Below are 144179 nucleotides of genomic sequence, written 5' to 3'. Positions count from 1 at the left end.
AAATCAATATCTCTTCTCTAAAGATCCATGTGTTAACCAGTTTCCAATTTATAAAAATAAACCCACTCTACTATAAGTTTTCAGAATACAGAGCTTGTATAGATATCCCTAATATTTGTGCCTAGCGTATAGAAAGCTCTTGAAAGGTAAATAGGTAGAAAGTCCTCCACTCCTTTTCTTTTTTTTTTTTTGCCAGTCCTGTGGACTGTCCCTTGCTTCTTCTTGCTCAAGGCTAGCACTCTACCACTTGAGCCACAGTGCCACTTCTAGCTTTTTCTATTTATGTGGTACTGAGGAATCAAACCCAAGGCTTCATGTGTGCAAGGCAAGCACTTTACCATTAGGCCATATTTCCAGTCCCCTCCACTCCTCTCTTCTAGTGCCACAACCATCATCTTTAGTGATTTCTCCTTCTGACATATACTCAACACAACAAAGTGATGACTAACAACAACTACTGTCATCATTATACTTTTACAGCATAGCAGGCATATGATGGCCACTATTTCATTTAATTTACATCAATGTCAGGGAGTATATATTATTATCAAGATTTTTCAGATGAAGAAACTGAGAGTAGAACATTCGTTCAAGATAACATGGTCCAAAATGCAAATCCAGGTGTCTAAGACCTGAGACTATCTGTTGAATGACTATTCTGAGTGAGGCAACCATGCTAAGTGGCAGGGCTAGAGACTTCTAAAAGATAAACCTCTACCCTCTGATGAGGCAGATAGTGAAAGGAAATAAGTCATTTCATTCATTTTTAAATGGACTATAATCCAAATATCAAGGCAGTAACAAACAGAACTTAAGAAAGAAAAAGCAGATACCTATTGCCTATGATCATAGAAAAACAACAGGATTTATACATTAGCCTCTCTGGATTTGAAGAGGTAGCAAAGTTATACAAAACAAGCTAACTCATATCTTTGGGGGGGCCTCATTCTATGTCTAGATATCTTTGTACAACTCTGCACTACTCAAGACTGTTCAGTTGTTTAGTTGGCAGCAATTGTATGTGCACGCACACACATACACACACTCACACACACATACACATTCATTCCTCTGTCTGAAGTACATGGGAATATGAGGAGAGTACCAGGGATTAGCAGGTGGGAAGAGGAAAAGGAACAGAGGAATGAGGAACAGATATCCAACCCATTCTCTGACAAAGGCCACCGGGGACTTTCAGCCACCCTAGAGCACCACTAAAAAACTATTGATTTAGCCGGGCACTGGTAGCTCACACCTGTAATCCTAGTACTCAGGAGGCTGAGAGCTGAGGATCAAGGTTCAAAGCTAACCTGGGCAGGAAAGTCTGTGAGATTCTTATCTCCAATTAACCACCAGAAAACCTGAAGTGGCACTGTGCCTCAAGTGGTAGAGCACTAGCCTTGAGCTGAAGAACTCAGGGACAGCACCCAAGCCCATGACAAGCCCCATAACTGACAAAAGAAAACAACAACAGCAAATTATTGATTTGATCTACTACATAACAAATGCTTGATAAAAAGAAATATATATTAATTTTCACAAGTCTCAGGACATGCATTTTTAAATTCATATCTCCCTGTTTTGGTAGCTAAGTACTCCCCACTCCATTTTATAAACAAAACATTTTCCCCATTTCTATGAAATGTATGCATCAAAATATTCCACTCACTCTAACCATCCATCCATGTATGCCAAGGTGTAGGCTGATTGCTTTAGGTATATGAATCAGATCCTTTGGCCCTGAATAGACACTAATGGCCTGTGTCTATAATTTTAGCTATTCAAGTGAGTAAGTTTTGAAGGATCAAGCTTTGAGGCCAGCTGGGCCAGAAAAATTAGCCAGATTCAGTCTAAACAAAACAAAAGAACTAGCAATCAATAAGCCTAGAAGCTTAGCTTAACTGGTACAGCCCTAGCCTAGCGAGCAGGACACCTTGTATTAAAATCTAGGTATCACCAGGAGGCATGAGAACAGGGCTCCTGAGCCTGACATTCTGATTCATGTTCTTATATGATAGATAGGCTTCATATGAGTGCCACTGACATAAACAGGATCTCCTGTTGTTTTTGAGAGTCACAGAAGGTTGTTCACCGAGACAGTTTTTCTCCCCCTATTTGGATCCTGTATGGCCAATGTCTACTGCAGTGAAACTTCCCTAAAGAACCTATTGCTATCACTGTGAAGAGGTAAGCCTATTATTCAACAGCCCAGTATCTAAGCCAAAAAAATCTGTCAGTAATAAGAACTTGTAGGTAATAAGAAACTGTAATTCACCAGGTGCTGGTGGATCATGCTTGTAATCATAGCTACTCAAGAGGCTGAGATCTGAGGTTCCTACTTCAAAGTCAGCCCAAGCAGGAAAGTCCTTGAGACTGTTATCTCCAATGAATCACCAGTTAACCAGAAGTGGTTCTGTCTCAAGGTGTTACAGCACTAGCCCTGAGCAAAAGAGCTCAGGCACAGTGCCCAGGCCACAAGATCAAGCCCCACAACTGACAGAAAAAAAGTTTACATTTAGATAAATGAATATTTGGGGGAAAATACAAATTTTTAAGTTCAGTTTTAACTCAGATATCTTATTATTTGTAGGCAAGGAAACCCAAAATTGTAATGGTAGATTTGTTGGTTAAAATCATATAGGTAGTAGGAAAGCCAAGGTTAAAATCTAGGCTTTTCTGATCCCTGGTCAGAAGCTCTTTTTTGGGAAATGAAGGAAGAAAGAGGTCAAGAGAGGTATTTTTCCCTTGTAGAAGAAAGAAGAATGAATTTCTCTGTCCTGCCTCAGTTTGTTTTGGGTCATTTTTTAGGTATGTGTCATTTCTGGCTCTTGCATTTTTAGCACAGCCGACTATTATGCACTGAGCTCAGTGCCTCCGTGGTTTTCTGAAACACTCACCATGAACCTCTTTCAAAGGGATTGCTGTTCAGGCTGCCTAAACATTGCATAACTCTCCTTATTCTAAAAATATGCTGCTTTGGGTGAAATGGTTAAATTATTATCAAGGTTCATTTTATTATAGCTTGGATGGTGTCTGCATTCCTTTCACTTTTCCCTTCCAGATTCCTATGTTCTGGATCATCTTTCTACCTTCATGTCTTTCTATGTCTTTGAACAAACTAACTATTATATGCTATCCATTCCCTAGGGTTGCTTGCTTTTGCTTCCTAATAAATCAGTTTCTCCAGATTTTTATTAACACTGAATCTTTTCTCTTAGTGTGGTTGCATAGTTATCTGCCAGAGGTCCTGAAACATAATTTCTCCAGTACCAAATGTGATATTAATATTCAGCTTGTTTTTCCTCTCTGTTCCAAGGAGGGGCTCCTCTTCCTCATTTTCATCAGGAAGCAGAAACCTATGCTTCTGCCAGGTTCAGTAATGCTCTTGGCTGCTTTGAGTCTGATGTGGGAAAAATGTCATGCGTAGGTTTGCAACAGCTGTTTTACCACATTCCTGTAAAAATGCCTGCAAGCATAGATTGCTTCTCCTAAAACACAAGAAACCTGCTCCTGTCCTGGGAAATATGGGGTAGAATTCTGTTGCTCACTCCCCTGTCTGGTTGCTGTTAGAATGCAGGGTCTTATGGTCTAAGTAATACTAGGGTAAGGCTTGTCTTATTTTTCAAATAATTAGTGTCATCAGCATTCCATATTATGGAATTCTATGTTGGGAGATTCAAACAACAAAATCTAAGGGGATTATGATGTGGGCTCTCTGTAGAACATTTTGAAAAAATACAGATTGAAGTATAAAGCTGTTTCATTGTCTTTTTAAAATATGAATGTATCTATATGTAAATATATCTATTTTAGCTGTGGCTAGATGTCACAGTTAAAGAATGTTAAAGGGAGATTAATACACAAATGAGAGAGCAGACTGTATCTCTAAAGCTCATTCCTTTCCATTTTATGATTTTGTGATTCTGCAACTTTTTAGAGTTCATATTATGAAGGACCATGCTAAAATGTAGAAAATGTGAGCATTGAAGCCATAGTAACTTCCTGAGTTATTCTTTGCTAAATGAGCAAAACTACAGTGTGTATAGTCTAGTCTTTCCTCATTTTTCACCCTCTAAGCATAGTTTCCTTGGTTTTACAAGATTAGCATTGAAATAGACACTTTCTACTAATAGAAAAGAAGGCACATGTCTAGAGAACAAAAGTGAGCCTTAGACACTGAAGGAGGAAGTGTAGCATCACAGCAGGGCAGGGCTCACCTAACTGTGTAGCTGGCAGATCCAATGTGGTGTGACCGTGGAGGAGACAGGGTCACTTCTGTATGAAATTCTTTTACAGGGATCAAGGTGTAGAGGGAAACAACAGACCCCCACATTCTGGAAAGATAGAAGTTAAGAGCCTGAAAAAAAAAAGAAGTTAAGAGCCTGAAATAAGGGCTGGGATGTAGCTCAGTGGCAAAGAGCTTGCCTAGCAAGTGCAACATCATGGGTTCGATCCCCAGTACCAAGAAAGAAAAGACAAAAAAAAAAAAAAGAGCCTGAAATATGGCTTTTCAAATTCATTGTATCATACATAAAGTGTTGCCATAAAAATTTCCATAAAGCTGTTTTTAACATAGAAGAAAAAAATTACCATAGAAGTACAGGTAGGGTGGTGGTGGAAAGAATGGAGATGAACTATGGAGTATAAAAATAGGTATTGGCACTGTGAACATTCCTATTCTGTTTATCTTATTTCAGAAGCAAGACACACAATAGAATTCTGGACAAAAAGATCTGTTTATGTGGCAACCTTTATTAATGGAAGGGTAGAAATTCTGAATAAAGCTACAATACCCTCACCCCCAACAAGACAGACTCCATTTTTCATACTTCAGAGTGAAGGCTTCAGGCCCTCAGTGACAGCTTTGCATCTGACTGAAATGTTCTTCAACGGGCATGACCTAAAGCTTGGTTTCCAGCTAATGACTTTGTTGGGAAGTGGTGAACCGCTAGGAGGTAGAGCCTAGTTAGAGGAAGTAAGCCACTGGAGAATGCCCTGGAAGGATACTTATTATCTTGTACTCTGTCCCTTCTTCCCTCCTTCTTTCCATCCCTCTTCCTTCTCCTCTTTTCTTCTCCTTTCCCTCCTTTCTTCTTCCTCTTTTTTCTTCTACTTCCCTCCTTCCTCTCCTCCACCCCCTCAGGTACCACAGGATCAGCTGCTTTCTTCTGCTAACCCTTCCCCCCCCACCTCCCCACCCCCACCCCGACCCCTACCTCCAGATTTTACTATCTTGCCTCACATCCAAATCCATTGGTCCACATGGACCAGATCATGGAATGAAATCTCATTTATTTTGAGCCAAAATAAATGCTTTCTCTTTTTCTCCTTGTCTAGATATTTTGTCAAAGGATGGAAAACTTAACAATACATTTATTTTTCAGTGTTGGTGATCAAATCCAGGACTTTGCATATGTTAGACAAGGTGCTCTACCCCTGGAGCTATACCCTCCAGACCTATGCTTGAACACACATAGAGCTCTAAGAAGTTTTTTGTTGTTGTTGTTGTTTTATGAGTAACCTTTCTCATGTAAATTTAAAGTATAACTTTCTGAACAAAGATATTCTAAAGGAGAATGAGAGACTGGGCTAAAAAGAGAAAATTTTAAGAAAAATCAAACAAATCAAATGTTCAAACTTTAAGAATCTTCGAAATATCCAAGAAAGACTAAAAGTAACCAAGAAAATTCAAAAGAAACTCTCACGCTAGATAGTTCACAAGGCAGAAGATTCAGAGGGTACATATAGCAGTTTCTGGCATGTCGTGACATTCCATAAACATTCAAGAAAGCAACAGAAAAGAAGAGGGCTTCTCAGTAAGAGCTTCTTAAACTCTTGGGAGAGATTGCTAACAGAGTGAATACTATGGTGAGTAAGAGACAAATGAGAACAAACCTAGACCCACACAGAAAAGGATTTAGTACTTCCTTTCAGACACCAGTGCTGAGCATGACCTGGGACAGGAAACTACTCCACTGGAAATAGATGTAAAGGCATATAGGGCAGCCAGTAAAGACGGCAAAAGGATATGCCCTGCAGGAACATGCTGCTGAGAGCATAGAATGTTTGCCTACAGGCTGTGCTTATATTTTATCTCTTCTGTTCAGTAAATTCCCTCATCTCTCATTCCTTTTCTCAAACCTCACTTTCCACATAAAGTTTAATTTTGTTTCAGAGTTATCTGTGTATATCAAAATGCAGTGGAAAAGAAGGAAGAAAGTGAAATATAGAGAATATAGAAAAAGGCCAAGATAACAGGCATAAAGTTTGATGGGGACAGTTTCTTTCTCTTTTCTTGCTGGATATTGGCTTAAGCAGATTCTCAAAATTAGTTAACAGATTATATAGTGTAATATCTCCTTTTTTATGTTTGAGTGGGCAGTATTTTTGTTATGTGTGGTGTGTGTGTTGTTGTTGTTGTTGTTGTTGTTTATATAGGTGGATTTTATTGGTCAGTGGATCTTGAGCTCCAGCAAGAGACATTTCCTGCCTGTTTTCTCTATGCCAGATTGTATCACAGAGAGATACAAAGTCACTAAGTTACTTATGGTCCAGTGGGAGAGAAAAAAACCACACCAGATTATTCATTTGCTTAAAAGGAAAGGACAGGAGTCAATGAGAGGAAGTGACATTTATGCTGAGACCTGAAGAGTGATCAAGACTTTTGCCAGAAGCAAAGAGGAAAGATAAGATGTACAGTCAGAATCAATGGCATGTGTAGAAGCAAAGACAGCTCCCAAAATGACAATTTAGGAGAGCCTTAAAGGCAGTAATTAGGCCAAATAGTAGGCTAGAGCTGTTTATGCCTAGCATTTTATATAAGATTTATAAAATATTAATTGTTCATAGCTAACACATGATGGGCTTCATGCATATTATAAAAGATAAGCCCCTGCAAATCTCCCTTTTTACTACTACAAGATACCTCTGGAGTATTTGAAGATGTGAACAAAGACAATTGTAGCTAACACACAGAATTTTGGTAGGAAAATGGCTGAAAATATGGTTAAAATCTAGGCGCTATCAGAAAGGCTTTGTAGGGAATTTTACAATTTTTTAAAAAAATATTTTATCCTAAGTATAAAAGGAAGCCATTAAGGGGTTTAAGCTAGAGAATATCATGATCCGATTTATGTTTAAGAAGGATCACTCTGGCTCCTGGGTAGAACAGATTACTGGACAAGGAGCTAACATCTGTTGTGTTTCGGTGTGTGCCTATTTTTAAGCAATATTTTGTATACACATTATTTCATTTACTTCTAGCAATAGTTCTGGAAAATGTATACTAGTAGCTTGATTTTACAAGCAAGGGCACTGTAGCCCTTTAGGATATCAATTGCCTAGAGTAACTCAAGGAGATACAAGAAAATTAGTATAACTCCTTCCATTATTGTGCACTTAATGCATGGGGTATACTATATAGCAATAAAATCTCAATGATCATTATGATTATAGCTAGGTGATGGTCACATCTACCATCAGGGAAGAGTCAACCTATGTTACTACAGTAAGAAAGTTCATGATCCTTGCTTCTCATCTGAGAAGGACTCAATACATTTAAGTATGATTGAAGCTATTATGGGATTTTACTCTTAAACCTCTCTTATCATTGTTAAATGTGCAAAAGACCTATTTTCACTGTTTTGATGTTCTAGTCAGGTTCTTTTCCAGGAAGTGGTTGCTAGGAGTGAAGTAATTTTATTATTTTGAGATAAGTAGACCGTAGATAGACCAGCTCCTTAAAAAACAAACATACACACACCAAAAAATATACAGTAATTGACTTGAAATCTATTTTTTCACACTGTTGATGCTTGTCCACACATGTTCTATTTACCTGAGATGATCTCTTTTCTCTGAAATGACTCTGAAAGCACATACACAACAAAACACTGTCCTGGAGACTGGTGGAGAGGAGTCTGACTCCTGGGTATAACAGCTCACTAATGACAGTGAGCACATGCACTTTCAGTGACTGCACTTCCCTGACATGAGTATGAGGGCCAACCAGCCACACAGGGCATAAATTGCCCCCAGATATAATTGCCTTTATATTCTGATAACATCTGGCACTGGGGAAACACCACTGATATTGAAGTTTTATCAACTAGGCTACAGAGACACTGGCCTTGAGGTTCTTAAGGATATTGGATGGTTTGGTTATATAGCCCTTTTTGTCTTTCCTCACATCATCTCTGAATATCATGTTTAATATTAACTTAAAGTGTATACCTTTTATGACTTTTACAAACCTGCCTTTTGCTAAGCTGTTTTTAGCTTTTGACTAGTCACTGAACATAAAGCATTCTTTAACCTTATTTGGTACAACCAATGTGTCACCTGCAATTCTTGATTATCTGATGGGAAAAAATAAATGTGAGATTTCATCAGTAAGTGTCTAGCAGTCTCCAGACAAATGCCACAACTCCATGTAACCAGTGTTCATAATTGGAGCCCAGTTGGAACCTTTGAGGTAACTTGGGCCAACCTCCCACTTTATAGACTTGATTGACATGCACTGACATGTCAAAGGATTTGCCCAGGCCCACCAATTAGGTAATGGCCAGGCTAGTGCTAACATTCCAGTCTTCTGATTCTTGGTTCAGAAAAAAAGTTAGAGAATTTACATATACCATATTAATTTTCATTATTAAACTTTTGTTTTACTTTTTATGTCACAGAGGATTGAACTCAGGACACAAAGCCTGCTAGACAAGCACTCTACCGCTAAGTTAAACCTCCAGTCTCTCATTTTTAAACTCTTAAATAAGGAAAAAATCATTGTTTGGAATTGGACTTAAAAATTATATATTGGGGGACTGGGGATATGGCCTAGTGGCAAGAGTGCCTGCCTCATATACATGAGGCCCTGGGTTTGATTCCCCAGCACCACATATATGGAAAACGGCCAGAAGTGGCGCTGTGGCTCAAGTGGCAGAGTGCTAGCCTTGAGCAAAAAGAAGACAGGGACAGTGCTCAGGCCCAGAGTCCAAGCCCCAGGACTGGCCAAACAAACAAACAAAAAATTATATATTGGATTTCTCCTTTGAAACAAAAACATAAATTTTCTCTTGACATTTGAGCAGATCCTAGCAAGTACACTCAATCACAGCCCTTCCTATAGTCCACAAACATGAAGAATCTGCTTCAAGATCCTTGGCCTTATACCCTTCATGTCTAGATCTTTCCTCATTTCTTCCTCTGCCTACACAGACTCACATTTCCTATATATACTATCCACTTATCAAAGGTTGAATTTTTAATTGACACAATTATCTCCTATTTTTGCCTCTCATTGGATCTAAGTTCCCACTATTGCAGCACTTTCAGGAGTTAAAGCATTATTTCTAGAAACCCTTGTTGAAAAACAGTTATTGTCACCTGGCAGGTAAAATTCATGAAGACAGTATTTTAGGAAGGTAGTATTACTGGCTGGAATTCAAGTCCAACCTGTCCCACTCCAAATTAAATGCAACTTTTTCCCTTTGTATCACAGTCCTTGCAGTAGAAATGCAATAGCATTCAATGCTCAATACCTAGTCTACTAAGTAGTAAGTAAGATGTTGCACCTACCTCTGGAAAGTTTTTTCTCTATCTAGGGCACATAGTTCAGTGACTTGGCCACTGTCAGATTACTTAAAGGATGGATTGTGAAGACATTTTTCTTGACAGACTATATTTGTCAACTTTGGAGTTGCTTGTGGAAATAACAGCTGGTCAGAAAAGGCATTCATTAGAAAAAGTATAAAATATGCTTACTTAGATTCACCAACTCTCATATTTTGGGTACATGCTTTTGAGTAAGTGGCCATTTTATGCATGGACCTTTTTAGGTGCCGCCAGTACAAGTACCTTTGCTGTGTAACCCAATGCTCTTCTTTCAACTTATTTTGTCATAGAAGATGGATCATTTAGAATAGTAATCTCAAAATTACAGAAGCTTAAAATGACAAAATATTTTTCTTTGTACCCAGGCATTCAAGCAGTTTTAGGCACAGTTACATTGGCTAAAGGAAAAAAAAAGAGTAGGAAGCTGTGCACTGCTTTAAAGCTTACGATGACATTATCCTGGTTTATACAAGTGTTGTGTACATACAGCTTCAAGGAAGGAGAAATGTATAGTCTACATGAGATTAGCCTAGACAAGACTAGTAATGTATCAGCACACTCATAATTTCTCCACTGTATTTAGCTCCAATCTATTTGTTCTTGAAACACTGTCCTTTTTGTTCTTATATACCTGGATTTATACCTAGAAAATGTTGTCCTCTTTCTAGAATATTCCCCAATCTCTCTCATATACTTTATTTTTATATCATATTATTCATCAAAAATATATGAAATGTTTATAACATCTAGAATGCTGTGCTGTATTAGAAGTTTGTATGTTATTAATCTCATGAAACCTAGGCATGTTATGATTTATTTATTTATTTTTATTTTTAAAAATATTTTTATTGTCTTTAAGTAGTTGTACAAAGGAATTTCCATTCACCAAAACAGCTTATGAATACAGTGCACCAACATTCTCAACCACTCCTCCAAACCCACCCCTTCCTTTATTTAATTTTAGGTTGTATAATGAATTTTTGCCATGTAACAAAGCAATTTATGTGTACAATGCATCTTGATCTGTGTCATTACATAGACATCTTTACCCTCCTTTAACCCATCACTTCTTTTACATTTCTCAATTCTGTGGTATATACAATGAATTCTTGCCTGCATTCTTTCCTATTCTCCTCTTCCCCTCTTAATTCTTCTACCCCTCTCCCCTTAGCCCCACCCTCCCCTCTTGCAAGCACCCATTTCCTGGTACTTCTGTTGTTGGGCTTTGACTTAGTCTATATAAAGGTAGTTGAGCTCTCCATAGAGACTATTATACTTCAGTTAATTCACTTGTAACTGCTTGCATACCATCCAGTGTGTCTGCTTATAGATTTATAGGCACATTCTAGCTACCACAAATGGGAGAAACCAAGTAACCTTTGTCTCTCTGGGTCTGACTTACTTCACTTAATTTACTTTTTTCCAAGTCTTTCCATTTTCTTATTGATAGTACAATATCATTCTTTCTGATGAATGAGTGAAATTCCCTGGTGTATGTATACCACATTTTCTTGAAATAGGCCAGAAAGACAATCTCTTCAACAAATGGTGCTGGCAAAACTGGATAGCTACATGCAGAAAACTGAAAGTAGATCATTGTATATTACCTTCTATATTGAATCAGAATCCATTCCAAAGGGATCAAAGACTTCAGTGTAAGGCCAGAAACCATGAATATATTACAGGAAGGGTAGGGGAAATAGTAGGGCTTCTAGGCACAGGTCAAAAATTTCTAAGTAAAGATCCAGAAACACAACAAATCAAAGAAAGACTTGATTGATGGGATTTCATCAACTCAAAAGTTTCCGTATGCCAAATGGATGTAGATAACAAGATAAAAATAAAGCCCATAGAATAGAAGATTTTTACCATCTATACATCAGACAAAAATCCAATTATCAAGAAAACTAACAATGACAGATATTGGTGGGAATGTGGCTAAAACTTCTACTACACTAGTGGTGGGAATGTAAACGTGTTCAACCACTCTGGAAAGCAATATGGTGGAAGAGTAAACATAGAGCTTCCTGTGACCCGGTGATTCCACTCCTGGGCATTTATCCAATAGAGCACAGACAAGGCCATACTAAAGCTACTAGCCCAAATACATTTATTGCAGCATTATTTACCATAGCCAAGATATATTATCCATAATTTTAGATCCTATCATGGAAGCTAATACAAGCAGACAAATAAGTGTCCCTAAAAACCTTTATGTAAATGAGATGTTTCTTTGTTGTTGTTTTTGTTTTCATTTCCTTTTATATTATTTGTTCATTTATCTGTCTTTGGGATGATAAAAGGGGGTACATAAACGGTGGGGAAAAGGTGAACAAATGTAGCAGTGATACGCACTAGACAATACATTGAAAATAAACTATATAACTTGTGGGTAAGGAGAGGAGGGGAAAACTGGGAGAAAGCAAGGGAAGGAATGACATTGTTCAAAAAGAAATGTACTCTTTATCTGACTTATATAACAGTAAACTCTCTGTACATAACCTTTATCAAAACAATAAATACAATTTTTAAAACACTTATGTAGTTTGAAAATTTGATGAATTTCCTCCTTTTTGTTAGATGCTGTTGAGGAATTTACTTGAGATTCAAATAAAATCATGAAAGAGTCATTTATTCTGATATATTTATTGTTTCAGTTAATAAACTCCTATGTAGCTTCAATTATGTTGCTTGTTATATTTAAGCTGATGATACAGATGTTCAAAGCTAACAGCCTACAATTAAACTAACATTCAAAACATTTGCATTATTAGATCCCTTGAATGCTGTGTTTTCATTGGTTAATCAATTGCGTGGTCAAAATGTAGATCTGACTAAGTTGCTTTTCTGATTAAAAATATAAATCCATAATGGCTTCTCATAGCACTTAAAACAAAACCTATACTCCTTATTGGACTTCAGGACTTTACATAAGCTATGCCTTCCAACCTCTCTACCTTTATTTTTTTCTTACACTGTATACCACCTATTTTCTTTTCCCAAAAGGCTTCATTTTTTAAAATTAAATTTTATTGGCACGGTGATGTGCAAAGGGGGTACAGTTACATAATAAGGTAGTGAGTACATTTCTTGTCATATTTGTTACATCCTCAATTTTCTTTCCCTTCCATAGTTCAGGTAAGCATATATACAATATCCAATGTACCAAAATCATATACAGTAACCATGTACGGTGCGCCAAAGGAAATTCACCTAGAACATTAAACGTAATGACAATAATAAAATCCTCCTGTTTCCTTCTCTTGGAGTTCCTTTGCTTATCCTCATCTTATATAATCATGTGTACATAGCTGTTGAGCTATTGTGACCCACTGATAGGTCTATCCTAGACCTTTTTATGTTTGTTTAGTAGTTGTTTGGTTTTAGATACAGAATGTAAAGTCGCTGACCCAAACATGTGTAAATACCATTTGAAAAGAAGTTTGTTATTTTGCAGACCTGGTCTCTGCTGTTCACCCCCCCCCCCCATCCCCAACAGTCATATATCGAGGAGACTATGTGCCTTTGTTCTCTGTGTTCTAGGCTTGTCTTGCTCAACATTATTTGTTCAAGCTCTGACCATTTCCCTGCGAATACCAATATTTTATCATTTCTAATTGCTATGTAGTATTCCATTGTGTACAGGTACCACATTTTTTGGATCCATTCATCTGTAGTGGGGCATCTGGGGGTTGTTTCCATATTTTGGCTATTGTGAATTGTGCAGCGATAAACATGGATGTGCAGATGTCTTTATGGTATCCTAAGACCTGTTGTTCAGGATAGATGCCTAGGAGTGGTATGGCTGGGTCATAGGGTATGTCTATGCTGAGCTTTTTTTTTTTTTTTGGCCAGTCCTGGGCGTTGGACTCAAGGCCTGAGCACCCTCCCTGGCTTCTTCCTGTTCAAGGCCAGCACTCTGCCACCTGAGCCACAGCACCCCTTCTGGCCATTTTCCATATATGTGGTGCTGGGGAATTGAACCAAGAGCTTCATGTGTAGGAGGCAAGCACTCTTGCCACTAGGCCATATTCCCAGCCCCTATGCTGAGCTTTTTGAGGAACCTCCATACTGTTCTCCAGAGTGGTTGTACTAGTTTGCACTCCCACCTACAGTGGAGAAGGGTTCCTCTTTCCCCACATCCCCTCCAGCAATTGTTGTTGCCTGAGTTCAGAGTACAGGCCATTCTAACTGGGGTGAGGTGATATCTCAGGGTTGTTTTTATTTGCATTTCCTTTACTGCCATGGATGTTGAACATTTCCTCATCTGTTTCTTTGACACTTTTATTTCTTCTCCTGTGAAGTCTCTCTTTAGCTCCTTTGCCCATTTAATAATTAGTTTACTGGGTTTGGAGGGGGTTAGTTTTTTGAGTTCTCTGTAGATGACGGATATTAGACCTTTGTTGCTGGGCTGGTGAAGATCCTTTCCCATATGGTTGGCTGTTTGTCTAGTTTAGTGGCTATGTCTTTATCTGCGCAGAAACTTTTTATTTTGTAGTAGTTGCATTTGTTGAGTCTCTCCCCTATCTGTTGTACCCCTGGGACTCTATTCAGGAAGTTCCTACCTGTGCCTATAAGTTCTAGGGTCTTTCCTACTCTGTCCTTCAGTGGCTTCAGGGTTTCAGGTCCAATGTTGAGGTCCTTAATCCATTTTGAGTTGATCTTGGTGCATGGTGATAGGCTCGGGCCCACTTTGAGTTTTCTACATGTGGCTGCCCAGTTTTCCCAGCACCAGTAGTTGAAGAGGCTATGTTTTTTCCATTTTATGTCTATAGCTCCTTTGTCAAATATCAGCTGACAGTAAGGATGCGGCTTTATTTCTGGGCTAAGAGGCGTCTTGACACTCACCAAGCACCTTCAAAGGGCTCTATCTATCATACCCCATATAACTATGCCATATGACTATGTAAGACTTGATCTCTGAGCTCAAAGACTTAAGAATTATGTTGAGATTTCTAAACATTTATTTATCAACTTGATAGACTTTAATAACCTCCTATATCTGGAGTACAAGTCAAGGCTTACAAGCCAAAAATGAGTAAAAATATATAAATCCTCTGACTAGTTGGGAGACAAATGACATGGCAAATTACAGTAGTAAGATAAATGAGTATGCTACCAAGTAAATCCTGATGTACAAAGGATAAACCACTAAACACTGCCTTGAGAGGCAGAGAAGGCATCCCCAAGGAGATGACACCTATGCTGATTCTTAGGAATGAAAAGATATTGAGGCTGGGAACAGTAAAGGAGTAAAGGGGAGGGCATGGTGTCAAGCAGCATGTAGTACTTTAAGGCAAACAACTGAAATGCTGACTGCATTATTAACACTTATGTGCCAATTTTCTTTTTTTCTATTTGGCTAATTTTCTTTTTTATTGAGGCCTGAACTCTGTGCCTGGGCACTGTCCCTGAGCTCTTAAGCTCAAGACTAGTTCTCTGCCACTTGAGCCACAGCACCACTTCTGGTTTTCTGGTGAATAATTGGAAATAAGAGTCTCACAGACTTTCTTGTTTGGGCTGGCTCTGAACTGAGATCCTCAGATCTCAGCCTCCTGAGTAGCTAGGATTACAGGCGGAGCCACCAGCACCCAGCTCTGTGCCAATTTTCTCACCTGAAAAATGAGAGCATAACTACTTGGCCTTCTCAAATGACAGAAATAAGATTAATTTGAACTTGGAGTGTACCCATGGAGATGTAAAATGGAAAATTTTAGGTAGGGGAAATTTTGGTGGGTGGAGAAAGAGCATTAAGATACATAAGCTGATAAGTAAGGAGGAAAATTAGGAGTAAGATTTATTATTCTGTTAGAACAAAGTACAGCAAGTTAAGTTTGAAACACTAACCATTTACATACAAGTATAGAAGTAAAAATAAGTAAAGCTCATTGTCTCAATATAGTTCAATATTTTTTGTTGTGGGTGGAAAGGAGCAAAAGAAGTTATAGATATCACCAGGGTTCAAACTGAAACTTTAAGACTTTTTAATGCTTAGTGTATTTTTAACTGCATCCCTTGTGTGTAAGGCATGGTACCCAAAAAAACTGGGGAGTTGTATAAAGTATAAAATGGGCTGAACCATAGATACATAATATACATAGATACATAATACGGTGAGGTTTAAAAAATGAGAGAGTGGTGAGCTCATGATGGGTCATGTTGGCTCATACCTATAATCCTGTCTACTCAGAAGTTGAGATCTGAGGACTGCAGTTCAAAGCCAGCTAGGGAAGAAGGTTTGTAAGATTCTTATTTCCAATTAATTATGAGAGAGAGAAGTGAGAGGAGAGATAATAGAGAGAGACATATAATAAGTTATACTGTTATGGTTTCTTGATGGAAGCCCATGTTTAAATAGATTTGTGTAATAAAATAAAATTCTAAAAAGAATTCTTAGAGGAGGTCAAGTAGCAGAATTAGTTGAGTTAGTACCTCAAAAGCATCTTTAAGTTTCCTTTCTTTCTGTTCAGGTGGCTTTGGTATAAGGGTGGCTCCTTTCCTGATAGCAAGATGGTGGCAGGAGATTTAAGGGGTATTAGATTTTCATGTCTGGGCAGGACGGTCATCTAAAGTCCAATCAGTGTTGGAAATAATCTTCAATGAATGTTATATTGTTGCCATCCTGTGTTCAGGGCAGAGCTGAAAATGTAGTTGCTTCTGGGCCAAATTATTATTGCAGGTGTTTTTAACTACTCTGTGCTAAAAAATGAGCTACTAACATTTGAATATCAAAAAAAAATAAGCACTTACAGGTTGTTTTAAAGAATCCAGAGGTCTAGCTATCTGCCTGCATTCTTAGTTAACTAATCTTAGCTTCAATGGATTAGTTACTACTGTCCAGAAAGAGTATTTCAACTCCAATTTGTCAGTGCTTTTTCATTCCCTAACATATAATACCTGATCTACTATATTTGGGTTACATGCCTAGTCACATACTTGGGGAAATTACTCCCAAAGAATCATTTTCAAGAGCCCTTGGGTGTTTTCTACCAATAAACATGACTTGTATAGACATTTCTCTGTTGGTTCTAAAGAAATGAGGGCAAGGGCCAGATGTAGCTGGAGGGTGTGTCTTCACAACTCCATTATTAATTATCTGTGTGACCTTATTAACTTATAATTTCTGTAGCCATAAAATTTAGCAATTGACATTTGTGCCTTGCAGGAATATTACAAAAAATAAATAGCTTCTTTAATTTCAAAGGAAGGCTGGAAGTATTTTTAATTCATACTTTATTAGTAGAACAGCTTTTATATTTGTTTGTGACAGCCAAGAATCAAATAATTTTCCCTATAAAGTTTCAGTTATATATAAACCATTTGTATTCTTTTATAAAATCTTCAGTTCAAGCTTCTTGAGGATTAGCTGCTTTTTTTTTTTTTTTTTTTGGCCAGTCCTGGGGCTTGGACTCAGGGCCTGAGCACTGTCCCTGGCTTCTTTTTGCTCAAGGCTAGCACTCTGCCATTTGAGCCACAGCGCCACTTCTGGCCATTTTCTGTATATGTGGTGCTGGGGAATCGAACCCAGGGCCTCATGTATATGAGGCAGGCACTCTTGCCACTAGGCCATATCCCCAGCCCGAGGATTAGCTTCTTGAAAAACACAAGGTATCTCTGTTGCTTACTACTTGTGTCACCAGCATTAGTAGGAAAAGTTAAGATTAAATAGGAGTCAATAAAAATTTAATGTTGTATTTGTAATATTTTATACATTTATGAGAATTGTGATATAATGGTTTTCAACACTGAAATAAGGTTTATTCTGCAATACTTCATATGAAAACTAGAATATTATCAAACCATATTTCTCATATTTGCTTTAGGTTTTGTAAACTGCTTTTTGAGGAATTAATCACTACACTCAGGACATGGTAGCTTATGTCTGTGATACTAGCTACTCTGGAATCAAAGATCAGGAGGATCAAGGTTTAAGGATAGCCTAGGGAAAAATGTGAGACCTCATTTCAACCAATGAAAAAAAGTGTGGTGGGACATGCTTGTCTGTCATATAGCTATGCAAGACATGTAAATAGGGGGATCTGATTCCAGGCTAGCCTGGGAATAAACATAGAATCTAGTTGGAAAAATAACTAAAATAAAAGGGGGTGGGTGTGTGACTACCGCCTAAGCATCTACTTAACAAGCACAAGACTCTGTTCAATCTTAAGTATCATATATCTATATCTATATCTAGTAGATGACCTCTGTGTATAACTCTCCAATCTCATGCCCCCATTATAGATAGCCAGAGGTAACAGTGACTATAGTAAATTTGGCATTCATTATGCATGCCCATACACAGAAGCCTATGAATAATATGATAAATTGTTCTTCGTGTTTAAAATTTTTATAATCATGATTATGTATACACTATATATCTACTTGCTTTGTTTTCCCTCTGAACATTATTTTTGTGATTTTATTATTTAACATATAAAATTTAAATCATTACTTTTACATAATGTATGCTACTCCATTATGTGGAAATGTTATTTTAATCCATTTTCTTACTTATAAACATTTGGTTGTTTCTACATAGATTTAAAAAAATGTATCCCAATATGCTTTTATATAATAATAAAGTACATGGCACAAAGGCATAAAGTGCTAGCTCAGAACACAGCACATGGTATTGTCTCTATGACAACAGATAGTTCAGTAACAAATCAAGCCTTGCATTTTGTAGAATTCTTGTGCCTATAATTGGACAGAGGGAACCAAAATTCTTATTATGAATGTCATATACTTGAAAATAAAGAAATAGTTTGAAGGAATCAAGGTTTTCCAGGACCAAAATTGATTCCTCTGTACCTTGGTATATCAAAATGCATTGTGGATTATGAATTTTGGATTTAGCTTTCTTTCTTTCTCTCTTTCTTTTCTTTCTTTCTTTCTTTTGCCAATCTTGGGGCTTGAACTCAGCCTGAGCACTGTCCCCCCCTCTTTTTTCTCAAGGCTAGCACTCTACCACTGGAGTCACAGTGCCACTTCCAGCTTTTTCTGTATATGTGGTGCAGAGGTATTGAACCCAGGGCTTTATGCAGGCTAGACAAGCACTCTATCACTAGACCACATTCCAAGCCCTTGCATTTATACTTTTATGGAATTCAGTAATTGTTTTCTGAATTGGTAATATGATCTTACCATTGGATGGATATCAATAGATAAATTTTCAGGCTTCTTTTTCTTTTCCAGGCATAGAAAATGGGATAAATTCCTGAGGTTGAAACCGTGTGTAACATACATGATATGTAACTCATATTTCAAACCACTACTTATTTTCTCCACTTAAAATTCCCAAATACTTAATGGCATATTGAAGTATTACATTGAAAATGTTTGCTACTTATTTTAATTGTCTCTGAAATGCAGCTTTTGGCACTTGCACTGTAAACTCAATGATTCGCAGTCTCCCCTGCTTTATAGGTTTCAACTAGTTCTACAGTTCTCAAATACTCTATAATTCATATTGTACTCCTGGCTGTTGTATACTTTAAATTCAACTTGGTTAACTTATCAGCCAGCCTAAGCTAAATCATCCTGTCCTAATAACCTTCAACGCCAAATGATTTACAATAGGTTTATTTCTCTTTGCCTTATTTGTCATAGTCATCAACTTTGTTCCATCACTGTGGATGTCAGTAAAGAAGCACACCTACTCTAAGACAGACCATTCTTGCCCCAGAAGGAAAAGAGATGACAGAATCAAGTGATGACTCAGCAGTGGCCCATTACTTCCTTTCATATTTCACCAAGGCCAAGCTTACCATAAAGTATTTGCCATGGGAAGTACAAAAATATTTAGAAACAACAATACAGTCTACCATACAGGTCATTTTCTTCTTTAAATATTTTAATCTTTAAATATTCTTTAAACTTTCAGATTATTTACAAAATGAACTTTATTGTTTAGGTTTTGCTAATATACAAGTAAGACTTTTATCTCTGGGATGAAAAAAATAACTAAAATCACTTTAAAAAATTAATGTTTATTTGGAGACATCATGAGTATAATTGTGTTCTAGGCACAATATAAACTTATGAAAACATAACTGAAATATTTACCATATCACTTAGAATAAAGAAAAAGAATTGCTTCACACTCTACTCCCATTCTAGCCACCAAGGGTCTGCCATAAAAAGCTTCTGATAGTATTTTAAGCAGACAGACCATTCTAACTGGCTTAAATTTGATGAACAAACTGACTCAAATCTTATCATTTTTATGTGATGTCACAAATAAGAGAGGTTTTATTTCATTAACATCCATGGCAGATTTGAGAATACTAATGAAAAAGCTAAAAAAAATAGATTCAAATTTTTATGTTTTATATTAGGATATTTGTATATGATCTGTACATCTAGGCCTTTTCCCCCTTACTGAGTCTTCCTCATTTACTTTCTTTTATTTATTAGCTATTGGTAAATAGCTGATATCTTGTATACTCAACTCAGTTTTTATTCATCTATCTTTGCATTATTCAATTTCTATTTCAAGATATCTTGAAAATGATTATTTTCTAAAGATAAAGTAAGTGATATCATTTTGGGGTGCTAACTATTCTTTAAATGATATTTTATGATGAAACTGCTTAAAACAATAGTTTGGCTTTTCAAAAACAGACAAATGATCACACTGCACACCAAAATTTATAAAATCATGGGATGATAATAATAATAATAGCTAATAAAGTGCTTTTGGCATTGTTCTAAGTGCCTACATGTATTGCTCACTTAGTCCTTGTAATACTGGTGTGGTAAAGTATCAATAATGCATTCTTTTATAGATGAGAGGTTTATAATACCTCAATATACATCTAAGTTCAGCATTTGAAAAATATCATATGTTTATCACTAAGGCCCAAGTTGGCTAGTTAAGCAGGAAGCCAACAGAAGAAAGGAACTAGTAGCCAAAGCTCATTTAGGTTTCCTGAGCCTTCTATTCTCCAAACAGAAGAATTTCAAATAAATAAAAAGTTCATGCCATTCTTTTAAGTAGTTAGAAAGGGGAAATGACTACATCTTTACCTCTAGGCCAACAAATAAAAATCCTTTAGTTTTTGTGATGAGTAAGATCTTAAATGCATATAGAGGTTAGGTAATAATCTCGAAACATCTGTCTTTCCTAATCTCCAAAATAACACAGATGTTAAAAAAAAGCTCAGCAACCATTCTTGAAATTAGAATAGAACAAAGAGCACAATTTCCATTTTTCAGACTTTTAATGGTTGATTACATGACAAGGGAAGTGAAGGACAACATTTATAAGATGCCTGTTGGGCTGTGGATATGGCCTAGTGGCAAGAGTGCTTGCCTCCTATACATGAAGCCCTGGGTTAAATTTCCCAGCACCACATATACAGAAAACGGCCAGAAGTGGTGCTGTGGTTCAAGTGGCAGAGTGCTAGCCTTGAGCAAAAAGAAGACAGGGACAGTGCTCAGGCTCTGAGTCCAAGCCCCAGGACTGGCAAAAAAAAAAAAAAAGATGCCTGCATTTAGCAGCGGCAAAGAGAAAGTCTAAGAGTAGTTCTTATATTTCTGTTAACCTGAAGACCCTTTGCTTACTGGAGATATTTTGGTAGATTAATATATTTGTGTATACATATATAAACATATATGCATATATTTATACATTTACTTGGATTTATATGATGATTTAATTAAATTTAACATAATTGAAACTACTTCATGATTTCAAAGTTGTGCAATAAAACATTATTAAATATTTTTAAAAATCAGCCAAGCACTGGTAGCTTATACCTATAATCAATCATAGATACTCAAAAGACTGAGATCTAAGGATTAGAGGTTTAAAGCAAGCTGGGACCAGAAAGTCCATACAACACTTATCTCTAATTAATCAGAAAAAAGGCCGTAAGTGGAGATGTGGCCCAAGTGGTAGAGAGCTAGCCTTAAGCAGAAAAGCTAAGGGATATCACTTGGGCCCTGAGTTCAAGCCCCAATACTGGCATAAAAGAAAATAAAGGATTTATTGAATATATAGTCTTAGAACTAATTATTAGAATGGGCCAGCATAAAATACTATACAAAGTTCTTTTTGAGAGTCCTCTGGTAGCTGTAAATGTTAAATATTAGAAAGAATTTCATAGGAATATTTGATAAATTGAGGCAGAGAGAAAAAGGATGTTAGTAACTTGAATATGTGAGAAAAAGGTGCTCAATATTGATAATTACATCTAAAAAATTAGGCATTAAGTTTTCAAGTCATTGATAAGTCAGTTTTAAAAGGCTACACAGGCCCCAGTGGCTCACATCTGTAATCCTAACTACTCAAGAGACTGAGATCTGAGGATTGTGGTTCAAAGCCAGCTTTGGCCAAAAAAAAAAAAAAAATTCCATGACACTTTTACCTCCAATTAATCACCAAAAAGCTGGAAGTGGAGTTGTGGCTCAAGTGGTACAATGATAGCTTCGAGCACAAAGCCTCAGAAGCAGTGTCTAGACGGAGTTCAAGCCCCAGGACCAGCACACACACATATTAAAAAAAAAAGTTATGCTGGGGTAGTATTTGTTGCTTTTCCTCCAACCTTCCATCCCTGACTATATCACTTCTTTTATTCACTATTTTTAAAACAAGTAACATTAAGAATTAAGAAAAGCCACACAATGTGCAGTTATCTTAACTGTATTTTATTTTTAATAAAGGCGATTAAGTGCTTCACACATGATCACTATTTCCATGTTCTTTCAGTTATGGATAGAAAAAAAACTTAAACATGGCAAGGCTGCCACATTCCAAAGGTCACATAACCTGTAGGCACAGCCAGATTCTCTAGTTACTAATCTAATATAACATTTCAAGATTCAAGAGATTACTAAATCTAGTGATCAATTAATAATGCACCTGACATACACCCTTCCTGTTTTCATGAAAATCATAATGCCAACCTGTGTGGATGTCAGATTTAAACTTCAGTTTCAGGAAATTGTTTAAAACAATTTTATCCGAGAGTGGAATGTATGTAGGTTTAGAGACTTACTCACAGTCCCACAAATCCAGTGGATAAAAAGTTCGTTAGACTGGAAGGATGTCCAGAACCAGTATATTCAATTGAGATGCTACTATTTTAAAACAATAAGGCAGCTTTTAAAATAGAAAAACGACAACAACATCCTACAATTTTGCTTTCAAGCAGACCACCGTAATAATGGAATCATTGCTGTTCAGTGATTCTGAACTATTGGTGTCAATTTAAAACAGAAAAACCAACTTTAGAAAGGGAGAACCATTCTATTCCGTATTTCTTCTCTTTTTGCCTTCAACACATACCAGCCCTCCCATTGGCTTAAGTCGCATAGCTGAAAGGATTTTGCTCATTTTTTCCAAAACATTTCCCATCTGGGTCGTAGCCAGCCATGGAAAGTTTCAAGTCAACTTGGGAGAGGAATGAAGCATGTCCAGGTCAGCCTTCGCAGGATGGAGGTCCTTAGAGGAGTCACCCCCCCCTCCTCCCCGCCCCTCCCCGGTGAGATTAGATAGCTGGGCGTCTACAGAAAGGCCCGACTAGCTCCTCTCCGACTTCAGGGTCGGACGCCGCTGGCCGCCCTGCCCTTTTCTGCAGGGCGGTCGTGCCCACTAGTGTTCTACACAGCTCCAGGCACCAGAGACGACCGGGACTAACTCACTCCACAAACCGCGAGACACCCGAACCCCACAGTCGCCAATTAGAACAGTCTGGGGCGACCTGAACCATGGGGCTACTTCAGAGCCAGCCCAGCTCCCCTACCTCACACGTCAGTTCGATCCCTGGCCCCGCCCGACTCTGCGCTGCCGGCGCGGAGAGAAATTTGACTGCTACCAGCACCAATCAGAAGAGAGGTCGAGCGTGTGAGCCAATCGGAGCTGGCAAAAGGGGCGGGTCTCCGGCATTGTCCCGCCCCCGGGTGGGTGCGCGCGGAATGTCTCCAGCCCTCCCCTGCGCGTCCGCCTCAGTGCGGAGCCCTCGGCGGTGTGAGGAGCTGCTACCGGCGGCGGCAGCCTCAGTGTCGGCGGCGGCTGTGGTTGCTGGAACCGTAGCCTCACCACACTCAACGCCGCTGACCTCTCTTCCCGTCCTCTCGTCGTCCCTCCGGTAGCTGCGTTCGGAGACCAGAGCGGCCACCCACGCCCGGAGCATCCTCCCCAGTCGTGCGGGCGCCGACGGACGCGGAGGCATGATGCGGCTGCGAGGCTCGGCGATGCTGCGGGACCTGCTCCTGCGGCCGCCCGCTCCGGTCAGCGCGGCTCTGAGGCGGGCGCAACCCCTGGCGACGCTGTGCCGGCGCCCCCCGGGCGGGGGCCGGTCGGCTGCGGGCCTGGCGGCCGCCGCGCGACTCCACCCGTGGTGGGGCGGGGGCGGCCGGCCGGCGGGGCCCCTCGCCGGGGGCCTGTCCAGCTCTCCCTCGGAGATTCTGCAGGAGCTGGGCAAGGGGAGCCCTCAGCCGCAGGCCGGGGCGTCGCCACCCGCAGCCCCGCCGGCGCCCGCTCCCAAGGACAGCGCCGGGGAGACGGACGCGTTCGGCAACAGCGAGGGCAAAGAGCTGGCGGCCGCGGGTGAAAAGTGAGTGTCTCGACCGGGTGGCGGAGGCCTGGTTCTGCTCTGACTTGGGGCCCCGCGAGGGATGGGCTGCTGCGGCGGGGCGGGATGGAAGCCCGGGCTCGCCAGAGAGAAAGAAAGCGATGCCAGGAGGCCTGCATCGTCTGCGCCATGTGATTAGGCCCGGCCCCGCCCGCGCCTTCCCCGCCCGCGCGCCCCTCTGCCGGGCTCCCACTTCCCCTCCCCTCCCCAGCACGAGTAGCCCAGAGTGGAGCTGCCGTGAGCCCGGCTGGGTTAGCCCGGCCCGAGCTCGGCTCCCGCCCAGGAAAGGCCTGCAGCTCCACCCGCGCCGCGTGCTCGGCCCCCTCGGCTTGAGGCTGCAGCGCCTGGCCGCCAGCCCAGCTCTTCGTGGGTGATGCCGCACGAAACATCTCCACCAAGTGACATTTAGGAGTCAGGCTGTGAGCAGAGCTCGTGCCTCCTGACTCGTTGCGTTTCCAGGCTCTGCCTTCCCCCTCCGCCCCTGCCATCATCCCACTGGCAGCCAGATGTGGCCGAGTGTGCTTCATACTTATAAAGGTGGTTCCTTCAGGCGTGCGTGTGTGCGTAGAGAGCCATCCGGGGCACCGGAAATAATGTTTCAGAAATGAGATTATGTGGAATCGGGTCATGTGGCCTAGAGGATGAGGCATCCTTCACAGACCACCTGTTCACATTTCCACTGGAGAACAGCTTTGGCTAGTTTGATGGCTCCCATGCCAAGGGCAGATTTTGAGAAAATAAAAGGTCAGAAAGCTAAAATGAGATGTGACATAAAATGCAGTGAAGAATCTGAGTAAATAGGCTTTGTGACTTGTGATAGGACACTGACTCATCTTACATGCATATAGCACAGTAATTTAATCTTCAAACAAAATTGATCTTTAATAAAGAAATGAGATGTGGGTCTTGTGAATAATTTTGTCCTGTGTAATGTAAATAGACAAACCTAGACTGTTTTCCTAATCGAGATGAACATTTACTTTTCTTTATACCTTTTTATTCTGACTTTATGCTGACATGATATATCCTGTTCTTGCCTTTTATTCTATTTCCTGCCCTAGACTAACTTAAGTCAAAACGAAAGTGTGATCCTTATACTTTCAATCTCAGGCTTACTTGATGCTTCCTGTACTTGAAGTTGTGACCTTCCTTAAGAAATTCCTAAAAGTTGTTTTCCCAGACTAAAAATTGTTATTTTCAAACAAAGCACCTGGTAATGGGCAACATTTGTGATATTTGCTGATTATGGTTTTGTACCACAAAGTATATATAGCCCTGGCACATTATTTAATATTTGATTAGCGCAAATCCCTTCAAGTGTTTCTCTAAACTTTTGTTAAATTTTCACCTCCCTCTGATGTTTTGGACACCGAATGTGTGTGCTTAATCTCATTTGGGACTCATTTTAACATCATCTGCTTTACCAAGCATGTAATAAGAGTTTAAATAGATATGCCCAGAGTTAACAGAATTACAAAGTGCATTACTACCATTTAAGTTATTCTTAAAGGCTGCAGGATGGAGACTGCTTTCTACTAAAAATAAGACTGATTGTGTCTTTTCAGTTGTCCCAAGGGTCCTTTTCACTTTTTCTTATTGTCAGATAAGAAATTGAAGTTTAATCAGATTTAGTTGATTGCTTAGAACTTACTGGTTTCATTGCTTTCTTAATAAGAGATCATCTCATAACAACTTTGGAACACTGTTTTGGATAATGCCCCATCCTGTTCCAAGAAAACCAGTTTAAGGAGGGCATTTCTCAAGACTGGCTTAGATAACCAAGGAATTAAGTGCCAATAAGATAACCTTGTCTACCTTAGTTCAAAGGAGCATGTGGTTGATGTATATTTGTACCAAAATTTGGACTATAGCTAGACATACTCAGGAGTAATTCAGATAAATAACAGTACTTTCAATGTTTTGATAGTTAAGTGAATTCCAGATATCCTTAACTTAACATATAAAATTAAGAGTATTAACCTCAAGGTTATGAAGAATTTTAATTTGGTTAAGATTTCTGTGATCTACTTTCCAGAGGTTGCATCTTATTCCTTGACTCCTTCCATCTTGCCTATATGTGACAAATATTTCATTCTGGGAGGTTAGCTTCCATTTGATTCTGTTATCTGTTCTAATGGTCAGACTCCAAAGCATAGGTCATCTTTAAACACTCAGGATTCTGCTGCACTTTATAGAGTGTTACTAAAAGAAATAGCCATGTGAAAATTAAATTAGTTGCCATTTTGTAGAAGGCTTAGAACAATGGTTGGCATGTGTTAAAAGCTATCCAGATGTTTGTTCACTTAAAGGAGAGTAAAATTATTTCATTTATTATAAAAACCTGTTAAGGGCATTGCCCTGTGAATTACCATTTTCCGGAAGTTTCTTTTGACAAAGTGTTGCACATTTGTTTTATAAAAACAATGATTTATATTAAATTTCTCGTTTGTTTTATTGGTAAATAAGGTCAATGAATTTAGTGCTTAACAACAATATCAGTTCATATGATTGGGATATTTGCTTTTCTTTCTTTTTGGTTCTTTATATTTTCTTTATTTTAGGAGTATAGAAGGCATTGGGCTACAGCCAGGTTATCTGTTTATTGTTTTCCACAACCAATTTATTTATTTATTTTTTTCCCCACAAACCAGTGGAACTCTGAAACATATGTGTGGCCTTAGACTATTAACATCTATGCCTTCTATTTGATTTAGGTTAAAGTTATATGACCAACATATTAGAGAGAAGTGTAGTAATCTTTGCTCAGTTTTTCCTGTATTAGCCTTACTTAATATTGTTATTAACCACTCATTCCCATTATTTTAAAAGTTGCTCTATTTGCTTTTCTAGCTCTTTGGGGGTTTCTTCACTGGATAAACTGAGGCTGACATCTTTATTCCACTCATCTGCCTTTTCAATAGCACATCCCTACTTTCAGCTTTGACACTTACTTTTGTTTAACTCCTAATCTGGATTTATGTTTTCACATTGATGATTTTATGTTTAAAATTTGTATCATATGTCTCTTTTCTCTAATTCAGTCTATTTTGCATACTATTGATAAGATAGTTTAATCACTGTTCATGTAGATACAGTGATGCGTATTCAAGAGTTTTGATTAACCTGAATGCTAAGGTTTACCTAACAAGGACATTTAAATCACATTTATATTCTGTTTGAAACGCTTAATTTCTATAAAGTCTGGAAGTGCATGTCCTGTTTTTGTGGAGTATCCTTGGGAAGGGAGATGTAAGGTGGTTAAAGAACTTTTGTTAAGTTACCTTTGTTTGGACTTTTTAATTAGAAAATAGATGATTAACAGAGATATCAGGCTGTTGCAAAAAACAGTACATAAAATACAAAGTTGAAAATATTCCATTAAAGTGATATTACAATTTTTCTTGTCAAATTGACAGATCCCAGCCCTTCCCATCCAAAAATGATGGGAAGTATGAACTCATTCCAGCTATTGGAAAATAGTTTATTGTTTTCTGTTAATATCACATATCCTTTATACAGTTATTGTATGGTTACATATCTACATAGTATTTTAAAATATATTTTAATTATACTCATAATTTTAACATAAAAGTGCAGGCAAAATTACTCTCCTAGCTTTTGATAGTATGGTATTTTATAGTTCATACTGTTTTATTTATTTTTAATTTAAAAAATATAATTTTATTATTAAGTTATTGTACAAAGGGCCTATCATTTTATAGGTCAGGTAATGTACTCATTTTCTTTTTTTGGACAGTGTCACCCCTTCATTTTCCCCCACTTTCCTCTCCCATTTCTGCTTATACATTGCATCGTTCATTTTCCACATAGTGTAAACTGAGAAGCATGATTACATTTGTTCACCCTTCCTCCCTCCCTGTCTTGTGCTCCTACATTGCCTCCACCAAAGGAAAAAGAAACTAAAGCAAAAACAAACACCATCACCGCCACCATCAGTAACAACCTCCCCCTCCCCCCACACACCATATTTCCATTTCCTGGAGTTAGTTTTGATAAATTAGTTCCTATTACTAGTGGAAAGTATATAGACCAAGAAAGTCATTGCATGTGCACTCTGAATGCATTTCAAGATAGAATTGAATAATACTTAGGTATTTCAAGCATACATTGGATTGGGTCCATACAACAGTTTTAATAATGAACTTGAGATAGTACTTGGCAGATGTAGGTAATATATTTTAGAACTGAAAAGAGAACCTCTTGAAATAGGATAGCATTTGTATATTGCATGTAGTGAATTTCTGAAAGTAAACATTAATAATTCACTTAGAGTCAAAGTACATCTAATTTTTCCTTTGGATTTTTTTTTATTATCTCTTCTACTGTTTTATTTGTGATTTCCTTAATACTAAATTTTTCTCTAGTTATCAATGTTTTTCCCCAATGTAGGAGATCAGACCTAATGCCTTGTCAATGTTGAGCACATTCTATATTACTGAGCTACCTTCCCAGCCATTTGTTTTAATGACAAGTAAAAATTATATACATCATAATATTGTTACAGTCTAATATTTTCATTGAGTTATGTATATCTGTCAGCCATTGATAAACATGGACTTGATTTATAGTTTGAAATTCACTGAACAGAATTTAAATCCTGAATTTTCGTTTCTGTGTTTTAGCTTCTTGTTTTTAGAGAACTCTGTCTTCCTCAAAATGAGCTAACTGAAATGACTACCAAATAGAATTTAACCTTATCTGTGAGACAATAGAGGCCAAAAAGGGGGAGTGAGGAGAAATACCTTATTTTAGTCTGGAAAAGAAAATCACATTGAGAAATGTTCTGCAGGTACTTCTGAATTCATAATTTGAACAATTATTTGAAATATATCAGTAAAAGACTGTCCTATATCTGTGGTATTTTAAATGAGGAAACATGAGTAGAAACTGAAAGTCTAATTGTATGTTTTCCATTCTTTAAAGAGCCCTCAACAGTGAAATCTTGTATAAATCAAGGTTGTATTTTATAGTGCCTGTATTTTTTTTACCTTTTACATCATTTGCTAGAACAGCAGTTGTCAACACAGCTTAGGGAACAAATACATTTGTAAAAGTAGTCACTAATTATTGGTATCTTTCAGCGTTGTATACAGCTTTCAGGTAGACACTACTGTACTCCAGGTTTATCCTGGAATCTACTCAGGTGTAATATGGTTTAGTTATGAAACAGGGGTTATGTCTGTAACTGTATGTGGCAGTTCTCTATTTACCACTAAAATGTTAATGTGCCTTGGATTCTTGAGAAAGGATGTGACATTCAGTATTGCTTATGAATTCTAAGAAAATGTTTAAACAGAATGCACTACTTTTGGTAAAACACACGATTATTTATTTTTGCATAATGAATAAAAAATTGATAGCTTTAAGGATTTACTCATTATTGGAACAGATTTCTCAAGTGTTCAGACTTGCCATTGTAATATTTTTAAACTTGTCATTGTAATATTTTAAATGATTGGCATTTCCTTTGATTTTTTAGTAGAAAGTATAAAGAGTAGAAACTAGCTGGGCAACAGTGGCTCTTGCCTATAATCCTAACTACTCAGGAGCATAAGATCACGGTTCAAAGTCATTCCAGGTAGGAATGTCCGTGAGCCTCTTTTCTCCACTTAACCAAAAAACCATGTGCAGCTGTGGCTCAAGTGGTAGAGTGCTAGCCTTGAGCAAAAAGACTCAGGGACAGTGCCCAAGCTCAGGACTAGCAACAACAACAGAAAAGTAGAAAGTTTCTGAAGAACAATTATTCTTAAATTGTATGAAGTGTTTATAGTCATACCTTTTTAGGAATCTAGGCTAGCAACATAAGCTTGAAGTAAAATAGAAGTACCTGTGCCTTAATTCAAGATTATGATTTTTAAGATAGAAATTTAGGGTGTCTGTTTTTTAGCAACTCAAAACAATTAGTTTTGGAAGTGCTTTTAAAGAGCATTAATATTTTACAAGAGTTGCTACAGTTTTAGAACTTAATTTTTAAACCCATTATTAACAGTTTAGTAATGTATTTTATTGAATTGATTGCTTTCTTTATGTTCATGTTTGGAAGAGATCTTAAAACCCATCTCTCCAGCTGCTGCTTTTTCCCCCCCTTTTCTGTTATATTCTATATAGATGGTTACTCATGTATACTTGAATATTTCCCTGTAGAAAGGCAATCCATTTCATTTTTAGAGCTAGTTTTTCCTTTTGTGTAGCTGAAAGCTGCTTCTCATTAACCTCTACCTGTATATTTTAGTTAGTTGAACAAGTAACCTTAGTAGGATCAAAGTGATTTCATTGATAGAAGGCATAATATATGTAGTCTTCCCAGTAGAATACATTATTACAGGATACATGGAATAATTTTGTTGTTAGATAGACACAGTTGGGCGTTTTGGATTTAATCTGCCTAGGTCCTTCCTTGTCTGTCTTACCCGAAACAGGTATACTGCTTCTTGTGTTAAACATCTAATGTTTCTTCATATAAATCTAGCTCTTGTGCTTTTTTACTGTATCTTTAAATTTCTTTAGTGAAATCCAATTAAAACAGCAGCTTTTACTTAAAATCTCATCCTTGCTACATACAGGATATAGTTTTAACAAGGCCAAACAAAAATGTAGCTATCGAACATGAGTAATTCCCTTGCTTGGGAATCCTTCAAGGGGCATGGATCTTTCATTCTGAATGAATTCCAAATATCCTCCTAAAGTAGGTTGCTAACAACTGAATGTAGGAAAATGTAGAACTAGGAATGAAGGACTAGCTTTCTGGGACTACTTCTGTTCCAGCTGCTTGAGAGAATTAGTTGTGTGACATTGGTCATGGCCAGTTGGTAGAGTAAAAACAATGCTTCTTTTCATGTTATATAGAAGTTGGACCTGAATATAAACCTCATATGTATGTATTTTGGGAGGAGGGGTAGTCTCTTTATTTATTGGTTGATTTATTTGAAGTCTTTCTCAAACCTGAAAAGTAGGCATTATAATAACTTATAAATAGAAGAAACGCATGCATATATCCTGTGCTGTGTTTTTTTAGTCTTTGTAAAGCTTAGGAATACCTGACTTAATCCCTTTAGTCAGTTTTCTTTGCCAGAAATCCTATTCTGTTGTTGTGCTTACATGCTTCCAGCTCCTACCCATCTTTCAGGTTCATTATAAAGCCACCTCTTCTTAAAAGCGTGATCTTATTACCACAGTGAAGTCAGAGTTCGATGACTGGATTTCCTAACTCCTTTCTTAGAATTTTGCATTATACTACATTTTCTCCTTTCTAGAGTTTAAAAATGTTCCAACATAATACTGTACATATACTTTTATCTATCTTTTTCAATCTTCCCCTCCTCTTTTCCTCCCTTTCCTGTGATGTTTGGGGTTAAACCCAGGGCCTCCCACATGCAAGACAAGAACATTATATATTGAGTTCTGGCCCTTCTCCCCCCACTTACACTTTAAAGGCAATTATTTTGTAAAGCTTAATGTAGGGAGATGAATGTATAAAAGAACAAGTAAAACTGGTTTTAAAAGCAGAAATTAAAGAGAATAAGAGAAAGTTAAGGAAAGAATATAAAAATATTAAACAATGATAGGATTTGTCTTGTAAGTGTATTTTAGTTCCTAAGTGTCTAACAATTTTTCATGAAATATAAACAGAACCTGTAAGTGTAACTTGGATTTATTAATAATTTCTGATCACACAATGTGAAAGCCTGCTATAGTTATAATCTATTTTTTGTTTTTAAAGCTTAAAACTTCCTAGATATTATATAGTTTCTAAAAACTAGATTTTAGCTTTTGGATTTTAATAGCGAGTGCATTATGATTTAAAAAATGAGAGAAAAGAGAGTAAGGTAAGAATGATCTTTGTAATTTCTATGATTTTGAAAGTTTGGGGAGAATATTTGTATTCTATTTATTGGAATAATGATTCTAACTCATTTTTTTCATGGTAGTCTTTTGCTCAAGGGTGATACTCTACCACTTGAGCTATACCTCCACTTTCAGCTTTTTGCTGCTTAATTGGAGATACAAGTCTGTTTTGTCTGCTTGGGCTCATTTTGAACCATAATCCTCAGATCTCAGCTTCCTAATAGCTAGGATTACAGGCCTCAACACCTTTATCTGGCTTAGTCTTAGTTTTTTTTTTTTTTTTTTTTTGTTTTGTTTTTTGGCCAGTCCTGGGCCTTGGACTCAGGGCCTGAGCACTGTCCCTGGCTTCTTCCCGCTCAAGGCTAGCACTCTGCCACTTGAGCCACAGCGCCGCTTCTGGCCGTTTTCTGTATATGTGGTGCTGGGGAATCGAACCTAGGGCCTCGTGTATCCGAGGCAGGCACTCTTGCCACTAGGCTATATCCCCAGCCCCTTAGTCTTAGTTTTTAAGTGCTGAGTTAGGTACTCATTTCTGTTTTATCGATTTTGACAATTGTTAGACATGCTTAAGTTCTTTCTCCTTTGGATAAAAATTAGTTTCTTTTCCAGAGCAAGTAAACATTTGCCCTTTTGTTAGCTATGGCAATAACATGGTCATTTTAATTTTTTTGCACTAGATAAAGATGTGTATAAGCTAAAGATGTGTATATTTTATGTTATTTACATAGCTTTTAGACAAAGCAAATACCATTTACTGGTGTGGTAAATACGTGGAAAGCTTATTCTGCACTTTTTTAAAGTGATAAACTGCCACTCTCTGAAGTTTATTTGACAAACCATTTTCTGTAAAAAATTGGAATGTTATTATCTATGAATTTTTTGACAGCTGGTTCAGTTTTTCTTTAAATATTAGATCACCATTATTTTTGAACTTTTTTTAAAGTGGTATTAGATCAAGATAAGCCTAGAAAAATTGTTTCTTATAAATGTAATAATTAAGTAGTAAGTTAGAATCACCATAGTATAGTGAGTACTTGCACTCCAGATTCAGAGAAACAAGGATTCTAAATTCTTTGCTACTACTGTATAACCTTGGGAAGTTTCTTAATTTCTCCCAGCTTTTGTTTTTTCACCTTGAAATAGAGATAATTCTTTTTTTTTACACAAATGATAAATTTTTTACCTCTAACATACAAGGAAATAGTCTTCATTTTATGTAATTGTATTTCTATCAAAAGATCAATAGAAGATTAAATCACAGTATATGTAATATCTAGAATATAAATGATCAGCAAATTTCAGCTATTAAAATATTGCAGATTTTTAACTGTCTACTGGCAAAAATTGTTTCAGGGAATAATTATATGTCTAAGACATATCACTGAATTTTAAAATAATAATTTAAAAATACATATTTAAGGTTTGTTTTTGAAACTAAAATTTGGTTTAACAATTTTGAAAACATGACATTAATGACAACATAAATATTTCCTTTGGGAGAATTTTTTTTTTTTTTTTTTTTGGCCAGTCCTGGGCCTTGGACTCAGGGCCTAAGCACTGTCCCTGGCTTCTTCCCGCTCAAGGCTAGCACTCTGCCACTGGAGCCACAGCGCCGCTTCTGGCCGGTTTCTGTATATGTGGTACTGGGGAATCGGACCTAGGGCCTCGGGTATACCGAGGCAGGCACTCTTGCCACTAGGCTATATCCCCAGCCCGAGAATTTTTATATGTATATGTATACATGTACATGCCTTATAAACCAACTCTAGATTCTGTCTTTTTGTTTGTTTGTTTTTGCCAGTCCCAGGGCTTGAATTCAGGGCCTGAGCGCAGTCCCTGGCTTCTTTTTGCTCAAGGCTAGCACTTTGCCACTTGAGCCACAGCACCACTTCTGGCCGTTTTCTATATATGTGGTGCTGAGGAATCGAACCCAGGGCTTCATGTATACAAGGCAAGCATTCTTGCCACTAGGCCATATTCCCTGCCCTCTACTGTCTTTTAAGATAGAATTATAGGGATCCCTAGTAGTTTGAAAATAACTAAATATACACAATCATATTAATGTATGAAATTATTACATAATTGTTGATTCAAACAGCATTTAGAAATCTAAATAATACAGAAATACAGTTTTAAACAGGCAGAATGTGTTCCAGTTTTTTTAAACAAAACTAATATAATTTTCTTATGAAAGTTTCTACTTTACTTAATGACTTGCTATCTATATCTTAAGACTGTAGAGTTGACTATATTAAATTATAAAATTAAGAAAATGATTTTCTTCTCTCTCCTAGTCTCTTTCTTGAGGCACAGATAAAGGCTTTTCCAAATACTTTATATTTGTATTCTATATTTTATACATGCACATATATACATAATATGTACATATATCTTCCTCAGACATTTTAATGATCATAATTGATGGGAGAGTAGATTGATCTGTCTTAGACATATAATCCTTATATCACTATATTGTTTATGATAATCATTGGTGTTCTGAATAATAAAATGTTTTCAGTCCCCATACAAGAAATGACAAAAAAATCCACCAAAAATGTCATTAATTTTGCACTATATTGTTCTGCTGTTAGTGTATTTTTATGGTAAAACTTTCAACTGTCTTTATGATTTGTATAATTCAATCTGTTTTGTGAACTTTCATTGCTTTAGAAGTAAATTACTGTCTCTTCCTGTCAGGTTCATTATTTGAATAACATAGTTATTATAGTCAATAATTGCATTTAAAAAATTGTGTTGACCTTTACCTAGATGACTACTGAACTCTGTAGTTAGTATTAATTGATTTTACTGGATTTTATGGGAAGGTATTACTGTAACAGATCACTGGGTATTAGATCACTAGAGTTGGTAAATAGAATTTCAAACCTTGGGAGTATTTAAGTACTTATGTAATATTTTTAAATTCTTTTTCAGTATGGTTTTTAGTGATACTTGCGTCATTTTGGTAAATCAGTGTTTATTATGATTGTAGTTTTGGTTAATTGATCAATTTAGCTATAGTCTGGCTCAATGATTAATAACAGGCTTAGTTAATATAGTCACACAGGATTAATATTCTTTTTCTCCTTCCCCTTTAGTAAAATAAAGCAGGGTCTGTTACCTAGCTTGGAAGATTTGCTGTTCTATACAATTGCTGAAGGACAAGAAAAAATACCTGTTCATAAATTTATTACAGTAAGTTTTTATATTTTTCTATCTTAATTTTTAAGACGGTTAGTGATATTAAACCAGTAATAGAGTATTATTGAAATACAACCTTAAAACTCATCTAACATGTAGATTCTGACTGACATTGTTTCTCTTACTATGTTTTTCAAATTTTATCATGCTCATTTCAAGGTAATCAGTGAAAGAAAATGAAAGAAACAATGAGAAACTTGTCCAGAAATTGGGTAATAGTGAAACAAATGCCACATACATGGTCAAGTCTGGGTAGATGTTTTTGTGTACAGGGATAAAACTTGTAGTTGGAATAAGCGTATACATTATTTGCACTATGTATTTACAAACTCTTATTTTTTTAAAAACAGGCACTCAAATCTACAGGATTGCGAACGTCTGATCCCAGGTTGAAAGAGTGTATGGATATGTTAAGATTAACTCTTCAAACAACATCAGATGGTGTCATGCTAGACAAAGATCTTTTTAAAAAGTAAAAATTTCTGCCAAACCTTTAACAGTGATTTGCTATGTTATGTGGTGATTTTGCTTTAAAACAAAATTGCGTCTTTGAAGGCCAGTGCTTTCTATGTATTGGATTTACTTGAAGAAAAACGATGGTATTATATATGAGTTTATCATACAATGGGTTAGCAGTATATTTTCTTTGAGTCTGTGGTAAGGAAATTTAGCTGTGGATGTTTCCAGTGTATCTTACCTGGATACTGCATACAGTTTGAGTGTGCTCTGTTGAACACTATCTGCATATCTTGCAAGCTTTCTCACCTTAGTCTCTCTAGTTCCTTTTTTATGTGGTGATTTAAATGATATCACAGAGCTTCATACAGCTCTATGTATCTTAATTTTACATATTTCATTGTGTGCTTCTCTCTTCCTTCAGCCATATTAAGACATGGAGTTTTGACTATTTTCATTTCTCCCACAGTTTAGAACTAAAGACAATTTGATTGAATAAGAATATTTTGACATTTTTGTATTTGCCTGTTTACTTTCTTCATTACTTGTTTTAGTTTGACGATTTAATGGACAGCATGTTTGTAATGCATCATAAAAAGTCAAATATTTTAAAATTACTAGTAAAGGGAACCACTAAGAGGAAGCTTACATAAAGTTGAAAATTGACACTAGCTTTTTCTAAATCATCTTACTTGGGTATCACTCACAGCTTGTATATATGCAATATAGGCTTAGAAGTGAGGTAGATCCAAAGTATTTCTGCATCTACTTTGAAAATTTATTTGTATATGTGTATATAGTTATGTTTAGGTTATTTGTGGCAGTGGGAGTTGAATGACATGTTGTACATAATATCTCCTGGGAATGTCCTAAGTCATTAGATAGCAGAAGTGATAAGTATTTAACTGAGGTTCTTTTAAGTTTGCTAGCATGCTGTGAAGAAGCACTGCTAACAGTTTTGTATTTTTATCTTTTCACAGAACATCCTTGGTTCTGTTGCTACCTCAGCTGATTTTAAAGTGTACATATTAGTCTTGCTTGCAATTGGAGTTTTGTGTTCCTGGAATCATTTTTAATTGTGGAGGAAGAAAGTTTAGTTTCTAGATTTATTTGTTCTTTTTTAATAGGGATTATTTTATTTTCAGTGTTCATGAATGATGTGTGCAAAGTATAGTGTTATTTGGGAGTTATGCCTTATCTGTGAGTATAGCTTTCAGGTGGCAGATATATCTATAGATAATAGGTATGAAAAACTGACTTTGGAGTTTTAAATGGTTTCATATGTTACATATTTAATACTATTTTGTCCTTTAGAAGCATGTTACATTTTTTTTTTCTTTGCCAGTCCTGGGGTTTGGACTCAGAGCCTGAGCCCTGTCCCTGAGCTTCTTATTACTCATGGCTAGCGCTTTATCTCTTGAATCACAGCGCCACTTCTGGCTTTTTCTGTTTATGTGGTTCTGAGGAATTGCACCCAGGGCTTCATGCATGGTAGGCAAACACTCCACCACTAAGCCATATTCCCAGCTCTGTATGTTACATTTAAATACAAAGTTAAAAGCAATTTAAGTACTCTGAATTAAGAAGCCAAATGAGCTTATTCATAAAATTTTCCATTTGTAATTATATTAATGGACAGTAAGTACTATAATTTTAATGTTAATCCAGTTTTTACAAAAATCTATGATTGTAATTCAGCTAGGTTCCCAACTTCACATATGTTTAGTAGTTCATGTAAGTATGTATATTAGTAGTCCATAGACATAGGATTTTTATTTTCTTCACCAGAATGAGGTGACTCAAAATCTCAGACCAATCACCTTTTCAGGTCACTTGGCAAGATAATTACTTCAGAGAAGTTTCTTTTCTATTTTCAAATTAAGAAGTTGTTTAGTTTGTATTTCCAGAAATAAAGTATCTCACCTCCAAACAACTAGGGAGGAGGTATTAAAATGTGAATTCATATTAAGGTGGGTAGTTTTGGTTGAAATCAAAGTGATGATGTTTTATCTAAAATACATTGGGAGTTTGTCTGATGCTTATGCCTATGACTCCAGCAACTTGGGTGGTGGAGGGATTATAATTTGAGGCTTGTCCAGGCACTAGGTTAGTGAGGTTCCATCTTTATAAATGGATATGGTGGCATAAGTCTACCTCTCAACTGTGCCGGGAGGCAGTGGCAGTAGGTTAGAAGATCATGGTCTGAGGCTGGCTGGCCCTGAGCAGAAAGGGTGATCCTTTCTTAAAGTTATCTAAAGCAAAAGGGCTGAAGAGAGATGCAACTCAAGTAGCAGGTCACCTGTCTAGCAAGTGTGAGTCCAAAACAAAACCATTGTAGTAATCCGAGAAATGTTGTGATGTATCATTGTTTTTTAAATGGCAAAATGAATTCTAACACTCCTTATATTGCAGTCTATTTGAAAATTGGAGACTGCCTGTACCCAGTTACATAGTCAATTGCTTTTTTTTTTGCTAATAATCCTTAATAAAGTAAAAAATAGGTGGAAAACTGCTTCTTATGTTTTAACTTTATAGTTAATCAGGCTATTTTATGTGTAATCATAATTTTCTGGTTTGTTTTGTTTTTGGAGAAAATAAATGTCTGCATTTGTAATTATTTGCTTTTCTAAAAAGATCCTTATCTGTTATGTTACTTTATTGATGAATCATGTGTAAGAACTATTCTGTAAAACATTGATGTATGCTGTATAGCTGTTAGACCTAAACATTGACAAAGGAAATGATTATTCCTAATGAACAGTTTAAAAAATGTAGAGAGAAAGATGTTACAGATATTCCTCCTAAAAATTCATTTTATATGACTTCTTATTTCTAGTTAAGCTAATGACATATATATATTTAAAATAACTTTTAGGAAAACTATTATTTGAAGCAATTATAAGTATGCAGTTGAACACTCTTGTGAGTGTTAAGACCATTAAAGCTATTGACATTGCTTTTTTTTGCCAACATCTTCTGCTAGATAAAGCAAAGCAAAGGAGAAAATCCAAATATTGTTAACAATAAATGATATTGTTAAGAATAAATTAAGCCTTAAATCCTCCTTTTGAAGGTTCTGATTAATTAGATTCAAATAGTAGCTTCATTGAATTTGATACTTTTCATTTGTAACATCTTATATAATGGAGACATTTGATTTGTTGGTGTAGGCTTGGGAATTAGGCATTTTGAAAAAGGTCTCCTTGGGTGTAATTCTCTTGCAAAATTGATAGTAAAAGCTGTTGTAAATATCTAAGCTGTGAGATAGTACATTAACATTTTTAGTTTTAACATTAACATTGTCTTTGGTGACTATTTTAAAATTTCACAAAGTTTAGAAGCTTAATGAAGTATTTGTTAACTCCAGAATGTTAGCTAATACTAAGTTTATAGGTTAAGAGTAGAAATTGTTACTATTTTTTAATGTATTAGTTCCTTATCACTGAAACTATAGCTATTTATACATTACAATTTTATTTTAAATCTCTCTTAATTTCATGTTAGCCAAGTAAATACATACTATTTTTATTAATGTTTAAAGCATGAAACCTGGTTTATAATTTTAATTTGGTGTTTCATCTAGAACTTGAAGTAAGATACTGAAATTTGAATATTTCTCATTTGGAACCTGTGCATTTGTGAAGTGCAGAAGTTCTTCACAAAGCATTACTATTTTGAGGTTAAATAAAATAATATCTGTAACTTAGTAATTACTTAAAAGAAAATCCAAGACTTTTCTTCAGAGATGGCAATGTATCAAATTGCTTATCTGTGTGGACTTAAGTTACATAAATAACTTCTCATCATAATAGTTTGGCTTTATTTTCAACACTTGATTATTTTATCTCTTCAGCACTCAAATGCTAATCTGTTAAGATTTATTAAGGTCTGTATTGTGGTTTTGTGTACATGTTTAGCAACTCTTCCTTTATTAATTAAATATTGTATTACTGGGTTACTAAGACTCAGAAATTTGAAGCTATCTTAATCTCAGAGTGATAAGGACGATTGTAAGCCATTTATTAAACTCTTCTTTAAGGTTACACTAGTGTACTGGTTTTCTGGCTTAAGTCCTTTTTAGTACACAGAAGAACATTGAACTGACTAGATTTCATGCTCCCCTATCACATAGCTCACCATGAAATTGAAATAACTTTTACCAGTGAAACATTTTTACCTTACCACAATATACATACATTTGTACACACATATATATATGTATATATATATCCTACATCAAATAGAATAATGTAACTTAACATTCTGATTTCTCAGGTGATATTTATTATGATATTTTGTGTGAAAATTTCTTTAAAGTTATATATTTATAAGCATTTAAGTATTTCACTTAAGAAGCTTTTGTTTTCATCTCTGGTTTCTCTCCTTAATATGTCTTTCAGAATGCTAACGAAATGTAATGTTAAAATGTATAATTTAAAATATTTTAATGATATGTTTGTACTGGAACTAAACAGATATATCTGAGATTACTTAATTGAAAAGTAAACAAATGCTCATCCATGATTTTTTTTTTCTGTTCCTAGGGCTTGAACTCAGGGCCTGAGTGCTTGTCCCTAAGCTTTACTGCTCAAGGCTAGTGCTCTATCTCTGAGACATAGCTCCACCTCCGGCTTTTTCGCTGGTGATGGAGATGAGAGTCTTAGAGCCTTTCTTGCCTAAACTGGCTTAGAACTGCAACCCTTAGATCTCAGCCTCCTGAGTATCTAGGATAACAAGTGTGAGACACCAGCACTGGTTCATCTGGGATTCTTTTTTCTTTTTGGTGCCAGTCTTAGGGCTTAATTCAGGGTCTGGACACTGTTTCTGAGCTTCTTTTTTTGCTCAAGGCTAGCACTGTACCACTTGAGCCACAGTGCCACTTCTAGCCTTTTCAGTTTATGTGGTACTAAAGAATTGAACCCAGGGCTTCATGCATACTAGGCAAGCAGTCTCTAAGCCACATTCCCACTCCTCATCTGTGATACTTTAAAGTGATTTTTGTTAGTTAAATGTCATACGGAGTGTCTGTTAAGATTCAAAAAACTGGGAAGATAAAGGACTTTTTTTTAGGTGGTTCTAATATTTAAACCTGGTGGAATGCTGTTACTTTAATCTATGACACAGCTCTTAGGTCCATCTATGTTCAGCTTAAACAATGACATGAAGGACTGCTGGATAGAAGAAATAATATATGAAAGGAATAATTTATGAAATATATTGTATAAAATGAATTTTGTTTAAATATATTAATATCCTCTTAGAGCTATTATTATCAGGTACTAACTGAGAGGCACCCACTCTATTAATATTTTTCTTACATTCCACAGATGTGTTCAAAGCAACATTGTTTTGTTGACACAAGCCTTTAGAAGAAAGTTTGTCATACCTGACTTTATGTCTTTTACCTCACATATTGATGAGCTATATGAAAGTGCTAAAAAGCAGTCTGGAGGAAAGGTAATATTTTGGATATGTATATTATCCTAAGCCAATCATTTAATAATTCAGCTCAATTTAATATATGGAGAATAAAACTGTGTACTGCTGGTTCATTGGAGATACGTGTCTTTGCCCAGGCTGGTTTTGAACTATAATCCTTAGATCTCAGCCTCTCCTGAGTAGCTAGAATTACAAGCTTCAGATATTGGTGCTTGGCTATTTTTTGTATGTTTTTGTTTTGCAATGTTGATGACTGAACTCAGGGCCTTGCACTTGCTAGGCAAGTCTTCTTCCACTGAGCAAAATCTCTAACCCCTAAATTTGTTTTTTGTTTGTTTTTGTTAATCCTGGGGCTTGAACTCAGTGCCTGGGCTCTGTCCCCGAGCCTCTCTGTGCCCAAGGCTAACACTCTACCACTTGAGCCACAATTCCCCTTCCATTTTTTTCTGTTTATGTAGTACTGAAGAATCGAACCCAGGGCTTCATGCATGCTAGGTAACCACTCTACTACTAAGCCACATTCCCAGCCCCAAATTTGTTTTTTGTTTTTTTAATTTAAGAATTTACATCAAGTAACTGCATTTAGTGCTTTTAAAATTGTTTCTGACTATAGAAAAACCTCAATCACTAGAAAATAAAAATTCTTACACTTAGGTTTTTCTAGCCTCTTTTTTGATTGGTTATTTTGATATAGGATGTCTCTTCATGTGGGGTCAGCCTGTACTGATATCGTCCTATTTTGTGCTTTCCTCTCTTGTTGAGGTTGACAGGCATGTACCACTCTGATGGACTCTTGCAAATTTTTTATTTTATGCCTGAGCTAACCTAGAAGCAAAGTCCTCCAATCCAGTAATCTCGGATTACAAGTTTGAGTCACTGCCACCTAGATTAAATTTTAACTAATTAAAATTATATTGTTGTGTATTCCCACATTTTTAATATCTCTAAACACTGAGTGAAATGTTTCTCATTTTAGGAAATAATTTAGGAGCAGGAAAGTCGACCCTGGATTCACATTACATTCAAACAAAATTTTTTCCCAAATAATAGTAGGATCTATTTTGTGTAATTTCTGTTGAAAACTTTTATTTTCTTTTAGCTTGGGGTAGCTTTTTAATAAAGATATGATATCTTGACGATGTCAGTATAAATACTACTTATTTCTATATTCCTAAATTTTTGGATAGTGAAACTCTACAGGCACCTCTGATTTCCTTTAAAATGTCAAGTTCTTTATTTTCTAATTTTTGTCTTGCTTTTCTGATACAAGGCCTCAATACACAGCCTAGGATGATCTACTACTCACTATGAAGCCTAGGGTAGCCTCAAATTTATCATCTTCCTGCCTCATTCTTAGATTGAGCCACTGTACACAGCTTGTTCTTTGTTACTGAGCAAGTAATAAGGACTTACCGTAATCTTCAGCTACAAATCTAGTCATTTTTGTAGATGCTAAGTTGAGATAAGATGTTTTTGGTAAGAGAAAATATGTCATTTGCCTATATTAAACTTGTTAATTTCTTTCAATATTTTGATAGGTTGCAGATTATATTCCTCAGTTGGCCAAATTCAGTCCTGATTTGTGGGGTGTGTCTGTTTGTACAGTAGATGGACAGAGGTATGTTTATTTCAGATCTATGACAACCGACTTTAATGTTTAAGCTTATCATAACAGTAAGAGAACCATCTCTTATAATGGAAATTAATCCTGACATGGATTACAGAGGGTAAATATGTTTAGATTTCAGTGTAATTTTTCAATGTAGATTTCAACTGCAACAGTAATTTTAATTTTTTTGAGTCACTTTATCTTTTCTATTCATTGCTATAGTCTTATTATCGTAGTTTTATTCAAGGACCTGCAGTTTTATTTGTTAAGAGAAGTGTGCTTGTCAAAACATGACATTACCTCTCTGTACATCAGTTTGATAATAAAAATTTGAAAAAAAAACAAAAAAAAACATGACATTATACTCTAATGAACTGACTACTAATAGAATTAGGCACCATTTCCTACTCAGTTTGTCATTATCTTTGTTCCTCATGTTCCTAGTATTATTATCATAAAGAGTTGACACCATAAAATACAATACCCCGGGCTGGGAATGTGGTTTAGTGGTAGATTGCTTGCCTTGCATGCATGAAGCCCTGCGTTCGATTCCTCAGCACCACATAAACAGAAAAGGATGGAAGTGGTTCTGTGGCTCAAATGCCAGAGTGCTAGCCTTGAGCAGAAAAAAGAAACTCAGGAACAGTGCTCAGGCCCTGAGTCCCAAGCCCCAGGCCTGGCAGAAAAACAAAATACAGTACCCCATTATCAGTCATTTACAAGCACAAAAAGTGAGTTATGAAACACAGAATTTCATTAAGTCCATGAGAGTTATATTGGGGATATGCTTGTATTTCAGGCACACTTGCTGACCAATGAGAAACCTTGCAGAAATACAAGGATAGTGATGAGATGAGGGCAATTTAAAGAGTGATTTGATTTAAAAGTCAAAGAATTAAAAGAGGCCCTTGGAAAATTGGTAAAGTTTTAGAATAGTTTTTCAAGAATAATCTTTTTCGTTGTGTTTGAAGTCAGACGTAAAGATTTGCTTTCTAAAGATAATAAAATAGTAACTACAAAAATACTTTATTTTATTTTTATATTGCAATTTGATTTTGTCAGAAAAATTGGTACGTAAGAGAAACGTCTGTATTGCTGTACTCATAAAGACTTAGTTCAGAGATGAAATACTTGGTTTTGTTTGATTTTTTTTGCTTTACTTTTTTAATTGAAAATATACATAAAAGTATATACATTTGTACATGGTAGATTCTTGGTATTTGGGGATTTATATGGTTCCCAGGAGAATGCCATAAAGGAAAAACTGTAAGTATTCAGGATACATCAAGTTTAAACAACTAATGATAATACAGGACCGACTGAGAGCTTTTCTGCATCAACTGAGCTACATAATGTGTGCGTGGGAACTTTTTTGTTTTACTATACTTGGGCATAACCATGTATAATAAATCATTGAATAAAGTGGGCTTGCAGTATACACCTCAAATTTATTTTATAGATGTAATTTAACCCTAATTTTTTTTTTTTTTTTTTTTTGGCCAGTCCTGGGCCTTGGACTCAGGGCCTGAGCACTGTCCCTGGCTTCTTCCCGCTCAAGGCTAGCACTCTGCCACTTGAGCCACAGCGCCACTTCTGGCCATTTTCTGTATATGTGGTGCTGGGGAATCGAACCTAGGGCCTCATGTATCCGAGGCAGGCACTCTTGCCACTAGGCTATATCCCCAGCCCTTAACCCTAAATTTTTTAACACTACCATTTAAGTCATGTAACCTTATAATTTTAAGTTTCACTTTTCAAGATAATATTTCAGTTAAAGTCTTTGCCTCCATTTTTAAAGTTTTACTCTCTTCGTTGCCTTTCTTCTAGTGCTTTGTATTTTTTTAGTAATTACCTTCTCAAGCATTAATAATGAAAAACGTGCTTTTACATGTATTTTGAAGTTGTCCAAGGTTGACATGATGGTGGCAGAGATGAAACAAGCATCTTAGTCTCTAAATTTCTATTCCGCTTTATCCTTCCATTGTTATAGACCCTTGTCCTCCTTTGGGCCCATAAAATATTTGAAAACTATGAGTTTAATTAAATATTGAATGTTATGAAAGGACACAGATAAGATAACATGGCAGCAAAATCCATGAGAGAGTGATAGTACTATTGAGGAAATAGTTTGTCATGTAATAATAATTTTTAGTTTGGAAGCAATCATGTATTTTTTTTTCCTTTTTGCTGGTTCTGGGGCTTGAGCTCAGGGCCTAGGTGCTGTTCCTGAGCCTCTTTGTGCTCCAAGCTAACGCTCTACCACTTGAGCCACAGTGCACCAATTCTGGACTTTTCTGAGTGGTTTTATTGGAGGTAATCAGTCTCACAGACTTTTCTTCCCCAGACTGGCTTCAAACCATGATCTCAGCATCCTGCATAGCTAGGATTACAGGTGTGACCACCTGTGTCCAGAGGTTTTTTTCTTATTTTCAGTTTTCCAGTTTTTGAATTTAAGAATTATTTATCTTTGTTTGTATTGTGTGTTCTCTTTTTTTTGGTGATGGTCAGGAGTTTGAACTCAGGGCCTCACACTTGTTAAGCATGCATTCTACTACTTGAGCCAAACTCCCAGCCTTAGAATCCTTAAAACTGACTTTGGAGTTATAACATATATTTTTAGATCCAAATGTAATAAAATAGAACTTTTTAATCATTCTTTAGAAATATTGCCAAGTTGAGGTAAACAGTATAAGTTAGAAATCATGCATAAATTTGATAGGAAAAAAATCACATGATTTTTTTTTGACATACATGGATTTATAATGTATATGTACTTAGAAGCAGAGTGGCCAGCTGTTTCTGTTTGTTCTCTGAAGTCTGCTCACCTCTCCCTGGGATAATTATTAATAGGGCCCAGTTTCACTGAGTTTCATATGAGTGAATGAGTTTGTGTGATGTGTTAGGGTTCTTCAGAACACATGGTCTATACCAGAAATTAAAGTGAAGATCACTGTACTTGTGAGGTTTGCTTACACTTGAGCTGCAAGTTTTTCATTCCAATCTCCTTTCTATTTCATGTAATTCTTGGCTTGGTGACATAGAAAAGTTACCGTTTTGTTTCTACTTACATATTAATGACTGCCTGTTGTACCTTAGTGGCACCTCTGTAGGGTTTATAAAACTGATGGCTCACACCTGTAATCCTAGCTACTCAAGAGGCTGAGATCGTGGGATTGTGGTTCAAAGCCAGCCTTGATGGGAAAATCCATGAAACCTTGATCTCTAGTTAACCAGCAAAAAGCCAGAAACAGAACTGTAGCTCAAGTAGTAGAGCACCATCTTAAGGGCTGGGGGGAAGCTCAGTGCCAGTGCACAGATCCTGAGTTCAAAACCCAGTACCCACACACAAAAAAACAATAAAAGAACAATGCTGGATAGTACTTCTGTGGCTGGATCTGATACCACAAGATGAGATGCTTACAGACAGGAAATAGTACTCATACCTGTAATTCTAGTTACTCAGGAGGCTGAGATATGAAGATACCAGTTCAAAGTCAGCCCAGCCACAAAAGTCCTCATGAGATTCTTTTCTCTAACACCTCAAATAAACAGAAATGGAGCTGTGGCTCAAAGTGGCAGAGCATCTATTTTTAGCAAGTTCAAGGCCATGAGCTCAGGGACAGCCCCCCCCCCCACCCCGCCCTCCCAAATACACAGTTTCTAAAAGGGCTAGTTCCTTCTATGTGGTTGAGTGTAGGTAGGGAAACGGAGGCAGCACCCTTTTTACCTAAAAGGTAAACTTGTATATTGTTTGTCATCTAATTTAGAACTATTACTCTTACCTGATTATTTTAAGCTTTTGTCTCCCTCCCTCTCCCCAGTATTTGTCTTAAACATGCTTATATTTATTCTTTAATTTCTTGAAGTAACATTTGTGGTTCAGTTGTGGGAAAATCTTAGATTGGCATTAAAAATTTTAAAGTTCATTTATGGTTTTAATGTTTTATTTTCTTCAGGTGGATGTTAATTTTTTTGAATCTGCTTTTAAATAGGCATTCTATTGGAGATACCAAAGTTCCATTTTGCCTTCAGTCATGTGTAAAACCTTTGAAATATGCCATTGCTGTTAATGATCTGGGAACTGAGTATGTACATCGATATGTTGGGAAAGAGCCAAGTGGATTAAGATTCAACAAACTGTTTTTGAATGAAGATGGTAAGAAATATTTTATTTTTCTCTGCAATTGTAAGTAAATAGAACAATGTTTTGAAGATTAAAAGAGTTGCTTCTTTGTAAAATTTGCCACAATATTTTTGGGAAATTCATAGAGATAATTTAACCACCTTTTTTTTCAAATTTTTATTATCAAACTGATGTACAGAGAGATTACAGTTTCATACGTTAGGCATTGGATACATTTCTTGTACTGTTTGTTACCTCGTCCCTCATTCCCCCCTCCTTCCTCCCCCTTTCTCTTTCCCCCCATGAGGTGTTCAGGTGATTTACACCAAACAGTTTTGCAAGTATTGCTTTTGTTGTTTGCCTTTTTTTACCCTGTGTCTCTCGATTTTGGTATTCCCTTCCAATTTCCTAGTTCTAATACCAGTATACATGGTTTCCAATATACTCAGATAAGATTACAGAGATAGTGTAGATACAACCACAGGAAGGTGGTACAAGAACATCATCAATAGTAGAAGCTACAGATACACATGGGACATTGAAAGTAGTTAAAACTGTGATATAACAATTGTTTCCATAACATGGAGTTCATTTCACTTAGCATCATCTTATGTGTTCATAAGGGTATAGCTATTGGGCTCTTGTGAACCTCTGCTGTGACTTGCTTAAGCCTGTGCTAATTATTCCCAATAAGGGAGACCATAGAGTCCATGTTTCTTTGGGTCTGGCTCACTTCACTTAGTATAATTTTTTCCAAGTCCTTCCATTTCCTTACAAATGGGGCAATGTCATTTTTTCTGATAGAGGCATAAAATTCCATTGTGTATATGTACCACATTTTCCTGATCCATTCTTCTACTGAGGGGCATCTGGGTTGGTTCCAGATTCTAGCTATGACAAATTGCGCTGTGATGAACATTGTTGTGCTGGTGGCTTTACTGTGATTTTGTTTGTGGTTTTCGGATAGATACCCAAAAGTGGGGTTGCTGGGTCATAGGGGAGTTCTATATTTAGCCTTCTGAGGAATCTCCATACTGCTTGCCAGAGTGGCTGAACCAGTTTACATTCCCACCAACAATGAAGAAGGGTTCCCTTTTGGCCACATCCCCTCCAACAATTGTTATTGTTAGTTTTCTTGATAAAGGGCATTCTTACTGGTGTGAGATGGAATCTCAATGTTGTTTTGATTTGCATTTCTTTTATGGCCAGTGATGTAGGACACTTTTTCATATGTCTCTTGGCCATTCTCATTTCCTCATCAGAGAAGTCTCTTTGTAAGTCTTTAGCCCACTTGATGAGGGGGCTATTGGTTCTTTGCGTTAACCCCCTATTTTTAAAAATGATTATTCTTAGGTATATCTTGCTGGGAAAATAGAACGGGGAGAAGATGAGGGAGTAATATTTTGAGTAAAATCTCAAAATAGCTGGCATTTGCTAAAAAATTCAGTTAGATACTGCTGAAAATGTTGTGTATGACTACAACCATATTGGTAATTTTTGCATCATCTACATGTATCATTTAGATTCAGTTTAGCCAAAAGCTGATCTGTTCTATTATACTTGGATTTAAAAATAAGTGCATTCTAGGGGCTGGGAATATGGCCTAGTGGGAAGAGTGCTTGCCTCCTACACATGAATCTCTCGGTTCGATTCCCCAGCACCACATATATGGAAAATGGCCAGAAGGGGTGCTGGGCTCAGGTGGCAGAGTGCTAGCCTTGAGCGGGAAGAAGCCAGGGACAGTGCTCAGGCCCTGAGTCCAAGGCCCAGGACTGGCCAAAAAAAAAAAAAAAAAGTGTATTCTAGATTCAAAGTCAACTTTAAGAATGGTTTATATGAAAAGAAGACAGAATTTTTGTGAAGAGAAAAATCATGTGACGTTTCTTCTGAATTAAAGCATTTATTAATACTTGGAAGAACCAACTGTGCTCTAAATTTCTAGCCCACTTTCCACTTTTTCAGGTTCTTTCCTTTAGTGGGTCTATAAAATGCTGAATTAAATATTAGATATGAAAGGATAGTGCAGTGATGTGGTTTTATATCACGATACTAATGCCACTAATTAGTAGTACTTCTGTTTTGCATATTCATGTTGTTCATGTGGGTTCACATACTATCATGAAAGAAAGCTTTGTATTAGACTAGAGATATAAATTCAAGGATATATGGTATTCATAAAACTGTATTCTTACTTTTGTACATAATATATTTTTTAAGCTTTCATATTAAAAAGTTAGGTACTAGTGAAAATATTCAGTGGATAGGTTTTATTTTTATATTTTTAGTGGTGTTGATCTTTCTCTGTTACATTTGATATCTGAAAACATACCTTGACAAATAGTTGGGCAACTTACAAGTGAATTTATTACCTTAATTGGAATTCAAAGGGAAAAGAGGAATCCAGGCGCCAGTGGCTCATGCCTGTAAATGGTTCAAAGCCAGCCCAGGCAGGAAAGGTCCATGACTCTTATCTCCAACTAACCACCAGAAAACTGGATTGGTGCTATAGCTCAAGTGGTAGAATGCTAGCCTTGTACTGAAGAGCCTCATGACCAACAACAACAAAAAAAAAAAGGAGGAAAAAGGTGCTTAGCAGTATTTATCTGATAAAGATGCTAAATTTAAACAACAAAGTTGATGCAAACTATATTACAGTACTCACATGAATTGTTTTCTGTTTTTAATATTTCAGTTATATACATGATTATTTAACTTGGGTAAGATACAGAATTATAGGAAGAGTAAAGATGGGGATAATGTTTTCAAGAAATACAAATTACAATTCTCCTGTCTGTCTTTTGTGTATCTGGGATTACAGGAACGTACCACCATGTTATCCTAAATAAACAACTTCTAAGAATACTTTTGTCCTTAAGTAAATAAACATTAGCAGCCTTCTATGTAGCCTCAATTATGAACCAGTCTTTGTGAAGTTTATATGCTGAGTATTTTGAAAAGCTAATGTGACATGAAAATATTCTGGGTATTTTGTGCTTTGGGAAGAATAAATCATGTTATAATTGATCGGTTTTATGTATTAAAAACATGCACAATAATTTCAAATGTTGCTCAGGTTCATTTTGTTGATATAACAAGATGTAATATATGCCGTTATTTTAAATGTAGTGTTTATTAAATTTGCATATGTATCTATTCTATTGTCTGTAAATGTTTTTAATTGAGTAAGAATTCTAAATTTAACCCCTCAGTTAGGTCCGACTTACCTACAGAAGATTGGTAAACAGGTATATTTCAGACTTAGGTCTTAGACTGAGGTTTTTTTTACTGCAGTTAGCGTAGTGTTATATTATCTTTTGCGAGTTCATGTTCATGCTTGATTATCACTTAAAGACAGAGTGAGCATGATTAATCTAAAAGTTGGGCTGGTATGCCATGAAATAATTTGATATTCTTTGAAAGATTTTAAGTGTGTTTTATGTGAAACTTGAATATTTTATCATTTAGTACCCAAATATTTCTTAAAATATTTATTTAGTACCCCATTATGTGATGTGCACATATCTGCCTCCTATGTCTGTAGTGCCTAAACTTGATACTGTATATAAAAAAAAAACAAAAGCTACAAAACAAGAACACAAACATCTACATAATGAAAGTAGGACGTAATTAGCCAATCAGATTTCTGTATGCTGCTTTCATTTTGCTTGTGGTTTTTCTTTCAGTAGATTGTATTTGGAAATTTTTTTTATCTTTTTCTCCTTGACCTGTAGAAGTATTCTAGGACAGCAAGTAGTATACTACTTAGTCAGCATAACTTGGAATAGGTGAAATTTTAGTTATAATAGTTAGCTATAACATGAAGATTTTCACTTTTGAAGCTTGTATTTATGAGCAATTAAAAATGAGCAATTGCTGTAAAATTTATTTGTTATGAAATGTGAGTTCTGACATTTGTGTGCATTAAATAATTTTCAAATCAAGCCAAAAGACAGTGTATTACCTCATGAAATATAGGATTGATTATTGTGTATGAAGTTTATAATAGATCATTATTAAGTATACTATCCTAGGGGTCTCTTGAATTTATTCTTTTTTTTTTCTAACTGAAATTTTGTATCCTTTAGTCAAGATCTTCCCCAGCCCACATTCACTTTGTCCTTAGCCCTGGTAACCAACATTTTATTCTGTCCTTCTGTGAGTTCAGTATTTTTAGATTCCACCCAGAAAGTAAAATCACATAGTATTTATCCTTTTTATCTCGCCAGTTCTTTCAGCATGATATAACCTCGAGGGATATCCATGTTACTGTCAATGAAATCTTTTTTTAAACATTTTAAGGCTTTATACTATTTCTTGTATTTATACCACATTTTTTATATTTACTCATTTTTAGACACTCATTTTAGGTTGATTTTTATATCTTATCTGTTGTGAATAGTGCTCCAGTAAACATAGGAATATAGATATCTCTTCAGTATAATGATTTCATTTCCTGTGGGTGTAAATACAGTATAGAGAGATTAAAGAATCTAGAATTCACAATTTAAAATATAGCTTCTGAATCACATTGTTTATCTTCTGTTGTAGGAAACTAGTGTGCTGTCTTTTACTCAGTCTTTTTTCTCTCTATTTTTTAATTAAAAAATTAATAGTTCTAATGAGATAGCATTCACATAAATATCATGGAATTGATTTTACTTAAAATGTGTACATTGATGGCTTCTATATTCATACACTATGTGATCAACACCACAGTTTTAGAACACTTTCACCACTCCCAAGGAAATTCCATATCCATTGCAGTTATTCTTCCATTCTTTTGTAGTCCTGTAAACTAGTGGTCTACTAGTAAATTTACTGTCTTGATACATTTTTCTGTTTGGGAAAGTTCATGTGATTGAAATCATGTATTTGGTCTTTTATGACTGGATATTGTTTTTAAGGTGTAGCTTTATTCCTTTAAAAATTATTTCAGGAACTAGGATGTGGCCTAGTGGTAGAATGCTTGCCTAGCATGCACAAACCTTTGGGTTTGATTGCTCAGCATCACAGTAACAGAAAAAGCCAGAAGTGGCACTGTGACTCTAGTGGTAGAGCGCTAGCCTTGAGCACAGAGAGGTTCAGGGACAGAGTCTAGGCCCTGAGTTCAAGCCCTAGGACTGGCAAAAACAAAACAAAAAACTATTTCATTGTATGGGTAATACAAAGTTGTTTTTTTTAATCCACCTTGGAAATATACTTGATTTAGTTTTCTGCCTTGCTGTGAATGTTTGTATGCAAGTTTTTATATGAACATATGATTTGATTTCTCCTCGTTATATACCTAAAGGTAGAATTACTGAATAATACAGTAATTCTGTGTTTAACATTTTGAAGAGCTTCCAGACTTTTCCCCAGAATTCAGGGTTATTAAGCTACAGTCTTATCTCAAAAAATGTAGTTTCCTTAAAATTCAAAGGGAGTAATGGTACAGCAATAATTTAATGCATTCTACTAAAAATGTCAAGTTAGTTAAGAGCTTATTCATTCAGCGATAAATAACCGCCATTAACAGATAAATTAGGACATCTACTTATGAATACATAGTTCCACTGCTCCTAAGAAGCTTTCATTTAGCATTTATTGCTATTCAGTGAATGAAAATGTAACCAGTTAAGATTTGAAAATTATGTCATAAGAATTAGAAGCAGGATTATGGATAGACTCAAAATTTAAACTAATTTTAATTATATAAGAAACCTATCATTTACACTATCAGGAAAGGTTAGAAATCATAGAAAATACTAATTAGCCTATCTTCTTTTTATCTTATGTGTAGCACTGTACTTGTGTTTTGTTCTATGCTTTCTATGTGTTTATACAGAAGCACCAAAAAAAACCCAAAAACCAAACACCATGTTTTATCTGGGTGCCAGTGGCTCACACCTGTAATACTAGGTGCTAAGGACTGTAGTTGGAAGCCAGCACAGGTAGGAAAGTCTATGAGACTATCTCCAGTTAACCACAAAAAGCCAGAAGTGGAGCTGTGGCTCAATTGGTAGAATGCTAGATAGCCTTGAGCAAAAAACAACTCAGAGCCCAGGCCCTGGACCAGCCCAAGCTCAGGACCAGCACCCCCAAGACCTCCGCAAAACAAAAGGCCATCAACAACCCCCCCCCCCAAAAAAAAAAACACACACATGTGTTTTAAAAAATAGAATTTGGAACAGAACCTTTCCTGAAGTTTTGTTTTTTTCTTAAATATAGTAGTAGTATTTGAGTGTATCACTATTCAGACTCTCATGTTCTTGTTTGACTGTATGGCTTAAAAAGAATTGTTATTGTAGAGTTGATATACAAAGGAGCTACAGTTACATAAATCAGGTGATAAGTAATGATTACAGTCTTTTTTGAACCATACCGTCCCTTCCTTCCTTCTCTCCCAAGATAGCAAGTTCATTTTCCACATTGTGTCTATTGAGTATTACTGTTGTATTTGATCATCCTTGTTTTACATTTTATGTGCTCTCTCCTACCCTCTCAAATACAAACTAACGAGACAAAAGGAGGGCTGGGGATATGGCCTAGTGGCAAGACTGCTTGCCTCCCATACATGAAGCCCTGGGTTCAATTCCCGAGCACCACATATACACAAAACGGCCAGAAGTGGCGCTGTGGCTCAAGTGGCAGAGTGCTAGCCTTGAACAAAAAAAGAAGCCAGGGACAGTGCTCAGGCCCTGAGTCCAAGCCCCACTACTGGCAAAAAAAAATAAAAAATAAAAAAAAGACAAAAGGAAAAGAAAACAAAAACAGCAACAATGGCAAATAAAAGATGTCTCTTGTTTCCTTTTCTTGGAGTTCATAGTCATAGAATATTATTTTATATGATCATCTGCACATAGCTATTGAGCCTTTGTCAACCACTCTTAGGCATATTCTCCTTTGACCTCACAGTATGTGTATGTTGAGTCTGTCCTAATTTATCATGTCCCAGTATGTGTGCATATATGTATTTATTTAAATCATTTAGTGTGTTTGCTTGTAGATTTATAGGCACATTCTAGTTACCACAAATGAGGAAACCATACAGCCTTTGTTTCTTTGGCTCTGGCTTACTTTGCTTAATATAATTTTTTCCAAGTTTTTCAATTTCCTTACAAGTAGTACACTGTCATTCTTTCTTATGGATGAGTAGAATTCCATTGTGTATGTATACCACATTTTCTTGATTCATTTGTCCACTGAGGGACATGAAGGTTGATTCCATATCTTGGCTATCCACAGAAACATGAGAAGTTTGAGACTGTGTGATCACTTTTAAGGCCGAATTGTGGAAGTGAACTACTAGTTTGATATGTTGCTAACAAAGAGCATGGTGCTATTCACTTCAAAAAACGTTTCTGCTTAGGTGTAAAGAACATATGCATACAAGAAGATGGTTCCAAGTATTTGAAATAATGCTGTTGCTCTTGTATTTTACAGACAAACCACACAATCCTATGGTAAATGCTGGAGCAATAGTTGTGACTTCATTAATAAAGGTAAAATGTTGACATTTCCTTTTAATCTAGTAACCTTTTTTAATAACTAAGGCACAAACCTGCATTTTGAAATGTTTATGTAGGACTGTGTTACGTTTTCTCTGAGTTAAGAAAGTAACTTTGTAGTATAGGTTTAGGATTTCTATTTTACAAATAATGCTCTGATGTTATAATTTCAAGGCCAAAATGAAAAACAGATGACTCATTGTAAATCCAACTTTTAGTTCTATCTTTTGACTTGAAGATCTGGTAAAGGTTTAAGAAGGTTGTTGAATATGAGGTATAGAAGTTTTTAAGTTTTAGTATTGTTTTCTTTTCCTTTTGGCTCTCCTATAATGAACAGATGTTAACTAAATTATAAGGTTTACTATATATTTTGTTATTAGCCTATACAAAAGCAAATTTCTAATTCAGTTTAAGATAAAATACTTTTATCTACTATTAGATATCTTCAAGTCTTATACCTTCATAGACTGGAATCATAATTTTCATTTTCAACTTGTTTTGTTTGTTATATTTAAATCATGCCATTACTAGAGAAAATAAGGCTTATTCCAATTATTAAGTATATTTTTTGTTATGCTTTGATGTTTGCAATGTATGTTGATTTTTTTTAATTTGGTGTGTCTTAATAATTGGAAGCTCTACTGTTGTTTTGAAATCAGTGTTTCAAAATGGTTCTACTAACCATTGTTAATAAATGTAAACAATTATCATACAATAGAACCATTTCTTTAGATTTTTTCAACTTTAAATTTCTAATTTTAAATTTTATACAACTCTACTGTACTTGGAACATTTATATATTTTCTTCAGTAAACTTGTGCCTGTTTATTCCACACTAAAATAAAGCATAATTATTACCTTTCTAAATTCATTGTTAATGGGTACCCTAATAATGCTTGAGGATTACCGCTTTGCCCGATTTATAGAAATTTATGTAATTCATATACTAGAAATTCATATTATAAAATAGATTTTATGGCCAAATATTTGAAAGTGTATCTAATTTTAATAGGCTTAGGAAGTTTTTTATTTTCCACTTTCGTGATTTGCGGCTGCTTTATGTAGAAACAGTTGTCATTCTGAAGTAAAAGAAACTATTGTAAAAAATTGCATTACAATTTGCAGAAGGCACAGTTCTGCCCTTAGGTAGCATATATTGAGTATTGAATATGTATAATTAAATCTAATGAAAAGGATCATTAGATGCAATACATATTATGAGAGTTTCATTAATAGCTCAGATTTGAACAAGTAACAAATTAAAAGAACAGGAATGTATGTGGTAATACTCGATTTCAAAATATTAGAATGGTTTGGAACCATTTTGGGGTCTTTCCAGAATAATGTTCAAGTACCACGGTTTTACATAGCATTTTAGGGGCTTGACTGACCCTGTTATGATGATCTGTACATCCCAGATTAAGAACTCTTATATTGTAGAAATATTAGCATGGAACACCCATGGTGTTTTCACGAAAGGGGGATGTTAAATGATTAATAGAAAAATTCCTTAACTGCATGCAGTTAAGAATCTTTTGTTTAATGATTTATGAATTTAACCAACTATACTGGAATGCTGCATGTGAAAACTGCATGTCAGGTCATATCACACCATCATTTCATTAGTTTTCCTTATGTTTAGTCATGCCATAAGCCACATTGAATCACATTAATATGAGCAATTCGCAACAGAGTTTAGAAAGCATGTAGACACATTAGTGTGGTTCAGTGTCCATAAGTGCAGAAATTTAAATCTGAGTCATCTTGTATTTGCAAATTTAATCAGTACTTTTGAATTTATAAATAAGTTATTTACTGACTAAGTTGATAAGGAGCCTTTGGGATATGGTTCATATGTAAGGTCACTTTTTGAATTTTTTTTTATTTATAGACTGTTTCATAAGTGCTATTTTAATTGAAATTCATATAAATTACGGGAGGAAGCTCACTATAACCATCTGTAAATTGCCCTCAAACATAACACTTTTTGAGGGTCTTTTAAAGAAAGGAGTCAAAACTTGTATAAATATCTGCATTCAGTCTTTGCTAGTTGTATGGTTACATAATATTTATCAGTTGGTAATGATGTGAAATTGAAGTAATAAAACAGTAGCTGAAAGAGACTAGTCCTCTTAGTTTGTATAACTTGGGAAACAGATTGGATAAGTTATTAACAGCTAGAATTGGCTATGTGCTAAATCTTTTGTTGATTAGAATTCAGTGTGCCATATTTAACATAGTATTTACCATTTCACTTGATGAAATCTTTTGACTTTAGCAAGTTGTATTGTCCTGAAAAACAAAAATACTACTTTCTTAATTTGTAACTTGTACAAAAGATACTGATTTATTGCCCTAAAGGTTGCATCTGTTCTTTAGTGGGTATATTTTGTCACTCTTTGGACATTAATTCAGTGCCTGGTATCTGTTAAAAAAGAAAAAAAAAGAGCTTCTTTCCAAGGAGATGCTATTTGAGTGCTCAAATGATGTTTGAATGCATGGATATTTTACCCTGGCCACTTGATATAAATTTTGTTTTGCTCATCTTTTAGTTGACCTTAAGGTGGTTCTATTTTTATTTTTATTAAAAATTCAGGGCTTTTATTATGGTGCCATTAAAACAAGTCTCCTCATGTTACTCCCCCCGACCCCAAAAGAAAAGAAAGAAAATTAAGTGGAGTCTTTAGTAAGACTCTTTATTTCATAATTTTGTAGTATTGATATTTTTTCCTTGTAGGATTGGTGGTGATCCTCAGGAAATGGGGGAAGAGGCAGAGCAAATGTTCAAAGGATTAGCAGATTGTGGAAAAAAGGAGGATTTGGACAGAAGGAACCTGTTGCATAAATTCTTAACTACTAAGCTTATAGAAAAACTCCAATATTTAAAATTTTAAACAAAGCTATATAGGTAAATACCTTTTTAAAAACAAATGTCATTTTATACTTAAAATGCACAGAATTAAAAATACAAGGGTTATATACGTCCTCGCTTTTTTTTGTGTAGGAGCTACTAACTTTAAAGGAATACCTTTATCTTGCTCTGTTTTATCTCTTAATCATGTTATTGCTTGATTTTAAAGAATAAAATAAACTTGAAATGAACACAGTTATGTTTAGATGAATAACTTTATACACACACTTTCGGTGGTAAAAGTTTTATCATCTTTTAGTTGAGTCTATCAATTGAGGGGTAGGGTGGGAAAATGAAGGCAACATACTAAAAGTACTATCTACTCTGATTTTTTAGTTTTTAAATAGAGTAAGATACATGGTCTGTGTTTGTGTCTAGCTGTCAGTTTTTAATCATATAAAGAAGTGTGGTTTGGGGGACAATACTGGGCTTCGAACTCATGGCCTCATGCTTGCTCGGCTGGCATTCTACCACTTGAGCCATACTTCCAGCTTGGCTTTTAGCTAGCTATTTTGTAGATCCAGTCTCTCACACTTTTTCTGCCCAAGCTGGCCTCAAACCTCTAGATAACAGCTTCCTCAACAGCTAGGATTACTTATGTGAATCACTGGGCCTTGCTCAAGTGTGATTATTCTAAATATCAGAAGTGTTTTCAAATTTGAAAATTTGAGGTCATGTTTTTCTTTTTTTCTAAATAATTTGGTCACCGTCAATGAAAGATCACAACAAGTTTAGCTAATGTGAATATACAGCTAATTTGGTCATTTACAGTAAGCTATTAAGTTTTTAAGGTGGTTTGTGACTGAGGAGTAATGGGTAGTGTTCTACACTTGATACAGTAAGTTAAATTTGAGACAAAATTGGTTTATTTACATCAGGTTATGTCAGTTAATATAGTTGAGGGTTTTGGTTTTTTTTTTAATGAAAGGTAGATTTTTGTCAACTGAATTTACTGTTCCGTTATTTTTCAAAAATACTACATATAGAACATTATTTTTTAGCTATAATATCTGTTTTTAATTCTTTTAGTACTATTTATTTTTAAAGCATTTTCTGTGGCAAAATAAAGAATATTTTATAAAATCATTTTCAGTTACCTCTTTTTGATTACTAGAGGATCACAGAGGAAACTATGATCACTAATTTTTAATTGGCTTGTATCTTCATGGAATGGAATCAAGTGAGTTGTGAAATAACTATTATAAATGTGCTAACTTTAAATGAGCCATATTTTAAGCTAATTTTTTTTGTAAACATCTTTGTTAACAGTGCGAATTAGTTCATGAATATATTGGGAAAATGTAACATAGTTACATTAATTCTTTTATTACAGTGTTAAAACTTTTTAATTTAATTTTCATTCATAGTTTTAAGTGTATAAATTATTTTAACTTGATAGCCATATTTGTTTAAAATGTGTAATTTTCTAGTGTTAGAAAGTTCTTAAACCACAGGTTCGTTTTTAAAAATCATTTGATATGAAAGAATTAGAAAGTTTAGTAGTATATTTTGCCCAATTTAGTTTCTTTTTAAAAACTTCTTCCTATATTTACTACAGATTAGTATAAACCTTTGAAAAATTAAAATGATGTAAGCATGTAACAATGCTTGTAGCCTTCTAACTGGAATAAACCTATCCTTCAATGCATGCCTTCATAAATAGATGTTGTGGATAGCTTAAGGAAATAATTTCCTAGATTTTTTTTCTCCTGTGCCTTTCTTAAAATTAATCTGCATGGGGCTGGGGATATGGCCTAGTGGCAAGAGTGCCTGCCTCGGATACACGAGGCCCTAGGTTCGATTCCCCAGCACCACATATACAGAAAACGGCCAGAAGCGGCGCTGTGGCTCAAGTGGCAGAGTGCTAGCCTTGAGCGGGAAGAAGCCAGGGACAGTGCTCAGGCCCTGAGTCCAAGGCCCAGGACTGGCAAAAAAAAAAAAAATTAATCTGCCTTTGATCTAGGGAGTTTCCCAATTTCCAAAAGAAAGGCATTTTCTCATTTGTCCCGCATTTTATTAGAGTATTACTTCAGGCTTTGGGGACCAACAAAAGACAACTTTTTGAAATACTGAAGTCTGGTATTGAGGAAGTGAGTCATAGTAATGACTGTTAAAAAGAACTGCTCTATTCCAGGTCATTCACAGTTCTTTGATTTCAAAATTCTGAAATAGAATTTAATTCAGCAAGATAGTTGTCAGTAAAAGTATTAGTGTAATTTTTTTGAAGATTACTGTGTGACTTTTGGCATATGTTGAAATAGATGTAAAGAGCTGAGTGATAGAACTTAAACATAACTATTTTCAACTCATACATCTGTAAAAATTAAAAATAAGAAGAGAATTAATCCTCATCTTGATTATCAACAGAAAATATCCACAGACAAATTAACTAAAAAGCAATTACTATTTCAAAAGGGAAAAATATTTAATTATCTATTTCTCTATCCTTCTCAGTCACAGTGCTTCAGAGTGATGGTGATTGATAACAAGTTATATTTTGGATTTGGTTCTGGTTTATTTATATATGTATGTATTTATTTAGTGCCAGTCCTGTGCTTTAAACTGGTCTCTAAGTTTCCCTGAGTTGTTTTGCTCAAAGCTAACACTCTACTACTTAAACCACAGCTCCACTTCCGGGTTTTTTTGGTGCATAATTGGAGATAAAAGTCTCATGGACTGGGTTGCAGCCTCCTGAGTAACTAGGATTATAGGTGTGAACCCCCTGCATCTGGCTTCTTTTTGTTTTCTTGAGGAAAGCACATTTACTGTTCATTTTGTATAACTATATGTTTCTAAGAACTTTGTCATGAAGCTTTTTAATCTAATGTTTTATGGTTATTAGATCCCATATATTTCTAGGATAAGTGAAATCTTTAAGACATACAGGAACAAATATATCTTAAATGATTTATTTTAAAGCCATTTTTAGGGTATATAATAAGATCAAACATTAGTCAAATGCTTTTAGATTTAAATGGGGAAGTTAGGGAAGGAGACACTTTTTTTTGTTTGTTTTGATCTCTTTTTTTTGGTACTGGGGATTGAACTCAGGACATTACACTTGCAAGGCAAGCACTTTGCCACCGAGCTACCTCCCAGCCCAAAAAGACACTCTTTAGTCCACAAAAATCATAAGATATTTTATTTTGTCCTGCTTACAATCTCCTTAGAGCACTGCAGTAGGTTACCAAAAACATTACATGCTGATAGATATTGGTAAATATCAGTTGTTCCTTAAAAACAACTTAAAACTTACTGGCTTTAATGTACTGAGCCACAAAATAAACCAAGTATGTAACCACAGTCTAGGGTTTGAAATGAATTTTTTTATATAAAACAAGAACAATAAGGAAAACATATTAGTTTCATAGTGTATAGTTTAGGCCATATGGTGGAAGTTCAGTAAAGTATATTTATTTTATATTTATATAACCAGTAATTAATCAGTCATCCCAGTACAAATTTTGATTTGACATCATTTTCCGAAAGAAGGATTTTGTGTGTGTGTGCTTTTTCGAAGTGTGTGGCTTAAATGTTGTTACATATTTTACAGCATTAGGATCTTTGGAATATTTTGACCACTGCAACAGTTCAATGAAGTTGGTAATTTTTTCTTTTAATTATTTTTCATTGAACAGCTTTGGAGTTACATTTATACATTCTGATTTCTGATATATTATAAGGGAAAAAAGCTTAAAATTGATTTTGTCATAGGATGCTTTAGAGAAAATATATAGATATCCATTAGCTGTTACTACATTATCTTAATTAAATTTTGTTAATGGCTAATTTTGATGAACTAGTGTGGTGTTACATCTAGTTACTCATTGTATATATTGATGGCTCTTCTTAAATAAGCTGATTTGTAGGGTTTCATCTTATCACCTATACCCTAATCTTCTTATAAGTAGAGAATGAAGCTGTCTTTATTCAGTTAAGTAGTGCTCTGGAACAGATGTTTCCCCACAGTAACAATTGAAGTGTAATGTTTTCGATTTTTTTTCTGTAGGTAAAATTTTGACTAGTTGTCAAATTATTCTAATTTTGTTTTAGAAATTAGAGATGTATTGTTTCTGTTGGGTGCATATCACCAATTAATACGTTTGATTTCAGATCTACAACTTACTGCTTTGTAAACTTCGCCGAGGTAAAATAAAACCATTTGGCTACTTGAACTGATCTACATTACATAGGTTTTTGGATTTTTCCACCCTAATGACATTTGTAGTAGATAACATGTCAGAAATAGAAATGATGAAACAATACATCTTTCATACTGTAAATTGATATAATGCTAAATCCACTTGTAGCTAATTTTTCTCTTTTTATACCAGTCTATCCCTTAGCAGTTTGCTTCAGTCTATCACTCTACCACTTGAGCCACAGCTCCACTTCCAACATTTTTGGTGGTTAATTGGAGATAAGAGTCTCATGGACTTTCCTACCTGGGCTGGCTTTAACCATGATCATTAGATCTCAGCCTTCTAAGTAGCTAGGATTACAGACATAACCCACTTGTGCCCAGTTGTAACTAACGATTTAGAAGCTATGAAATAAGGATTTTTTTGTTTCAAATATTGTTATAACAAGTGAAAAATAGTAAGGATAGAGCTTTCTTTGTACTTCTAAAATGTTTCCAGAATATTTGTGTATACTAGAATCATAAGATTAGTAAGTTTATACTCATTTTTTCTAACTCAATTAATATTGGCTTAAAAGCTTTTTTTTAAAAAAATGCTCTTAGTTGAAAATCATGAGTTATATGTTCTTATTTCTTTTTAAGGATGAAATTGTATTTTTTTTAACTATAAGCAAATTCTGTGCTGTCATGAAAGATGAGGAGATTTCAGGGTAACTTGCATTCTGTAACTTAGGGTTAAATAAAGATGCTTAAAGCTTTGCTTTTAATTTTTCCCCTCAACACATGGGTATTAACATAAAGTTTAAATATTAAATTACTTTAGAAGTGTTTCTTAGATTTAAAAATACTAATGCAATGTGTTAATTACAGTGGTAGCTGTTTAATAGCTTAAAACTTAACTGGTGATGTCTGTGGTAACTTACTTATATCTCTTATTACTTTTCAGCAAGGAGTAAACAATGCTGAAAAATTTGACTACGTAAGTACATTATAGAATCCTCTTCCCATGCTATTTAAATATTTACTTCTTGGTTACTAATATTCTTCTAACTTTGGTTTATAGGTGATGCAGTTTTTGAATAAGATGGCTGGTAATGAATATGTTGGATTCAGTAATGCAACGTGAGTCTAATTTGTGATGGGCTTTTATAGTAGTTGGTCTGGCCTCTTTTTTTGTTTTCTTTTTGTGCAGATCCTGGTGCTTGAACTCAGGACCTGGACACTTCTCTGAGTTTTTTTGCTCAAGGTTAGCACTCTACCACTGAGCCAAAGCTCTACTTTCCGGTTTTGGTGCTGAATTGGAGATAAGAATCTCATGGACTTTCCTGCCTGGGCTGATTATGAACTATGACCCTCAAATCTCAGTCTCTGAGTAGCTAGGATTACAGGCATGAGCAACCGGCACCTCGGTCAGGTCTCTTTAACTGAAAAAATTTAAATTGTGAAATTTTGTTTTCAATACTGTTGGTATTTCTTATGTGTATACTTGTTTTTATTTTTATACATCCGTAAATATACACATATACATTTGTTTACTCTTCTAAGAAATAGATGTAACAAGGAAATTTGTTTGAAAACTTTTAGGCTTATGCTTTGAATACAATCAGGAGCCATTATATTTTTTGACACTCGTCCTTAATAATTTGGTTCTAGTGTCCTTTGCTAGTTTGATGTTCCTCCTTTTTTTCCTATGTACATCATTTCCAGGTACATCAGAATATTTGCTATTCTTCAGTGAAGTTCTGTATTCTCTGTTTTTATGGTGCTTTCATGTACTTTTTATGCTTTCTCTGCTTTTATGGATGATGCATGGAATTTTAACCTCTGCTCAGGCTTTCCCTTAAATCCATTATATAGTAAGGTCCTTTTATGTGTCCCTCTTTTCATTGACATTTTCGTAGATTCTCCCAGCTGGAACTAAGTTTTTGAGAACCAGAGCATTCTGCAAGTGTTTGGTATATTTTAATGCTGGAATATTTGAAAATTTAAAATTAGTTCTTAGTCCACAAAATATGAATACTAGAAAGGATCTGAGTCCTTTAACAGCTGAGAAAATTAGAATTGAAAGAATTAGAACTTAAATCACTGGTACAAAGTCATGTAACTAGCCTGTGTTGACAGAATTAAGACTAGAACTGAGAAATCCTCTTAGTTTAATATTCTTTGTACTGTTCTTATATATACAAATAAAACAAAATCACACTCTTACAAAAAGTAAACCGTGTTTTCTTTTTTTTCTTTTAGGTTTCAGTCTGAAAGAGAAAGTGGAGATCGAAATTTTGCCATAGGATATTACTTAAAAGAAAAGAAGGTTTTAATTGTTTCTATTCCAAATTATTTTGCTTAATAAAACTAATGTGCTAACAACTCAACAGTAGCCTTTTAAGTTTCTGTTGTACTTTTAAGTCACCATTAACATTGTAATGGTAGTATTAAGTTGATTTGTGTCTGATTTGTGTCTGACAGTATTCACTAGTCTTTTTCATGCAAATTCTGTTCAAGGTTTATTAGTCCATATTTATTTAAGTTAAATGGTCGATTTACCTTTGATCTTTTTTTCCCCTGGTCTTGGAGATTGAATTCAAGGCCTTTACACTGTCTGAGCTTTTCAGCTCAAGGCTAGTGCTCTACTTTTGGCTTTTTTGTATATAGTTAATTGGATATAGGAGTCTCATAGACTTTCCTGCCCAGACTGGCTTTTAACCATGATCCTCAGATCTCAGCCTCTTGAGTAGTTAGCATTACAGGTATGAACCACCAGCACCTGGCTTGATTTTTAATTTTTAAATGATTGATCAATAACAATCAGTTTAGCATTTAAATTCGTACCTAGAAATTTATATAATGATAGAATTTGGCTTTTATTTATTTCATTCATGTTTAAAATAATAGGCTATTTTTACTATATTTTTGTCAGCTAAAAGGAAATGTTTTGTATATTTTAAACTTGATATATTTTTACTTGTGTCTAGATTTTTTTTCTGTTTACCTAATTTTTTCCTCTTAATTTTCAGTGTTTTCCAGAAGGCACAGACATGGTTGGTATACTAGATTTCTATTTCCAGGTAATTTACTTAAATTTTATGTATTGTTTCTATAAATATCTGTGTCATTTTTTTCCAAAATACAGCTCTTTCCACAATTTATTATCAGTTTATTTTTAAGAGCACTATTGCTGTCACTGATCAGATAAAATTTGAAAATTTATAAAGACTATATGGTTTAATTTCTAATTTACTGTATAATTGACTGTCTTTTAAGATGCTTTAATTTTAACTTTTTGGTAATGACAGTGGAGATTGATAGCTTGCCTTATTTACTCTGCAATCTTATTGAGAAAGTACATTTTCCATTGTCTTTCAAATAATACCCTCATGAAGGTAGACCTCTGTCCCCTAAAACTTTGTCTTAGAATGTTGTTCCTATGGTCCATCAGTTCCTACTGCTGGACACTCCCAGAAGCTGATTTCTCTGAAGAGCTATAAACTAAGCTGTTTTCCTAGTTTTTATATTTTGCTTGGGAGGAGCTATTCATTTATTGGAGGATTTATATTTAGCAATTTATGTATCCATGTTCTCTACCAACTTATCTTTTAATCTTTGTTATTGCTCAGTCTTGGCTTAATTAATTCTAGGAAAATAATTGTCTTAACTCATTCCTGCAGTGTTATGTAGTATGAGTACAGTATTCCTCTAAGTTAGGGTAGTGGTCAATATGCCTGGGGCATCAGGAAGCAGACTACACATACAAACTTTGACTTAGACTTTAGTTTAGTGTTAAGACTCCTCCTTTCGGGCTGGGGATATAGCCTAGTAGCAAGAGTGCCTGCCTCGGATACACGAGGCCCTAGGTTCGATTCCCCAGCACCACATATACAGAAAATGGCCAGAAGTGGCGCTGTGGCTCAAGTGGCAGAGTGCTAGCCTTGAGCGGGAAGAAGCCAGGGACAGTGCTCAGGCCCTGAGTCCAAGGCCCAGGACTGGCCAAAAAAAAAAAAAAAAGACTCCTCCTCTCACCCCATATTTTCAGGTCAATTTATTATTAAGAATATTTGCTGTTACTGACCAAATACAATTTGAAGATTTATAGGGACTATATGGTTTTAATTTTCTAATTGACTGTACAATTGTTAGTTGCTTTAATTTTAACTTTTTGGTAATGATATAGTAGAGATTGATAGTGAAGTATAGTAAGTTTGCCTTATTTATTACTATATTAATAACATGCAGTTTTGCCCATGTACTGCCAACAAAAATAATAATTTGCTGTTTTAGCAATATTTTTCCAAAAGTAGTCATTTGATATAAGACATATCAAACTCTTGTTTTAGGGCAGAGTTTTTCCTAGCTTCATTCTGCCTTTAAAATACAACTTTGGGGACTGGGTTTATGGCCTAGTGGCAAAAGTGCTTGCCTCATATACATGAAGTCCTGGATTTGATTCCTCAGCACCACATATATAGAAAAAAGCCAGAAGTGGCACTGTGGCTCAAGAGGTAGAGTGCTAGCTTTGAGCAAAAAGAAGCCTGAGACAGTGCTCTGGCCCTGAGTCCACGCCCCAGGGCTGGTAACAAAAACAAAAAACCTAATAAAATACAACTTTGGACAAATGAGGATAGGTGTTATAGAGCCTAGAACTTTGGTCAATTAAAATATTAAGGTCACCATATTACAGTAACATCATCCCTTTGAGAGAAATATTTCAGATGTATATAACATGCCAGATGAATAGGTTATCTTAGAAGTCAGCTGTAATACTAAAAGTAACGAATAATAAGTGAGACTGTTCAGAATTTACCACCTCTATTTTAGCTATGCTCCATTGAAGTGACTTGTGAGTCAGCTAGTGTGATGGCTGCAACATTGGCTAATGGTGGCTTCTGCCCAATTACTGGTGAAAGAGTCCTGAGTCCTGAAGCAGTTCGCAATACACTGAGTTTGATGCATTCCTGTGGCATGTATGACTTTTCAGGGCAGTTTGCTTTCCATGTGAGTAATTCCTTATTAACCTAAATTTTCTCTAGAAGATTACTCTGCACTTGTTTGTTAAAATTCAGGTTGAACTTTACTTTTAAAGCTGTGTATTATTGTTTTCAAGGTTAATTTGTTACAAATTGGTAAGCAGTGAGGTTACAGTGCAGTTAATATTATTAAAAATTTGGAAACCTAAGTTATAAAGCTTTTAAGATAACTCACAATACAAGGCTAGTGCATACTTTACTTTTTCTTGTATTTAAATGTTCAGCAGTATGATTATTACATATAGCAAAAACTCCTTACATCAGTAGTATGTAGATGTGATGCATAACATTTTTGGTTATAGCCATAGATGTTTTAAAGAAATTCAAGTGTATTAAAATTTAAACTTAATAGTTTAAGCTCTGTTGTATATTTGTCACTTATAGAATGTGCAGTGTTATTTCATCCCACAACGTTCTTTTGAGAAATATTTTTTTGAAATTTTCAAACATGAAAATAGTTTTTTCATTGCTCACTTTCAATAATTGTCCCTTCATAACTAGTCTTGTTTAGCTATATGTACCTCTACTTTCTCCATCTTTTCATATTTCATTATGTAATTCTAAATACAGACCCTTATCAAAACATTATCTATTATATCGCCACTAAATTGGGTATCAGAATATTTGGATGGTTTTTATACTTCCTGGATTATTTTATATATTATAATTGTATTATCTTAAACTTGGTTGATTTAGATTATAAGGGTCATTCATTGTGATTTGTTGTATTTCTCTATTTTCTTTTAATGTATAGGGCACCTTATATTTCTGTTACTTTTGTTTGAAAACAATTGGTTTATCCTGTATATTTTCTCACAGTGTAGGTTTTTCTAAGTATATTCCATTGCCCCTTAGATTTCCTTAGGTAGATTCAATTCAGATGGTGTGTGTGTGTGTCTGTGTGTGTGTACAAGGTTTTTTTTATTTGCATAATTCTATAACGTACTTAGCATCTGAATGTTAGTAAGCCACTCAGAAATACTGTCTTGATAGTCTTTTGTATTTTATCGTAATTGTCAAGTTTTAAATAATATAAATTTAAATTTTTTAAAGAGAATTAATTACAATTGCTATCTATTTCTTAGACCTTTCTCAATAGTATATCATAGAAACAATTTTCGTAGATACAATTTCTCATAGTTTTCTGGTTATATTTTTTTTTTTTTTTTTTTTTTTGCCAGTCCTGGGCCTTGGACTCAGGGCCTGAGCACTGTCCCTGGCTTCTTCCCGCTCAAGGCTAGCACTCTGCCGCTTGAGCCACAGCGCCGCTTCTGGCCGTTTTCTGTATATGTGGTGCTGGGGAATCGAACCTAGGGCCTCATGTATCCGAGGCAGGCACTCTTGCCACTAGGCCATATCCCCAGCCCATAAAATATTTTTGAAATAACTTTATTTTAAGATAGTCTTATTTAAAGTCTTTATTTAAAGATAGTCTTTATTTAGAACAAATAGAAAATGTAGCTAAGAAAAAAATACCTATAACTCCATAGTTTTACCCTTAGCTACTTTGAGTCCTTAGAAAGTCTTTCAAAATACTTACTAGAGTCTAATACATGAAAGCTGTCTTATAACATTTTTATTTATAATATTATGAATGTGGGGCTGGGGATATGGCCTAGTGGCAAGAGTGCTTGTCTCGTATACATGAGGCCCTGGGTTCAATTCCCCAGCACCACATATGCAGAAAATGGCCAGAAGTGGCGCTGTGGCTCAAGTGGCAGAGTACTAGCCTTGAGCAAAAAGAAGCCAGGGACAGTGCTCAGGCCCTGAGTCCAAGGCCCAGGACTGGCCAAAAAAAAATAAAAATAAAAATAATATTATGAATGTGTTGGTAAGTATTGGTTTACATTTTCTTTATTGATGTTCTCATATATATGTATATGTGACATCATTTTTAATTAATTCCTCTATGAGATGTACCATTCTTATTTTTAAATGTTTACATGAATAAGATCCACTTTACTGAATTATTTTCAGGTTGGTCTTCCTGCAAAATCTGGAGTTGCTGGGGGCATTCTTTTGGTTGTCCCCAACGTCATGGGCATGATGTGCTGGTCTCCTCCTTTGGACAAGATGGGCAACAGTGTTAAGGGAATTCACTTTTGTCATGTAAGCATATTTTCTTAATAAAATTAATGATCATATAAATTGAGCCATCCAGCAATTCAGTTTTTTACCTATTTTTCAGAGTTCATTTACTCTTTATTTTTTTTCTTAGAGCTTTAATTTGCCTCTATGAGACAGCTCCCATCAGATTATTCTTATAGAATATTACATTTGTTTGATGCTAATGTGTCAATTTTCATGGTTATAATTTTCAGTTTTGTAAGAACTCAGCAAAATATATAGAAATAATTTTAAAATACTTTATGCTTTATTACATCATTTTTGATATTTGTAGTTGAGTTTCAACTAACTTGAATATCTTTTGATGAAGTAAACACTACAATTAAAAGTACATCTTACTTTTAATTGTTGTACTGTTGATTAGTTCAGTCTTTTGTTGTCATCTAATTCTTTTTGTTTTGTTTTGTTTTTGCCAGTACTGGGGCTTGAACTCAGGGCCTGAGCACTGTCCCTGGCTTCTTTTTGCTCAAGGCTAGCACTCTACCACTTGAGCCACAGCACCACTTCTGGCTTTTTCTATATATGTGGTGCTGAGAAATCGAACCCAGGGCTTCATGTATACGAGGCAGGCACTTTACCACTAGGCCATATTCCCAGCCCCCTGTTGTCATCTAATTCTTGCTAATATTTCAGCTTCTGATATTATTCAAATTTATTACTTCTTAGAGTCCATGTTAAATGTCTTAATGGTTTTTGCATACTTTTATGATTAAAATACACGTTTCTTTTTCAGTCCTTAAATTAAAAAAAACCTAGAGAATGATATTGCATTCCATAAATATAAACATAAGCTATAAACATAAGCTATAAACATTTGAACCAGAATACATACATACCTTTTATGACATTTCATAGTTATTTTATAAAATTCTTTTATGTGGCTTGCTATTATAAATCTTGCTTTAAAGATGCTGATAATTAAGCTGAGCCCGAAGGACACATCAGTAAGAGTATTCTGATTTCATTCCTCTTTTTGATGCATTGTGCAGTATGAGTAGCATGCTGGTTTCTATGAGATACTATATAAGGTAGCATAAGTATAGTTTGTTAAAATATGAATCAGTGTAGTCAGTGAATAGCCAATTTCTTACGCTGATTCTGTACAACTCTTTACAGGATCTTGTTTCTCTGTGTAATTTCCACAACTATGATAATTTGAGACACTTCGCAAAAAAACTTGATCCTCGAAGAGAAGGTGGTGATCAAAGGGTAAGCAAACTTATTTCTTAAATTATTCTGTGATATTCTTTTAAAAATGAGATTTGCCTACTTAGTAAAACTTTAGTATGCGATTAGTCTCCTGTCTTTGCCAATCACAAACATAAACAACTTGTTGACATTTTATAGTGGATTATTAGTACAAAATATTAAATATTGTCTTACTATTAATTTGGAAGTAGTGAGCTTAAGGGTAGGCATCAGTTTTCTGCTATTTTATGTGAGATTATTATAATTGATTCTACTTAAAGAAGACATGTCACATTCAATAAGTAATTGAAAAGACCTTGTTTTACTCTTATTATCTGCTAGTTACAGTTCTAAATTAAATCTTTGTTTTTAACTCCTGAGTAATCTGAATGAGTATGGAAATGAATAAGGATTACAGTACTAGTGAGAGATCTGATAAAGCTTCTTAATAGGCATTTTAAAGCCATTATAACAATTTTTTTCTAGAATGAGCATTTAGTGCAGTTTTTCTTAGACTTGTGAAGTCCTATTTAGTATGTTGTTTGGCTTCATACTATTGTGTAGAGTTTCTGTTAGGAATCAGGACTTAGATTTTTAGGTCTATATAGTTTTGTTTTCTTTTACTTTTTAACCAGATCAAGAGACGTGTGGGAATCCACTTCAAAAACATTTATAGCAAAATTACCCACTAAAGTATAAAGCATTTATATGTAGAAAGTAATTTTAATACATACTGAATAAATTTGAGTTGATGCCAAATCAATATTTTTTTAGTTTCAAACAGAGTAGCTTCTGATAATGAAAGTTACTAGAAGCTTTCAAAGAGCTTTTCATGAGTAGCATGGAGCAAGATGTCAGGTGGTGGTGGGTGAAAATGTTAATGAATTTTAATAACATTCATTGAAAAATACCATTTTATAGCTTGGATCTTTCTTCACTCAAGTGCACTAATAAATTATGTATGTTGCTTGAACAACTAGCATTCCTTTGGACCACTGGACTATGAAAGTCTCCAGCAAGAACTTGCTTTAAAAGAGACAGTATGGAAAAAAGTGTCACCTGAGTCAAATGAGGACATCTCTACAACTGTAGTATATAGAATGGAAAGTCTGGGAGAGAAAAGCTAAAGAAATGAGTTCTAGTTACAGAATGTTTCTTCATTTAACCTTTCAAATATCTTTAGCGTTTTTGCAAACTATAAATATTTATTTGAGTTTTTTTTGTGTTCTTAACCTTTGGTTCTGGAGCCATAAAGCTTTTTATTTTTATTTTATTTTTTGCTTGTAATCTTTGTATAAAGATAGCAGACTTAAAAGTAGATTTGTTAGTCTTCAAATCATTTAACAAGTAAAGCAAATTTGCTTTATTATTAACAAAGAAAACAAGGAAAAAATTTTAAATTCCTGATGAAATTAAAATTTTACTTATGTAGTTAAATATCCTATTGTCATTTTTTTAAATTTTCAACCCACCAATTGAATTAATAAGATTTGTTTCATTCTGTTCCAGTTTTAAAACTGGTAAGATGTTGATAATGACAATAGAAAGTATTTCTATGCTAAATACAAACAATATCCTGTTGAATCCAAATCTTCATTTAAAATAACAATAAATTATAAGAGTAGCTTCAGTTTACATGTATCATTTGTAAGGATAAATTGGCTTTAAATTGTTAAAAATTCAGTAAAAATTTTACCAACCACATAAATACATCTTAACTTTGCAACTGCTATGATTTGCCAGAATTACCGAAATATTCCAACCAAAACATTTCAAACGTGAGATAATGACATTATTTCATTATTAGAAAGCTATAATGGTTAGTTACTCAGAAGGAAAGACAGTGAATATCTTAAATATGAATTTTATTTTCATATTATCCACATAACTTTTTCTGTTATATTTATGAATGCAAAAATTTGTTTATAGCTTCTGATAATCTTTTTCTTTTGTGATAGAAAAAAAATAATATCTTGAAGTTTGTTCTATTTGAACTCTTTCAATGACTTAAAACATTTTTAAATTTGGCTGAACATAGTATGCTACTAAAAATACCTGAATTTTTTGTTCAATTATAAAAATGGAATATTGAGAATCAAAATTTGTTTTCAGGTGAACTATAGATTTCACAAAATCTGATTTTAAATAATTATGCACAGTAATTTTAGTTTCTTGGCAAAGTGATTGTAAAGTTCTGTAAGACCTATTCACATTTCTTCCTTCTTCCATTTTATTTACCTTCTGTGTCCCTTCCCCACCCCCACTTAGAAGTTTATTAAATTGAAATTCATATTTAAACTTGTAAATTTGTTGAGGATTAGAGAGGGCAAACTTGATGATCTATATATATGGTAGAGAAAATTCTGTAAAATTAAAAAGATTTAAAAAATTATTTAGATATTAATGAAAATATAAGATACAGAAAATCATGATCTTAAGTGTTAAGATTGAGCAGGGAAGCTGAGGTTCACTCCTGTAATCAATCCTAGCTACTCAGAAGGCTGAAATCTGAGGATTGCAGTTCGAAGCCAGCCTGGACAGCAAAGTCCATGAGACTTATGTCTAGTTAACCACTAGAAAGTAGGAAATAGTACTGTGGCTCAAAGTAGTAGAGCACCTGACCTTGAGAAGGGAAAGCTCAGGGACAGCGCCCAGGCCTTGAGTCAAGCCCCATGACTGACCAAATGAAAAAAAAAAATCTTGAAATTTGAAACTATAATATTAAGAAGACAATTTCTATTGCCATTTGGGCTAACTTTAGTATTGAAGTTAAATTTTTAAATAATTTTATGTTTAGTCTTAGAAAAAAAATTAGAGATTTTTACCAAGGATTTTGTTGGGGGTTTTTGGATACCTTTTAAGGACTTGCCATGCTATACCTACAAACAGTGTCACTATATTTCATTAAGGCTATTTGTGATTCTTCCATTGGAAAAAAGTATTTTTTAATACTTTGTGCTCTAAATTGTTATAGTTTTTTTAATCTGAGGTTGGTTTTACTTTATACAATGAAGATTAATTTTTATATTGTATGCATATTTTATAAATTTCAAAATTAGGTTAATTTATGGAATTATTTCTTGTGCTGATAATATGTAAATGCACACTTACAAATGAAGTAGGTTACCTAGGAGATTATTGTTAAGAAGAAGCATCTAGAAAATTTTATAGAAGGTGAAAGTGGAAGAAGAATATTGTGAATAGGCCTACAAACTTAAAAGAGAAAGCAAAGGAAGAAAAGAGAAGCTTTGCCAGTTTTAAAGACATTCTATTCCTCCAGTATTCTTAATACTTTTCAAAATGAAAAGTACCCTGTATTATTGGGTTTAATATTTTATGCCACTACTGATTCTTGATATTCAAGTATTTATTTACAGGATAGCGGTTTTTTCTTTTCCTTGTCCATTTCCTTTTTCTTTTTGGCATAATTAACATTTTATTTGAAGTACATATTCCTCTTAAAATATTTGTTTTTAGAATAATTGTTGTGCATTTTCTCATAGTGTTTGAATTGAAGCATTTGTGTTGTTTAGCTTTCTTTCATTTGCTTTGTATATTTAATAATGTACCTTTATTTTCCAGTTATGCCTACTTTTTGTATTGTACAATAAATTTATTTTAAGCTGATTTTATTGGTTTTTTTTTTATAAAAACACCTCTTAACATTTTAAGTATAACAATTGGAATTTGAACTTAAAAATTATCCTTTGTGAAGGTACTAGTAAAATGTTTACTGACTGAGGCTATGGCAAAGTGAAACTAGAAATATTTACAAAGGCTTCATTTGATTTTTTTTCTTTAATAGATTGTAGTGGTAGGTTTTTTTTATTGTTTTTTGAAGGAATGAACTTTCCTATTGGTTGTACTATAGATTTTTAATAAAGATTTTTATCCCATTTTTTTGTTATTTTTCCATTTGATAAATGTATCTCTATTTGCAGATTTTTCTGAGGAAGAGTATGATGGTTGTTCACTGTGTAACTCATTTTATCTGTTGTTTACAGAATAGAGAAAAATCATTGCAAAGTCAAAAGAAGAATAGTACAGTAGTATTGCATAAGAATAAAATTGTTGTCCTCAGTAGAAATTACATTGAGTGAAATGACTATAGTATAGAAATTCACCTTAAACAACTTTCTTAAAGGATTTAATTATCAGAAGGCAACCTGTATATTTCTACAACCTTTTTCAAATTATAGTCCAGATTACCAAGATGACATATATTGTAGGTCAAATATAGTTTTTTTACATTTCTCTGACTTGTTACTCATATTGCAGAGAAGAGTTCCCAAAATATTTTAATAGAAGTTTGGAAAGGGGAAATATTTTTGTTTACATTAACTTGCATTAACACTTGGGATTTTTTCATACATTTTATATCTAAATCTATCATTCATAGTTTAGAAATAACCAGAAGCTCTGTGCACATAATACATTTACTATAAATAGCCTGTTGATCTACCATATTTCTAAAAGAACTTGTAAAATTTTTTGCTTTCCTTAAATTTCTAAAATATATTGTCAATATTCAAATTGACTTTAAAGATTCCTGGTTCCCATAGTTGTTCCTATTCAGCACCAGCACTATCAGAGCAAGAGGGAACTAACAAGCTGGGGGGGACTCCAGAAAAGACAAAACATAGGAACATAGGGTTTCAGGTGGACTTTGAATATAAAGCACTATCTAGATAGCATGAATTATAAGGGATTATTATTAAATTTAAAATAATGTGCTTCTCAAACTGAACAACTTATAGAATGGGTTTATGAGATGGTTCACTGTGTACAGTTTTTTATTTTAACAGCCATTATTCATTTGTGAGAACTTATTTTTCTTCTGATACATGGCCTTGAAAATGCCAGAATACATTTTAAAAGGAGTTATGACTAGTTCATTTAACATATGAATTTTTCCCTCTGTTTCTTCTCTATCAGTTTATATTAAATGCTGTATGTGCATTATGTAATAAAACTAAAACCAGATGCTAGACAGGTATTATAGATGAAAATTTAATAAGTTGGGTTATGGCCCTACCCAAATTTTCATTTAGAGTAGACTTTAATCCATCTCCCAACTCAGTAGTTTATTAATGTGAATAATATAACATGCATAAATGTTTAAATAAATTTAGAAACCTACTGTAATGCCATCAGAGGAAAAATCTGTATAATGTAAAACCAAGCTGACAAAACATGATGTTTCTTAGAATACTTAGCTTCGTAAGTAGTGATAGGAAAATACCTTTTCGAAAGACTGATTATAAATCTATAAACTGTTACTTTAGTCTCTGGATTTTCCTGTGTGAACAGCATGAAGGGAAGAAAATTAAAATTGCTTTTGCTTGGTGAAGTTCTTTTGTAGATTGCATTTCTAATTAATAATTGTAAGTTGTGGCTAGCAGTAAATTTTATTATGCCAAGGGTCATGTGTTATAGTCTATTATGAGTAAAACTTACATAATGGTTTCCTAATCCAATAACCTTTAATTAAAACATATAGGATGCTAATTAGCATTAAGGTCTTTGATTTTGGGGGGCGTATCTGTGTCATTTTCCTATAAATTACATCCAGTAGTAAATTGCAAAACACTTACTATTGGAAACTGTAATGGATGGCTTAAATTTTTCAAAAAGCTAGTTATGATCTTGTTTTTTAAAAGCTCATATTTAAGGGCTTAGGGCATAGTTTGGTGGTAGAACAGATATCTAACATACATGAGGCCCTGGGCTGTACACTCCACATTGAGGGAAAGAGGGAAGCTCCTATTGAACTGGTTCCAATTACTTCTGGTAATTGATCTAATAATACTTTTAAGTGAATTAATTTGAAATCTCATTTATTCATTCTGAAATAATTGATTAAAATTTTGTAGATAAGATCTAGTGGCAAAGGGCAATTTTGTGTACTTTTTTTTGGCCAGTCCTGGGCCTTGGACTCAGGGCCTGAGCACCGTCCCTGGCTTCTTCCCACTCAAGGCTAGCACTCTGCCACCTGAGCCACAGCGCCCCTTCTGGCCGTTTTCCATATATGTGGTGCTGTGGAATCGAACCGAGAGCTTCATGTGTAGGAGGCAAGCACTCTTGTCACTAGGCCATATTCCCAGCCCAATTTTGTATACTTTTAAGACAGAGTTTTAATATATGAAACCATAATTTTTTTAGATATAGTATTAAAGTAAGTCTTTGTTTCTCTTGGTGTTTATCTTGTTCAAATACTTTGAATCTTATCTCTGATTGAAATGATCTACTTGAGGGGCTGGGAATATGCCCTAGTGGCAAGAGTGCTTGCCTCGTATATAAAGCCCTGGTTTCGATTCCTCAGCACCACATATATAGAAAATGGCTAGAAGTGGCACTGTGGCTAAGAAGCCAGGGACAGTGCTCAGGCACTGAGTTCAAGGACCAGGACTAGACAAAAAAGATCTGCTTGGGACGCTAACCTTTGGAAGGAAATTATTAATTTAAAATAGTGTTTAAATTTTTGTTTTCACAATATACTTCTGGTAATATTTGTTTCTGTAATGAAAATGTTTAATTCCCTGCAGGTTGAGTGCAGTTACACTCAAACCCTGAGTTATAATTAAATTTGTACACTGTAAAGAGCCTGAGAATTTCTTTCATGTTGTTGAAACTTTCTAGATTTTTTATGTACTTTCCTTTGCCAGAATTTTGTATTTCTTTTTTTACAATCATAAAATTGAGCCTGAAATAATTTTTTGGGGTTACCTGGTGTAAACCCTATCCCCCTTTTCCAGGTTTCTTAACACCTTGTTCTCCCTAGTAGCATATTTTCCAGTTCTTTTTCCTATTTTTTTTTTTTTTTTTTTGACCAGTCCTGGGCCTTGGACTCAGGGCCTGAGCACTGTCCCTGGCTTCTTCCCGCTCAAGGCTAGCACTCTGCCACTTGAGCCACAGCGCCGCTTCTGGCCGTTTTCTGTATATGTGGTGCTGGGGAATCGAACCTAGGGCCTCGTGTATCCGAGGCAGGCACTCTTGCCACTAGGCCATATCCCCAGCCCCTTTTCCTATTTTTTTGATGGGGTTAGTCTGTTGGACAACTTAATTTTGTCTAGAAGCATAATTGGCAGTGGTTAATGGTGACTGTGAGTTACTTGGCAAGACTATTTGTATCCACAGTATTTACAAAATGACCCAATTGTATTTTCTGCTAAGAGTCATAATTCTGCAGTTAATGAAGGCTGGTAATGCTAGATGTGAATGTTGTAATTATACAATAGTTCTAAAAAATAAAACATTACCCGAGTACCTTTTAACGAAAGTAAGTATAGCAGAAATGTGACTAAAAATAAATGTTGCACCACTGGCTTTCAAAAAATAAATTCCTTTGGAGTTAGATTAAATATATGTGAGAAAAAATTAAACTATTCAAGTTTTAACCAGCTATTCACTAAATAAAATTTTTTATTCATATAGGTTTTCTTGGGCACATGTATAATAGCTAAGTAGTTCCCTCATTTTTGTTTTAGACTTTTGGACTTGTAAATGGTTTCACAATGAGGTTCCTAGTTTATCCTTTAGGTGATGCATGTTGTTATTGGTATTAATCTGTATTTCATAGTTCAAGATTTTTTTTATTTATAGAGGAAAATGCATGTTGTGGTTTTGAAATACATTGATTTTCCAAGCCTTTGTTGACTTGAAAATTTTAAGACTTAGTCTCAGTGTTTCTTGTAGGAATTTTATAGCTTAGTGGTAGATTGTGTGCTTCGCATATGTGAGATCCTATTCTCAAATCTCCTGGACTAAGAAGAAAAGAAAGCAGAGGTTTCTTAATTCTTGAAATTTAAACTTGCCTCATTAGATCTTCTCTATATGTTTATAAAAGCAAGAATCTGAACTTTCCAAGAATGTTTCTTAGTTTTTATAAATTCTGTGCACTTCATATTATACATATTAAAAGAATGACTCAGATACTACAGTCATTACTTAGTACTCACATTTGAACCATTTCATCGCGAAACCCAAATTAACTATTGATACTCAGTAATTTTAGTCCTAGATTAGAATTAAATTTTCATTATTTCAAATGTCCATCCACAGGGCTGGGAGTATGGCCTAATGGTACAATGCTTGCTTCACGTACATGAAGCCCTAGGTCTGATTCATCAGCACCAGATATGTGTGTGTGTGTATATATATATCCAGAAATGGCACTATGGCTCAAGTGGCTGGGTGCTAGCCAAGGATGGTGCTCAGGCCATGAGCTCAAGCCCCAGGAGTGGATAAAAAAAAAAATAAGAGTGCATCCACAATTTATCACCAGCGAGTAATACACAAAGAAATTTTTTAGGAACAATACAAAATGTGATCTTTAACTCTCAATGCTCTTCCATTATATATACTTAGCGATGTTACATACATTATATATATTATTGAAATTCACCAAAGGGCTATTGTTTGTTCTTTTTCCTAGATAGTCAAAATTTAACATTTAGGTTGAAAATTTAAAAATATATTGTACTTTATTTTTCTTCCATATCATAATTCATTTTTGGCTGAAAGTAAGATAATTTTTTAAATTATGAGAATTGTTTTCATTTCTGTATCTTAATGCTTCTCACATGTTTACTTTCACATCTTTTTAGTAGCTTTTCCATTTGTCATTTCAGTTTTATTCAAAAGTTTCTCTCTTTTTTTTTTTTTTATTCTGTTCGTGGGGCTTGAACTCAGGCCTTTGGGAGCTATCCTGGAGCTTTTTTCACCGAGGTTAGTGATGTAGCACTTGAACCACAATTCCACTTCCAGTTTTTGGTGGTTAATTGGAGATGAGAGTTTCATGGACTTTCTTGCCTCCACTTGGTGGCTTCAAACCGTGATCCTCAGACCTCAACCTCCTGAATAGCCAGAATTACATGCGTGAGCCATGGGCACCTGGCTAAAAACATTTTCTTAAAAGTACACCTGAGGGTTGGGAATATGGCCTAGTGATAAAGTGCTCGCCTCGTATACATGAAATCCTGGGTTCAATTCCTCAGCACCACATATACAGAAAAGGCCAGAAGGGGCTCTGTGGCTCAAGTGGTAGAGTGCTAGCCTTGAGCAAAAAGTAGCCAGGGACTGTACTCAGGCCCTGAGTTCGAGCCCCAGGACTGGCAAAAAAACAAAACAAAAACAAAAGTGCATCTGAGTGCCAGGTGCTGGTGGCTCACAGCTGTCCCCTAACTACTCAAGAGGCTGAGATCTGAGGATCCAGCCAGCCCAGGCAGAAGTCCATGAGACTCTCATCTCTAGTTAACCACCAGAAAAGCCAGAAGTGTTTCTTCTTTTCCGTTTTGTTACACACACACACACACACACACACACCTCTTGATTCTCTTCTATTAATACATATAAAATACAGTAAATGTAGAGTTTACACTTAATAAAATTGATCAGATAAAATAAGATTTTCTGAGTTTATCATCAGTGGACAGAGTGTTTGAATAACCGTCATTTTTGATGTATTGCTTCCTAATAACTTTGTATTCATGATTAAATTATTTCACCTACTCTATATTTTATTCTATAAAATGGAATGTTAACTAAAAAAAAAAAAAAGAAAGAAAGAAAAGCCAGAAGTGGAGCTGTGGCTTAAGTGGTAGAGAGCCTTGAGCACAAAAACTAAGGGACAAGGCCCAGACTTAGAGTTCAAGCCACAGAACCTGAACATGTGCATGTATCTATACATACACACACACACACACACACAGTGTATAAGTCCAAACTCTTACTCCATATAATATAGCTGTTCTTTATTTTAAAAGTCTTTGGTGCATGTATGTTTGGTTCATGTCTATATACATGATTTACTATTTAAAGAAATTTTTAAAAAATCAGTGAAATAATACTGAGATGATTGTTTCAATTGGGATGAATAAATATTTTCTGACTAGTGAAATTTCATTGATATACTGATTAAATTACAGGATAAATAATTTTGTTACAATGTTACAATGAGGGTTATGTTAACCCTCATTAATCATGGCCACCAAAGATTTCTGCCTTTTATCTTTTTTAGCTTTAAAGAATTGTTTAAGGAGCAAGTGCGCCCTAAATTTATATGTACTTGTTTGTGAAAACTTTCAGCTAAAACTTGCTATTAGAAAATGTAATTTTTTTCTTATTCATCTGGAAGAGAACAAAGGGAAACTAGTTTCCTGTGTTTTTACCTAAGTATAAAAATCTTCAGAAGTTTTAATTTCATTTGTTTAGTTTGAAATAGGGTCTTACTATCTAGTTCAGTCTATCCTAGAACTTTTCAGTGTAGCCCCAGCTGTGCTCCAACTATCTACTCCTGCCTTGGCCTGTGGATTGCTGTGATAATAGGTTTACTACACCACCATTCCCAACTGTATAGTTTTAATTGTTAGTCACTTTCTCTTGTGGAGTTTTATTTTACATCGGCTATATGTGTCTACACTTGTTTATTTGATATCCTTTACATGTTGGGTTTTGTTCCACTTACTCATGTGTTAGTATTATTGTATTGTATTTGAGGGCTGTGAATAGAGAGGTGCTGTTCTGTGCGCATTATGTTTCCTAGTATTTGCTTTGCAGAATTCTTATTGGGCACTGTGGAAGACATGATGTCTTGTACTTTAACAAAAGTTTTGTACACAAGAAAAGAAACTAAAATTGACTTCATGAGAAGATACTATATATCATGACATTTTCCATTCACAGCCATAATCACAGGTTTGAAATAACAGTGTATACCTAAAATTGGCAGCCATTTACAATGAAAAAATAAAAATCCAATGTGCCATCCATTCCTATTGCTTGTGTCAAAGACCTTGGACATATGGAGTTTTTCTGTCAGACTTCTATTACAGAAAGCTTAGCAATATGCACACGTGAACCAATGAAGGCAGTGTTGTCTTCAAAAGTATGGGTTTAGACCCAGGTAGACTAGGGTTGCTCTGACAGTATACCTGGCTAACCTGGAAGAAACCGTTTTTTCCTTTGCTTCTGTTAACAACTTTGGTCACCAGTAGCAATAAGGCTATACCACCAGCAGAGACCTAGTAACACTAAAGTTTGGATAGCATGGTTTCTATTATAGTCATATTAACTACATATTATGGGGTCATCAGGGTGAAACAGTTTTGAATATTCCTTTAGTCTTCAAAAACTGGTGTAGATAAATACTATGAAGAGGCATTTATGTAGGTTATAACAACCTGGCTTTTTCCCATTGTAAAATGTAGTGAATAATTCTATATCATTCACAAAATAAAGAAGTTTTTTGAGCAAGAATTTAGGGAAATTTTGTATTAGTAAATATTCTATGATAAACTTAGTTTTCATCATGACAGTACAAGTGGGCATCCTATTATAATACTATATGCATGTCTGTATTCCTCATAGAAAAGAAATTCCTATCTCAAAAGACTGCTTACTGAGAATTGAATGTGATGGGAAGCCACTTGGGAATTTTCAGCAGACAGAATCACACATGTGAAATGGTCAGATTTATGTTCTAAATTATCCAGTTAGAAAATTAAATCCAGTATTGATTCTGTGTGTGTGTGTGTGTGTGTGTGTGTGTGTGTGTGTGTGTGTGTGTTTTCATTCCTGGGCCTTGTACTCAGCATCTGGATGCTGTTCCAGAGCACTTGTTACAGGCTAGAGCTCTAACACTTCCAGCTCCACTTCCAGCATTTTTAGTAGTTAACTGTAGATAAGAGTCTCACAAGACTATCCTGCCTGGGCTGGCTTTAAATTCAGATCTCAGCATTCTGAGTAGCTAGGATTGCAGGCATAAGACACTGGCTCCTGGGCAAGTATATGATAATAAATGATAGAAAAATAGTGCTAGGAGAGGATACAACAGGACCTCATCTTGTCAGGGTGATTAGGTTTTTTCCCCTACAAGGTATTCCGTTTTGAAAGAGGAAAGGTGGTGTAGGATAAATAGGATAGTCTGGCTTGAATGAGGATCCTAGGACAGAAAGGAGTTTAGCATATTTAAATGGTAAAATAAAGCAGGTATTTTGAAAGAATGAAATGAAGTGACTAGAAAATTGGCCTTGACTGATGAGAGATAGAACCATACTCTGTAGAAAACATGGGCTTTCTCCTCATACAGTAATGTTTGTCTGGATTGGTAGAATGCCTTCTTTTTAAAATCAGCTTCCAGAGGCCCAATCCTACAATTTTGATGCAAGAATGTAGATTTTCACTGTGTACACAAGATGTCTCTGCTACAGGTAGTTCTGAATCCATTTGGGGAAAACACTTATGCAGGCTTGCACATTCATATTTTTTGTAATAAGTGGACTAGATGGAGACAGAAGTTGAATTAACAGACTTGAGATGGAGATCGATACTGAATAGGATTATAGATAGAACTGGAGTAAAAAGGATATCCAATAGACAGATCAGTAGGTTGTATAATAGTGTTTTAAACAAGTAAGGGTTATCTTTCTAATATAACAAATAATCTAGGGGTGGACGGCAAAGTACTAGTGGCATCCATCAGTAAGATAAACTGCCAGCCTTAGTGGTGGAGAATGTGCTGCCTCAACCTTCATGTCTATGTCCTTATGGTTGTAAGCTGGCTGTTCCACCTTTTACCTCACCTGAATGGCAAAAGTGGAATACTAAGAAAAGAATATACCTGAATTAGGAATAAGTTTTTTCCGAATCCTACTTAACACTGGCCAGACTTGCTGCAAAGTGAAGGTTTTTTTTTTGGGGGGGGGGGAGGTACATGATGCTACTATCATTTTTATGGAAGGGGTCAGGTAGATAATGAATTAGCAGTGTATAAAGTGTATAAGAACCAGCTTCATTGTGAGATGCCTATATTAGTATACTGTTCAAGCAGTAATGTTGAGTAAGCAACTAGATACAGCCCCAAACTTTGGATAATGGTGTAAGCTGGAGATTCAGGTTTTTGGTCATAACAGGTAATATTTAGAGCCATGGTGGTAATCAGTAGTGCTCCAGGAGAAAGAAAAGTGGAGCCCCAAGGAAGTCCCATTTAAAAAGTAGGATAGAGTAGAAGAGGCTTCCACTATGGAAAATAACCTGGAAGCAGAAAATTCAGGACAGCATAGTATCAGGAGTCAAGGAAGGATTATTTCAAGGAACTTTGAACCAAATAGAGATTGACATGGGAACTTTCTGTTTACATGCTGTTATTCCTTTTTCTTTTGATGTTAAAATACTGCCTTATTTGAAAATGGTAATAAACACAGTCATTTTTATTGTTTGGTAATTTCTTACCTTCAGTTTTCAAAATTATAGTATTTGAGATGTAAAGGTCAGAGAAATATTGACTGCTCATAGAGAAGACTTGATAAGAATGATCCTGAAGTAGACATGAGAGAGGGACAATGATCAATGAAGTGAGGTCTGTAGAAAGAGATGCAGCACTCAACATAACTGGAGGATTATCTTGTTTGAGGGAAGTACACCTCCAATAAATAAGACAGGGAGAAGCAGAAAGGTAGATTTGCAGACATAGTTGGATTGAGAAAGTACCAATTTCTTAGCTTTTATTATCCTGAAGAGTATGAGGAAGGCTGTGTCCTCACTCTCATGAGTTAAGAGATTAGAAATAGATGGTGAGGCTTCAGAACATAGAAAAGGTAGGAAATATGTGAAGTTGGAGAGAGCTGAAGGACCTGGCAATGTCTCAGAGTATTGCTGAGGTTGGCAGCCAAGGTTTTCTAGCAGCGATGGCAATCTCTCCTCTTGTTGCTCCCCTAAGTGTCTTATGACTGCATCCTGAATTTGGCTTAAGGTAGATAGATTAGTACTACAAAAGATCCAGAGGCAAGAGATTTTAGAACTATTACCAGACTGTGTTTGGAGTAACTATAGAAAACTCGGGTCCATATGCCTTGCTTTGCCATAGTAGCAGTGTCACACGCATGCTGATATATATCATTAAAAGGATTTTTTTTTTTCATTTTTAGCTTGTTTCACAGATTTCTAACAAATCAGTAGGACCCTGAATAATTTCATCCTTAATAATGTTACTGGCTTTACACAGGGAAATTGGAAGAGTAGAAGTCTTGATACTAAGTAAAGAGAAAAGGTATTAAAGCATACATATTAAAGAATTAAGCTGGACAGCATGGTTCATGCTGGTTCATGCCTATAATCCTAACTACTCAAGAACTCTGAGCAGTATAATTTTTTAAATTGTTTCTATAAAGATGATGTACAGAGAGGTTATATTTACATAAGTCAGGTAAAGAATACATTTCTTTTTGGGCAATGTCAGTCACCTCTTGTTCTCTCCCAGCTTATACTGAATTGTAGCCACAGTTCTGCCCATATTACTGCTAAAACTGCTTTGAAATAAAGACCCATCTCTTAGGGGCCTTGTTTGCATTTATTTTTAATTTACACACGATGAAATGTTTTAGAAATTGTAATCCATTTGAAAGAATATATTTTGTGACCAATTTATTCTCTTCACACCTTTCTGCTTTTTAGGTTCCTTGAAGGTCTAATGTACTGTTTTGTTTTAGTTGTAATAAAAATTGTGAGCAAGCATAACTGTTATTCCATAAATATGACTGTATCTGTGTCAACACATACATGTGATATTAACTAATCTTCATGAAGTTTACAAGTATTTATATAAGGGAGGAAAAAGACCATGTAGGAGTAAATGGGAGCACTGATTGGGTTGTTTTTATTTTTAATTTAATTTTATTGTAAAGGTGATGTACAGAGGGCTTATGGTTACATTGGTCAAGTAATGAGTACATTTCTTTTTGAACAGTGTCATCTCTTCCCTCATTTTCTCCCAGTTTTTTCCCTCTCGAGCCCCCTCCCCAAGTTATATAGTTCATTTTCAACATAGTGTCTAGTGAGTATCCCTGCTGAATTAGTTCACCCTTTGTCCCTCTATTTCTGTGCTTCCTCTTCAAGAAAAAAAGTACAGAAATGAAAAATAGTAAGAGAAGGGGGAAAACAAAACAGAAATCACAAAAAGCAAAATTAAAAAAAACTTTGTTTCCATTTTTTGGAGCTCATTTCAATAAACATCACTTCATATGGTCATATGCAAATAGCTATTGAGCCTTTGTCATCCACTCCTAAGAGTATCTTCCTTTGGTCTCACTGTGTGAATGTTTAGAACCCTGTTTATCATGTCCAAGTGTAATTTCTGGTCTTTTATCATCCATTGTGCATTTGTAAATTTACAGGCACATTCTAATTACTACAAATGAGGGAAACCATGGAACCTGTGTTTCTTTGGGTCTGGCTTGCTTCACTTATTGTAATTTTCCAAGTCTTTCCATTTCCTTATGAATGGGGCAGTGTCATTCTAATGGAAGCATATAATTCCATTTTGTATATATACCATATTTTCTTGATCCATTCATCCATTGAGGGGCATCTGGGTTGGTTGTATATATCGACTATGGTAAATAAACAATGCTGAAATGAACATGGTTGTGCTGGTAACTTTAGTGTGGCCTAGTTGGATAAATGCCCAGGAGTAGAATTTCTGGCTTATAGGGAAGCTCTATGTTCAGTCTTTTGTTTGTTTTTTGCCAGTCCTGGGGCTTGGACTCAGGGCCTGAGCCCTTTCCCTGGCTTCTTTTTGCTCGAGGCTAGCACTCTACCACTTGAGCCATTGTGCCACTTCCGGCTTTCTGCCGAGGAGTCAAACCTAGGGCCTCATGCATGCTAGGCAAGAACTCTACCAGTAATCCACATTCCCATCCCTATGTTCAGTCTTTTGAGGAACCTCCATACTGCTTTCCAGAGTGGTTGAACAAGTTTACATTGATAGTTGTCAGAGAAATATTCCTAGGTTGCCATATGAAAAATACTGTTTCATCCTTCAGAAGAATTCCTGCCTTTGCCCTTGCTTATTTCCAACTAGGAGTGCTGTTTATCAGGCTACACAAGGATATATTGTTAGTCTCTTTCATAATCCAGTATAAAAAGAAGGAAGCCTTTCAGTGCATTGGTATGTTTTTAGACCATTCATTGGCATTTACTGAAATAATATGAGCCACTGGGACAAGTTGCTTATTTGCTACCAGTATTGTAGCAACCAAGTTTTTTTTTATTTACATTAGCCTAAAACTTACATTTTATATTTAGAAAAATAAAGATCTTCAACCATTTTCCATTTGTTGTTTGTAGTTTTGTATCAAACTGAATTTATTCTCATTTTCTCTTCATAAAATGCTTTGCTATCACCTCAGCATAAAACTAGCACCTCTGATTTCTCTTCAAATAGTTTCTTAAATAATATTTTCTGATTTCCTATCACAACAATTTTTTTTATCTTAGTATTGTATTATTAAGGAAGTTACAGTTGCCAGGAACTCTCTTGGCCCAGTGATTGTGAGCGCGGACCGTGGCATTGGGCATCCTTCTCTATCTGCCACTTGCCACCTCTGATACCCTACCCGCATTATGTATTACCAGCCTTCTGTTTTCTGTCCTCTGAATAAAAACAAGGATAGTAATACTTAAAGCACTTAGCTCAACCAAAGGAAAGTACATTCTTCACATTAGCTGTTCCATCATAAATAGCATGTAGTTGATGTTTTATCTTCATGAACAGTTTCTATGATCACACTCTCTAGCTTGCAAATAAGTGGAAAGTATTTTTAACAAGCTACTCATTGAGAAAATTTGAAAATGGCTGCTTGAGATCTTGTTTACTAGCTAAGTCCAAAGCAAGCAGCATTGTTTGGAGCTGTCATTTTAAGTTTTATTTTTCTTAAGTGACATTTCTAGAAATAGAATAAAATTTGCTGTTTGATTTTCAATCATAATGACCATATGAGAAATTCATGTATTTGTGTAAAATTTTGGAATTATGGTCATGCAACTGCAGCATTACTCTTCCCATGAAAGGTTGCCTCTAATCCTCTGATCTAGTAATGTCAGTCCGGATTAGTTTTATTTATATATAGTACATTAATAGCTTTGAATAAATCGCTGGAAAGCTTGGTGTATGTAGCCTCATTCTCACAGTCTAATCATAAAAGCAATATACTTTTGTTTTACACATCCTTAGTAATATTAAATAAACTCTAGTAATGGAAAGAGGAAATATCTTTGGTTATATACACATTGCACAGGCTTATTTTTCTACTCACATTGGCTCCGCATTTAATTTACATGTATTGGCCACTTAAAATGTTCCGTTAGCTACACCATAAGAAGTTCATAAATTTTAACCTAACCATAAGAATATTTATGAAGTCTAAAAGCTTGTTTTTATGTAAAGACTGTTAATGGAGGAATTGGAGGGAGGCTTTAAAAAGAAAATTGGATCTGCAGTGCTGATGGTTTATTTAACAGATGAAGAAGGTATCCATTCCATGACAACAGATACTGTAGGGAGCTGGAAATGAGAGAACAGTTTACATCAAACTTGTGGTGACAGAAACTGAAGGATGGTCTTTCTGTTACTGCTATTTATTTTTATTAAAGCCATTCCAAAAGAGCTTTGCTGCTTTCATTTATTTTTATTAAAGCCTTTCCAAAAGATTAAGAACAGAAACTAAAAAGATAAAAGCAGAAACCAAGTATGAAAAACAAGGGAAACCTCACTCTTGTAAATGGTAACAGTTGGAAATTAAGTAGTTTAAGTGTAGAATCAGTTTATCAATCTTTCCTCCCTGTACCTCCATTCTCTCCCTTTCTTTCCTTCTCCCTTTTTCTTCCATTATTTAGCAAAGGACCTTTATGAGTTAGAGCTGAATTGCTATTCAGTCTTTAACTTCCTTGTTTTCTTTCAATTATAATATGAAATGCTATTAAGAACCCAGTTTATCATGGTGAAATTTGTACAGAATTAGAATCTACATATGGGATCTGTCTCATTTGTATTAATAATTCTTACGTTATTTGACCTTTGTCCATGACTCTTAATATCAGCAGTGCTAAATAAAACATCCACGAATATATTTTACAGGGATTTTTAAAATAGCTGCTTTTTAGGTATTTAAAAAGTGAAATCAAGGACTGGACTGTAGTTCAGTGGCAAAGCACTTGCCTAGCAAGTGCAATGTCCTGGATTCAATCCCCAGTCTCTCCCCCACCCCCAGAAAGTATAAGATGTGAAAAAGAAAGTGGCATGATATATAATTCTGTAGTTGCTGTTTGTATATGAAGGAGTAGTAATTCATTGTGAGTAATTTCATCAAAACGTGTTTTGTGCTTTAGGCATAAAACCTGTTAACCATTATTTATTAGAGCTTGGCTTTCTTGGCAGATGTCTTAAAGTGAAGGGAACTTTATCTTGTGAGGAATCAGGGAATGAGTTCATCAAGGATGAGCACACGTTCATTTCTTCTAGGGTTGTCTTGGAGGCAGATGAGTGCTTCAGAGCACAGAGACTAACCACATGGAAAGCATTCCACAGGGCTCCAATGCAGTTAGGAGTATTTGTAGAACCCCCTTACAAGACCAGGAAATGAACTGTCTCTAAATAAACATTCCCATCTGTTGTCTCAACACTCGTTAAGCAGTTTCATTTTCTTTCCTGGCATTCCACTAATATCTCCTTTCATTATTTATGTAAACGTTAAAATTCCAGTGGCTACACGCTAAAGACACATATATGGTTTTACTGTTAAATGGTGCCTAGGCATGTGATGCCTCCAAATGCTTTCCTATTTTGGAGAGAGTAACACTCTTTTGTGATGAGATTTCTGTCTCCTGGTTTGGACCAAATACAGCACTGAAGCTAGCCTTTTATTTTCGTGGGAAGAAAAACTTCCATGTTATTCCTTATAATTTTTTTTTATTTTTTTTGGCCAGTCCTGGGGCTTGGACTCAGGGCCTGAGCACTGTCCCTGGCTTCTTCCCGCTCAAGGCTAGCACTCTGCCACTTGAGCCACAGTGCCACTTCTGGCCAGTTTCTGTATATGTGGTGCTGGGGAATTGAACCCAGGGCCTCATGTATACGAGGCAAGCACTCTTGCCACTAGGCCATATTCCCAGCCCCTCCTTATAATTTTTGAGGCAAGTTAATGTCCCTGCCCCCATCTGTCACCAAGCCCTCTACATTAAAATTATCTCTGAGCTGAAACATTTTTGAGACTACAATAATAGAATATTCAAACATATTCTAAGATGAGCTTTTTACTAGTCTCACAAATAAGACACACACACACACACCGTCTGTTGCAGGGCTTGAACTCAGGGTCTAGGCGCTGTCCTTGAGCTACCACTTGGGCCACAGCTCCACTTTCATTTTTCTGTGGTTCATTGGAGATAATCTCACAGACTTTCCTTCCCAGACTGGTTTCACACTGCAATCCTCAGAACTCAGCCTCTCGAGTAGCTAAGATTATAGGTGTGAGCCACCTACTCCTCTGCCACCTCCTCCATGGTCATCTCTTCCTCCTCCTCTCAATGTGTAAGCCAGGCTGGCCTCAAACCTGAGGTCCTTCTTCCTCAACCTCCCATGTACTGAAATTATAGGGATGTGCCTCCATTCCTGGCAGAAATCTAGTGACTAAATTAAGTGAATGTAATACTCAAAAAGTTCAGTTCAGAGATTTGAAAGGAATGGAGTTCACATGTATAGTCACTGAAACGAAAAATACTTAGAAGAGCTGATGTATTTACTAAGAGCTATGGGCAATGTACTAATGGTATGCATATCAGAATCTAACTTTTCAGTAGTTGGAAGATGAGATACACAAGTATAATGGGCTTATGGGGGGTAGAACCACAGTGAGGCAAATACAAGAGATTACTTCAAATTTAAGAGATTGGCACAGTGTTCACAGAGGAGGGGTCAGAATGACAGTTCAGTGAGATTTGAGTAAAGGAATGGTACTTTCAGGAAATGGTATGGATTGGGCTCAGAATAGCAGAAGCTGTAGTTAGGGTTGTTGAGGTGGAATCTTGTTGATTTGGTCTGGGAAAATGTGACAGCAAGAAAGGGAATTTCAAACTAGCCTTGAAGGGCAGAGAAGAGATTTATTTGATTAGGAGTCTGAGTATTCTTATAGGGAGAGAAAAACATCAAGGCTAAAATAAGAGCACTGAGACTGATTTTTGCTCCAGAGTTGGGAAAAAAGAACAAATAACTCAAACTGGAGAACCTTAAATGCAAGGCTACGGGATTTAAATTTTATCAGGGAAGATTTTGAGTTTCTTGACACTCCCTGCTAAGAAATTTTCAGTGACCAAAGCAAAGCTTTGAAATGATTTAAAGTATGTGGGAAGGTCTGTTAGGGTGAAAGGGTTGAGTAAATCTGGTAAAATATTAGGAGGTGTAAAAGAAAGTGAGAATTAATTATTGCAAGTTAATCTTCAAATTGAATATTGATGCTTTGAGAATTTTCATTTCATCAATAGATATTTAATGTTATATGTGGTAGGCACTCAATTACATTAGAGAAAGAAAAGACAAGTACTCTTTCCCTCACCAGGAGCTCAAAAACAAGGGAGGGAGCCCATTGGGTAACCACAGTTGTCCTGAAGAGAAATACCATGGTAAGGAATAAGGAAGGGGTGGGGGCGTATAATCTGTGCAATAACAATTGGGTAGAGACCTGAACAAAGGGAGAGAGCCTCCTCACTGCCTGGCAAAACATCACCCCTGGCAGCAATGGAGGTTCTGAGTGCCTCAGACCAGTGGTAACTACCAGCTGCAGTAGTGCCCAAAGGGGAGGTGTGGTGAGGAATGAGAACAATGCAACCAGGCAGGAGTTAGGGTCCTACAAGCCATTTTACTATAGATACGATGACATGTCATGGTGGGGAGAGGGGTTAATGTTCTATGATGTTGAATGCTAGCATTCAACAGGATGATGTTAGGCTGCCCCAGTTACTCCATGTGTGATAAGGTTGTGATTCAGGACTAGAGAAGTGACAGAGTGCCGAACATTGATGGGGTTGCAAATGTTTTGGAGGGGGAGCAAAGGACATTTTGATGAATTAGATGGAGATTGTGAGTACACAATCAAGAAATAGGTGGTGGATTTGTGGGAATTACACCTTATTTGGGGGCGGAAGCAGATCCCCAGCACCTTTGAGTGAAGAAAGCTCCTTTCATCCCAGCAGATGCACCTGGGTGTATAACTCCTTAGTAGGAAGAACTAGTGGCAGACAGCCTTGACTTGACTATAGCTGGGCAGCCCTAGATGATTCCCAGGGTTCCAAAGTGAACAAGTGAGTGAATTGTAGAGTCATCCACAAATAGAGATTAGAAGCACTGACCATTGCTGGAGAGGTGGCGGTCAGCAAAGCAAATGTAGGTCTGTTTCGGACACAAGTCTGAGATGCCTACTAAAGTTCTTGGCAGCAATGTGTAGTAGGCAGGTGGTGATACTTCTGGAACCAGGTTGGAGAGCTACCAGAGCTGTTGCTGTGTTTGAGTTTGATATGTAGTGACAGGTGGAGGTGTAGGGTTGGAGTTTGGGAACACTTTTTAGATTAAAGGTATAGATAGGAAAGTCATTCTTCCCAGAGGAATTTAGGAAACCTTTAAAGAATAGTATGATGATAAAAAAAAAAAAAGATGGAGAATGCCTTTGGAGAATGGGTGACCACAGGGGGCATAGCAAGCACTATGCATAGCAAGCACTGTGTGAGAGTGGGCAGTGAAAGGAGAGCAGAGATGGTTCTGCAATGCTGGAGCTTTTTTTTTTTCCAGTCCTGGGGCTTGAACTCAGGGCCTGAGCGCTGTCCTTGGCTTCTTTTTGCTCAAGGCTAGCACTCTACCAACTTGAGCCACAGCGCCACTTCTGGCCTTTGCTATATATGTAGTGCTGAGGAATCGAACCTAGGGTTTCATATATACAAGGCAAGCACTCTTGCCTCTAGGCCATATTCCCAGCCTGATGCTGGAGTTTTTGAGAGTGCTCTTTAGAAGGGGCAGTGAGCATAAAGGTAATTTACAGGAAGTTAAAAATAAAAACTACTTTCATAAATATGCAATATGCACTGAATGAGAGATACAATAGGGTCAAGTGGAGAGAAAGAGATGGGGAAAAGAGAGGAGAAAGAGAAGAGAAAATGAGAATTGTTTGATTACAAAAGTTAAAAGCATTGGGATAGTGCTTTTAAGTAAATGAGCATATCAAGGTCACTTGGAGGATAAAAATCTCTGTGCTTACTTCCTTTCCCTAAACATATCCATTTGAAGGATTTGAAGTATAGGAGTGGACAACTAAAATGGAGAGCTGTTCTCTGAAGTGCTTTCTCCTCCCCCACCTGAAAATGCTGTTCTAGTCTAAGAGGGATTGCCTCCAGGTTAGAGGCTGGCAGTATTAGTAATGGGCAGCAAGGAGAGGAAGCTAAACAGATCAAAGGACTAGGAGTGATGTTTTGTTTGTTTTTGTTGTTTTGAAATGATAACCAAAACTATCTAACCTCACTTTTTACTAAAAGTACCTAGTTAGGCAAGTTTGGGCAGAATTCTACAGAACCTCACATGCTCATGAGTTTTCAGGAGGAAATTTAATATTTTAAAAGCATACCAAACAAGACCTTTACACCATGGAGAATCTTGTAGTTAAGTGTCTTTGGAACACACTTCGAAAGCGTTATATCAAGGAAATTAAAAAATGGTCAGCTCTAGATGTGGGAAAGGCTAGTCACAGTGCAAAAGGAGAATGTTCATTTTAAGGTACTGAAACACAGCTTCAGGATTATGGCTGTATTCCTAGAGAACGTGCCGACTTTTTCCTCCTCTATTTAAGCTCTGCTTTCTACCACTGAGTTCCAATGACATTCATATTGTAAGACAAAATTTGGAACGTATGCTAGATGCCAGTGGCTTATGCTACACTTAAGAAGCTGAGATCCAGTTAACTGTAGTTCAAAGCCAACTTAGGTAGAAAAAGGTTGTTAGACTCAATCTCCAAAATAACCATCAGAAAGCAAGGCTAGTGGCATGAATCAAGTGACAGAGCTCTATCTAGCCTACCAAGCATTAAATCCTGAGTTTGAACTCCGGTATCACCTAAATAAATAAATACAATTGGGGATATATGAATTATTTGTAGACATTATATGATTGATAGTTCAGTTTTTCATAGACAAGGAAAGCATGATGGCAGATAGAAATTGGGTAGCCTTTAGGATAACTAGTCTTTTCTCTTTTAACTACTAGACCAAGAAGTGGATAGTTGGTCAAAAGCAAATACACTTTGAGTCTTGGAGTATTCAATAGCAGTGACTTAATATTTAGTGAACTTTCCCACCATTTAAAACTTAGAATAGGACCCGAGAATGGCCTAATTTCTGTCATCTGGGAAAAACAATACTATCTTTCCAGTGAAGGACAGCCCTATTCTTAGATTGAAAAACCATTGAATTTTATCTCTTAATATTTGCAAGGAAGCCATAAGTAGGTGAAGGAAGACATTTATGTGGCACAATTCAGTTTGTAATTATGATGTGATAGGAATCTTTTCAGTATGTAGTTGTGCACTGTACTTTCTAATGTTTTCAAGAACCAGTTGTTTGAACTGTAAATTTCACAGGTTGTGAGCATCCATGCTTTTGTGACAGCTGGTACCATCTTTCCATTCTTTCCCTCATATACGTATCTTTATTATTGAATTTTTCTCCACAAGCCTGATTAAAAAAAATACCACACATGTTCTTTGGTTGTAGGTGTGAACTTGAAATCCTTTTGCCAGTGATCCAGCTGAAGTATTCAGAGAACATGGAAATCACTAAGTGACAGCTGGACTCTATGTTTATTGTATTTTCTTTGCAGGTCAAGTCAGTGATAAACCTTTTGTTTGCTGCATATACTGGCGATGTGTCTGCCCTTCGAAGGTATGTTAACAGGGTGGAGACTTGTATGTAGTTTTCTTTATAAACTTGCTTCTGGGTGAGCATCCACTTTATGACTAAGGAGTCACGTCGATGTTTCTCTAATAAAAACAACCCAAACATTTTTTAAAAATGAAATCTCGGGGCTGGGGATATAGCCTAGTGGCAAGAGCGCTTGCCTCGTATACATGAAGCCCTGGGTTCGATTCCCCAGTACCACATATACAGAAAATGGCCAGAAGTGGCGGTGTGGCTCAAGTGGCAGAGTGCTAGCCTTGAGCGGGAAGAAGCCAGGAGAGTGCTCAGGCCCTGAGTCCAAGGCCCAGGACTGGCAAAAAAATAAATAAATAAAATAAAATAAATGAAATCTCTACTTCCAATGCCTTAGACCAACTGCAGTCCATTGCTGTCCTTTTCTACTTCCTGAAAAAGCCAAGATTGCTTCTTGCCCAAATAATAACTACCCAACTAAGCTAGCTAGTTAGTACTTTACTGTAATCACACAATACCTTCCCATTCTCCAACTTCCCTCTACTCCTTATCTCTGGTGGGCTGAGGGTTTAGGATTTTGTTGTCCTGCATATCACCATATAATATCATGTGCCTAATATAAGGTCTCTTGTAGAGTTGCAGCTAACCTTTAAAATGAAAAAGTGTCTAGGCTTATTTTTCGCATCTGTTTGTTGTTATTGCAGGGCTTGAACTCAGGCCTAGGCACTGTCTCTGAGCTCAAGGCTAGCACCCTACCACTTTGAGCCACAGTACCACTTCCGGTTTTTGAGTGGTTAACAGAAAGTTGAGTCTCAGGGACTTTTTCTGTGGGACTGCCCTGAACCATGATCCTCAGATCTCAGCCTCCTGAGTAGCTAGGATTACAGGCTTGAGCCACTGGTGCCCACTCCCCATCTGTTTTTAAAGTCTGATGAGTACTTGTTCATTGCAGACTAAAATGCCAGCTTAAAGAATGTGAGTATTGATTTCTTGCTTTTTTGAGACATAACTTCAATAGAAATTTACCATTATTTTTTATCTCAAACAATGTGGTTCAGGTTAATCCTGTGGGAGACAATGTTTTACCCCAAAGTAGCAAAGCTAAGGCAGAGGTGAAGAGGCTTTTACCAAGGTCACCTGTGCAAGGGAGATGACCCAGAGTTCTAATTACCTTTAATAAGATTAGTGAGGGATGACACCTGATAGGCCCTTAGACTGAACTAATGGAGTAAATGTTGTAAATATGAATTAAATGTATTAATGTATAATGAACAGCTATGCTTGTGAATTTTCAGATTTGCTTTGTCAGCTATGGACATGGAACAGAGAGACTATGATTCTAGAACAGCACTCCATGTAGCTGCTGCAGAGGGTAATAGATGATGAAGCATATGTTCACCCCTCTCCCCACAAGATTTAATTTGTTTAAAATTCAATACTAAAGTCTGTTTCTTTTTTTGGGTGTGTGTGTATGTGGTTATAGGTCATGTGGAAGTGGTTAAGTTTTTGCTGGAAGCTTGCAAAGTAAATCCTTTCCCCAAGGACAGGTGAGTGCTTAGGTTACCTTCACACATGATTGTCAAGTAGGTATTTTATTACACAGGGTCAGTGTTAAAATGATAGAATGTTGTCTCAAAAAACAAAACCTTGTCTCTTCTACATATATCACTTTGCCACTTGTATCCTCTTTCTTATCTATGAGCAGTTTCCTGTTTAAAATTTTTCAGACCTGACTACCTTGTATGAAGAAGAGAGGTGTTTGGGTTTTTGTTGTTGTTTCTGGGTTTTGTTTTGTGTTTTTTTTTTGGTATTTGAACAGAAAAAATTCCTGAGGTTTTTCAATATGCAGGGTGAACAGACATTTCCAGAAGCATATAAAAATATGTAAGAAAGCTGCAGTTAAAGAACTCTAAAATGAACATATTGGAGCTTGTTGATATTTCTGGATTTGAGTGGAATCAATTTTAGAAGACTTTGTGGAGGTTGAATTTTAATCAGTACTTCAAGAGAAAGAGGAGATTTGAGGGCATAGAATGAAGAGCATTTTTGTCTGTAGCATGAGAAAACTATCTGCTTGGTATGTTTTCTGCTTCTCTTTCTCCTGGTCTACATGGTAACTGCTATTTATCCTGGGCCAAAGCTCTTCACGTGGTGGTCAGGGTCACTGTAAGAATGCAACCAAAGTTCAGGGGTATATGCACAGTAAACTCTTTGCTCATATACCTGGGTATTATATAATGGAATAGACTGGGTGAGCCAGCAGTGAGTAATGAGAATAAGTGTGGAGAACAATGCAAGGGATATAAACACTTCATGAAGAGGTTTGATATGTGTGCTAAAGAGTTTGGATCTGAGGAATGAGTTTGGATTTGAGGAATGCAGCTGCATTAAATTTGGAGCAAACTGATTACTCTTTAGTAACTAGATCTGTTCAACTGAGCTGTAGTTTTTAAAATTATGGTCTGGATCTTGTTAGTCTAATTTGCAGGACAAGTCACAATATCAGTGTCTTAAAACTGTTAGCCATTTGTAAATAAAATTGGCTACCCAATTTTGTTTCTATAGTTGTTACAAAGAATCATGATTTAAATTATCATCATTGGAAGTATTCCAAAACCTCAACTTATAGTGATAGTCCTCCCATTTATCCTAATATGATGCTCATTCTAGCCATTTCTGGAACAAGAAACCACAGTGTTTCCTTTTGTGTTTCTAATCTCAACCAAAACACTAATTCATGATGGAAATACTGTGATTTTAAACTGGCCTGTAGGAATATAAAAATAAGCTACCCATCTAAGTGTTAGCTAAGTAACTAACTTGGTAGGTAGATATTCATCTACTACTACAGAATGAAAGCTAGAGAGCCAAGACAATACTATTCAACAAAATCAATTATAAAATATTACTGAATGAAAATTATTATTTAAAGTTGGTATTTTTCATTATTTAATAAAGAGTGTTGTTCAAAAAAGTAATGTGAAGCTGGCATTTAATTTTCCCCCAAATAGTGACACAAACATATTGGTGAAGATGATTTAAAAGTCTATATGTGGTGCCACTGACTCCTAAACTGATGAAGGCTTATATCAAAGTAAAAGGACACTTACCTGCTTTTGAAACTAAGGAACAAGCTATCAGAAATGTCTATGAACCAGAATATTTTAAACACCTTTTGGTTTTCATATTGTGACTCCATTAAGACTATAAAAGATTCACAACAGAGTAGGAAAGAAAGAAACTAAGAAAGGTGGTGACAGTGGCCCATAACAAGTGGAATAAGAGAGCAGCAGCTGTGGAGAAGTCAATGCTAAGTAACAGTAAGGTGACAGGCCTTTGCCAAGGCTTAGAGAACTCAGGATCTCACCTGTTTGACTGGGGCTGTGAGTTTTATAGTGATGTCTCCTTTTGCAAAAGGCTCTGCTGGCAACTTTACACACCTTATCCTGGAATCTTCATCCACCAAACTCAACAAACAATGCAGCCCTCCAAAGCACAGTTAGTACTGAAGAGGAGTTAGTCTTCTAGTTAGTTATTTAGTCTTCTTTGGGTCATGGTTGAGTTGAGCCGGTGGCTTCCCATCCTTTCTGGACATGATAAAAATTTGACTTACACTGTGTGACTTCTAATTTCTAGACTTTGGGGATTTATTGTGATTTGTTTTTTTTTAGTTCCCAGGAACACAAATTTTCTGCCAAAGGTTAATGTGGTGCACATATGTACCTGAATTTCTTTGAAAAATTTACCTAAAAAGAGATAGTTTGTGTTTTTTCAAGAAGTTAAAATTGAGGACCTAGAGAGGCACTTGGATGTAAACACGGTTCTTTAATAGAGCTGTTTCTCTTCCTCCTCAATGTCCCATCTTGTCTCTGATGCCACTCTTTTAATTATAAATCCATTTCTGCTATTAATTTTTACTTTTAATATTGCTCAAATAGCTAAATTTGACCATTTAATGTACACTTAAAACTTAGGATGCTAGTTGATGATGTTTGTACAGAATACCTAATGATCCTGTCTGTGCTGTGCCACTTGATTAGGTGGAACAATACCCCCATGGATGAAGCGCTGCACTTTGGACACCATGATGTATTTAAAATCCTCCAGGAATACCAAGTCCAGTACACACCTCAAGGAGATTCTGACAATGGAAAGGAAAATCAAACTGTCCATAAGAATCTTGATGGATTGTTATAATGGTCTTAAATTCCAAGACGTAAATCACTTATCTATTTAATTGTGGAAAATGGTTATGAAGAACGTGTGTATCTATCTGGTAGTGATGTATATTTTACCCTTGTCATTTCAGTGTTACTGGACCTTTCTTCATTGTGCACACAGGACAAATCTGATTTCTTTGGGGTAAAAATAGAAATAAAACAATCTCCCTCCATAATGTGAGAAATATTTACCTCGTGCATTGTATAATTGGGTGTAGAAGAAATAGTTATCAATCCTAGCATATAACTGTGTGATCTCCATGACTTGTGTGTTTTATGAATTTTCAATTTAGTGATCTGCTGGTATGAATTTGTAAATTAAGCTGTTGTACAGTCTTTCCACAGGGGTTGAGACTGTTTTTAGAAGCAAACTGTGTGATTTTCAGGACTTCTAACATAGATTTAGTCTGAATGTTTGAACAGTTATATGCACTTATGGTTGAGTGTTTAAAATGTCTATTACAATCCTCACTTAACAGTGTGACTCTTTAAAATTCTAATAGTTAACAGCTGTTAATAGAATAAGCCAATTCTGATTAGATTTTATCAGGGAATCTGTTTAAGATATGTTTGGTGACCAAAACATATGTGTGATATAGTTATACTTTTGAAATTTTTTCCTTTTTCTATATCCCTTTAGTCCAGCCTCTTTTCTCCGTTGTTTCACTATCTGCCTCTTCCCTTTAGCTGGGAAAATGAGTGCTGGCATACTATGCAGTTTTCATGTTTCCACTGTAAGTCAGAAAATGCCTCACATTTCTGGCATGAAAGCTAGAACTTTGCCATTTGTCTACAGGAGATGAACCAGACATTAAGTTACTAAATATAAATTAGCCAAATTCATCAGTCTCAAGAATGAAGGTATGTACTACTACAGTTCTGTTAGAAGTTAATTTTCAGCTTCTAGGAAAAGACCAAACTTAAAAAACTTCAAGCTACCAGTTACTGAGATGTTATGGGAACTGCTACAAACAACCTGTTTCTAAACTCATTAAAAGTCTGGACCAAGGTATTTGTCCTCTTTGGGAATCCTGGATTGCTCCAGATACCTTCAAATATTCTACTGTATAGTTTTGGTATGCTCCATAGTTCATTAATAAGAAAAGGCCATTTTATTTAAAATTGAGGCTCACCATTTTCTTGTCTTGGGGAAGTAACTCATGATTAATTTAGAAATGCAATTCAGAAAGGAAAGAGCAGAATTTTCTAGGAACTGACCTTAGTTTATCCTGTTATTCCTTGGAGGAGATAAAAGGTATGTTAGGATTTATGATACTAAGCACATATGCACACACATGCACGCAAGAGCACACACACATACACACACACGCACACACGCATGCACAAATGGACTTCTTTGAAGCTGCATTTTATGAAATGAGCAAAATTTGCAACTCCACATATGCTACTACATTAATGTGGCAATTTCCTTTTCCCCCATCAGCACAAACTGCTGCTTGCAACTTTTATTATATGTTTGATGGCAACTCATTCATACCAGCAGCCTCCAGATACTTTGATTTTTGCTTTTAGTCTGAGTGCTTCTGCCATTCCCAGGCCAGCACTTGTGGTGAAACCATGGCCAGGGTTCCTTAGCAGCACCAGGCACCAATCAAGCTGTTCCCAAGGAACACACATAGGGTAAGAGGAGGATGGTGGGTAGGTAACTAGTTCTGTGGCTGTGCCCCTCCCACACAGACCTGTCAAGCCATGTGGGCAGGTGGTACTTGCAAATAAGGAGTACCATCAACCCAAAAGGTGTTAGATGATAGACATGTCCCAATTAAAGTCAATTGAGGTAACTGCTCAAACAGCAGCTTTGTGATTAAAATGAAACATTACAGTGGTTCAGTTGTGTGGCTTTTAATTAAATGATTTGTAGCTTTTGGCTCAATGATTTTGAGGCTTTTCTCTAATAATAAGAGGTTCTGACTATTATTTGGGAACAAAAAAGAGTTCTCTTATTTTGTAAGATCAAAATGTTTTGTAGAATCTTTGTGGTTTAGTTAAATATGCCCTTATTTACCCAAAATGTTATTTATGACTGTGTGCTTGGTCTTGAGCTGACCCTTTGCTATTGGCCGGTAATGAGAACATTTGGTGTAAATGCTTATTGACTGTGCTGTCAACCACTATCATGGGTAAACTCCAAAGACCTTTTTGTTTTGGCTTTAAGACCATATGATTTTTCTGTAGCACCGAGAGCTTTAGAAGGTCATGTTGATTTCAGGCTGTGTCCACACTGTTGTTTTGCTGATGTTGGTTCTAATGGCCCTATTTTGGGTGATATGCTGTACCTCTGCTGCTCACACTGCCCTTGAGCTGTGACACAGCAGGATTTGCTATTGCTATTGTCTGTCTGGAAGGGACTGAATGACCGTGAGGTCATTACACAGCTATGAATGTATTTGCTTCCAACATCTCCCAAAGTGAATCTAATCTTAAAACTATACATTGTAAGTATTCTGAAATTGGAAAACGTTTATTTTAAATAAAATTAGGTAATGTTGCTTTTTAAGCATAATAAATACATGTATCAAAGATGTGTGAAAAATGAATTTTCTTAAAATAATTGTTTTTCTTTCTGCACTGGGGTGGGAACTCTTTTGGGCATAGGACAATGGTAAGTTGGTCCCAAATCCATTTCTGATGCCTACTATGAAGCAGGGAGCTGGCAAGATCAGGTTGAGACTTTGAGCTCATCCTTGAAGCCATGAGGGTAGGTCTGCTCTAAAAGCCAGTCCTCTGCTTTGACAGTTGCATGGTACTTAGTAAATACTTGCTGAAGTGAGCTACTGAACACATCCTTGAAGGAAAGGAAAGGTGTTTTAAAAAAGCTTTAAAATCTGTTTGGAGAGATGATCCCAGGGATGCCACAACACTATCTTAGCTGCACCAGCAGAAAACCTTAGTTCTTGAATAATTCATCCCATGTGGGGATGGCATTCTCCTCCAGGGCCAGAAACCCTGCTCAGAGCTCATTCCTTTCAGACTTAGAGAGTTTGGTTTTTCTAAGCATACAGAAAGTACATGGACACCATGGCCATTACATTCTCACCTGTCAGCATTCTTTATCACACACTTAGTTGCTTGGCCAAAGGTGCCACTGTGTTACTACATCTACTCTAACCCACTCTTATTAATATGGCTGAGACCGAGAGTGGCCATGATACAGAACTCAAGAGTCCCATGTTCTGTCCTGCATGTTGCTATACCTCACGATGAATGGCATAAGCATTTTAACTTATTCACATGTATTGGTTAAGGCCTCTCCTCTGCTGATTTTTTCTTTGAGCAGGGTTTGAATGCAGTCCCGAGCTCACCCTTACAAGGTAGACACTTGACCACTTGAAACACACCTCCTGGCCAGCTTTCTGCTAGCTAATGGGAGACAGTCTCATGGACTTCCTTGCCCAGTCTGGCTTCAAACTTCAGTCTTCAGATCTCAGCCTTCTGTGCAGCTGGGTTTACAGATGTGAGCCATGATGGCTGGCTCGCTGCTGAGTTTTAAGGATGGGCATAACTGCTTTCATGTAAAGTCCTGCCTACAGTTAATTTTAGCTGCACATTGTATATCCCCAGATAGAATGTTACAATATATGTATAGAAAATCTCAGTAGTATTCTTGATACAGTGATGCCATTTTATTACTGTGGAACTTGTTTTAGAGGTTTGAACTATCTAATTTCACTTGCTAATTATCACAGTAAAGTGAATAAATTTATACATCATAGGATGGATGGTTCTGGTGCTGAGAAGACTTTCTGGGAAATGAAATTACAAAATTATGTTCTGAAAGAACATGATTTACTAGATTAGAGAATGTGTGTGTGTTTGTGAATGGGAAGGATTTAAAAGGCAATTATTTAAAAATGAGGTGAGAAAGGTAAAACAACTGGTTGGAAAGCATTAAAGGCCGACTGAGGTTCTCACTTTCATTCTGGAGCCTGACTCTAGGTCTAAGCCTCTTGTAGCCAGCCATGCCCATTCCTGCCTCTCCAAATGTGTGCTATAACAGTAAGATAATCATAACAGCAAAAATATCAAGACTTCATGAATAAAAAATGGGGAAAGGCTGTAAACACACCAACAATGAGGTATTTAATATATTGTAATAGAATTATGGAATATTACAGAATGCATGAGTTTGATAATAGGTATTTGATAAAAAGCTTTTACCTTTTAGACTGCTTAGGTTCTTTGTATACCCAATGTAACTTTAATAAATAAGTTTATGTATGGTTGATTTTCTACAACCAATTAAGTAGAGCATTTCAATTTCTCAGGGAGTACAGTAAGCACAGAGTTGGAAGTAACTTTGCTAACATTTGGAAGCTGAGTATCACTGAGTCATATTATTGGGCTATACATTTATCTTAGTAGACTATAAAAACAATATTGATTATGCTTCCTGCAACTAGTTTAAATGATATTTCTCTGCAGTTGAGGTTTATTTTAATGCATTTATATTATTTGGGGCTTTTGGCTATGTTTACTTAGCAAAATTTTAAGATTTAATAAGGTGACTGCACTAGAAAATATGGTCTAATGTACTAACATTTTAGGCTTATGAGAGCATAGATATGTTTGTTTATCAATATTTCCCAAACATTTATGACTAAAGCTGGCTCATGGCAGGTTCTTAATACATACATATATATATTTTGACATATAAAAAATGAGAATTTTCTTTTGCAATACTAGGGTTGAACCCAGAGGCCTCTTAGTTGTTAGGCAAACCACCACTTGAGGTATAATCATTACCATTTTGTTTTCATTTATTTATTTATTTTTTTGCTAGTATTAGGTTTCAACTCAGATCCTTGTGCTTGCTCAACTGGCACTCTGCCACTTGAGCCATGCCTCTAGTTCTGCTTTTTTACTGATTATTTTGAAGATGGGGGTCTCATGGACATTTTTGCTTAAGCTGGTCTCAAATCGCAATCTTCTGTATCTTAGCCTTCTGAGCCGTTAGGAGTATGGGCATGAGTTAGAGATGTTAGAGATAGGGTCTCACTAGCTTTGCCCATACTGGTATTGAACTCACAAGCTTCCAGCCTCTGCTAAGTAGCTGGGATTGTAGAATGTGTTACCACACCCAGGTTTCAAACATGAATAATCACAAAAAGATACCACTCAAGCAAATACCCATTACTTGGGAAACAGCATCACAGTTTAAAAGGTAAATATAAGTATTTTTAAAATGCTGTTCTTTTCTCCTAGGATAGCCAGGTGGAATACAGTACTATTTTGTTCCTTAAGATTTGCCTTCAAATTCGGCTTTAGCATTCAGGACACTAAATTGATTTCAGTTTCTTAATGTAACTTCAGAATATTTCTCTTTCCTTAAAAACCAAAAGTTGGTACAAGGTTGTACATGTACTGTCTATGCTGTAAACCACTATCATAGATATAGTCACACATCCCTTAAGCCAGATTAGTTCAGTGACTTACTATAATGGTCATTTTTTTAAGAACACAAGCTGATCTCTTAATCTGCCATAGTGATTCTGATTACAATAAGAATAAGGGCAAAATAGTAAAAGAACAAATAAGGTTATTAAGCTTAATAATCAAAATAGGAAAATAATGTTATTAATCTTCTTTTAAAGACTGATATGTTAATGAGATAAATATTAAACCAGTTCTTATGCCAGCAATTTTAGATATCTTTATACTAAAAACTAGTGAGTAATATTAGAATTTTAATACTTTAGACACTCTTTTTGCTTTAAAAGAAAATAGTCACTTGGCTAGTACAATGAAATAAAATAGTGCCAAACCATTCTCAAAGGGTAAAAATATAACAAAATAGTTTAAAGCACAGCAATTAGAGGCAATTTTTTTAAATGTTGGGTTTCTCAACCATTTTAATTAAAAAAGCTGCCAAAATCCAGCCAAGTCAATGTTATATAAAAATAGAGAGAGGGCTTCAGTCTGTACGCAGCACTGAGCTGTGTGTACACACTATATTTAATGCACTAAATAGACTTAAGCTACTCTTTATGAAAATTATCTCCCAAATAGAAGCATAGCCTGTATGTAAGAACATAGTTGTGGTGAAGATGGAGGAGTGATGTGGAGCCATGTAAAAGCCTCTGTGAAAGCTCCCTGGAAACCCCAACAGCCAGTCCCTAGAACTACTAGTTTGGGTCAGTGCCAATGAGGAAGAAGGAAAAAGGCACGACACACTCCAACAACAATCACCCATCCAAAAAAAGTGTCTGGAAAAAGTACAGAAGAGATCATGGGACCATTTGCAAATATAATTGTCATACGTACATATTTATCAGTGAAAATATGAAGTTCTCAAGGCAGTTACACAGGACTTGAGTTTTGATCATTTGACTCTCACATTATCTCTGGTGAATGATTCAAGTTATTAGTTATTACTTTTTCTACTTTCTCAATTTTGCAACTAGTAGACTACAAACTGATAACAGTAAAGACAAGTTAATCCCTTAAATTTCTATGTCTAGCTATATCTCAAGTTTAAGCTTTAAGAAATAGAGTATTCTTGAAAAAGTTGTTTCCTAGCTCTCTTGGTAGAAGTGCAGTGAGTTTCATTCATTAGTGACCAAAACAAAAGCAGAAAATACCTTGCTTCACATATTGAAGACTGATTAGAAATGTTACCCATGAATTTGGAAAAACACATTTCCTTCTGGTATTAGCCAGTTTCATTCAGCCATAACCAACAAGAATGCTAATTCTCTCAAGACAGAAAGAATTTGCCATTAGTTTTAAATGCCAGTGTGGACAACATGATTAAAAAAAAAAAAAAACCTTTTTCTCCTACTCAGTAGTGGGATGACTACAATTGCTAAAGTGTTATGTCATTGTACATAAACTTAACTGAATTATGTCACAGGTAGAGTAAGGGAAAACTGCCAATAATATTTAAAGCAGAGACAACACATAAAAATTCTCTGGAACAGAAATTTAACATTACTGCATTAAATGGGCCCCTAAATATCCATGTGTCTAGCCAATGGTCTATAATGGTTGGGAACTGACTTTTAGAATAGCATTAACTAGATGTTACCACACTTCTCACCTTTCCCAAAGGGATCTATTTCTATTCTTGATGCTTTGGGTGTATCTTGATGTTTTCCATTTGCAAATTCCACTCTGCACAGAGTGTTTTTCTTTCCATTGCACTTTCACGAAGGTGTACAAAGCCCTTCACAGTAACACGTTTCACAATTAGGGAAATATCCACTTGCTATCAACAGTTTGTAGCAAAACTCTTGTCCTTCCTTTCATTTCCTTAGAAACATAGCACATGAAGGAACAGAGTAGCAGGAGAAATTGCACATGGGAAGAAAAAGTGTCTCCAGAGAAGATGAGAGAAATTCACGTTTACACTGTGCTCATCTGCAAAAAGAGAAAATGTAGTTAAGATCACTACATGGATCTTGGAACATGCAAGTGCATATATTTAACATCATTGTCCATTCTAGAATGGAGTCGTAGAAAGATGCTTCCAATAGCAAATAACCAGCATGACATTAAAGTCTTCACCATGTCCTATCCATTTTCCTGGACTAATCAAGACCTTTTATGTCACCTAAGCTGATGGATTATACTTTCCAGCCTGCTGACTCAATTTTGTGAATTCATTCAGACAGACTGTATAAAGCTTTCTGCTGTTAAGCAAGTCTGGGGACAGAGCAATGTGGCAAATCTGCCCATGCAAAACTAGAGTATGGAAATTCTGAACTATATGCTAGAGGGAGAGTGGGATGAGGGGAAAACTAAATGATGGATTTCCCTTTAAGGTCATTCAGCAGGCAAAATAAATGACATCTGTGTTACAGACAGGCAAGAAGAGGAGAATTATTATGAGAACCTCTTTAACTCCTGCCTTAGTGTCTGCTGCCCAACTGCCTGGAATAGTGGAACTTGCAGACAGCAAATTGCTCATCCAAGAATCTTAGCTTGCCCTTAAATTCCTAATTTTCATATTGTTCTTTCTGTTAGACCAGACAGTCTCAATCAGGAATGGTCCTGTCCTCTGCAGTGTCTGCAGACATTTTTCACCAAGACTGGGTATGTCTATTGGCTTCTACCTACTAAACATCCTATAGTGCAAAGAACAGTGCATAATAAGTTGTCTAGCCCCAAATGCAAGGTTCCAGGATTGAGACACATGACACTAAACTGTAAAGCCTCTTAAGATTTTCCAAATCCCAAGTACTCAATGATAAGTGGTATACAGTATGGTTGTAGGAAAATTATTTGGGGATGAAACACACACCACAGAGCTTGCCTCCACAGAGCAGCCTAGTTGCCAGTGCAAATTGGTAGTTAAGCTGGTTTATTTTAGGGGTAGGGAGAGGGAGAAGAGGCAGAAGGACAGGAACCTTAGTTCAAAAATCCTGTGTGCCCATGGCATGTCACTTAGCCTCTCTAAATCTCGAAGTCCTTGTCTATTTACAAATTGGACAACACTACCTAGTATATAGACCTTTTGGAAGGATTTAATTAAAGAGTATATGTAAAATATTCTACATAGTAGAAGAAAAATAGTGACAATAAATGTTCTTAGTATGAACTCTGTACAAAGTTCTCTACGAGAGTAGTCTGGTTCTGTTAAAAGTCCAAAGAGAAAGTTAATAGACAGGAAATCCAGACTAAATTAATACGCATGTCATGTTGCAGCAAATATTGATGCTTTGAATCACTTTAGACAATTTCCTCAGGAGCCTCTTCCTCCTCAGGCTGCTACAGGCATCAGTCCCTGTACTCCACAACTGCAGCCTCAGACTTGGTAGAAATCATTCCGGTCTGAGAGCTGCCTCCATTTCAGGCTGCATGCTCGAATTCTAAAAGTGGGTGCTGCTGAATGGAAGTCATAGCTAAGACTGAGGATTGGCACTAGGCTGATTTTTACTCAGTCTAATAGTGTTGTGCCTCTTCTATAGTGTCTTTTAGCTCTTTAGGTCTTTCATGGCTTTACCTGGAAACTTTGGTTGGCTGTGTGACCAACTTATTTTATACTACAAATAAAATGAACCAAATCATAGAGAATAGAATGGAATAGCTATAGGGGGCATCCAAAGACTACAAACCCATTTCCTGACATTTAATTGCAGCATTTAAATTGCTCTCATGCTGAAAGAAGCTATCTTGCTTGTGCAGATGGAGGAAACTAATTCATCTTATGTTCCCAAGGTCACAGGAACAACAGAGATGACAGAGTTGGAACTTGGCTTGCCAAATCCCAATCACAGGCCTCTCACCCACAGGCTATGCTGTCTTCATCTTAATAAGCCGATAAAGCACTTGATCCCTGTTCAAACAGGTTCTTTAGAGTGCGTGTTTTGAATGAAGCCAAGCCTGGCTATTTGTGGGACATATTCCAAGATGGAGAATAAGAGTTACTCTAAAGACAGACCAAGTGTATTCAAATACTTGTTTTACAATTCACTGACTATTGCATCCTAGTCAATACCTAACTCAGGTTTCATATGGGATGTATTAATTAAGTGCCACTTATCAACCCACCAGCAGTAGTGGTGAGGAGGATGATATAACTTATGAAAAACAAAAGAGGTCAAAGAAGACCCCTCTGGAGTTTTTGCTTGCTTGTTTCATCAATTTTCTGAATCACACTTTCCATTCTTATGTCAGGCTTATATGCACATTTTTTTGCTTATACTGGGGCCCCTCAGTCACTTGACTTGTTCTCCCACAACAGGCACTCTACCATTTGATCCTCACCTTCAGTGGGGTTTTTATTAGATAGTTTCTCAGACTTTTCTGCCTGAGTAGGCTTCAAACCTTGATCTTCCAGGTCTCAGTCTCCTGAGTAACAAGGATTAGTGTGAGCCATTGGCACCTGGCAGAGTTACTTTTCACTTTCTTTTTTCTTAGTAGTGTTGGAGTTTGAACTCAGGGTCATGCACTTAGTAGGCAGATGCTCTACCACTTGAGCCATGCCTCCTGCCTGACAGGCATTTTTATAGCAGTGTCTGGATGCTATATTATACAGATAAAGGTTCATTTTTCCAGTGGAATAGGGCTAGTAGTTTCTCTTTAATGACTTTTAGCCTGTATTTCAGGCTAAAGAAAAAAATTTCACATAAGAATCTTAAATCCAAGCAGGTATTACTGAGGAAAATGAATTTCCCTATCCACAGACCCCTTACCCCAGCTCTCCCTCTTGCCTCTCCCTCATTTCCTCCCATTATTGAACGCACATTTCTATTAGGCACCAGATATAAAGTACTGACTCAGGATTTTTTTAAAGCATTCCCAACAACAACAACAAAAAAAAAACCTTTAAAAAATGAACTGGAAAAACTCCATGTGGAAACAGGCTTAAAAATTAAACAGCATCAGCAAAAACCCAGCCAACCAAATAAAATCTTTCAGAGGAAGGATTTCAGGCTGAAAGGCAAACAATACCATTTGCTATACTGGAAAAATATTCTCTTAAAAAAAGATACAATCATCTTCCTATTTCTTTATGAAGCTCACTCTCACTCCCTGAACTATGTTCTGGACTCCCTGAACTTGTTCTAGAAAGCCCTCAGGAGCTAGCAGTGCAAAGTAGTTCTTACATATAAAGCAGGTGACATAGTTTCATTGTTGCTAAGAATATAGAGCTAAAATTTAGAATTATCTTGTCAAGCATTAGACCCTAAAAACAACACTCCTAGGGATAATACCCCGTCAAATGGTCTCAGGAATGACTAACACAACAAAGGAAAACCATTTCTTACCAGAAAAATCTTAGCTCCTTAATATGTGAAATTTCTACACGGAGAGAAATTCTAATTTGAAAGGGAAGAAGGAGAAACTTAGGCTTAAAATGCCATCTAATATTTTCCGGAGGATGCTGAATGCCAAGAATAAAAATCTGATAATGTTTGTTGAAACATAGTAGGCTCCAAACTGTCAAGGCTCATCCAGAAAATACCCTCTACTTGGCTTTGCCCAAGATTGCTTCTCACAAGCAGCATCTCTCACAATGCCTGCCTGCCTCAGAGGGCACATGGTCCTGGGAGAGGAGGGTAGCAGGCCCCGATACTTACCATACTGTCAAATTCTACTGGGCCCACTATTCGAGCCACTTCATCAAACTCCTCTGGCGACATGGGGAGCAGGTTGTCTGTGGTCTGTAGTCTAGAAGGGTGGCTAAAACAGGAAAAAGGGAAAGAGGAACATTAGAACTTATATGATTCAGGCAGCAGCACAAATTTAGACATTTTATACCTTTTATCTGTGATTGCATAGCCTTTTTATTTTTATTCGAGGAAAGTACATGCTGCATAAAACACATCTGAAGAAGTAGAGATTGTGGGAGGTTTATGCCCCTGGCCCGGCCCCTTGGGATGTACTAGACTTCTATATGAGTGAGCAATAGTCAGACTAGACCCTGTGCCATGTTTCCTGAGGCCTCGTGGCTTACCCTGCACAGAAAAGCACCAGAGAAACATCTGGGAAGTCCCTCATCCCTACCTTGAAGTTTGTATGCAGATAAAGCTGCTCCACAGAGTTTTTACATGAAGGCTACATCCATTCACCCCAAGACAGTGTTGCGGGCCAAATAACTGACAATGACTTTCCAAAACTTTTTCTACCTTTTATGAAATGAAACAACAAAATAAAAGCAAGTGGAGGAAAAATATGTATCTCAGTCATGATTTTGGCCTTGTCTAGATTGAAAAGAACTTACTTTTCCACTCATCAATTTTTGTCCATTTTATTTATACTTTTTTGAAGTATCAGTTTGAGGAGCAATTATATCTCTTACACACAACTTCATATTTTGTTTTATCTTGTTTGTTTCTTTAAGGCAAGTAAAATGCTGGTAAGCAGTGATACCCAGACCACTAGGCAGGAGCTTTTCAGCAAGTCCAACCCAACTGATTATAGTAATTACAATGGAAAAGCAAAAATGCAAGCAAAGTACAATCAACAGGCCCCAGCCAGGAGCGAGACTGGCTTAAGGTTCCGAACATGCCTCTCTTCTGTGTTCACTTACACTTCAGACACAGAAATCAACTCAGTCTTGATGTAGCCAGTTCTTTTAGGACCATCCAGTTCCATTGGTTCTGGAGCTAGAAGCAAGCACACGTGGACACTTTGCTTTAGCAGAAATCACACAAGAAGAGAACAACCACATTTTGGGGTGAGGCTCAACTTAAGAGTTCTGCAATTGTAAGAGGTCATGATCTCCTTGTCTAAGTCACCTAAAATTCTGGTGGGAATGCAGAAGCAACTAGCAGAATAAAAGGGGAATATTTCAAGAAGCTAGCTGGGGTTTTTGATGTCCCAAAGTTTGTAATCTTACAAGGAAACAGAGGCCACACATGCTAAGTTTTCTGTCATGCAAAGTTCTCTGCCAAGGTAAACTGAAGGCATGCATCGTCACTCCAAAGTAATTGCACTAAAAGGGAGACTTCTGATCCTGAATAGCAAATAGCTGTGTTGGTATATTCTAAAATTGAATGGGACTAAGTTGGACTTTTTCAAAATATAATTAAGAAGCTTCTGAGAAACAGAAAGACATATATCTTAAGACAAAACTTCCTATCAATAATCACTAGCAACATTAGGCTCTAACCAGTAACTAGATTCACCTCAAAGAACCCCCTTACTTATGGACCTGTTTCCTCAATTTTAACACAGCAGGCTGGTATGAATTAGTTAACTTTAATTATTACCCTCTACCCTTCTCATGTGGAAAAAGTGATAATGTGACAAATACACAGCACCAGAATGGGCTTTCCTAATAGCTCTAAAACAGAAAGTTGTGCAGATGACTTCTTACTAGCTAAATCAGGCCAAACAATTCATTTTATCCCAACTGCACTGAGTTTAGACTGTGGTTTATTTTTTTTTCTTTTGGCACTACTGATATTTAAACTCAGGACCTTGTACAAGTGCTCTCTCATGTGAGCCATGCCCAAAGCCCTTTTTAAAAAAAGTTTTAATTTTAAAATCTAATTTTATTATTATTAAGGTGTTATACTGAGGGGTTACCATTTAATGAGTCAGGTAATGAGTACATTTCTTTTTCGGACAATGTAACTCCTTCCTTCACTTTCCCCCACCAAAGCACTTTTTACTTTAGTTATTTTGTAAATAGGGCCTTTTACTTATGTCTTGACTCACCTGGACCAAAGTCCTCTTATTTATACTTCCTGTGTGACTGGGATGATAGATGTATAACACCATGCTTGGATTTTTTGTGTTTGAGATTGAGTCTCATAAGTATTTTTCTCAGGCTAGCCTAGAACTGACAGTCTCATTCTAGTATAATAACCTAGAACTAACTATTTACTACTGCAGGTATGGGCCACCATGCCCAGCTATGCTGTATTATGAAAGGCTACTTTTTTCCAATTCAGAACAGAATGGTGGGTTAGTGTCAGCACTGTGGGTATCTATGGGATGTCAAGGACACATCTGAGAATACTCTACTACCAGGAAGGGTTGTGCTGTGCTCTTTCTCGTAGGCAGTGACTGCTTGCCACACACTTACCTTCCTTTGGCCTTGAGTAATACTTTCCAAAGGCATGGTCTTTGTCAATATTTGGATACAGATACTTCAAGGGGTTCTCTGGAATATTCTCAGCAGCCATAACTTTGTAATTGCGAATAATATCGGGGAAAGTAACAGCAGAAAGTTCTTTTTTGGTGTAGGGTTCAACTGCATGAAATTCAGGTTCTAAAAACAAACAAACAAAAAAACCAACCTTTGTGAGGCCCAAAGAATATCCTAAAACAACAAAGAGAAAGCAGAGCTCTGCAGAATTTATGGATTTGAGTGTGCCTAGAAAGAACTACAATATGTTACCATACATTTAGTGGACTGCAATCTTTACATCTGAATATATTTTAATCATGTCTTAAGAAGAGGAAAAACAAAGGCAATCTTCACTTAGTTGCATGTCATTAACAATTATTTGACTAGATTCATAAATCTGGCCAAAAGAGGGTAGCTAAACATTTTTAAAAGTCTACTATAAAACATTTTTAAAAGCCTTCTATAAAACATTGCCTATGGTTAAATAGCAAATTATCATCTGGGCCATCTTGGCTCATGCCAAGATCAGGGATGGGGAATCTGTGGTCTATGGTTCTAAAAGGCCAGTGAAATTATTTGGTACATGATAGGACAGGCATGGAAGTTTCTCATTATCTGCTGTATACCCATAATTCTGTATTGCCCTCAAATAATGTTATAAATGTCCAAATGGCACCTGGCAGAAAAAAAGGTTCCCCACCCTGACTGTAGGATTAAGTTGCTAAAGGAGTTTTTTTTTAATTAAAATATATAATGATAATATGCAGAAAACAATTTCTGAAACACAAAAAGATCCTATGGTGCATTTTCTTCTTGTTAAACTTTAATAAACTTCAATTACTTGTGTTATATTCAGAACTATCTCAGGGCCTTCTTTGTAATTTATCCAGAAATCTGCCTCTGGATGTACAAGTTTCAGAGGCTGCTGCTTAGTGGCCTGACTCTGTGGTATCCTAAATCTTGGTAGTTGCAGTTGCCCTTTGTAACTTAGCCTCAGACTTTGCTGGGTGACAAGCATTTTCTTTCTCCTGGATTGGTTTGCTAGCTCCACCTCTCATTTGGTTCAGGAAATAAATTACCAGGGAAAAAGAGAAAATGAGCAGGCTCCCAACAGGGCCCTACAGCAGGCTGTGATCCCAGCCCTCCTGCTTTTTCACAAGAAAAATGGAATAGAACAAGAAAGACATCCCATTGTTTTAAAACCTACTCACTGAAAACATAAAAGCTCCTGGGACAAATCCATTGTCTCCTCAGTCTTTAAGCAAACAACTGTAAACAACCCTGAAAAGTAATTAGCTTGGCACTGTCATTTCTTCATCTTTTCAGTTCACCTTTGTTTCCAGAAACATGACTTATAACACCATTTCTGCTGTCTTTTGGCCACAGATTTGTTGACGAAATAAAATGCCAATATCTAACAGAGAATAAATGAGCAGTGGCTGTGCTTAAAGTCAGGGTGAAGGCTGCAGCTCATTCCAGCAGTCCTTTCATCTAGTTCATCCTAACAGGAGTGTGAGAACTGGTCCTACCCAGTTTACTCTGCACTGAGGGACTCTGAAACCTCGTGCTATGGGAAATGTGGTCTTTTCCAAGAACTGGTTACAGATTATATTGACTCACATCCTTGATCTGCAGATAACAAATGTGACAGAAAGAAAAGGATTTGACCTTGTCTTTTAATAACTATCATTTCCACAGTATGTTCCAGGCAGTGAGTCACTGATATTCATAGAGGTTTATTACATCCCATCAAGAGCGGGGTTCAGTTGGGCTAAGCATAGGATCGGCAATTTCACATCCAAAGCTCTTTACCCACATGAGCTATCTGCAGTGATGGAGAAGGATTTTAGGTAAGGCATGAACCTGGGCAGGTGCCTCAGTACTCTTCACTCACCGCCTCCATTCTGGGACCGCTCCACCCACGTGAACGTGATGGCCCCTTCCCGGGAGCTCTCACTGAACCTCAGTAGGAATGTCCCTGGCTGCTGGTCTTTGAGCAGCGCGCGTTCTTGCTCCTTGCTGATAAAGCCCACAATACAGCTGGATATAGAGAATGACAAAGGCACTATAGTTCACTCATGACTTGAATTCTCATGATAAAACATACAGAACAAGAAAATAAATACAAATTAATGAGAGAATATATGATGAAATAAGCCTATACTATTCTTCAGGTAAATTTAATTCACACTCCAGGAAGCATTCCTTAATACATGTGCATTTACAAGTAGAAAGGAAAACCAACATGAACATCAGTGGCTGCTACAGGTGCTCAGGAATTAATGGACCATTTATCGTCATCTGATCTCAAAACCCAGGACAATATCTGTATTTAGGCATCTCTTAGATGGACTCAGACAATATACTTTCAGATTCATATAACATATTTGATCAGTTTAAAACTTCTGTTAAAATATCCTGACAATGAAACATAGATACAAGTTACCAAGCTTCTAAGGGGCAATCAAGTCAGTAGGTACTGAAGGCAGTAGGTACTGGATGAATAGGTGCTTGAAGGGCACTTAAAGAGTTTTAAATTTAGCTTTACAAATATATACACCTGTATTTATACTATGAAGCCTTGATAGCCCATAAATTTGTGTCTCAGAGATGTGTAAAAAATCTGTCAAATACTGAAGCCCAGTCGGGCTCTGTCCAGCCTTGCAACATCCTTCCATTCTAATGAAACAACTTAAAAACTATATCTATCAGTGGTCCTTACCCATCATTCCAGAGAGACAGCAGGTGTTTTTTAATGAGTTCTAGGATGTTTTCAATCCAAAGCCAGAAGGAAAAATTTTTATCATTAATATTTTCCTGAAAGTACACAAAAGCATGTATTAGGAACCAAGAAATCTTAAAATAGTGACTCCCACAAAGGATTTGAACTTACATATGCACCACCTTGGGCACAGTGCAGCAGTAATGCCTTGTGGAGAAATGCCTGGGTCCCTACCTAATGGCATCCAGACCTGGAGCTCTCTCCATTTCTCTCTTCAAACAGTAGCAAACAAGCAGGGGATGCCTTCCGGGGTGACTCAGGAAAACCAAAGCTGCCCTTCTACTAGTAAAGCCCAGCACACTGAGTTGGTGACCCGGCACAGGTCCAACTGTCCTCTCCTGCTAGTTTTCTGTTTGGGCACACTCCAAACAACTCATCTGTCTTGTGAACCAAGCACATATTTCACATGAGTGAAGCCAAAACCCTGCTGGGCAAGGTCTAGTGTGAGGGGACTGAAGACTCGTTTCGGATATGAAAGAATGTTATCACTCAAGCAGGTGCTTCCTGTCAGCCTCTGTGGAGACCAAGCTCCTACACTAAAGGAAAATAAACAGCTTGCCCTCAGAGCTCCAGAGAGGGGAGATAAACATGCCAAAATAAGCAGTCTACCACCACAGCATCAATACCAAGGAGGGAGCTTCAACAGAGTGAAAAGAACTCAGGCCACAGCAAACCCAGGCAGTACCCACCTTACAAAATCTTGTCCATGGAATAAGACCGTCAACGCTAGCATTAGGACCTAAACAACAAAAGAAAGCTTTTATAACCACACAGAATTTGATTCTGATGGATTGGCTGGATGGAGAAGTCTTATAATTGCTCTTGAAGAAAATACCCCACAAAGATGGGCTGATATATACATGGCTGATAGTCTCAAGTACACTGATGCTAAACTGAGTAATTATCATAGAAAATAGCATAAAGTAGTCTAAAACATGCATATGGTGACTTAATTTTATTATTTCTTTTCATTTTTCACATTACTCAGGGTTGAACTCTGGGCCTTAAGTTTGTGAGCCAGCCACTCTACCACTTTAAGCCATACCCCTAGCCCTTTTTGCTTTTAGTTATTGTTCTAGAAAAGGTCTCATGCTTATGGCTGGATGGGTCTGGACTGTGATCTTCCTATTTATCCTACTCACATAGTGAGGATGATAAGCACATACTATCATGCACAGTTTGTGGGTTGAGATGGATTTTTACTATCATTTTGCCTATGTTAGCCTCAAACTGAGATCTTCCCAAATCTCTGCCTCTGGAACAGCTAGGATTACAGACAAGAACCAGGATACCTGGCTGATTTTATGTATGTATGTATGTATGTATGTATGTATGTATGTATGTATGTATGTATGTATCCATCTATCACTTACCTACCTATCTACCTACTTGCCTGCCTCTTTTTTTTAGACAAGGTCTAATTAGGTAGCTCAGGATGACCTCAAACTTGTCATCCTCCCCAAGTTCTGGCACTACAGGTGTAAACTACTAAACTTGGCAGTTAGTTTGATTTCAATGGCTTGAGGAATGGAGGAGAACTATGACAATGGGAGTTTTCAGGGGAAACAGAAACACCCCAAAGCCTCATCACCTGCTGCTCCCTTCCTCTCAGCTCCCCTGACCACCTCATAAGATAGGACAAATCTCTTAAATGTTTTTACCATATCATCTTGACTTCCAAACTGACTTTGTCTTTGGCACTAAGCCTAGGCCTCTCTGTGAGTCTCTGGAGAAGCTCCACTGAGTCACTCCCTATCCAGTATCCTTTCCCACTGCTTCATGCAACTAACTCGGTGAATTTTCCACTGCTAAAAACCTTTTGGAAGTTTAAACTAATATTATCTTAGTGCTTATCCTGGGGTGAGTAATTTAATTGATACTTATCTTCACAAGCTTATTTTAGGCATTATAGATTCCCTCAGCCTTTCATCAAACAAGACAAGGGCCCAGAGAAACTGATACAAATCATAAGCCAAGTGAGAAAAATTAGAGAAAGCTCAGGGTATAGAATATGTAAATCACCTGTTTTGGTTTTGTTTCTGTTTTTAAGAGAATCACAAAGAAGTCATGGCAGAGAGAAAAAGAAGGGGAAAAACGCCACCACCACCACCACCAACAACAACAAAACCCATTCTTAATTTTTATCAACTATGGAAATGGAATAAGATCTTAGAATTTTTATTAAGTAGCACAGCTGAGAAAGGTACTGCTGAGGGTCATCAAGTTAGGAAGGACCCATGGGCATTTATAAAGCATGCAGTCCTGTCATGCAGAAGGCAAATCTGGATAAAATTTCTCCATGATATTTTCAAGATAACTCTAAATATATTTTTTTAACTTCCATTCTTTGAAACATCTAACTCTAGGTCTAGGACCAGTGAATCTTTCTTAGTGTGGAAGACTAATAACTCCACCCAGGCCCCAAGTTCAAGCCCCACAACAAAGAAAAAAGAGCAAGAAGAAATATTGAATGCATTCCGATTTTTATATACATAAAGAGTTAATGTGTTCGTACCAAGAAGCTTCTCCCCTAACATGTTCAGCTGGTCGGCATTGAGACCTCTCTTGGTGACAGATGAGAACTGCCAACCCAGCACCTCTGAAAGCTGAGCCCATCGTGCACAGGGAGGGTTCAGGAAGAAGGATAGATTCTAGAAAAAAAAACACCCAAAAGCTGAGGGTTACAGAAGTGCCACCAGTCACAAGCAAAGTGCCATCTATGGGGGCCCACTCCAGAGTTCAGTTCTACTTTCTATGAAGAAAATTCTCAGTGTTAGCCAACTCACATTTGTGAATTTGTTTACTCACTAAACTTTACTTGTAAATATAAAATCAATACTCAAATTATTTTCTGGTCATCTGAAGACATGCCTACATAGACAGTAACACTTCAAATGCTTAGGTTTCCAAGTGAAGTGGCACAAACAGATACTCTGGCATTTGGTTTTAACTCTTATACAGTAAACAGTCTGTTCACTTGTTTACTGCCACAATTTTCTCATTTTTGTAATTTTTGCGGTGATTCCAGCATTTAAGTTAGTACCCATGTACTGTGCTATATGATGACCCCAAGCATAAGAAAGCTAAGTTGTGCCTTAAGGAGAAAACACTCATAAGATATGCTTCATTTAAGCTTGAGTTATAGTACTATGGTTATAAGGTCATTGTTATTGAATCATCAAATATTAGATAAGCTGCCTTAAACACACCATTTCAGTATTGATGGGCTGACAAAAGAAATGTTGTGATCACAGGTTCACAGGAAACTATTTTACCTAGGAACAATGATTATTTGCTTATTATGTGCTCCTAATGACTTTAAAGAATATAAATAGTTCAGACAATAAAAATCACCATGATAACCAGAAGTATATACTGTTAGAATGTAGTGTGTTTATTTTTTATATATATATATTTTTAAGTTACAATAAAAGACATTAAATAATCAGCTGAGTTCATTTACATAGCAGAAAATTCATTGTTTTCATTTCTACCATATGCACTGGCATCAGTTTCCCAAAATTACTCAAGATTCTGAGCAATGCCATGAGTTTGCCCATCCTTAATATTTGGCCATCAGGGGCTGTTTTAGAGAAGCAGCAGCTAGGATGCAGGGTCTTTGATTGACCCCTGATAAAAAGCAAATTTGTTTTCCGTACCCTGGGTTCTGCCATCAGCATGTTGTACCACAGGATGGAGGCCCAACCACTGGGGAGCTGGCTGACGTTGGAGATCACCACAACAGGCAGGGAAGTCGTCTAAAAGTTGACAAAGACCTTGAAATTATTTGAATCACAGACCTATCACATTCAGACAAATGCTTGTTCTCAAAAATAAGCAAAGGAGTCTTTGTAATTTAGCATACAATGTATGCTTAAAAAATAATAATGTAAAGCTAAGTACTTTTGCTCATGTTTATTTGTGATCAGTTTTTCAGTGAAGAAATAATTCCTGATGCTTAATATACAACACTTAACACAACTCAACTAGAATATTTAGCTCACAGAATATGAAGATTAATTGAATTCTCTTGATTCTTAAATCATTAATGCCAAAAGAGAATTGGCTAAAAAATTATCAATTTGATATGTATCTCTAAAAATTTTAGCTTATTTTATTGTTATTGTAAAGGTGATGTACAGAGGGGTTACAATTATGTCTGTCAAATAATAAGTACATTTCTTTTCTTTTTGAGCAGTGGCACCCCTTCCCTCACTGTATCTCAAAAATTTGAAAAATAAAAGTACATGTAGTTACAAGTTAAAAAAAATGAAGTTTTCTACTGTGGGACATTAGAAATCTTACCTCGAGGTCAATGACCAAGCCTGGCTGGCACAATTGGGTTTCAAAACTAAGGGAGTGAAGCTCTTCAGTAACAACAAGAGGACCCTTAGAAGAGAGAAAAAGAAGAAAAGAATATGACACTCCATTCACAGACTGTGCAACTCTCAAAAGCCAAATAGGTTGTGCCTAGATCTAATCAGCTATAATTCAGAAGGCTCAGATAGTAAATCATCTACCTTAGATTTAATTATTCCCAGCTTCTCCATCTTCTCTCAAAGTAAGATGTCTCAAATTATGACAAGGCTTATTATTCAGAGAAAAAAATCACTGGGGAAATAGGAACTTTCTAATGGGTTTCTTTGCAAGCTAAGGAAGGCTTTCTGCTCCCCTGCTGTCCATGTATGAGGACAGTAGACTGCAGGCCTCAGACCTTAATGGGGAATAAAGGCAAGCAGAGGGGAGAGTGCATGAGTTTCAGGTGTGACTGTCTACTGAAAGGGCTAATTCTCATACTCTGGTAGGTCAGGAAAGGCTCAGTTGGGGAGAAATGGATGATTTTCCAAGTGCCTTTAGAAACACTTTCCGTAAGTACCTCATTAACTTAGAAATAGGGAGCTGCAGCTTCCAGACCCAGGTCACAAAGGCAGTTAGGTGCAAACTACTGCAGAAAGGTATCTGAACTGTACAGGCCAATGTTTGTCTCGTTGTTCTAGTGACCCCCACTGTTCATGCTGTGGAATGACAGCATGCTGTGTGCACAAAGGAAAAAACTTTGCAAACCAAAATAATTTGACATTATGTCCTTTGTCCACAGTTCATTTCTGGATGCACCACAGCCCTAATTCCTTAAGGATCACTTTGTGGAGAAACAAAACTCTAAAAAGGCAATGCTGCTGGGCAGGGGATGCAGTGACAGAGAACTCTCTGCAAACATTCAGTCTTCAGCATCAGTTAACTAATTGTCTCATATGCCAGAGGATAGTAATTCCGCAACCTTCCTGAGAATCAATAATATAAAAAGCCCATTGTGTCCTTTCCATTAAATTGAGTGAACAAGCAAGGAAGGCAGAACTTTCTACTGTTGTCTTACGCCCAATGCCCATGCACACTGGGTCTGAACCCCTCTGTGAGGCATCCTCAGCCACCCAGGACCTGACCCCTCCCTTGACAGGCCTGCCCTGTTAGGGCCTCACTCACAAGCCAGAGACTCTCACCTCATTTGTTCTGTTGCCAGCATTTTTTTGCTCTTTCAGTTGCTGTAAAACAAGAAACCAACTTAGTAAACTGCAAGTTAATCCGCAAATACAAAACTAGAAATAACAATGAAACACTATCTTCAGAACGTAAAATGAGTGGCAAACTGGCCCTTGTCTGGGTCCATGAGTTAACAGCCTGACTGGGTATGGACAGCCCAGGGTATGGAGGTGGGAGTATCCTGTTCCTTTCTCCTGCAATGATCCCTGAACCACCTTCACTAGTTCTTTTGTGTCCCTAGGTTCAGGGATAGCTTCTCCCCTACTCCCCCACACCTCACCTAAGCAGAGTCTTCTAATCTTGGCCCAATGACTCCAGATTTAGTCTGCTCTCACATGGCTTTCGATCCTTCATGTTCTCAAGGAGCAATGTGGGGCCAGAAGACACCCCCAGATACCCTCAGACTTTTAAGTTGGAGCAAGGGTCTCACTCTGGGTCGTTCCCTAGCTGTGAGGTCTGTGAATTCACAAGATAGGTGCCAGTGATACAGGTGCTTCTTTAACCTTCCTTAAGGCTCAGCACCAACACAGGGTGCCACAGTCTCAGCCTCTCTTTCATGGGGGGCCCTCCTTCACTGGAGACAGTGAAAGCATAGGAGAAGGAGTACTTAGGATGTTGGACCTTGAGACACTGAAGGAGTTTAGTGATTTGTCACAGATCACAGAGATATCAAGAATAGATAAAGTTTATACACACTATTTCTATTGAGAGAGCAACAGCCTGGAAAGGAATATCCTTGGTGGAAAACAGTGAATAGTCCCAGGGAAAAAAAGGAAGGAATCAGGATACCCCAAGTTCTCATGCTAAAGAGTCCCTTCCATCCCAGGTCTGGAAAGCCCAAGGGGGCCTTCCACATCACATATTGCCACAAAATGCCACTCCACTGCCAAAAGTCCTAACAGACCAGAGACTGTTTCAAGATGGAAAACAGAGTCTTCCTACCAGGTGTCGAAATTCAGCTGCCAGACTCCCATTGGTGGACTCCTCCATGTTCATCACTTTCGTATGGGTGCCCAGAATGTTGAACTTCCGAAATCTATAAGGCAGGACAGAAATGCTTACAATGTTCCACACTATCAAACAAACAAACAAACAAAAACAATACATATAGTGCAAAGTGTATCACATACCCTTTTACTGTATTCTTCTCATTCACATCTCTGCAAAAATAATACACATTATCATCTATTTGTATTTAAGTTTATAAGCTGTATACCTGACTTACATAACTGTAACCCCTCTGTACATCATTTTTACAATAAAACAATTCTAAGCTTAAAAATTCTATAAGCTGTAGTAGAAATATAAATGTATACATGTACATGCACATATATACACATATATATGTATACACATATATAATCATACATGCATATATATGAAAGATAGAAGAACAAATACATACTGTGGATGTGCTGCCCTCTCATTTACTCACTCCTTCTTTTGGCTCACTCACACTACACCAAGTACTACTGAATGAGTCCTAGCAAATAGGCCATTTGGACCTCAAATGTCTTGCTTATGTGAAATGATAACAGTACCAAGTCTACAGGGTACTCAGTACTAAGTAGTCAATGGGTAGAAAGAGCCTCAATAAATGCAAATCTCAATTTCTTCTGTTTATTAAGTACTTCTTTCATGCAAGGCACTGTGCTAAGCAGCCCTGCTCTGGGGACTTTCCAAAGTGTCTAATCAAAGCTCCCATATTGTGTTCTTTTTTATGCTATCATGAAATTTCCAGAATACTCAGGAATTTGAGGAAACAGAAAAGTTTAAGCCTGAGGTTAGGTTTTTTTGTGTTTTTTTTCTTTTGTCTGTGCGGAGGGAGTGGATCAAACTCAGGGCCTCAGGGTACTAAGCAAAGAAAGTGATCTATCACTTAACTCCTGAGCTGATCTCCAGTCTCCCAGTCAGAGGTCAAAATCTCAGAAGGTCTCGCACAATTTAAAAATCCAGTTATTACTCAGCTGTTCTATGGTTTGGCTGGATATGGTTCATCCTCCACAGGTTCATGCATGGAAGGCCTGGTCCTCAAGATGGCGATGATGAGAGGTAGAGCCTAGTACATGCTACTAGGACAGTGGGGTGCTGCCCTCAGAAGACATGAATGCTTGCCTTGTAGGAGTGAGTTTGCTACAAGAGCAGGTTGTTAAAAACTGAGTTTGGCTTTTTCAGTTTCTCTGTCTCTCTCTGTCTCTCTCTGTCTCTCTCTGTCTCTCTCTCTCTCTCTCTCTCTCTCTCTCTCTCTCTCTCTCTCTCTCTCTCCCTCCCTCCCTCTCTCTCTCACCATGTGATTCTCACACAGGTCAAGGAATGCAGTGACACAACACTATGCTGTCATCCAATCATCCAATCTGGAATTTCCTGATCTGCAGAGCCATAAACTCACTCCTACAAGGCAAGCATTCATGTCTTCTGAGTTTTAAGGTTAGCCTCTACAGATCATGCCTGATTGGGGGAACTTGTCACCATATGAAAAGTTTAGGTAACCTCTTTGAGAGACTCCTGAAGAGCCTAGCTACTCTAAGTGAGGTTCCAAACACATAACAAGGCCACATTAGACGAGCTAGCCCAAACCAGAAGGACCACAATACAACTTATAGAATATTAGCAATAATAGGTTTGGGGTTTTAAAGATATTAACTATTAGGGGCAGTTTGTCATGCAGCAAAAGCTAACTAATCTGCAGAGAAATTAAAGATGATAGCAGGGAAGATAAAGGCACAGACTATGTTATAAGGAAGCCAGAAGAAAATAATCTGAATTATCATATACTGCTCTGAAACTGCCAAACCAGCATGTAACAGGAGCAAATAACAAAGCCATTAAATATGTCCAAAGTGGGCACCCTCTTGTTCTACATGTAAGTGGTTGGGTCAGTGCTGGTTCAGATCTTGGATATAAGGGCAAAATGGAATTGGGTGCTCCATTTGTATATCCATGAGAATCCTGCCCCTTCCTTCATCTCCACTGCCCAGAAGACTCAAAGTTGAATGCATAACATTCCACATAGCTCCTTCTTCCTCCTCCAAATTCTTCTTCCCTCACTCCAAAAAACAACCTCCCCAACTGGCCACAGAGTCAAATAGGTGGATGTTTCCCTTTGCATCTCATTAAGGACCTCTCTTTAGGCTGGCCTGCTGGAGGGAATGCTGTACAAAATTCAATCACTTTGAGACAGTTGGCTGCAATCTCATAAGCTCATTCTTTTGTTGACTGCCATTTTATAAAAGCACAAGCATGTTAATACAAGTTCCTAATGTCCAGAAATGGAGCCACGGATTTAAACCTTCTGGGATCATTAATGGCCTCATTGGATCTAATTAGGAGCCTCTGCTCACTGGTTGTAGTGTCAGGGACCAGGACCCAGCCTTTCATCCACAGGAAGGAGAACATTCTCCTATTGTAAGAAGCTGCTGATCAGCTGGTGAATGTCCTCATTTATGTAATGGAAGAGTCTACACTGGGTTAACAAAACCAACAGTCCAAGTAATGGCTTAGATAATATTAAAGATACTTACTTATCAAATAAGACTTTGACTTTCAAATTATAATTCAGCTCTTGTAATTTCACTAACAGTCTGGAAAGAAAAATTAAAGTCATTAGTTTAAAAAACTAGTAACTACAATTTATATTTCAGTTCCACACTTATGAAGTTATATAAACCCACCATACATTATTGATCATTACAAACAATGAAAGTGACACCAGTATTTGTCCACTTGGCTTTTTGTGTGTGTGTCAGTTGCAGGACCTAAGCGCTATCCCTGAGCTCTTTTGCTCAAGGCTAATACTCTACCACTTTGAACCACAGCGCTCCTTCTAGTTTTTGAGTGGTTAATTGGAGATAAGAGTCTCACAGGGACTTTTCTGCCTAAGCTGGCTTCAAACTGCAATCCACAGATCTCCCCTCCTGAGTAGCTAAGATGAAATACGTGAGCCACCAGCCCCTAGTGGTTTTTTCCTCTTTAAGTGTATTTGCTTAATTAATTCTGAACTATGCAGTGGCTGCAGCAAAATTGTAACATTAAATTCTGATGGCACATAGCACTGATTTTACATTCCTACCAAATGTCAGCAGAGGTAGCTGTTTCTATGTATAACCTCACTAGTACAGGGCTCCATCAAAATTTCTACTCTGGGCCAATTTTATGTGGGTAAAAAGTCATGAACATTACTCTTTATGAAACTTGTATCTAATTGTCCTATTGGAAAAACAAAAGCTACCACCAAAAAATAAAAAATGAAAACAAAAACTATTACCCAAAAAGTAAAATATAAAAATAAAGTCTTTCCCCCCTAAATAGGACAATGAGGATCACAGCACATCATCTGGGGTTGTATGGAACCATTAAAGGCTCTTGACACCACTGTGCCAAGATTCCATAAGCCTTTTATCTATTAGCTTCAGGTAATCCTTAGGTCTCTAGTCAGCTTCATTTAGTCAAGCAGGTGATGGAATTAGATTTCTTCTGTTCCTGTCGGCTGTGAGTTCTGGATTCCAAAGGTACATGGGCGATATAGTAACATTATCTGCCAGAGAAGCTGTACCCATGAACCTGAATCAGTAGCATGCCATAAAAAGGACCAGAACAACTCTAAAGACTAGCTCAGATCTTTAGGTTGTAGCTGCTCACTTCCAGAACTATGTTTAAATGAATGCAGCTATTCACTCGGATAAATTCAAGCCACATGTTCTTACCTGGAAACACTGCTATAATTAAATCAAGGAGAAAAGCAGGCTACAAAACAACATGGATGTATGTGTTACCACTTTTTAAAAATGATACATTGTATGACATATGTTTTGTGTGGGTCTGTGTATGAAACAGATAAACAGGCATACCTGGATGGCACATTTGTATAAACATGAGTAGAATTACATGAGGTTAGTGCCTAGGCTCTGTATTGTGCCAGTGCATAGACACTTAGATCAAGGACCACTTGGGAAACCACTTGGGAAAGTTAGGAACAGACTCACCAGAAACTGTACATGTCATAATCCATATTCATGGATTCTAGTTCTGATTTAGGGGTGCATAAGGCTCCAGTTACAAGCCTAGGCTCCAGAGGTGTGAGACTGCTGGAAACTTTATCACCTGCCGTGTGTGTGTGTGTGTGTGTGTGTGTGTGTGTGTGTGTGTGGATATATATATATTGGATATATATATATATATATATATGATTCCTTTTTTACTGTAAGCATGCAAAACATTTACGACTAGGAAAAAACCCAGTACATATGTATAGATGTGTATATGAGCATATGTATAGAACTTGTATTTTAAGCATAAAAGGTAGGTGCATGCATAGTCTAAGAAAGAATTCATGTTAAAAAATGCCCACTGATAAATTATTTTCTCTACAGTACTCTATATAACAATTTTGCAAAAGCAAATTAAAGGTACAAACTACAGGACAGGCAATGCATGAAATTCTGTTTTTGTTACCTCAACTTCACAGTAAACTGTACCCCAGTCTTCAAGACTAATGGTCTCTGAGGGTGAGTTGGCATGCAGGGCTGTCTTTCTACCACAAATGAGCTGTAAACATATAGCAAAGGTGGACAAATTAGCATTTACATGTAAATGAAGGCAGTAATGGTAAGTGATTTTCCCCAGGGCAGAAATGGAGTTAGAGTGCATAACCTGAAAAGGGTTTGAAAGAGCCTCACAAATTGGGTAAACATAGTGCTGTTTACTAATTAGCAAAGAAATAACAAAATCCAGTTATGTTCAATGAAAACAGAGTAATTATAATGACCTGTGATAACAACAATGAAAACTCTAGATTTGATGATGATTCTTTACATTTCTGCATCAAGATTCAAATTAGCAGTGAAAAAATCCAATTAATGTCCTTATTTTTTTTAAGATCTAATATTTAAGCATTTATGTTTGGATATTAGCCTCAGGGAACCAAAGGCATTTTTGGTATAACAAGTTAATAAAAAACAAACTTTGCAAAATGAATTCTCTTCTTGAAACAAGAATAAAAAGATCAGCTCAGCATGTCTGGAACACTTCCTGTTTACAAGGCATTATGCTAGAGTTTCTGGGGTAAAGGTAAAAAAGGTAGTCGTCTGCACTTCAGAACCTTCCATTTTCAACAAAGATAATAGCTACATAAGCAATTATAATTATAGAATAAAAAGCAGAATGAGAGAGGACTAGAAAATTAACTGAAAGTCTGGACGGATCTATTTGAGAGTTTTGGGAAGACTGAAAGATAACATACAAATAGAAAAATCTCTGGATGATACAATATGGGCAGAAATGGAAAAAAAGAAGACAGTGAGGCAAATTAGCTACCATCTGGATAGGGAGCTGTATAGCACAGGCCTAGGAAACAGCAAGAGTCTGCCCAAAACTAGTACATGTGAGCTATGCACAGAACGGATGTCAGCTTCAAGTTGTGGAAGTGGAGTCATGAATGTCCAGCTGAGGGGCTCCACTTGGTTAGCAGGTGAAGACTTGGAACTCTGCCATTGGACAGCACTGGGTCACAGGACCTAGGGTAAAAGAGCTGAGGAGGTTGTGAGGCTCCTACGTAAGAGTTCAAAAAAGAGGCTTTGGCACCTGAAAAAGGATGAGGCTACAGTATAGGAAGGAGAAGATAAATATCCTGAAGTTAGACATGCGAGGTCTCAGCACAGACTAGCTAAGGAGCAGAATAAGGGCAGAGACTTTTAGTTGCTACACTTTGCAACTAGGTGGCCAAAATAATGAAGATTCATTGACATAAACAAGGCATTCAGTAAGACTCAACTGTCATTAAAAATTTTATATAGCCTATTAAGCCCTTTAAAATGATCTGAATTGCCCTAACACGTTCCTCTGGATATGTTAACTATAGAAATGGGAATTCATCTCCTTGGGGTTACCTCTGAATCAGCTGCTGGAAGAGAGCAAAGGTGCGATCCCACAGCACCGTTTTGTTCTTGGTGATAGGGTCCTGATCGTAGGTATACTTCTGTTCAAGCTCCTCCAGCTTTTTAAGCTGCTGACGGACCTGCTGCAGACTCTCCGCGACGGTGGTGAACCTGGGAAAGTACAGGAGAAGGTGTTCCCATGTACAACAGTTCCAAAGCAATTTGGGCTTGAAGAGCAACTTGGAAATCGAGCCATGTACGGGCAACACAGGATGTTACAGCCCATTCTCCAGGAAGAAGTAGGCCTAATTACTATTTTCTGTGGTCAGCTGTCACTGTTCCACTCCAGAAAACCTTACCAGTTCTGCAACTGGTCCAGGCAAGCATTGGGAGGTCCCCCAATACAGGCACTCTGCTGTCTCCGCTTCCACTCCACTAGCTCATCATTAATCAGTATGTTCTGGGTAAGTTCTGCGGCATTCAACAGCTCTATTATTTTGTGCACTATTTCCTAAAAGGAGAGGAAGAAACAAAGTGAAATGAAATCACTTTTATCACTGAATTTAAAGCAATAAAACTATCCTCTTATTCCCGCCTGGAGTTCTAAGCCAAGGTGTTATGAAAATACATTTCCTCCATTATTTACAATCTATGACAAAAGTAACATGCCACTTGGGAAAGTGATTAGTACCTTTCTCTTACTGTCCAGCATTAAAAACATCTGGTTCAGTACCAGCTGTTCTTGTTTCTGGTCGTTCTTTGCCACACCATTGGTTTCGATTTCTGAGAATCGAGAGACATAAATATAAATGTATAAGAAGGCAACCCCAACTAAAGTAAGATTCACCTAAACTTTGGAAAAATATGAATCAAATTAAAAATCTGACCATCAATCTTCACTGAAAACAACAGAAAAAAATGGCCCAATTATAAGATTTGGACACAAAGTGCTAGTTTTCAGGGACCCATGTAAACTGTATATGGAGCTGATCTATGGTTTGAAAATGAAGTAGGCACAATGGAAGGAGTAGCTGAAGTTCCTTTCTCTTAAACATTTTACCCAAAGGATTCTGATAACCTCTTTCTATTAAGCACATGATTACTCAGATGAAAACAATATCACACATGTTCTATACAATGTACATTACTTCTAGTTGCTATTGTCATAAAATAAGTAACAAGCTGGGTGCTGGTGACTCACGCCTGTAATCCTAGCTACTCAAGAGGCTGAGATCTAAGAATCACAGTTCAAAGCCAGCCCAAGCAGGAAAGTCTGTCAGACTCTTATCTCTAATAAACTATCAAAAAAAAAAAAACAACAAAAGCTGGAAGTGAAGCTGTGGCTCAAGGGATAAAGTACTAGCCTTGAGCAAGCCCCGAGTTCAAGGACTGGCATAAAAAAATGTACATTTATGTAAGTAAGTAGCAACAACAAAATAGAGTGAAGCTGCTTTTAAAACATGAGAACAACAGTGAGTTTTTCTGTGATAGGCGCACATCAGGCTAGGGTGTTTGAAGGAACTTTAGGTATTAAGGACAAGAAAACTACACGTATCCTCCAGTCTGTATCTGTTAGAGAGGTAGGCACAATAAATTAAGTGAATAACACATAGCTAACTGTAAGTGATTTTGCCCTTCTCCCTTGAGGACATGTGGCAATATCTTGAGGCAGGCTTAATTGTCACCATTGCGAGTTAGAGGGTAGTGCTATGGGCACTGGCGGGGAGAAGTCAGGGATGCTTTTAAACATTCTACAAGGGAGAGAACATCCTATCACAAAGAATCATCTAGCTCAAAACATCAGTGTTACTGACAAGATAGGTGACTGATGACCGGTGATTCACTTATAAAATACTTGGCAAAGAAAGAGGGAACAATGGTCTTTGTTACCCAGTATAGTTAGAAAAAAGTACAGCCAATGGACACCCTTTTAATTGCTCACACTACCTCGGTTCTGTGCAGTTTTGCATTTAAAGTCATATTCATCTTGTAAATCTTCTAGGGTCTTGATTTCATGCTCTATATTCTACAAATGAAGAGATAAACATGTTTTCCATTCATTATCAATGTTCAAAGACTTTAGGAAACAAAGTACTGCTTCTATTGAATTTAGGGAAATATGGCAACAATTCTAGCTCTGAAAAATGGATCAAGCCGGGCCAGTGGCTCAGGCCTGTAATCCCAGCTACTCAGGAGGCTGAGATCTGAGGATAGAGGTTCCAAGTCAGCTCAGGCAGGAAAGTCCGTAAGATTCTTATCTCCAATGAACCATCATAAAGCTGGAAGTGGAGCTGTGACTCAAGTGGTAGAGCACTAGCTTTGAGCACAAAAGCTCAGGGACAATGCCTAGGCCCAGGGTCCAAGTCCCAGGACTGCTCTCTCTCCAAAAAAAGGATCAAAACACTAATCACATCCATAAAATATCTATTTCATTATTAAGAGTATAATAACCTTTTTCAAAAAAAGAAAACACATAGATAGAAATCTCCAACTGTCATCAGGGCCTACGTTTTCATTCTTTCTTACTTTTTAAAAAAGTATAGCTCATGGGGCTGGGAATATGGCCTAGTGGCAAGAGCGCTTGTCTCATATACATGAAGCTCTGGGTTCGATTCCCCAGCACCACATATATAGAAAATGGCCAGAAGTGGTGCTGTGGCTCAAGTGGCAGAGTGCTAGCCTTGAGCAAAAAGAAGCCAGGGACAGTGCTTAGGCCCTGAGTCCAAGGTCCAGGACTGGCAAAAAAAAAAAAAAAAAAGTATAGTTCAGGCTGGCCTCAGCTTCCCAAGTGCTGGGATTTCTAGGCATGTATCATAATGACCAGCTCTGCCCCATCATTTTTGAGTCTCCTCAGAGAGATAACTTCATTGTGAAGTACACAGCAAGGGGGAAAAAAAAAAAGCTCATGAGAAATCCCCTTTTTCTTTACAAGGAAGGGATTACACACATCCTACTGTCTTGTATATTTACTATTTTAATTAATTAATTAAGTTAGTTATTTTTAAAGAGAGTCTGGTCTATGTAGCCCAGACTAGCCTTCAACTCATAACTTTCTGAGTGCTAGGATTACATACACCACAACACGGGGTCTGATGTAATGATTAACAGGGTCCTCTTACTCACACCTATCTCAGTATGCACCATAAACTTTTGTCCACAAATGTTCACTTCATTCGTTTCAGATTTAGTCACATTTCTACAGGTGCTTCTCTGGATTTCCTTGGCTATTTTTATATCAAGATGATTTGGCTTCTTTCTTTCTTTCTTTCCTTTTTTTTTTTTTTTTGCCAGTCCAGGGCCTTGGACTCAGGGCCTGAGCACTGTCCCTGGCTTCTTTTTGCTCAAGGCTAGCACTCTGCCACTTGAGCCACAGCGCCACTTTCTGGCCGTTTTCTATATATGTGGTGCTGGGGAATTGAACCCAAGGCTTCATGTATACGAGGCAAGCACTCTAGCCACTAGGCCACATTCCCAGCCTCTCTACTTTCCTTCTTTAATGGACTATTTTCCCTAGGAGATTGCAGGATAACATTGCTCCAAAGAAACTGGAGATAAGAAAGATGTTGTAGGGGGAAAGGGTAAGGGGGAGGGGGGAGGGGGGTATGAGGGACAAGGTAACAAACAGTACAAGAAATGTATCCAATGCCTAACGTATGAAACTGTAACCTCTCTGTACATCAGTTTGATAATAAAAATTTGAAAAAAAAAAAAAAGAAAGATGTTGTGTCAAGTACATGACACTAGGCCATACTGCTATTACCCAGACCTATGGTATCCATTGGGCTATATCAATTGGCTAGAAGGTCTTTTCCACAAATACAAGTCTTAAGTGAAGCAGAACTTCTTAGCCTTCTCCTAAAATAGCTTTGACAAGGACAAGAGTAAACATACCAGCTGTCTTGGAGCCTTATATTAAAATTGCTGTGCAGATCCTATTCCAATCAGAAATGTATCAGAATTTCAGTAATTTTTCTTCCTCTCCCAAGTCTCAGAACTAAACAGACACTAGAAGAAGGTGGGCCATGTTTATATTGTGGCTCTGGATAACCCCATAAACACCCTGATATGAGAGGTGTGGACATAAAGGATTATTTAGGGCCAGCAACATCTACTTTATTGGATAATGAGGGCAAAGTCAACGTTTACTGAATGATCTGGCAGAAAATAAGCTCAATGTTTGAAAACTTTAAGAGAGGCTATAAAAAGTCTCATTTTACCTATTTGTTTAGCTCTGGTTTCGAATTTTAGGACATTTTTCTGCCTGAAGGACTGTGTTTATACTCGAGGTCACTGAAACCTTCTTCCCCTACAGATAGAGAAAGAATAAGCACAAATATTCTCATTACTCACCATAACTTGTTCCTTCACATCTCTGACTTTGTTGTCAAGCTCCTTCTGTTTGTCTAACATCACAGCATTCTGAATATTCCCCGACTGAGCCTGTAATGAGAAGTGTTTGGTCAACATTGGTCATTTTTTCTGATACATTTACTTACTGGTTATATTCTTAAGTCCATACCTAGTGGCCCACCTCCATATCAGACTTTCTTAAATGTTCCACATTCATGTTAATAAGATACAGCTCAATTCCCAAGGCCCTGGAAAATGCTGGCAAACTGTTGTCTCTAGAAAGTCTAAGCTCAGTCCATGCCTACAAAAGCATTTCTTAAAGTTTCCATTAATGAACACATACCATAGGGGTATTATTTCAGGGTTTCTCAAATTCTGTATTAGTTATATAATTGTTTGTCTTAAAATGTGGTCCCAGACCAATATCATCTTACTACCTTGGGATCTGGTTGGAAATGCAGAATCGCAGTTCTAATCTGATAATAAAATTAGAACACTATTTGAGCACTCTCCCAGGTGACTCAGAGGTATACTAAAATCAGAATGAATGTGTGACCACCAAGGGCTCCAGTGAAAATCTGCTACTACAAAGTCAACATGGACATAAACCCAGGCTTGCCTGGGAGTATTCAGTGCTATCACAAGACTCAGAAATTATGATGCCTTTGTGTATCATATCAAGTGGACAGTTTGCATATCATGCAGTATATACTTAACTATGTGCTAAGTAAGTGTTAGGTGATAGTCTAGCCTAGTTGTTAGAGTTATAACACCAAGTCTCTATTTTCAAAGAGATCACATTCAAGACAGATGTGTTTCTGTTTGTAGAAACAAGCAGAAGACAGCAAAACCAGTGTCACTCCCAGCACAGATTCTATATGACGTTTCTGTGTACTCAAATTTGTCAGTGTTTTAATACCTAGATTTTACTTCATATTAGAAAAGGTCTTTTTCTATTGAAAGACAGAAGGTAATTCACCATTTCTCTCTTTTTTCACTTTTATTTTTAATTGTATATTTTGTAATTTAAAAATAATGTAGGGCAAGGGGCATGGCTCAAGTCATAAAGTGCCTTGCTTAGCAAGTATAAAGCCCTAAATTCAGTGCTGTTCATATATTTCTGTCCATATAGTTTTGACAGACACAGACAAACATGAAAACTGTACATAACAGGTTACCATGTTGGGGGTGGGGCTGGGGTTGGTGGCTCACACCTGTAATCCTAGCTATTCAGGAAGCTGTGATCTGAAGACTGTGGTTCAGTGCCAGCCTGAGCAGGCAAGTCTGAGAAATTCTATCTCTAATTATCCAGCCAAAATTCTGGACTAGAAATGTGGCTCACATGGTAGAAAGCTAGCCACAAGAGAGAAATTCAAGCAAAAGCATGAAGCCCTGAGTTCAAGTCCCAGTACCCTGTGCGCATACACACAAGCATGCACACAAAATGTTAAGGGGGAAAATAAACATTTCCAAACTTCCAAGTCAAGGGCAGGCTAGAAGACTGGAAGGAAAGGCTCTCATTATCTCTGATATTCCCAAACAATGAGACTGTCCCTTACACTCTTGGCATTCCCCAGGTGTTCATCACTCAGGTATCCTTTGAGAGGCTCAAAATAAACCTCCCCAGATCACCTACATTGTCAGTAGGAAAATTAAAAGTGAGCAGGTCTTCAAGACACAAAGAACAGTCAGGAGTAAGGCTGATACAGCAGACTAAAGATCTCCCTGCTCTACTTGCAATGCCAATTCTGGGCTAAGGAGCCAAGAGTGAGGACTAGACATGTCTGGCTATAAAAGTGATCACTTCTATTACACTTCTATTAGAGTGAAGATTTGACATAATCAAAATTCCCTGTTGCATACTTCCCAAGTACATACTAGGTTGGGAACAAGCATGCTTGTCTCAGAAGAGAGATGGTCACAACCTTCTCCCTAACCTTACTATACAGCTTTGTTCTCCAAAGTGGGGACCAAACACACTACCCAGCTTTAGAATTTAGAATGAATAAACTTACATGCTTAGCACAGCAAAGTACTTTTGGTGTCATAAGGAGACAGTAATTAAAGAGAAAGGCATTCACCACTATTTCTCTCCCTCTCCAAGTTCACTTTTGCTATCTGTCATTGAAATACACACAGTACATGTTCTACTGTGTCCTCTGCATTCTCTTTCCATATTGGAATGGCCTTGGCCAGAATAATTCATACCACTGTGATTTCACAACTGCCAGTGTACCAGATTGTTCCCATCTTCCCACTACATAAAAAAGAATCCACGTTACAACAACTTCAAAACAAAAAACCCGACAGTACCCTGATTGCTGGGAAGGCTTGCATGATGAATAAAACCATGATCAAAGATCTTAGGACCAAAAAAACTGTCTCAGAAAAACTTGATTGTTGTGAATAATTAAAATACCTTGATTTTTCCATTATCTGCTCTCCCAAGATGTACGCTCTGCAAAAAACCTGCTCACTCCACTTCCCAGTTTTGTAAACAGGGTTGTCATTCTCCAAGTGGCTCAAACCTCACAACACGGAGCCACCCTCCATATTTTACTCTTTTTCATGCCTACATCTGATCCTTCTATATAACCTCTATTGGCATCAGGCCAAAACATAACCTTAATCTGTCTACTTCTTCCTTCTCCACTGCTCTGAGTGCAGCTTCTATGGCTGCTCACTTGAACTTGTGCAGGGACCCCATAACTTTCTGCCCACTTCCATTCTATACTAGCACCTCAGGAAAACTTCCTGACCCTGACTTAAGAAACACTCCACCTCCCCAGTCATATATCATATATTATCTTCACTATCCCTAATACTACCTGGAAGTATTTTGTTTATCTTGTGGTCTCTCTCCTCACTGTCCCTTAATTCCATTAGATAAAGATCTTCCTTAAGCCTAGTTCTATAAAATCATGAAATATGACTTTACCACTTGGGACAATAAAATCAAAGGGCTATTCATCATTGCCTTGATCTGGGCCTTGGAAATATTTGTACTATAAATAAATACATTTTTGCTGTAACTGTTAGTGCTCAATCAGAAACAAAATAGTACCTGATTAAATCTCTGAGCATTTTCCAAAATCTTCCTTTCTTCCTTCAGACAATTACAAATTATCATTGACATCAGAATTGGGTCTTCTTGAAAATTGTCCTGGATGTAAGGAGTCAGAATAAAAATGAAATTCAAATGTTTAAACTATTATGAGTTTCATATTCCATGACTAACCTTAATTTTCATCTGTTAAATTAAGAATAAGATATTTTTGTAGAAGTTAAAATAGTTCTTTCATAAACTAGTACAAAATTGCTTTAACTTACCTTTTTTTTTTTTTTTTTGGCCAGTCTTGGGCCGTGAACTCAGGGCCTGAGCACTGTCCCTGGCTTCTTTTTTGCTCAAGGCTAGCACTCTACCACTTGAGCCACAGCGCCACTTCTGGCCATTTTCTGTATATGTGGTGCTGAGGAATCGAACCCAGGGCCTCATGTATAGGAGGCATGCACTCTTGCCACTAGGCCATATTCTCAGCCCCTTAACTTACCATTTAAATGCAAGAACTTAAGAGTACTTGATTTATAAACAAAATATTTTCACACATAGTTTTTTTTATTCAGTGCTGGGGAGTAAACTCAGAGCTTCAAACATGTTAAACATGTATTCTACCAGTAAGCCACACCTTCAGTCCTTCAAAAACATTTTCAGTGCTTTTCCTTACTCCTTAAAGCCAATTAGCTTATATATTAGGATCCTGAGACCATGAAAATGATATGAGAACTATATTTTTCAGTTCACAAGTGTGTTGACTTACACTTTGAATGTGACCAAAGATAATATTTTTGTGTGTCCACTGTCAAAACTAGCTCGAAAAATATTATTAATCGGGTTCTTCATAACAAGTACAACTGAGCAAAGTCTGAAGGAAAGCTAATATATATAAAATCAATCTGATTTTTCTGCTCACTAGTATTACAAAATCATAGGTACATTCAAAGAGAATAAAAACAAGTTTCCAATTAGCTAAGGTAAATGGTTTGGTATCATAAAAAAATAAGAAAATGATACCTTTTGCTTCCAATAAAACAGGAAATTTCCACTAATACAGAATATGATAAGGTTAATGTCCTAAAACTCTGTAATGCATCCTCTGTGTCTGGATCATCTTTTTGCTTTCTCTTTCAGAGGAGGGCAACTCTACCAGAAGCAAAGCAAAGTGAGATCAAGTCCAAGTTATCAAATCACTATTAAGCCTCAGGCAAGTCAAACCTTTCCAGACTATTCTTCATCTGCATGCTGGGGAATGATTACTAAAATTCCTCAGGGTTTACTGTGGTATAACCACTCAATGTGGTTAATATGTTGCTCCTTTTCTTCAGTTTAAGTATTGAAAAAAAAATTAGCAAAACAAGGTTACAGCATTACATTTCTCCAAGGATTAAGGATTACGTCAACTTGAAATTTTTTGTATGCTATAAAATAAACTGGATACGGACATTACACACACACACACACACACACACACACACACACACACACACACACATCACATAGTTTTTCTATCTTGGTAACCCCTCTAAAGTTTAGACTCAATCTTAAGTAATATTTGTTAAAAGAAGTAAAACGTTTCAGTTAAGCATGGGAACACTGCATGTAAAACACAAAACCTAGTCCTACCTGAAGATTACGCTTGCTTTTCCTTATATTATGTTGCAACAAGAAGTTATTCTCCAAAGAAAAGCGACTGTATTGATCATCCAGCTGTGACAGGAGGTCGTGGAAACGGATAGTGGCAAACGAAACATCATTGGCAGCATGCTCCCTAGATTTAAATTTTAAGGCATTTAAAACATGCTATTTAAAACTGACAAAAGGGCTGGGGATATGGCCTAGTGGCAAGAGTGCTTGTCTCCTATACATGAGGCCCTGGGTTCAATTCTCCAGCACCACATATACAGAGAGCGGCCAGAAGTGGCGCTGTGGCTCAAGTGGCAGAGTGCTAGCCTTGAGCAAAAAGAAGCCAGGGACAGTGCTCAGGCCCTGAGTCCAAGCCCCAGGACTGGCAAAAACAAACAAACAAACAAAAAAACTGACAAGAGAAGCACTGCATTCCTTGTTGAGTTATTTTCAAAATTATATTTTTGGTGTTTCTTAGGTTTGATTTTCTTCTTTTAAAACTTTTAAACCGGGGCTGGGGATATAGCCTAGTGGCAAGAGTGCCTGCCTCGGATACACGAGGCCCTAGGTTCGATTCCCCAGCACCACATACACAGAAAACGGCCAGAAGCGGCGCTGTGGCTCATGTGGCAGAGTGCTAGCCTTGAGCAGGAAGAAGCCAGGGACAGTGCTCAGGCCCTGAGTCCAAGGCCCAGGACTGGCCAAAAAAAAAAAAAAAAAAAAAAAAAAAAAAAAAACTTTTAAACCAGCAGTTATATGGCATTTCTATCACATACAATAACCGACTATACAACACTTAAGAAAATTACAAGGAGAGTGATTCATGGTAATTACTTTAGTTTTTCTTTCCAATCAGCACATAATACATCTTAAAATGCAACACATATGGGTCAGGTGAAATTGATATTGCTTTAATATATTAGTTTATTTACATTTCTAATCAATGTTTTACCACAATTTAGTTTTGTTTCTTTTACATACAATGTTCTATAACTGAATTTTTTGTGTGCATGGATGCTGGTCCTGGGACTTGAACTCAGGGTCTAGGCCCTATCCTATAGCTTTTTCACTTAAGGCTTGCACTGTACCATTTGAGCCATACCTCCACTCATCTTTTTGCTGATTAATTTTACAGATTTTCCTGCCCCAGCTAGATTTGAACATGGACTCTCTCCTGAGTAGGGAGTAGGGTTTCCAGCATAAGCTACCAGCACCAGCTTACAACCAGATCTTATGTTGGAAAATGAATGGAGCACAAGATATAATTTATTTAAAGCATATGGTAGTACATAATACAATTAGGCTTGACAACACTAAAATAAAAAGTACTAATGACTAATACATTTGGTTCTGTAGAGACATAAGTCCTTTTTAAAGTCATTAAGCTTTTTCTGCATCAGAAAAACCCAATGGTCATTAGTAAGGCTCATTTCTTTTTTTTTTTTTTCTTATTTATTGTCAAAGTGATATACAGAGAGGTTACAGTTTCATACGTTAGGCCTTGGGTACATTTCTTGTACTGTTTGTTACCTCCTCCCTCATTCCTCCCTCCCTCCCTCCGCTTCCCCTCTCCCCCCATGAATTGTTCAGTTGGTTTACACCAAATGGTTTTGCAAGTATTGCTTTTGGGGTCGTTTGTCTTTTTATCCTTTGTCTCTCGATTTTGATATTCCCTTTCACTTCCCTAGTTCTAACAGTGAGGTTCATTTCTATACATGTAATCCAAACATTTTTAACGCATCTACAAATATTTTTAAAGCACAAATAAACTTCTTCCCCTGCCTAGTGAATTTTGCTTACCAGTCTTGTTTTTCTAGCCACTGGGCAAGATACTGTCTGATTTCCATAGGAAAACTATCATCGTACAGCTGGTGAACCTGCTCCAGGAATTTGGAATCAAGCTGCTGCAGTTCATACCACTGAGACATCCTATGAGAAAAAGAACACACACTATGAATGGACAGCCACAGCTTCAGAGAAAGCCTCTAGTCACATTCTGTTATGTCTTCCTTAATGGAAGGCATAATTTATAATTTGTGTGTGAAATAAAATGTTCAAGTGCTGTCTGTAGCCAAAGTCTTATTTTTTTATTTGTCTCATTTTTGGTGCTAAGGATCTAAAACTAGGATCTAAAACCAGGACCTTATATAAGCTACCACTGAGCTACGTCCCTAGCCCCTAAAGTCTGCTTGTGTGTGTGTGTCTGTGTGTGTATGTGTGTGTATAAGCACATGCATGAGTGTGCCAATTCAGGGCCTGGGCACTGTCCCTAGGCTCAAAGCTAGCACTCTACCACTTCAGCCCCCGCATCCAGCTTTTTGGTGAGTAATTGGAGAGAAAAGAATCTCACTGACTTTCCTGCCCCAGCTGGCTTTGAACTATAATCCTGACATCTCAGGCCCCTGAATAGCTAGGATTAGGTGTGAGCCACTGGTACCAAGCCCCAAAGTCTGCTTTTTATTATTTATTTATTTGGCCAGTCCTGAAGCTTGGACCCAGGGCCTGAGCACTGTCCCTGGCTTCTTTTTGCTCAAGGCTAGCACTCTACCACTTGAGCCATAGCACCACTTCTGGCCATTTTCTATATATGTGGTGCTGGGGAATTGAAGCAGGGCTTCATATATATGAGGCAAGCACTCTTGCCATTAAGCCATATTCCCAGCCCAAGTCTGCTTTCTAATTGGGTTCTGGAATCAACATTTTTTTTCACATTTTTAGTTCTTTGCTCAAATGTCAACATACTCAACACAACCTACTGTGATCACCTGAGGCAAATATCTACACAATCTCCTGCCTTGGAAAACAATATCCCTCTTCTCTGATGTATATTCTTCTTCAAAGTACTTATCGCTCTCCGATGCCTCACCTATTTTCTTTTTATATTGATAACTTGTTTTTGTCTTATGACAGGAAATGCCGGGGGTGGGGGGGGATTTTGTACAACCTAAAACAATGTTAAGTACAGACATTTACCAAATAAATGGAAAACAATATTAGATTTAAGATAAATGACAAAAGTTCTCAAAAAGCTCTCTTACAGCACATTATGAATCTAAAATCCTTTTATGTTTTATGATTGATATGGTAAAGCTAATTATTTTTGTCAAACACATTTTAAAAGAGATACATTTTCCTCTTTGCCTACTGAAAACAACCTAGTATGAAGAAATCTTACAACTTGTAATGATTTTTAAAGCTGAAACAACATTGTTAATGCAATTGGAAAGGATTAAACAATACTTATCTCTATAAAAAAGTATTTGTATTCAGCAAACCTGAAGATAAAAAATTATGAGAAAAGACTGCTGTGTTACTTGACCATCACATTTAGGATTACATCAGTGTATACTTGCATCAGCACATGGCTGGTAATGCTGTGTGTCCTAACATACCTTTGAGGAAGAAATCTGTATTTCTGAGTATGGGAACATGTGGTTGCATGCCTGTTCTCAAATATACATGTGCAAGCATGAAGCCATGCCTGCTGCATAAATGTCCTTCTGAAGCAGAGGGACAAAATCTCTAGGCTATAAAGCTAGTTATAATCACAAACATCAGTAGAAATGGACCCAAGCCTACCTACCTGTTCTGCGTACATGCTGTAGCAACTTGATTTTTCATATTTGAATTTATTTTCCTGAGCAGAAAACTCCAAATAATGGCTTTCTTCCTTTCTGCTAGGGATGTGAATAGATAGTAAATACGCTAGGCTGTGAGGGTAGCCAGTGGGGTCTATAATGCCTCTTAGCAGCCACGTGAACTCAAGCTGTTACTCCCCTAGCAACAGATAGTTCTGAGCTAATACTTACTCAGCATCTAGCACAATGTGGGCAAATCAAAATATCTATATTAACAAATACAAAATCAATCTCATCTTTTCATACAATCTGTTACAACCACCTGGATTAAACCTCAAAGTTGAGGTTGACTCTTTGCTCTGAAATCTCAAGACCAGCTGCCTCTAACAACACTTGATCTTCCCAGTTGAGCCTCTGCTATACACAGATGGGACTACATAACACTCCTGTGCAAAAATGCTTAATTGTCTATTCTTAGGCTGATTTTCATCCCAACCCATCTCTAGACATCAACAAAACAACCGAAACACCAAAGTGCTTACCATATTTTACTGAACCAAGTATTTCTGCTTTTCCTGTTGCTACTCAGGTATACCAGAAATTTCTGCCTCTGTAAACTCCACAAGCAATCAAAACTAGGTATAAATGTCCCTTCTTTCATGAAGCTGACACCCAGTAATGTTTAGTTTTAACCCATGGACCACTATATTCTCTATTACAGCATCAGTTCCAATCCCCCTTTCAAAGCTCTATGGTATCTCTGATTAATGGTGTACAAGTCTAGAGTCCCAGGGGCAGCATTTTCCTTTGAGATCTCCTCTGGATCTTGGACAATGACCTGTATATGGCTCAATCCATGTGCCTTATTGAGCATATAGTGGTTTGTTCAACTGAAACTTGTATATTTCACATAGAATTTCACATAGAAGTTAACCTAGCAGTGTTGTGCACTGGAGTGCACAGTGCAAGTCTTAATTTTATTCCCTAAGAATATCTCCCTCCCTAACCCTTACAAATAACACCCAAAGTACAACCAACCACACATCCAATATGCCCAACTCCAGAATATTTTGTTACTGGTTAAAATTTTTAAAGAGTAATTATAGTATAATAATCTTAAATTCTAGGGCAGGAAGCTCCGCATCCTCAAGCATAGGTAAGCAATTAAGATTTCAAATGATTCTGTAAATCATCTTTATAATAAAAATAAAATAATTTTTTAAAAAAGATTTCAAATGTATTTGTCTCCTTGAACATTCACTGACCTGGCACCTGATGCCCACTGAGAGGCTGAAGATTCACTGCAAGCCGCCGCTAGGCGCAGCAGGTAGGGTGCCAAGATTATGGGAACTGCACACCCAGGGTGCCAGCGGGTGTCCTAGACAGCTCTGGGGAGTGGCACGCGGCCGGTGGAACTTTCTGCAAAGAGAAGAAAAAGTTACTACGGTGGAAAGGAGCCGGTGTGAGGATAACTAGGGAGAAGTGCCTCACAGGCTCCGTGAGGAGGGGCAAGTCGCCTTTGCTGCCGCTGCTCGACGTGGACAGAGGTCAGTAGTGACAAGCCCACGGCTGCCCGGCCCCCGAGCCGCACTCACACTCCCCAAACCCGGAATCCCGCGGCCACTCACTGCACGCAGGTGCCTGCCGACCGGAGTGCGGGACGGCGGGGTGGCCTTTCCCCGACTACGGGAGGCCGCTGCTAGGTCCGGAGGCGCCAGACCCGAATGGTCCCCTGCCAGCGCTGTGAATAGCCTCCAGGAAAACGAAAGGATCCTGCCGAAGAAAAGGCTGCGCGGGATGGCCGCTTTCCGCCTCCGCCAATCACCAGGCGGCTGCCACTCTCGACCAATCGCGTGCGGCTGTTCTGCCGACGCGCCGCCTCTCCCCCCGCCGGGCGGATGCTGCCAGTTTCCTCATCCCAGGCCTGGTTCCCCTAGGTCCCCACTTGGTGTTGTAAAGGGCAGGACTGGAACCTTTGTTTACAGAACCCAAAGGGCAACGGAAAGGAAATTCTGTGCTGGCAGTGACCCAAATTTGGAGATTTCTGACTTAGCCTCATCTGTAAGAACTCAGTCAAAAGGCAAGAGCTGGAGGCACAGTCGTTCTACAAATTTGGTTTAGCAACTGTCCAAACACAGAGGACACTTTTTGGTTCTGGTTTTATTTGACCACTCAGGAACGGTAGACATGGCAGAAACTTCTATTTTGAAACAATTTCTTCCTTAGTCATGATGATAAATCCTGCTGGCTCAGGGGTTCTTTTTCTATTGCATTCATCTCCACTACTAAAAACCTTTAAACGTGGAACGTTGTCTACGTCTGGAAATAGGTTTGGTTTTTTACCTAAGTGTTTTCTTACACTTTGCTGTGGTGCTTTCACCCTCAGCTTCAATGACCTTCTAGAATCTGCATAATCTAGATTTTAGTCTAAATAATAATCTAGATGATCTTCTATAGGCACGATATGTCCACACCTCTCCTCTGAGGTGGGCATTTGCCCGCTGACATTCTTCACTTGACTGAGCTTGGACAGCAAGTGGCCTTTGTACACTAGTTATGTTGAGAACCAAAGTTATCACCTGACCCTCACACTTGTACTTTTTTTCTGGAATTGGTACATGCCAACACCTAGAAGCCATCCTTGATGTTGCTTTCACCTCTCCCCTCCCCCAACAGCAACCCCCCCTATCTACAATGGTCTTTGAGATTTGCTGATTCTTGCTCCTAATTGTTTTCTAGTCTCAGTTCTCTTTAGTTCTTCTATCAGTCCCTCTTCTTTCATCTGGATTATTGTAGTAAGTTGCCAAATGATTGCCTCATTTAAGCCTATAGCTCCCATTTAATTTGTTCTCTGTATTGAAATACTCAGTCCATACTCCATGTGTATGTGTGTGTGTGTATGTGTGTGTGTGTGTGTGTAAATTGAGACCCAGATGTGCATGTGTGTATCTTAATCCCACCATTTTGCCAACCTGGAATCCTTATGATGGCTTTTCTTGCTGTTATATAATTCAATTTTATTTTTTAATTATCTTTAAGTAGCTGTACAAATGAGTTACTATTTAACAAAGCATCTTATTAATACAATGCATCTTAATCAATGTCACCCCTTCAACATTCTCACCCAATCCTTCCCCACTCCTTCCTCCACTCTTCTTTTGTGTAGGGTATACGTTGAATTATCGACTGCATTCTCCCCCTCTTCTCTTCATTTGTCTACCCTTTTCCCCTTGATCCCACCCTATCCCTTTCAAGTACCAACTTCCTGATGTTTATTTTGTTAAAAGTTGACTTTGCCTTTCTAAGGAACTATATTACTTGAGTTCTCCCTTGAATCTATCATATTTTAACTAATACATTTGTATACACTTGCTTACTACAAAACATATTTACTTTTATGTTTCTAAGCCAAGTGAAGCTTCCACATGTAAGGGGAAACATGCATCCTCTGTTTCTCTGGGTCTGACTTACTCACTTAATATGAGCTAACTCTACTACATTTTCTCTATCATTCTCTCTACTAAGGCTGTCTTGTGCTACTCTTTCCTTTGCCTAATTCAGCATTTTACATCTTGAAATATGCCAGACTCTTTTTCCAATCTTAACTTTTGTACCAGCAGTTCTCTCTTTGGAAAGTCCCTTTAACCAACATCCCTTTCCCCCAACTTCTTCCTTAGTGAATTTATCTTTCATGTTTATAGCTTAAGTACTTTCGCAGCACCCAGGCTAGACTAGACCCTCTTGCAGTATATGTCTTTAAACTAATTTGTTCCTACAAGTACATGGGATTTGAATCCAAATTGACGAATAAGGCAAGTCTAGCTAGGAGAATGATCTAAGTAATTTCCCAAGAATATGCATGTATGTTCAGATATAGCAGCTTTTTCTCTTTTCTCATCTATGTATTTTATTTTCTTGTCACACATGTATGCTCAAAAAGCGAGTACTGGGCTGGGGATATAGCCTAGTGGCAAGAGTGCCTGCCTCGGATACACGAGGCCCTAGGTTCGATTCCCCAGCACCACATATACAGAAAAAAAAAACGGCCAGAAGCGGCGCTGTGGCTCAAGTGGCAGAGTGCTAGCCTTGAGCGGGAAGAAGCCAGGGACAGTGCTCAGGCCCTGAGTCCAAGGCCCAGGACTGGCCAAAAAAAAAAAAAAAAAAAAAAGCGAGTACTGAGTTGACTGCTAGTCTGGATCTTCACAAATATGAATAGTCTTTCTTTCAACCTTGTCTCTCATTATCCAGTTTCCTGATTAAACATGCATTTATCTGCCCTTCCTCTTGCTTTCAATTTTAACTCCCCTTCACTATGTTTTTAATGGTCCAAGTCTTTTTTCTAATATTAGCTTACATTATTTATGCAAAGGATTTTATTATTAAAGTCCTACACCTGTTTGCAATATGTAATTGTCCATGTGTTATCCCTCTACAAATCTAAGTTCTTGGAGAATAAACTATGTGTTTTATATTTGTGATCACTTATACACTGGCTGCTTTAAAAATCAACTTATCCAAAACAAAATCCAGATTTTGCTAGATCCTAATACATGATGCCTGTCTTTCAGCTGTCAGCTTGGGAGGCTATATCTTTATATCAACAATATGAAATTTGCACTTATTCACAACTTGGGGAAAAAGTTAATGCCATATCTAAAAACTGTATTATTTTTGTAATCTTTCCTTTCTTATCCTCTTGTTATGGAGTCACTATAGGGTAGAGTTTTCTCTCCAGCCTGATACTGGCTTTGGCCACGTGATTGGCTCTAGCTAAAGGAATGATAGCAGAGATATACACACCATCTACCATCTTACCCGAACCTTTGTGTGTTTTTTATGATTAACATATCCTTGTGTGTAACTTCCCAGTATTAGGACATACCATACTTCAGGCAGCTGGTGTTCCTTTAGCCTGATCTGGGAAAGAGATATATAGAATCTTCTTGCAGAGCTGCTGCAAGAGCTTTTGGCTTATTTATTTGTTATCATTGTGCATCACTCTGATTTCTCCTTTTCCACAGAATTAGCTACCTTACAGATGGCAACATGATCTCAACAGGTAAGAATGCTACTGTGCTAAAACCAAAGGGGCAATATTTAATACAATAAATGCAAAGACTTACAT

At 36.8% G+C, this 144179-nt stretch overlaps 2 protein-coding genes across 5 annotated transcripts; one reads left to right on the top strand and one right to left on the bottom strand.

Annotated features, from left to right (window-relative positions):
- The first annotated feature begins 23551 nt into the window (after positions 1–23551).
- Gls (glutaminase) lies at positions 23552–100251 on the top strand. 4 transcript variants are annotated; one of them, XM_048345070.1, is made up of 18 exons: positions 23552–24170; positions 35153–35249; positions 35606–35727; positions 41039–41168; positions 42689–42768; positions 46752–46915; positions 54305–54363; positions 62368–62400; positions 62485–62543; positions 63666–63732; positions 64436–64486; positions 66234–66410; positions 68420–68551; positions 69686–69778; positions 93441–93502; positions 94786–94862; positions 94974–95037; positions 97531–100251. In XM_048345070.1, exons 1-18 carry the CDS (start codon positions 23785–23787, stop codon positions 97685–97687), a joined length of 2010 nt encoding a protein of 669 aa, XP_048201027.1. In that variant the 5' UTR covers positions 23552–23784; the 3' UTR covers positions 97688–100251. The 4 variants fall into 4 exon arrangements, with proteins under 4 accessions (XP_048201027.1, XP_048201029.1, XP_048201030.1 ...); XM_048345072.1 differs by lacking the exons at positions 93441–93502; positions 94786–94862; positions 94974–95037; positions 97531–100251 and adding an exon at positions 70738–72345; XM_048345073.1 differs by lacking the exons at positions 93441–93502; positions 94786–94862; positions 94974–95037; positions 97531–100251 and adding an exon at positions 70679–70811.
- A 1524-nt stretch (positions 100252–101775) lies between these two features.
- Stat1 (signal transducer and activator of transcription 1) lies at positions 101776–140813 on the bottom strand. The gene is made up of 25 exons (XM_048345069.1): positions 140683–140813; positions 140320–140473; positions 137277–137405; positions 135477–135621; positions 133860–133958; positions 130796–130885; positions 128393–128471; positions 127137–127228; positions 126805–126956; positions 126458–126616; positions 125025–125117; positions 123095–123154; positions 120704–120733; positions 120516–120609; positions 119534–119575; positions 118341–118424; positions 117695–117793; positions 116551–116686; positions 114725–114774; positions 113976–114070; positions 113148–113293; positions 111209–111394; positions 109706–109781; positions 108753–108855; positions 101776–105087 (listed from the first exon to the last, which is right to left on the bottom strand). Exons 3-25 carry the CDS (start codon positions 137402–137404, stop codon positions 105073–105075), a joined length of 2253 nt encoding a protein of 750 aa, XP_048201026.1. The 5' UTR covers position 137405; positions 140320–140473; positions 140683–140813; the 3' UTR covers positions 101776–105072.
- Between the last annotated feature and the right edge of the window lie 3366 nt (positions 140814–144179).

This window comes from Perognathus longimembris, chromosome 4, assembly GCF_023159225.1.
Source record: "Perognathus longimembris pacificus isolate PPM17 chromosome 4, ASM2315922v1, whole genome shotgun sequence".
NCBI lineage: Eukaryota > Metazoa > Chordata > Mammalia > Rodentia > Heteromyidae > Perognathus > Perognathus longimembris.
The sequence above is the reverse complement of the archived record's forward strand: the minus strand, read 5'-3'. Positions and strand labels throughout refer to the sequence as shown.

Excerpts from the sequence above, each read along its gene's own strand:
- Gls (XM_048345070.1), top strand. The coding sequence starts at position 23,785 with ATGATGCGGCTGCGAGGCTCGGCGATGCTGCGGGACCTGCTCCTGCGG. Across the intron at positions 41,169-42,688 it reads AAAAGCAGTCTGGAGGAAAG|GTTGCAGATTATATTCCTCA; the intron begins GTAATATTTTGG and ends ATATTTTGATAG. Across the intron at positions 95,038-97,530 it reads AATCCTTTCCCCAAGGACAG|GTGGAACAATACCCCCATGG; the intron begins GTGAGTGCTTAG and ends CCACTTGATTAG.
- Stat1 (XM_048345069.1), bottom strand. The coding sequence starts at position 137,404 with ATGTCTCAGTGGTATGAACTGCAGCAGCTTGATTCCAAATTCCTGGAG. Across the intron at positions 133,959-135,476 it reads AAAGCAAGCGTAATCTTCAG|GACAATTTTCAAGAAGACCC; the intron begins GTAGGACTAGGT and ends CCTTACATCCAG. Across the intron at positions 130,886-133,859 it reads ATGCTCAGAGATTTAATCAG|GCTCAGTCGGGGAATATTCA; the intron begins GTACTATTTTGT and ends TTCTCATTACAG.